The sequence below is a fragment of the Diceros bicornis genome, chromosome 33 (genome assembly GCF_020826845.1).
Source record: "Diceros bicornis minor isolate mBicDic1 chromosome 33, mDicBic1.mat.cur, whole genome shotgun sequence".
Classification (NCBI taxonomy): domain Eukaryota; kingdom Metazoa; phylum Chordata; class Mammalia; order Perissodactyla; family Rhinocerotidae; genus Diceros; species Diceros bicornis.
In genome coordinates, this window is record NC_080772.1 from 10,058,642 (window position 1) to 10,202,820 (window position 144,179).

The 144,179-nt window shown below is 39.4% G+C and overlaps 3 protein-coding genes across 6 annotated transcripts; 1 reads left to right on the forward strand and 2 right to left on the reverse strand.

Moving 5' to 3' along the window:
- Positions 1-24,619: 24,619 nt before the first annotated feature.
- SDR16C5 (short chain dehydrogenase/reductase family 16C member 5) lies at positions 24,620-48,993 on the reverse strand. 2 transcript variants are annotated; one of them, XM_058528734.1, is made up of 8 exons: positions 48,896-48,978; positions 45,892-46,053; positions 44,901-45,247; positions 33,826-33,957; positions 30,427-30,526; positions 28,218-28,362; positions 27,424-27,549; positions 24,620-24,930 (listed from the first exon to the last, which is right to left on the reverse strand). In XM_058528734.1, the coding sequence occupies exons 3-8, from the start codon at positions 45,231-45,233 to the stop codon at positions 24,837-24,839; spliced, it is 930 nt and encodes a 309-aa protein (XP_058384717.1). In that variant the 5' UTR covers positions 45,234-45,247; positions 45,892-46,053; positions 48,896-48,978; the 3' UTR covers positions 24,620-24,836. The 2 variants fall into 2 exon arrangements, with proteins under 2 accessions (XP_058384717.1, XP_058384716.1); XM_058528733.1 differs by lacking the exon at positions 45,892-46,053 and having other exon boundaries at positions 48,896-48,993.
- A 32-nt stretch (positions 48,994-49,025) lies between these two features.
- On the forward strand, positions 49,026-102,435 carry LOC131396494 (basic proline-rich protein-like). Of its 3 annotated transcripts, none has more exons than XM_058528736.1 (3): positions 49,026-49,489; positions 63,369-63,616; positions 101,793-102,435. In XM_058528736.1, the coding sequence occupies exons 1-3, from the start codon at positions 49,417-49,419 to the stop codon at positions 101,850-101,852; spliced, it is 381 nt and encodes a 126-aa protein (XP_058384719.1). In that variant the 5' UTR covers positions 49,026-49,416; the 3' UTR covers positions 101,853-102,435. The 3 variants fall into 3 exon arrangements, with proteins under 3 accessions (XP_058384719.1, XP_058384720.1, XP_058384718.1); XM_058528737.1 differs by lacking the exon at positions 101,793-102,435 and adding an exon at positions 76,898-77,270; XM_058528735.1 differs by lacking the exon at positions 101,793-102,435 and having other exon boundaries at positions 63,369-63,829.
- On the reverse strand, positions 68,897-111,052 carry LOC131396495 (short-chain dehydrogenase/reductase family 16C member 6-like). Its single transcript, XM_058528738.1, has 6 exons — positions 110,732-111,052; positions 106,152-106,283; positions 98,366-98,465; positions 97,551-97,695; positions 70,676-70,801; positions 68,897-69,023 (listed from the first exon to the last, which is right to left on the reverse strand). The coding sequence occupies exons 1-6, from the start codon at positions 111,050-111,052 to the stop codon at positions 68,897-68,899; spliced, it is 951 nt and encodes a 316-aa protein (XP_058384721.1).
- Positions 111,053-144,179: the final 33,127 nt, after the last annotated feature.

Consider the following 144,179-nt stretch of genomic DNA (forward strand, 5'->3'; position numbering starts at 1 on the left):
AGATGCTGGGGCACTGGTGTTAAAAAAAAATTTCCTAGGTGATTATAACAAGGATCCAGGGTTGGAAAATGCTGTTTTTGCTGGTGAGTGAGTGAGTGATGGCAAATGAGCTCGGGAGGGTAGAAAGGAATCTTCACATTTTACATTTGAGAAGCCTGGTAATTATATAGAATCTGGGCCCCTCTCGCAGCAATTCTGATTTAGTAGACCTAAGGTGAAATCTAGGAATATGAATTTCTAACAGTTTCCAAATGAATCTGATAAAAGTGGTCAGAAAACCACATCTGAGAAACACCAGAATGCATTGAGGAAACCTTGAGAGTTATGCTAAGGTTCTTGGACTTTGTGCTGTTGTCAGTGTGGTACCGTTAAAGAGGTTTTGGTTTTTGGCTTTTTGTGTTTTTGCACGGGACTGAGATAGTTTTGGAATTGCTTTTGAGAGGAGCCACTCCAGCGGTCCTGTGGGAAGGACAATATGACAGGAGACAGGGAGATGATTGAGAAGATATCCAGGTGAGAGGATGAGAGCCTGAACTTGGGTGGTGGCTGCTAAGAATGAGAGTGGGATGGTGGGACAGTGGGGATGCCAGAGATATTTAGAATGCCAAGTTGTCAGGACGTGGTGATTAATAGGGGCTAAAAGAGAAGGACAGGACTAGATTAAGATCTTTAGGGACCCTAAGTATTAAAAATGAGCTGGTATTGGAGCGAGCTTAAAAATGAACAAACAAGCATCGTTTATAATATGTTTAAAGGCAATTAAATATTTTTACAATTTAGCGTGGATGCTGATGGAACACTACATATTCCTTTCCTGGTTAAATTTTAGACTATGCCCCCCCTTTTTAAGTTTTGCTTTTGATAGAAGTTAATTATTTAATTTAGTTGACACAAATGAGAATCTATACTAAAACTGTGACTTGCCATTCAATCACATACTATAGAGTAGTAAGAACTGGTTTAAAAAGAAGTGAGTTGAACAATTGTAAGACTAGAATAGCAATTAGTACAATTACTACTATATATGTATCTACATATATAAATGCATGCATATATGTATACATATGCATATATATGCACATACACGCACACAGCTTACCACAGGGAAAAATATGGTGAGTCAATAGCATATATAATTTACAAGATATGGTTTTTCCTTGAAAATCATGAATTATGAACTTTCACGTGCATACTTTTGCTCAATACTACTTATAAATTTATTTTTTGAAAATAAAAATACAGCAAACATATTTCAGAATAACTTTATAAATAACTTTATTTTCTGTTATATATATAGCATAAACATCAAAATCTGTATATACATATATAATACATACAAGCTTTTAGCATTTGATTCTTGTTTTCACAAAATTTGGTAATGATTGTATGTTATGAAAACATAAATGACTATGAAAATAAGCTTCATTTTATAGAAGTGATAAAATCACAGATTAGAAACCAAGTGTGAATATTTTATTGTGGGGAACTCTGGATAAAATGGTATTTTATTTTCAAAATAGCAATGTCTTCACCTCACCTACACCTTATACTTTATTTCAAAGGGAAATTTTCCATTTAGTTATAGTAATACTCTAGTATTTTAAAATCATTAGACTGCAACCAGTGGGCTGTATATTTACCAGAATAGTTTATAGCTATTAAACACTATGATTTAGAGATTTTTAATATATGGAAAATATGTAAGATATAATGGTGAGTGAAAAAAAGGCTGTTTTTGATTTCACTTTCATAAGAATCATAAAATATAGAAGAGTTGAAAAAGACCGTACTAAAATATTGGTAGTGATTGTTTTTCTTTAGTGTTATTATGTAGAATTTCTCTTTTTAATTTAATATTTCTGAATTTTTTACATGTTTATAAAAATCCATTTTTAAAATTTTGTGTTTATATAATTTATAAATATATATTTATATTTTTTATAAATGTAATTTTATTTATAAAATAAAATTTTATAAAAATACATTAATATTTTTTCTGGTTAACAATTTCTAAATAAAAGAAGGTGTAGTGCTCTTACCCGTTCCCCCCCGGAAAAAAAAGATTGTGTTGCCTCATTGTACATATTTTTTAAAAGAGCTGTAATGGACCATATAATGAGTATAAGGAAATTCAGCCAAGTTCTGCTCTTTGATTTGTTTTCCTGTAGTAAGTTTTGTGTGTGTGTGTGTGCAATTTCAAATATTGAATTCTTTCCAATTTTTTTTCTGGTGTCCCTCAGTTGCTGGTACCTTGAAATTCAATATTTCTGAGAGAGAATAAAGGATTAATTCCAGGGTACCTGGGTGGATGGTGGTTCCACCAGCTGGCACAGAGAGTGCAAGGGAGGAGCGTTCTGTTTTGTTTGAAGGGGAGGGGTCGATACAGATGTCCATCAGGCTTCCAGATATCCGCATCTAGGGTCAAGAGCTGGGCCTCAGATGCAGACTTGGGAGCCATGGGGATATTCGTGGTTGCTAAAAAAATAAGAGGTGATGATTATTTTTATTTTATGAAATAGACTTGATTGCACATTGAACCAAGGAAGGTGTCAGAGTGAAAATCACAGTGACATGAGGAAGAAACCCTGGGGATTGCCTGCACTTCAGATGTAGTGAAGAAAGTTGTGAAGAAGAACAAAAATAAATATCACTGAGGTGGAAGGAAGTTTTTAACAGGAGGGCAGATGTCAGTTCAGGTGATAAAGACAATTTTATTAAGTAACAGACTGAAACAATGTTCACTGAAGATAGCATTATAAAGGAATATAGGTCGAGGATGACAGAATGGAAGGAACCTGCTGAAGTAGGGGAGAAAGGTGTGAATACGAGAGAGGTAGAGGGACTGGGGCATCACAATGGGATGCTGAAATCTAAGACATCAGGAATAAGACAACCTGGTGGGCAAATGTCATAGCCAGCTTGGGCTGCTGTAAAAAATATACCATAGACTGGGTGCCCCCACCTCTGAATACCACCACACTGGGGATTTAGGATTTCAGCACATGAATTTTGGAGGGACATAAACATTCCATCCATAACAGCAAGCTATAGGGAAGCCCACAGACAAGGGGGGCCCTCAAGGAATGGTGATGCTAGAGTATTGGATTAGTCATGGGTGCATTGACAGCACCATCTGAGCTACCAAAATGGTGGTAAGATGAGGGGCGGGATACAGCCTTGAACTAGGGAACCAGGTTCAAATTCTATGCGTGAGGGAGAAATTGGGAGAATTGTTAGATATCAGAGAGATAAAAAGTGGTTTAAATAGAAGACATCACTTATGGGGAAACATTTTTCTCACTCAAAGATGGAGGAGTAATAGTCTAGAACCTTGTAAACTAATCTTTGTTGAGTGCTTCCTATATGCTAGGCACTGTTTAACACATATTAACTTATTTAATTGTCACAGAAACTTTAGGGTAAATACTATCATTATCTACATATTACAGATGAAGTAAAAAAGTAACTTCTCATGGGCACAAAGCTCTTAAGTGGTGGAGCCTAGGTTTGAGTTTGCCATCTGGCTCTAGTGCCCAAACTTCTACCCACTTCCTGTGCACAGGTGGCAGTCTACTCTGAGCATCTTCTTTTTCTTTTTTCTCCACTTGAGCATCTTTGGATCCACACATTCCTTTTTCTTTGATGTTTGTGTAGTGCTCACTGCCATTTCACTTGCTTTCTCTCTCTGTCAGATCCCTTGCTGTGGGGGGAAGCAAGCTGCTAGGTTTGAGAGGCCCATGTGGTGAGGAACTGAAGTCTCTGGCCTACAGCCAGCAAGGAACTAAGTTCTTCCAAGAACCACATGAGTGAACAGATTCTCTCCTAGCCCAGCCCTCAGTGGAGACTACAGTCTTGGCAGACAGCTTGATTGCAACTTCATGAGAGACTTGAATCAGAACCACCAACCTAAGATGCTTCTGGCTTCTTGACCCATAGAAACTGTGAGATAATAAATGTTGGTTATTTTAAGCTGCTAAATGTTGGAGTAATTTGTTACACAGCAATCGACAACTAATATACCACTTGGTTGATTGCAGTGTTCTAGAAACATCTTTTAGATTAAGTTTGCTTATTTGCTGTTCAGGACTGCTATGTTCTTAATGATTTTTGTTTCCTTGACCAATAAATTATAGAATGGCGTGTATTAAAATTTCCTACTATGATTATGAATTTGTATATGACTCTTTTAGTTCTTCAACTGTAGCTTTATATATTAGCTCTACATATTTTGAGGATACATTATTAGGTAAATACAAGTATTGGTATATTGGACACTTTATCATCCTGTAGTGACCCACTTTATTACGAGATGGATCACCTCATTTGTTGCTGGTTTCCCAGTGTATAGTAGTTCATAGTGGAAAGGCAGGATAAAATATTGATTCTTTCCCTTTCTGTACTAGTTTTCAAGATATTATCTCTTCCCTATCATCCTTCTAAGGATGATTCCTTTTTTAAAAAATATGCCATTATGAACTCATGTGTTTAAACATATTGATGAATTATTAATTGATGAATTATTGATGAATTTGAGCTTTATGAAGCTCAAATTGTCCAATCTTTGGCCAGTGGGAGCCTCTTCTGGTTGACTCCCAAGTCTTTTTGACATGATCTTTGCAGTCTTTGATAGCTTCCTTGCTGTCTGGTGTGATAACTTTTCCAGACACATCTTGTATATTTCATGCCCCAGTCTTGCAATCAGCTCCAAGAAGCTCTAGTTTCTTTTAGTGGTAAATGATATTTCAAGACCACATTCTGGGCAATTGTGATATTTGTTGCTACTGAGTTACTTTTTCTAGACCTCCTATACCATATGGCATGTGGTATGTAAAGCCTAGAAAACACACATAACACACTCAAATCAGTACTAGAAGATAATTTCAGTAATTTCTTCTCTGTTACATCTTTATCTCCTTTCTTCCACACTAAGAATACTGTTCTTAGGGACACAGGAGGTTATAGAATTAGAATGTCCAATTATTATCCATTTATTTTATCATACATAAATTTCAGAATAACAATATTAATACTAGCAATCAATATATTTATTGATCAATGTATTTACCGAGAAGACTGAACTTTTTTTGTATATGCTTTTCCCACTCCCCCATTTCTATAGTTGTACAATATCTAAATTGAGCAAACAGACATTACATGTCAGGCTCCCTCCCTTTTAGCCCCTACTTAACCTTAGTTCTACTAGTAATTATATGTTGTAGTGCTCACTGCCAATTCTTATGTTGATGTCTGCAAGGGCTTAGCCAACTACAAATGTTAGAGGGTATACGGTACACACTAAACCGCCCTCCCTTCTGACAGCAACTGCAAGTTTGGATGAGTTCCCCAAATCACCCTAATGTTCAATAATGTGCTAGAAGGATTCACAGAACTCACTGGAAGCTATTATACTCATGGTCATGGTTTATTATAGGGAAGGGATACAGATTAAAATCAGCCAAGGAAGAAGACATAGGGTGGAGTCTGGGCAAGTAACAAATGCAGAGCTCCCATTGTCCTTTCTCTGTGGAGTCAGGATGTGTTACTTTCCTGGGTTCAATGTGTGACAATATATATGGAGTTTGGCAACCAAGGAAGCTCACATAAGCCTCGGTGTCCAGAGTTCCTACTGGGGCTCCACCACGTAGGCATGGTTGCTCCTGAGACTGATCTCCAGGTCAACTGATTCCATATGACTCAAAGCTCCCACCTTAAATCATATCGCTGTCCTTTTTTGGTGTGGCCAGCTCCCACCTTATGGTATGGTCAGACATGACTCAAGGTCCCCAGGCAAACAAAGACACTCCTATCAGCCACGATATTCTAAGTACCTAGAGATTACTTTCCAGAAACCCAGGAAAGGCCAGACCTCTTTTGGGGTAAGATTAAATTCTTTACTACACATGTTTCTGTAGTCTTTTTTGCTTGTCTGAAGTGTATGCTCTAGTAGATTCCACAGGAAGGACTCATAGGGACAGTACTCCCTGAATATTATCATGCTGATTAGATTTCATCCATGTCCTTTATACTTGATATTCTTCTCAATATAAAAACACTTGGCTCACGTCTTCTTTCTTTCAATATCTTAAATGTGTTACCTCCTTTTCTCCTGCATAAATATTGCTGTAGAAAAGTCTGGAGATAATTCATTTTTTTCTCTTATAAGTTACTTGATATTTTTGTCTAGATGTTCAAAGAATCTTTTCTTTTTGTTTAAAACTCAGTAATTTTTTTTCTAGGATATTTCTTTGTGTTAACTTATTCTGGGTAAATATTGTTAGGTATTTGGTGTGCTATTTCAATATGCATTTTGAAATCTATTCATATTTTAGGACTGTTTTCTTGAATTTTAGTTCTTAGTATTTGTTCTGCTCCCTTGTTTTGGTTTTCTTAATGAGTTTCCTTTCATGTAATATGTTGAATCTTCTTTGCCTATCTTCAATATTGGTCTCAATTTCTCTCAATCCTTTTTATTTTTTTCATTTATTTTCTCTTTAAATTGAGATATAATTTACATAACATATAATTCACCCATTTTGAGTGTACAATTCAATGGTTTTTGGTATATTTACACAGTTGTGCAACCATCACCACAATCAATTTTATAACATTTTCATCACCCCGAAAAGAATTCCGTACCCATTAGCAATCATGCCCATTTTCCTCCAACCCTTCAGGCCCTGGCAACCCGTGATCTTCTTTTTGTCTCTATGGATTTGCCTATCCTGGATATTTCATATAAATGGAATAACAATATGTGGTCATTTGTAACTGGCTTCTTTCTCTTAGTATGATGTTTTCAAGGTCCATCCATATAATTGCATTGTACTTTACTTTTTTTTGTTGCCAAATAATACTCCATTGTATGGATATGTCACATTTTTTTTTAAATCATTCATCAGTTGATGAACATTCGAGTTGTTTCTGCTTTTTGGCTATGATAAATATGCTGCTATGAATATTCATGTAAAATTTTTCATTTAGCTTTGATTTTTATCATTTCCCTCTTTTTTACTCTGTATTTATTTTAAGGTATTATCTGTTGTGTTTATTCACTATGTTCCTTCTGGTTTGGTGTTCACTTCTGAAATAAACTCAACTTTTATTTCTAATTATTTCCTTAGTTGTGTAACCTTATTTCTGAGTTTTTCTAGTTCTGAATTATGTTGTTCCTTCTTGTATTCTATTGTTTTTGGCTCATTTTAAAACAGAAAGTTATAGTTTTGACCTGTTCTATGGGCATTCCTTTTGGGATGCTTCCATTCACTGTCTTAAAGAATGTTATTTTTCTCACTTTTCTTTTTTCTTAAAGTAACTTTGCATGAGATTTGACTTTGACAGTTTTCTGTTGTATATTTAATTAGAGGTCAGTTTTCTTGAAAATTAGAAGGTGGTGGTGTTCAAGGTAGCTTTTCTAACTTCATAACTCTCTTTCTTCCTGGCTCTTTCCCCTCTCCTCTCTTTTACACAGACCTTCTCTTTCCTTCTTTTCTGTTGTTCTTATCCTGTACAATTTTGATTCGATTTCCAGAACTTTCTCCTAATAGCTGTGCCCTATCCTGGAAGGGAGCTCTGGTGGGTCAGCGTGTAGAATTGCTAGGGACTAGGCTTCTCCAGCCCCTCGGTCCTCACCATAGAAACACAGAAACTCACCTTCTATAAGAGTGGCCAACCTCTTTTATTTCTGTCGCTGTTCTCAAATTGGCTGGACACACTTTCGCATGTTCCTACTGGCTCTTTGGAGTTTTCCTGCCCTAAGATTTGTCAGGCATCCTCTTGCTTCCCTGGGCATCTTCCCTTACAGAGGTGTATATCATGTAGGGCTTGATGATGTGTTCTCACTTGTTTGTCACCTAACTTTGCTGAAAATGTTAACTATAGGTTTTGCTTTTGCTATTGAGGCTCTGCCTGTTTTTCTCTTTCTTACTCCTGTAAGGATTTGGATAAATTGAAAAGCTTTGTCACAGCCTCTGCCATCTCCCCACAATCCTGATTCTGCCTTTTCTGTGATAATTTTTCTTTCTTTCCTATAACTTCTCTCTTTTAGAATTATAGAATATATTTTCTCATGTCATAGATTTTCCTTCTATTAATTTGAAAGTTTTATATTTTCTACTTTAAAAAAGTTTATAACCCAAGCAATGTTAGCATAAACGTTTAGTTCTTTAAAATCTGAAATCAATATCTCCTCTCAAGTAGTAAAAGCATCTCAGAACACTTCACACCTGATCATCTCTCCCCTGACTTCTCTCTGAGTAATTTTAGATGGTTTATCCTACCTTTTTTTAACTTTTCAAAACAATACATTTATTATTGTTTTATATAGGTAATATTTGTTTAGATTAATTCACAATTTACTACTTTCTCTGCTCATCATTCTCTCTGGGATCATTTTTTTTTCCACCTACGGCATGATCCTTTAGAGTTTAAATTAGTGAGGGTTTGCTGGTGGCAACTTTCCCAGTTTTTATGTGTCTGAAATTGTTTTATTTCATTCTCATTTCTAATAAATACATTGTTAAATAGGTGTTTTTAATAAAATAAAAATATATTTTAGTTCACTCATTTCTAAAAAATATCTTCTAAAAGATACTTTGTACAGTTTTATGGTGACAGTTAATTTTTCTCTTGTTGAAGATATTACTTCACTCTGTTCTGACTGTAATGATTGCTTTTGAGAGTTCAGCAGTAATCCTAATGGTCATTTCTGTTTAGGTAACATATCTAGGTGTGGATTTGTTTATATTTATTCTGCTTGAAGTTATTTGAACCTCCGGAATTTAAGGATTAGTATTCTTTCACCAGTTCATCAATTCTAGAACATTTTCAGCCATTACCTGTTCAAATATTGCATATCTTCCATTTTCTCTCATTTTCTGGAATCCTAATATGGCGTTTACACTAGAACTTGATACTCTGTCCTACATTCCTCTCCTTCCTATTGTACTTTTCTTTGTGCTACATTCTGAAAAATTTCTTCAATTCTATTCTCTAATTCACTAAATCTTTATTTGGCTAAATCCATTCATTGATTTCTTAATTTTTTAAATTCTTTCTAAAATGTCTAGAAGTTTTATTTAGTTATTTTTCAAATCAGCTTGATTTAAAAAAGTATGTTTTAATGTCTCTTGCTCCTTGCAAGAGTATTTTCAACCCACTCTTATTTTATATTTTGCATCTGAAAATTCCAAAAATCTCACGTATTTATGGGTCTATTTCTTCTGTTTATCTTTTATTCATAGTGCTTTGTTTCCTTGAGTGTTAAAATTTCTAACTGTGAGGTCCAGCTCCTTGGAACTTTAGCTGTGGGACTTAGATGAGGCTTGGTTCAAAGGTGGATTTCTCCAAAAAAGTTTTTGCCTTTGCACTGGGAGCACTTAGAATTTGGAGTATTTTCAGCTAAATTCTTGGCTTAATATTTTTGAAGATCTCATACATCGGATGCATTTGGACAACAAAATTGTGTGAGGGTTAGTTTGTGGTTACTAGTTCTCAGGGGTAATTTTTTCTTCTCCATAAACCAAGCTTCATAATAGGAAAAGAAACTTCCTGTCCCCTGGCAGATGCCAAGTGTGGGGCGGGAGGAGTAAGAGTGATTTGAAAGTTACCCTTAAGCCGAGAGTAGCTTTAAGAGAGGTGTCTTCTATTTGACTCCCCAACTTAGGAAGACCTTAGGGACTTTACTCCTGAAAAACCTGAGCTCTCTGTCACTGGGTTCAGCAAATGTTATCAGAGAAAACGCCAATGTACCTGTTTGGATTCCCATTTTCACTTGGTTTTTGGCCTATTAGGAAGCCTCCTGTTTTGGTCAGCTTATCTATAAGATATTTTGAAAAACTTTTTGAGCATTTCTTGTGGTTGTCATTGATCAGGCCAGTCAGAGAAACGAGCCTGAAAAACTGAACAAACTTTCTCATTCCTTAAAAATTTGCTCATATCATATTAAAAATATTAAACGATACAAAAGTAAAAATATTTTTTTCCAATCTCCAAAATTCATCTGTTACCAGTCTTTTTTTTTTTTTGGTGAAAATTTCCAGAGGTATTTTCTGTATATAAAAGCGTCCTTACCCATACCCACTCACTCTCCCGCACATACCTTTTTAAGGGGAAGTGGTAGTGTATTGTTTGTACCCCAATTTTTCCATTTAGAATACATCCTGAAAAATGCCCATATCAGTGCAGATACAGATATGTCATTCTTTTTAACAATTGCATATTATTTCTTTGTGTGGAAGGACTGTAATTTGTTTAACTTGTCCTTTATTGAAGGTTATTTGTTTCTTGCCTTTAGCTACAACAGTAATTCTGCAATAAATGATCTTGTACAGTAGTTGCCTGAGCATGTAAATATGTCTGCAGTCTAAATTTTTCCTGTGAGGAAATTTCTGGGTCAAATGACTATTACCAATTTTTGTAACAATTATTATTGTCAAATTGTCCTCCAGCGAGATTGTCCCAAGTTGCACTCCACTAACCATGGATGGGAGTGCCTCTTTCCCTATACCCTTATTAACAGAGAATAAGATCAAATGTTTATCTTTGCTAATCTAATAGGTGAAAAGAGGATCTCATTTAAAATTTTTTGTCAGGTGTAAAACCTAGTGAGTCAACATTTATATACATTATAAAATGGTCACCACGATAAGTCTAGTAACTATCTGTCACCATAGAAAGTTACTGCCCATTCTGTTTATGGCCATTGTGCAAAGACGGAGGTAGTTGAGGAGAGGCTGGCTGACATCTACCAGCCAAGTCATCCTGTCTATTCGGTTTAATGCCTTTTGTAAAGGAATGCTCTCTAGTGGGCATTAACATGTGATAAAAAGATCCTCAGACGGGGCCAGCCTGGTGGCATAGTGGTTAAGTTTCCGCGCTCTGCTTTGGCCGCCTGGGGTTCGCAGGTTTGGATCCCGGGCTCGGACATACGAACTGCTCATCAAGCCATGCTGTGGTGGTGCCCCGTATACAAAATAAAGGAAGATGATCACAGATGTTAGCTCAGGGCTAATCTTCCTCAGCAAAAAGAGGAGGATTAGCAATGGATGTTAGCTCAGAGCCAGTCTTCTTCACACACACACACAAAAAAGATCCTCGGACGTTATGGCCACTCCCATTTGTCCATCTACCTGCCCCTTCCCCAGACCTCCTTCTCTCTGATCGGCCAAATCTGCTCCTTTTAGGCTCCAATCACCCACGAGCCACTGCACATGCTTCTGTGTATATCCTTACCTGGAACCACTTCTCTCTCACAAGCGGGTGATAACCAGGTATACTGCTTGAAGTCCTGCCCATTAGGACAATTTCCATTCCCCACTGTCTTGTAGCTCCCTCACCCCACTGGGGTTGAAGTGCAGAAGCAGAGTCCTTTTTTGACTTGTACCAACAGACAAAACCTACCGGAGTGTGAACACAGCCCAGATTTTTCCCTCCATCACTTGGTCATGGGGGACTTTCCATAGATGTGAGCCAAAGGAGGGGAACCAATGCAACAGTGGAAGGTGACTTGGGAGCCTGAGCGACCTGTATGTGCACCTTACTTGTGCTTTCTGAGCCTGTTTAAGCTTGATCCTGGATATACCCCACCTATCTTGTGATGGATTGAAGCTGGATTTGCCTGATCTTATGTCTTGGTGAATCAGACAGTTCTCATCTCATGGGAAATTCTTGCTACACAGTTACTCAATGTTCAACAGCCAGATGCTCCAGCTCTATCAGGGCCCAGTTGGATGTCAGTAGCTGATTTCCCACTGCAGATAGTGTCATCTTGCTCCAGAAATCTAGAAGTATGCTTGCATCTTTCCTATTGGATTTCTAGTATCATGGGATCTTCTGGGTCATATGGCCCAAGTAGTAGTGCTACTTATACCACAGCTTGTACAGCTCAGGTGCAGATCCCTTTCTTATTCCGGGCCACTTAAAACTCCCAGCCTTCCACACCACTCACTAAATGGGTTGGTTGCTAAAAACCTGTAGGACTGTGAGGAAAGCTTTATAGGGAAGAGGAAAGAGCTAAGCAGGGTATGGGCAAGTAAAGTCTTACATTGACTGGCTCCACAGAGTGGAGGGGGCACTCTGGAGCTTAAGTTGTGTCACTGAGTTGTCTCCCTTGTATCCTGAAATAAGCAAACACAGGCCCTGAGGTGGGTGATTGGCTCTGGTTAGGCAAGGAAGAGTCTGGAGAGACGGTCACAGGTGTAAGCTGTTAGCAATCACTTGCAGTAGCTGGGGTGGGTGTGTCAGGAGGTAAAGGAGTTCTGGGTGAGGCACCATCAGCATCTATGACATCCTCATTGCAATTTGAAAGACACAGGAAAGAGAAGTAAACAAAATCACCCTTAGTCACATTACCCATTGAGGCAACACCTGAGATATTTTGGGGGCCTGTCCATAAGGTTTTCCCCAAATAATTTTAAATTGTTAAAAATTTTTTTTATATAGTTGCGATTAGACACAATTTGTTATCCAAGTTTTTAAAGCCTTTTATCAATTGTCAGAAGCATTTCCCAATCACCATAAGAGTTTTAGAAACATACTTTTAATGCAATACAAACAATTAAACACTTCTAATCCCAATGAAAAGAAAAGAGCAAGTAGCAACCTCTGATTTCATATGATATTTTCAAAAATAAAGGTCTGTATAGGGCTCATATATGTATCCAGGTTGCTAACTGTCACTGGTCAGGTATGAGCAGATAGCATGTGTGCTGGGTTGGTAGGCCCATAAACTGCAGAACATGGAGGGTCTGTGCATAGAGAACCTTACATTCCTGGGTGGTGAGTCCAGAATTACTGTGAAGAGACCATATTCACAGGCAATATTACACTAGGATCCAAAAATTCAAATGTCTACACGGGAAGGCAGATAACACAAACAGATGAGCATCAGGCCAAGAGAAAGGGTGCATGCCCAAAGGGAGAAATTGCTAAAGCACATTGTCATGACACACCTTCTGATTATTTTACCTGGAATCCAGAATTATTGTGTGTGTGTGTTGTTAAATCTTCTGAGTTTTAAAGATTGGCCCATTTTCTGCAGACAAAATTTAAGTTAAATTCAACAGTGAGTGGTGGCTTCTGTTTGTGACATTTGCACTAAGCTTTGTGCTGCTTGGGAGCAGTCAGAGACAGAATGCTATCCTCATGCTCTGAGGTCTCATAGGCTGCAGTTGACACATTAAGAAACAAAATTGTACAATAACAGCGTCCAGCTCCCTAATCTCTTAATCTTAGTCCTTCTTTCTGAATTTCAAATCTTTCTCACTGTAGCTTCAAACATGTCTCAGAGCCTGGCCAAGGTGTTTGCCTTGGGAGGTCTAACAGTGAGCATCTCTATTAAAAAGGCAGCCTGTATGGCAAATCCCAAGCTCTATTAATTTTTTTTCCAGAAAAAAAATATGTAGATGTTAAAATAAATACATAAGCCTCAACTTCCAATAAAGTAATATGGCTGTAGAAGACAGAGGTGGATTTGGTATCATTTATAATACAGAAGAGGGGAAACAATTACAGAGAAACAGAGATTTCTAATTAAAGGAAGAGTATTATAAATAGCTACATGATAAAACCTGAATGAAATGGCTAAATTCCTAGAAAGAGATAAAATTTCAAAATCAATGCAACAGGAAAATAGAGAACTTGAATCAACTAATAAGAATTAAACATATGAAAATGATGATCAAAGATCCTCCCTCTCAAAACTTGCAAACCCATGCAATTTTATGAGTACAGTTTATCAAATTTTCAAGGAAAAGCTAATTCTAGTTTTATATGTTATATCAGAAAATTGAAAAAATCATACTTATTTATGATCTTAGTAAAATAAAGTTTAATACATTGGCTCTAAAAACTTATTGGATGAATTAAAGACTAAGGGCCATGATAATCTAAGTCAACCTTATAAAGAATGCATTCAGGACTACTCTACCAGACATTAAGAAAACTAGAGGCTTCTCAATTTTGTTGGTTTCTTTTCTGCCTTCTCTGGTTTTCAACATTTTATATGATTCCATTTTATCTCCTTTCTTAGCATTTCATTGATTTTCTCTATTGTTTCCCTGTCTTCAATTTTATTGATTTTTGTGTGTGCATGTGGGGAAGATCAGCTCTGAGCTAACATCCATGCCAATCCTCCTCTTTTTGCTGAGGAAGACTGACCCTGGGCTAACATCCGTGCTCATCTTCCTCTTCTTTATATGGGATGCTGCCATAGCATGGCCTGACAAGCAGTGCATTGGTGCATGCCCGGGATACGAACCCCAGGCGGCCAGCAGCAGAGCACACGCACTTAGCCACTACGCCACTGGCCAGCCCTTATTGATTTCTGCTTTAGTTTTTACTATTTCTTTTCTTCTGCTTGCTTTAGGTTTAAACTGCTCTTCTCTTTTCTGGTTTCCTAACGTGGAAGCTTAGGTTATTGACTTGAGAGCTTTCTTTTTTTTAAAGGATACATTTAATGATATAAATTTTCCTCTAAGCATTTTTTTTTTGCTGCAGTCTATACATTTTGCTAAGTTGTATTTTCATTTGCATTTAGTTGAAAGTATTTTTAAGTTTCTCTTGAGACTTCTTCTCTGACTCATGGGTTATTTAGAAACATGGTGTGTAATTTCCAAATATTCAGGAGCTTTTCAGATATTTTTCTATTATTGACTTCTAGTTTAATTCTATTTTGGTCAGAGTATACATTTCTGATGATTTCCATTCTTGTAAAACTGTTATGGGGTGTTTTATGGCCCAGTATGTGGTGGATATTCCAGATGAGCTTGAGAAAAGTGTATATTCTGCCATTGTTGGATGGTGTATTTTATATATGTCAATTAGATCAATTGATAGTGCTGTCCTGATGATCTATGTCCTTACTAATTTTCTACCTGCTGTATTTACGCATTACTGATGGAGGGATAGTGAACCTCTAACTATAATAGTGGGTTTCTCTATTTTTCCTTTTAGTTCTATCAGTTTTTGCCTTATCTATTTTGACTCTGTTGTTAGAGGCATACACATTTAAGATTATTATGTCTTCAAAGAGAATTGACCACTTTATCATTAATGTTTCTCTTTATCCCTGATAAACCTCTTTGTTCTGAAGCCTACTTTGTCTAAAATTAATATAGCTACTCCAGCTTTCTTTCGGTTAGTGTTAGCATGGTATATCTTTCTCCATCTTTTTACTCTTAACTTTAGTCTTTATATGTAAAGTGAGTTCCTTGTAATATATAGTTGACTCCTATTTTTTTACTCCACTTTGACAATCTCTGTCTTTTAATTAGTGTATTAAACCATTCACATTTAAAGTGATTATTTATATAGATGAATTAAACATTTTCTGCTTGTTGCATTTGTTCTTTGTCTCTTTTCCTCCCTCTTTTTCTGCCTTCTCTGGTTTTAATTAAGAATTTTATATGATTCTATTTTGTTTCTTAGCATATCAAGCATACCTCTTAAAAAAATTTTTTTAATGGTTGATCTAGAGTTTACAATATATAGTTTCAACTAATCTAAGTACACTTTTAAATAATATACAGTTTCATGTGGCATGCAGGTACCTTATAACAGAGTATTACCAATTCCTTCCTTCCATTCTTTGTGACATTGCTATTATTCATTTCACTTATCTCTATGCTATAATCACACAATACGTTGTTGCTATTATTGCTTTAAACACAGTTCTTCTTTAGATCAATTAAGAAGAATAAAAGTAAAAGATTTTATTTTACCTTCATTTATTCCTAATACTCTTTGTTTCTTTATGTAGATCCAAATTTCAGACCTGTATATCATTTTCCATTTCTCTGAAGAATTTCTTTTAACATTTCTTGCTTGCAGGGTAGGTTTACTGGTGATGAATTCCTTTGGTTTTTGTTTGCCTGAGACAGTCTTTATCTCTCCTTTACTTTTGAGGGATAATTTTGCTGGATATAGAGTTCTAGGTTGGTAGTTTTTTCCTTCAACACTTTAAATATGTAACATCCATTCTCTTCTTTCTGACATGTTTCTGATGAAAGGCCCCCTGAAATTCTTATCTTTGTTCCTCCATGTATAAGGTTTTTCATTCTTCAGCTTCTTTAAAGATTTTATTTTCGTATTTGATTTTTTGCAATTTGAATATGATGTGTGTGTGGGTGTGTTTGGTATTTATCCTGCTTGTTCTCTGAGCTTCCTGAATGTGTGGTTTGGTGTCATTAATTTTGGAAAGTTCTCAAATATTTCTTCTGCTTCCTACTCTCTTTCTTCACCTTCTGGTATTCCAATTATGCATATGATACACCATTTGAAATTGCCCCACAGTTCTTGGCTATTCTGTTCCTTTTTTTTCTTTTCTCCCATTCTTTGTTTTCCAACTTGGGAGGTTTCTATTGATCTATCTTCAATCTCATTGATTCTTTCCTTGGCTGTCTCTAGTCTACTGACTAGCTTATTGAAGGCAATAAGCTGTTATGGTGTTTTTGATTTATAGTATTTCTTTTTTATTCTTAGACTTTTCACCTCTCTGTTTACCTTACTCTGATGTGTGTTTTCCAACACCACCAACTGAATTGGAAAGACACATTCCTCCTGTGTTTCTCCTTTACTCTCACACTGCTATCATGGCTCACAACACTCCTGACACCAGATGTATGGTTTTTTCCCCTACACCAAGAAATTTTCCAATTCTGTGTGGACACTGACTAGGTGTCCTACAATTTAACTAAATTCTGACACTATCTACCTGGAGATAGCATCAAATCCCACAGGTTAAGTGCTCAGTCCCACAAGACTGCCCCACTTCCTTGAAGCCCTGGCCTATGTTGACTATTTTTCCCCCTTAGGTGAGACAGTAGGGCTGGAAGTGGGTAGAGTGCGGAGGAATGCCCTTCCTCCATCTGGGATAAGGCTCTGGCAAAGTCCTTTCCCCTGGAGAGTGGGCCTTTATATGGGGAAGTCTCTGGGCTTATTTCACAATGATTCCTCTTCCCCAGAGCCAGGAGGGGATCTTTCTCAGAGCTTCACTGTGAGAACATGCTGGAATTCCTGGCGGTAAACCCAACTTAGGTGTGGGGCCCTTCAAAGACTTTGATCCCCAATAGTTTCTCACTTTCACGTTAATTCATACTCAGCCTACAGCAATTCGTTAAAATTGCCATTTAAGTGTTCCTCCCAGTTTATAGCTCCAGGTAAGTAGATCTTGGCTGTGTCTCTCTGAATGATCTTGTTTCTCCAGATTTTGGGATGGCAGTTTGCCTTCAGTTCTCTGGTGGGTCAAATAAAAGTAATTTATTTTCAGTTTATCTTGATTTTGTTGTTAAAGATGGGAATGACCACTTCCATGCCAGAGATAAAACCTGAAGGCTGGAAGATAAAACCTGAAACCTGAAGTTGCTATCTATGAACCAGTCCTACATGGATAAGTTTAGCACACTTTTGTTTTAAGCACATAAAAGTACTTATTTTATCACCCACGTTCTAATTTGGCATCAGCCAAAATTTCAAGACATCAAGAAAATGTTCCATTTAACAGCCTATAACATAAATTTGCATACATGGTATGTAGTACTTTCCAAAGTGACTGAAACTTAACAGACATTCAGTACATATTTTTGAAAGGAATAAAGGAAGAGATAGGGAGACAGAGAAGTTATAAAGGAGAAAATGAGGAGGAAAGGGAGAATAAATAGAAATCATAAGTAGAAAGAGTGCCAAGATCCAAAGTTTGTCCCAAGTTAGATCAACATAAATGGCCTACATAGAGTATACTGAATAGTAACATAAGTAGAAAGTCAAAGTAGAGCATTATATTTTCTCTTTCTTAGTATACTCTCAAAAGATTTTAGATTACAAAGAATTAAAAGAATATTCATTCTATAAAAATCCATAGCTCTAAATAATTCCACTTCCCCACAGTGAAATACTAAAATACTCTTAACATACAGGTTAAAAAATGTCAATATAAATCTGATACGAAGAGGTTTCAAGTGGTACCAGACACATTGCCACAAACTAGAAATTCAATGTCAGAATTTAGATAGGGGACATAGTAGAGACTGATGTTTATTGAGCATAGTATGTATCAAACCCTAAATTAGGCATTTTGTAACTGTCAACTCACTTAATCCTTGCAACAGTCATATGAGGAATTACAGTCATTTGCAGAATTGGAAAAGGGTTTTGGAAAGTTCAAGTCACTTGACCGAAGTTGCATAGCTAAACTGATTTGAATCTCCATCTGTGACTTGAGAGAGCCTATGGCCAAGATTACTAATGCCCCCTTTTCCCACTTCTAGAAACCTCTGCAGTTATTAGATGGAATCATGGCTGCTGTGATAAAAACTACAATCCCCAGTCTCACTTGCATCTGACTAATAATGTTTGAGGAGAGTGTTGTGTGGCTGCTTCTAGAAATATTCTTAAAAGGCAAATTGATGCCTTTGTCCTTTTTGTCTTTATCCCTTCCTACATCTGCTGCCTGAAAGGTGGCTAGAATGGCTGCCATCTTGATGATAATAATGATGGTGGCCATACTCTTGGGATAGCTGAGTGAAGCACTGTCAGTAGCCCAGGTCCCTGGAACTTCATAGAGCAGAATCAACAAAGAAGACATGGTTCACCTACCTCTGGACTTTCACACAACAGAGAGTACACATCTTAAATTGCTGTTATTTAGGATCATTGTTACAGCTGAACCTCTTTTTCAAACTAATACAGAGCTCAATACCTTGTAGAGGAGGGCTGCAGATAGCAGAAATGGAAATACGTGGTATAACTAAAAGTTTAAGTTCTCAGGTGGGAAGTGGCAAGTGCTCAGAATCTTACAGTCTAGAAGTCTGGTGATACTTTTTGGCAGTGGAAACATTTGGTTCAAACTGACCTTACTTTACCTTGAAAGCTATATCACCCACTGAGTAAGATTGTAGCATGAGGGGAAAAGGTAAGACAAATTCAGAATTTTGCTGTGGCTTGGATTATTCTGCTGCTTTAAGCAGAGTCTCACAGAGTTGAACTCACGCTGGAGAGCACCCATGTGCAAGCAGAAGAGAATACAACTGTATTCCAGGAGGCCCTCTCTACCTGCAAGCTTGATTGATTGAGAGGGTGGCAATCTGGAGCCTTGGATGGTTCAAACAGCCAATACCCTCTGTGCCCGATTGGAAGCCCTTGGAAGTGTGGATTACAGACAATGGCCTTAGCAGAAGTAAGACTGTGGTCCTAAGCCTTTTTCCACTTCCTTCCATCAAGGGTTGTCTGCCAGACATAGAATCCAGCAGAGCAGCAAACATCAAATGATGGGTGTGGCCTTTCTCCTAAACCTCTGCTTCAGATGGCCCCAAGAGAATCTCCACTAAATGGAAAGAGAGAGAGGGAAAGAGGTAGGCAAGGGCAGAGCACAGATGCCAGTAACAGAGCACAGTATTCAGGCTTAAAGCATTATCTAGGCAAGATCTTTGGCAGTGGTTTAAATGCCCAATGGGTTGGATGAAATAAATATACCAGAAGCCTGCTGAGTTATTGAAGGAATTATATTGTCAAAGCAAACAGAAGCCAGGCTCAAAACAGTCTGTAATTCTTCACACCTCTAGTTTGAGGTGTACAATCTGTGCAGTCTTGAGGAAGGATATAGTCTGCAAAGCTTACCTCAGATGTGGCCTTGGAAAAAAGTAAACAACACAGAGCCTCCAGGGCTACGGAAGGCAAGGGCGAGGGGACAGTTCATAGAGCGGAACCAGACAGGACCACCTGAGAAATTGATTCCTTGTGCTTCTTCCTCAGCATGATTCCATCACTATGGACCATCACTGTGTTTCCTCTGCCCACTTCCTGTTTTTGAACAGAAGGTTCTTTATTCTCTTTTCTTTCTCTCTCTCTCTGTCCAATTATGGCTATCCTGCTTCCCATGCACCATTGTATGTTGAGTGTGATGGGGGTAAATCATTTACCTTTTATCTTCTTGGTCATCAGGCCATAAAGAGCCATTTCTGGATCTGATGGAGAGTGCTGCCCTGCACCAGGAATTCTGAACCTCATGACGCATGCAGGGACTGGGCAGGGCTTTGACGTGCAGTGGGTCTGTGGGTTCTATCTGATAATAAGAGGATACATAGATATTTGGGGAAGTAGACTGTGGCAGAAACTGTAAATTGACACCCAACATTTGTTCTTACCTTTCTCCACAGTAATGGAACCCCTGACTTTTCACTCGCTCATGGCACTGCAAAATAGGGACCATACTCAGCATCTTTTGCAGGTCAGTTTAGTCACGTAACTAATTTTGGCTAATAGAATGTGGTGTTTGTGGAGTGTGTAACGTCCATGGATTGTCCTTAAAGGACATAGAATGCCTTCTGCCTTCTGGATTCTTGCAGGCTGGAATGTGGGCATAAGGGCTGAGGTTTCAGTGGTCATTGTAGACTGTGCTCACAAATGATGTTTGGCCTGTAAGCCATGCATAGCAAGTACACAGAGGAGCTTGGGTCCCTGATCCTGTGAAGCACCCTTCCAGCCTGAACAGCTACCTCCAGGCTTTATAAACATCAGGGAGAAAAACACTTCTACTTTCTTTAAGTCCTTGTTACACTGGGGTTTTCAGTTATCTTAGCTGAATGTAATCCTCACTAATAGAGTGAGCCTTAACGCAGAAAGACCAGCTGGGAAACTATTGCAATGGATTATAAGAGCCTGAACTAAGGCGGTAGCAGTGGGGTGAGGAAACCTGCTAGTGATGGTCAAGAGGCAGAGTAGGCTGGATTTGATTACTAATTGGATGGGGAGGTGAGAGATGAAGTGAAAGCAAAAGTAGAGCATTACACCTGGGTTTCTGGCTTGGACGGCTTGGAGGGAGCATGGGAGAAAGAGTGATGGGCATGGTTAGGAGCCCCCAGGGGAATCTACAAAGTGAGAAATCCAAGGAGAGAACCTTGAAGAACACTAATAATTTAAGGAGTGAGCAGTGGAAGAGGCCAGTAGGCAGAAGACACCAGGACCAAGGACAGAGAGGTTAATAATATCAGTCGTGAGAAGTAAAATAAGATGAGGGATGAAATCCCCAGGAGTCTTTTTCATAAAAAGAGCTGATGAATGTGAAAGCCCGATGGCTTAAGGAACCAATGTGAGGTGTGGGGATGGACGAATTACTCTAGGCTGCATTTTAAATGATGTAACTAATGGAGAGGAGAGATAATTACTGCCATACTGGGATGGAGGTTTTGTAAAGTTTATTTTTATTATTTTTAAGTTTTGCATGGTCTTTAGTGTGCTTATAGGACACAAGGGAGCAGCTTGTGGTGGAAAGGTTGAGATGTGGGAGAGGGACCTCCAAGGAAGCCCTGGAAGGCCCTCAGTGGAGGGCACAGGCTGCAGGCTCAGCCTGAGCAAGTTCACTGCTTTCTGAGGCTGAGAAAAAGAAGGGAGATGGAGGCAGAAATAAATGCCTTTGAAGATATTGGTTTGGGGACCTGAGGGAATTTATACTTTCCAGCTTCAGTTTTCTTGGTGGGGTAAGAGAGAACGGTTATCCTTGGGAAAGAGTAGGTGACAGAATTGTGGTGGGCTTGAAAAGAAAGGTCTGAAAGACCACCATGGGGAAGAGGAGAAAGAGCCAAGAGGTGACAGGTCTACCTGGCTTTGTATGGAGGACCAGTGTGATTTCAGTGCTAGCTTTTGTAAAATGCAATGATAAAGACCAACATGAGGCAAATCAATGGTGTCCTAGGCCTTGAAACAATAATTAATGACATTGAGCTGAGCTGTCTTATCTGAATCATCACTGCTTCAGTTAGTGCTGATCCACAGTAAGGATATCCAGGTGCATGGGTACTGCATGGGCACAGATGACAGAGCCTTCTCCATTACCACCCTACAAGCAGATTCCCCAAGGGATGAGCACCAATGACTCGTGCACCTGTTATTGGTTTCGTTTCCAATTTGATAGCAAGCTTATGAAAAAAAAAAAAAGGGAATCTAGGCCACAGGCTCTCCTCAATGGCCCAGTCGTGGCCTATCCACTGGCAGCAAAGGGAAAGTGTTCAGCAGCTTAGAAGGGAGGTGAGCTGGGGATGCATGGATAAACCCCAAACAGGTCACTAGTCTGGAAATGTTGAAGGTACCTCGACTGCCATGTGATCTCTTCACAGGACCATTCAGCACGGCAGGGCTTGCCTCACATCAGCTTTCGTCTGGTGGCCCAAATTCTCAGTCATGTTTCTCTCAAGTGCTGACTCTCAGAGGTTTGAATTAGGTTTTTTCCAAGCATCTTCAATTCACTCTACTTCCGAGATTCTAAATGATTTTAATTGACAAACTGTGACCACCTCAGAATTAGGACACTAGGAGCGTAAAGATCATCTGTGGCCTGGCTTTCCTTTTCTACTTGGCGTCTGTAGGGACTGAATGTTTGTATCCCCCCACATTCATACACTGAAGCCCTAACCCCCAGTGTGATGGCATTTGGAGATGGAGCCTTGGGGAAGTAATTAGGGTCAGATTAGGTCATGAGGGTGGGGCCCTCATAATGGGATTAGTGACTTTATAGGAAGAGGGAGAGCAAGATCTCTCCCCATGCCAAGGAAAGGCCATGTGAGGACACAGTGAGAGAAGAGCCATCTTGAATCACGAAGAGAGCTCTCACCAGAAGAATAATCAGCTAGCACCTTGATCTTGGACTTCTCAGCCTCAACAACTGAGAGAAAATAAATTTCTGTTGTTTAAGCCACTCAGTCTGTAGTATTTTGTTATGACAAATTCTTCTTAGTTCCTGAGCACCATGGTAACTCCAGGGTGCTAGATGATGCCATCCTGGAGGGCAGAGTGCCCAGTCTTGGGGGGCAGCCCTGTCCATTAGCCTTCCATTTCACAGGGCTTGCTTAGGTGTTGGGCTTTTGATCATGGCTTCATTAGGATTAAATTTCAGATGGAAACTGGTTATGAAACACCAGTGCTGAGAACACTTGCTCCCTAGTGGTATTAAATCACCTTGTTATTTATTGCCTTCTAGAATCCTCTAATTTACATGTGGTCTTTTCTCATATGAGTGCTTCAAGTAAATCTGAATTTGTTTAGACAATTTTATGGGTATTATAAAACCACAATTGGGTTTCAGGCCTTTGTAGTCGTCCAGCCAAGATGCACTCCAATTAGAAATAATTGCTGTTAATGCTGTTATGATGTGGTGGATGCCCACTACACCCCAGATCTTTGTTCTACTAAATCCCCTAAGAGTTCTTCTTTATTCTTCTACTAAATAGGCCCCTGCAATATACGCTTTTGGAATTGTAATATAGAAGCAATATTGTGCCTCTCTCTTAATTAACCTTGTTAACCAAGGATTTGGCACATCAGTTGGTTAGTCTAAGAGGGCCTTTTGATTCTCTCAGTACACATCTACAGTTGAGTAGGATGTCACTCTTGCAAAATAAAACACTTTTATTCTTTGGCATACACCAAATACCTTTATTATTCTTTGAGTAATTATGTGATATTGTTGTTTAATGAAATAATGTGTGTAAAGCGCTTAGTTTCATGCCAGGCACAATAAATACTTGCTTTCGTTTTTAATATCATAAAACAAGTTTTTTTTTTTTAAAGGCTTTCTGACTGTAAAGGAAATACAGGGGCAAAGTTGTCAGAATCAGGCAGGCAGCTCAAGATAATCAGTCCACAGTGGATTCCAGACTCCACATTCCCTGAGACTGTTGCCCTTCTAAGGGCATCTTACCCCAAGATATTCAAGCTTTCATTTCTTTTGACTTTCACAGGGTCCTCCAAGGTACCTCTCATCCCTCCCTGTTCCCCACACAAAAGAAGGTAGGAGACAAAGGCTGCTGTTTTTTTTCTTAAGGCAGGTGCCCCCACAGCCTGGGAAGGAGTCCCAGGGATACAGTAATTAATGTATTTTTCTTAATCATGCATTTATAGTTAATCTCCAAAGCATGACAGCAGTTGGCCAGTTAATTACACCATAAGAATACAACAGATCTGAAATGAAGGCAGCACTGATGAATACAAATGCATAGAACTGTCCATTCTATAGAAAAATACCCCAACATGAATCCCAACTTGAAATACCAACTTAAAAACCTGAAATTAACCACATTAATATATTTTCTGGATTAATAAGTAGAGTTCATCTAACTTAGTAGAATGTCATTTTCAGAGAAGAAGCAACCATTCTTTGATATCTTCTAAGAAAAAAATGTGATTCTATTTAGAGTTTGGTCTAGGATCACTGCCTACTAAGGTCATTCAGGGAAGGTACAGTAAGGCTCCCTAACATGGTGGCACCTGATGTACTTTCTGCAGTATTGGCACTTTGTCTGTGAGTACCCAGGGCACGTAGAAGTAAGCGTTTGTGTGGCTGCTTTGGAAAGAAGGAGAAGCGAGGCTGACCTTTTATACACTGGATGGCACAAGTTGAAAAAGGCCAAGGCTGAGCTGAGAGCAAGGTGATGGGAAGTTCAGAGCTCAGAGTCCTCTGGAGAGAGGGTATTCCAACCAGACACTCACCCAGCTCTTCATCCCTAACCCCAGTTCCCCAGCACAGGCTAAAGCACAGACACCTGCTCCATTGGAGACACCTCTCCAGTAACCAATGTGAAGGGCGGTTCATGAGAAAGCAGATGATCTTCCATATCTGTTGCAAGCAGAAATGACGAAAATGGGCTGTTTTTTTATTTAAAAAAAACTCAGCAAAAAAGCAGATAGCAACATTATTTTTAAAGGCATTGGTTGAAAATACTAGTCCAGACAGCATAATAAGAATGGTACTTGTAGTCTCCAGATATATTCTTTTGGACAAAAATAGGTTTCTTCATTGAAATAAGCATTATGTGATACTGGGTATCACACGACATCAGGCACAGAGCTGATCTTTAGTCTTGCTTCTTGTGGCCAAGGAAGCCATCCATTAGAGTAAAGCCGCCCAAATATTCAGTCAACAGCAGTGCCGCCTTGAGGGGCATGAAACTAAAGAGAACACAAGAGCAAACTTTCTTGGTTATCATTCGTGAAAGCATCTCTACCAGCTCAGCCGGAACGCAGCGTCACTGAGTTGTCTCAGATGAAGTCATTCACACGTGCACACATTAGCGTGTATGCCTTAGGGTCACCCGGGCTTGTCCACTACGGGGGAGGACACTGGCCCAGGGTCTCTATATATCTCTCCTTGCTTTATTTCCATTATTCACTGCACTTCTTATGTTAATTTCCAAAGCTTCGATACTCTGTAATGACTGATAGGAAGCAGTGAAGTCTTGTGGGGTCAGGTGAGCCTGGCGTGAATCCTAGCTCTGTCATTTACAATGCCATCTCAAGCAAGTTACTTAGCTCACGAGCCTCAGTTTCTTCCAGTATAAAAAGAGATCATCACTCTTTCTTTCTGGGACTACTGGGAGGATTAGATGCAGTAGCTCCTCAGACCTTTGGCAAGACCCAACTAAGACTGTTCATCTTCTCCACCCCACTCGCCCCTCCCGACAGAGCACTCTGGCTCCATAGATCCTGACGTCCACACTGCAGAGCAAGAAGAAGCACAGTCAACCTGAGACTTGTCCTGAGCGTGGGGTAAAGAAAAGGACCCGGTGCTTGCCGTCCCTCTGGGGGCACCCCAAGATATCCGGGTGGTTCCGGCCCTCTGCAGCTTCAGGTCTCCGGTCAAATGTTACCTTGTGTTTGAGACCTGCCCTGAGCACCAGACTGAAAATTAAGTCTCAGCTTGCAGCCCTCTCCCTCCCGCTCTGGGACTTCCTTTTCCTGCTGTATCTTTCTTCATAGCACTTCTGACCACCCAGCATACCTTTCCTGTTTCTGTACTTTTTTGTTTGTTTGTTCTTTGCCATCTCCACCCCCCACCACCAAGAAGATAATTTCCACGAGGGCAGGGACTGTTGTCTCTCTCATTCTTTCCTGTAACCTCAGATCCTAGGACAGTCAGCAATGCATGCACACAGTAGGTGCTCTCTAATGCTTATTGAATGAATATTTGAAGGAGTGTGTAATGTAATCCCCTTCACTGAACTTCTTCATGTTTCCAAATCCTTCTCAGGAGCTATGTAGATCTCTCTTAAACCAGGGCCTGGAACTAATATCCTGTAAAAGTAAATATAACCTCAATAATTATTCAAAAATACTAGAAAAACTAAGTCCCATGTTCTTTACAATTGGCATTACTATACTGCAAACCTTTATCTATTAGGCAAGAGGTAGTGAGCACACACACTGCCCAATAAATAGTGCATGACACTCACTAATCTACAAGCTGTAACAAGCATTAGCTTCTATGTGGTAAATGAGGAAACTGGGCGAGAGTAGAGGGTGTGCTCAGAGCCACAGACTTAGTAACAGCAGGATTACAACCCCAGATTTCAAACTGCTTGTCAAGACCCTTTGCCCTGCCCCACACAGCCTCAGTCAGCCATATCACTGCTGTGCTAGGTGAAGCCTGGCGAAGTGAAAGGATGTAAGAATGATTTTGGTTCACCATACAGAGGAGATACAATTAGCTAAAGAAAGAAGCTATTTCCTTATGCAGGAAGGGCAATGGCTGCTAGCCACACGGTGGACTTGAGGCCTGATACCTGTTTCAAATAACTGAAGAATTGTTGTCAAGAGGAATGGAATTACTCACAGTGTTAGAGGGCAAAGCTAGCACCAGTGGAAGTTAAAATGAGACAGGTTTCAACTCAACAGAGGGGAGTGGTTTAATAATTAAATATGCTTCCTTGCAAGGCAGAAAACCTGCTTGGGGAAGTATTAGACGAGGGGGAAGTATTAGGTGACCTGTCACAGTCTAGGGAATGAACTGACACAGTGGGATCAGCAAGTGCGTCAGCAATTCAGAATTTCTGAACCTGGGTCAAATGTTCACAAACTGCAGCTGATGAGTCTCAGCAGTGAAACCCAATGGAGAGCAGAGAAGGATGGGCAAAGACACTCTCTTGTGCTTTTAAGAGGTGGTTATCTTTTCAGTTTTTTTTCCCCGTAGTTCTTTAACCATCTTATAGTTCAAATTTATCATTACCATTACCTATTACCAGTTTTACCTGTACCACAAATTCCTGAAACATTTGGCTTACTGTCTGGCGTTGACTTTGGGCCCTGTACTCGAGGAACTATGGACACATATCTGTTTCAATATGACTATTCTATTCTGAGCACAAGAAAAAGTGCCTCTCCTAAAAAAACAAAATCATTTCAATCTGTCCACAGATCATTCAGTAAAGCCACTTCTTTTTGACAATAATGCAATCCTAAGAAGACTGGAAGGATCCAACTCCATTTCCTACACTCATGGGAGGCGCTGCAATGATGCAAATTTGAGATTGTGTCAGCAAATGCGCACAATGAAGAGAGCAAAATTCATTCATTTAACGGATATTTTTTAAGTGGTTCCTCCTGGTAGGATCTAGAATAAGTTGTTGATTGGCACATTAGAGAAATAATAGAAGCTGATATTCTTACCTTTTTAAAAACATCATGAAATACAAAAACCTTGGGATATACAAGTACAGTTTTTCTTGCAGGATGGCATCTACTATCTTTCTGACGGCATATTCTGGTTCCAGAATCGGTAACAGAGTAGGACACCTGGGGACAAAAAACCCCCAATTAACAAATTAGTAAAAACAATTCTTACAAACTAGGGATAAGACGGTTGTAAGAGATTATCATTTATTCGCTTCCTTCCCTTCCAGATTTGACCGATTTCTATATTTATTCCCTTATCAACATGGTAATAACATAACTAGAATTTGAAATGGAGAGTGATGATTCTAATTAATACAGTGATGTTACAATATACATGTATGTGAAACCATATTAAACAAATGGTCTAAATAATGTAAAGCAAGTCTTTGAAAACTAACTGCCTGTCATCTCTCTGAGATGCAGACTTGGGCATTTGTGCCCCTTCAATGATTTCCAGTCCTTCTGTGGAATCAGGGAAGAGGGCAGAGTGGAGCTGGGTGGCAGAGAAAGGATGTGACCAGGAGCGCCGAGGAGACAGATGAGCAGATCCGGGCTGCAGTGTGGCTACGGGTGGACACAGCCTTGATTAACCATTCACATTAAACTCAGTATCTTAAACACAAACACATCTGAGGACAAAAGAAATTCTGAAACCATTTATAAATCAGGCTGAATCCTAGAAAAATGTCTTTTTAAGCAACTTTAAAAAACAGATAAAGAACAAAATAAAATAGATGGCCAATCACTTTTAAAAATGTAGTTTCTTCGAAATCAAAGGACATACTTACCCAGTAGTACAACCTTCAAACATTCCAGTTTTTATTAAAAATGGGCACACAATAGTGGTTTTGATCCCCGTTTGTTTCCGGACAAATGTTTCTACGAATACAGATTCAGCAAATCCAAAGGCTGCAAATTTACTTGCACAATAATCTGAAAAAGACAAACAATGCTAATGTATATTCTAAAGCCTTTAAATGGCATTACATGAAGTTTTCTTCAAAACACTCATACCAACAGGGAATGGGCCAACAATCTCAGGTTCTTATTTGAATGATCTTGGGCTGCTCCCGCTGCAGGAAGTGAGGAGCCAGTGAGAGGAAGGTGATCAGTCGATAACGACCAAGTGGACTCAGGAGAAGCGGGGCTGCGCGGAGCCTCCTGCGGGTCACACTGCTAGACCCTACTCCACGTTAATGAATGGTCAGACACTGTGCTAGCTATTACATGGGGCACAAGATGTCCAGTCCCCGTCCCAAAGAACTTCAACCCAATCAGGGCAGGAAGACACACAAAAGAAGAAATAAAATAATAAGTGATGGAGGAATCGCGGCAGGAGAGGTCAGTGTGGGTTGTGACACTCCTATCAAGTTTTCTTCCAACTCTAAGCCTTTCTTCCACTTCCAGAAGAAAAACAAAGGACTCAGTAGCTTCAACTCAACATCTGAAATATCTTGCAAATGCAGGGGCCTGGAAAGTGGCATTTATGTCAGTTTTGAGATTTCTGTCTTCAATCCCACTCATTTCAAGTAAACACCTGAATAGCCAATTTGCCGAATGGACAAGTTTGGAGAAGAAAAGGCATTAAGGTAGACTTATTCTTTCCTTCACCTCACACAATCAAAGAGGCATACTTACTTCTCTGTTGAGAAGCAGCTACTACAACTGGCAAGAACCAGGCTACAAGTGCCAGGCATGGGGTTGTTGGGCCCTGCTCTGCCCAAGACAGTGGGTAAGATGTTAGAGGGAGGCAAGGGGGGTGAGGGGGTCCTGAGCCCCTCAACCCCTGAGATTCGGATGAGCAGATATGGCCCAGGACCCAAGGAATCTGCATTCTAAATAGCACCCCTAGTGGTTCTGATGCAGAGGAGCCGAGACTTACACGGTGGGAATTACAAAAGGTTTACATTTTACTAAGGTTTTTTTCACTTAGGTGACCTGGGGGTGAGAGAGTCTTGTATCTGAAGATAGAGATATTATGTCAGAAAAAGGATTAATAGGAGCTGTAAATACACCTGTATCATTTCAAATTTCCATGATTTATCAGACATATAAGAAAGAGGTAATAATAAGAGCTGATGAATTCTAAGAAGGATAGAGGCAGGGAAGTCCAGGATACAGGGAGACGTGTACAGACTGGTCATATTTTGGGTGACTGGTGGTTTTGAAAAACCTAACCATGAAACTGAGATGAACTGTGTTTAGACCAGTGTTATGAATCTTGAACTGTGCTGCTCAGCTCAAAAGCATTGCGAAGTACTGAATCGGCAAGCCGGCCCATCTGTTATCCGAGTGCTGCAGCTAGGGTTTCTGATGGATGAATGTCAGGGGTCTGTGTAAGCCAGGACACAGGGCGTTTGCTCCAAGGGACACCCTGGTAGGTAAGGACAAGATTTCCGCTCTGCCTAGGGCCAGCTCCTGAGTTGGGCTGCCTTCACCAAGGATCTTGGTGTATCTCTTTGCCCCCTCCCCACTGCTAACGTCAAGTCAGTTGCAAGGGAGATGGAAATGACAACCACTTCCTGTAAGTCTTTAACCAGTGGAAAAGCAAAGAAGTTAATTTTAGGTTTCTTGGGGTAGAGAAACTTTCTCCAAACTCACAAAACAGGGAGACCACTTACCTGAAAATTCAGAAGGCACAGTAGTCCTTCTTACAATCCTGATAACAGTGCCAGGTGAATTGTGGAGGATGGTGACTGTGCTAATCTCTTGTGTAAAAAATTTATCAGTAAAGTTTCTCTCTTTCTCTTTTTTTAAACCCAGGGGATTGCATAAGACCTAATGATTCCAAAGTGCATACTGCAACTTCATCTATGTATATCCAATAGGCAGTTTTGCTGCACAATGAAGTTTTCAATCACTTACCTCATTAAATGTACTTCTTAATTTATTACCCTTTACCATTAGTACATCAAGTCAATGCTGATTATTCAGAGCTATAACATAAGTTAAAGTTATAAGACATTTTGCAATTGTAAAATATTACATTTCTCTTACCTGCCAGTCCATTTGCTCCAATTAATCCAGCCAAACTTGAAATGCAAACCAAATGTCCATGGTTACTAGCAATCATAGCAGGTAGAAAGGCTTTATAAGTCTAAGAAGAGCAAAGTAAAATTTTTAACATTTTATACCATATTTCATACTTTTCTCAGATGTTTACATGACCATTGTGATTAAAAAAATTTGGGGGGGGGCCAGCCCAGCAGCGTAGTGTTTAAGTTCGGTGCGCTCTGCTTTGGTGGCCCAGGTTTGGATCCCAGGCATGGACCTACACCACTTGTTGGCGGCCACGCCGTGGTGGCAATCAACATACAAAATAGAGGAAGATTGGCACAGATGTTAGCTCAGGGACCATCTTCCTCAAGCAAGAAGAGGAAGGTTGGCAACAGATGTTAGCTCAGGGTGAATCTTCCTCAGCAAAAAAAAAAAAAAAAAAACAAAACCATTTTTTAAGCTCAGAAAAATACCTGAAGGCACCGGGATATAAAAACTTAAACATCTGGAAGTAATCATCTTAACTTGTTTAACTTGTTAAATCAATATTTTCCTGATAACAATTCCAGTAGTATTAAAAATAATTTATTCAGACATATTTTGCTCATATTTGACTTTAAAAAACACAATATTAAGACAATAATTGAAGCAGTATAGGAAAATCTTAGTTGTGGCACTCACAATCCAGAAAGGAAAGGATATGATTATTTAGACTATAATCAAGGATATGATCATTTAGATTTATATTGCCTTTTTTTCCTCCTTGGATCACATTTGGATTTCACATTTTTCTGAACATTGCTCACAGGACATGTTCCTGTTGGCTTCAGTTTAAAAATATTAGTTTGTTTTTAAACTCATGTCTACTTCTTTGAGTAACGGTTTATTTTTATTCCTTGTCATAAAAAAGAGTATCTGTTAGACAAAGCGGACATATACTGGGTCTCAGTCTATAGAACACCTTCACCTTCGATGTGGGATCTGGAGAAAGAAGGTAAAGGAGAGAGAAATGAGCTTTGGGAGAAGATGTATTCTGCAACAAAGAAATAATTAATCAAATATGAATAACTGCATACTTATATGACAAATTTATATTTCGTATTTATTCTGAAATATGAATAATAATGATGTAATAAAATTTTATATATTGAGGTGTATGGGGAAGCCATTCTTTTTTTGTTGAGGAAGATTAGCCCTGAGCTAATATCTGTTGCTAATCTTCCTCTTTTTGCTTGAGGAAGACTGGCCCTGAGCTAACATCTGTGCTCATCTTCTCCTATGTTGTATGTGGGTCACCGCCACAGCACAGTGGATGAGTGGTGTAGGTCTGTGCCCAGGAACCAAACCTGGGCTGCTGAAGCAGAGAGTGCCGAACTTAACCACTAGGCCACGGGGCCAGACCCAAGCCATTCTTTTTTAAACCTGATTTGGCCTAAATTTTATTTAAATCAAAGAAGCCTGACTTATAGTCTGTCAAACATTCACTGTACATTTGTTTTAATCATTATCCCCAAGTAAAGAATGTCCTCTTTGAAGATAAGAATTGATGTTTCCCTTCTTATGACACCAGTACTTTTTGAAGGTAAGTTGCCCTTCCCATGATGCCAGGGTCATGTTGATCTGCTGTGTATGTGCTAATCTGTAACAGAACATCTCCTTGAATCCTTGAAAGAATGAGTCCCTGTTGTGCTTGATGTATGTCTTTTTGTTTGGAAATGGTATATAATGGTGCTGAAAACCACTCTTTTTCAGAGTACTTTGTTCCTTTGCAAAGGCTGCATTCCCAGGCGATAGTCTTCAGCTTGGCTGGAATAAACCTCTTTGCTATAGAATGATAATTGATTATTTGCATTGACAATATGAATAAATATGAGAAAAGGGATCTCTTATAAAACTCAAATAACCTGTTTGTCTGCATTGCAATAAGTTTCAAAGAGAAACTAGCACATAGAGAGAGGTAGAAAATCAAAGCCAGCAAATAGTGCAGTATAATAAAAACACCCTGAGTTTCCACGGCCTGTGGTGAGTCGCCTCCCTTCTCTGTGTGGATACTCCTCTTGGGAGCCTGGTCACTATGAGCTCTCTGATCCACTAGCAATTAAGTGCCTAGTCCATGCAGGGGCTCAAAAAATGTATGTGAACTTGCCCAGAAGGAGCATATAGGATGAGAGGAGGCGAGGGGATGACAGGGGCCAGGGAAATGCCAGCAGTTCAGCAACAACTAGAAGAGAGGAAAAGAAGAGAATGAGGAGACAATGGAGAATGCAGAAAAATAGAGGTGGGAAAAGAACACAAAAGCTACGGGTGTGGAGACCTTTAAGGAGACCATGTCTTCATCCTGACCATATATGCTAATGAAGGAGACAGACATTTGGGACAAGACAATAGAAATCACTTGCAGTAGTTCCTAAAGGAACATGGTGGCCACATAGTTCTGAATCTTTCCATCTTTTTCCTGAAAACTAGACAGAATACCAAGAATGCCACTGGCACCATTACACTTTTGGTGAAACTAGGGGACAGAAAATCTACAAACTCCAAATAACATTTAAAAGCCGCCAAAGGAGAGCTGGGTGGGGCATCCATCTAGAGAGGTGTGAGGAGAATGGAGGGGGATCTCAGAAATCTCCAGCAAATACTCACTCCCAGAAAGAGAGCTTGCCCAGGGAGGGACGAGCTGTGAGCAGGGTGGAATGAAAAGGGCCCAAGAGCGGGGAGAGGCAGAACGGGGGCAGGGGCATGGCTTGGGGAGGCCTGGCACGACAGGTCCCAGCAAAGGCCGGGAAAATGCAACGTCTGAAAGTGGGCACATCACCTTGGAAGTCAGGGGCTGTGCCCCGAATGTCTGTAGCACATAGTCACCAGGGCGACTAGTAGAAACCCTCCTTTCCCCGGTTAGGTACTGAGTAGGGTGACTGGACATCTTGGTTTGCCCAGACAAGACCTGATGAATGCTTGCTTATTAACAATGCCTCCTTTCACCTTCAAAAGAGTCCCAGCTTAGGCAAATGATAAGGTCACCCTGGTCGTGTCTAAGTGTGGCCACTTGCTGTGCAGCCTTGAGCAAATCTTTTAACTTATATGATCCCTTATCTCACTGAGCTGTTTTAAGGATTATACATGAGGTGCTTAGGATAGTACCCGACATAGGCTGGCCATCAATAAATGACAGTATGACCACGAGGACAGTTGTGTCTTTGTAGGATTCCCTGAGCAGAGGCCCTGGGAGGTGTAGGTTAAGTTGGATCAGGAGAGGATGACTAGGTAGACCAGGACAAGTCTAAACTCGAGAAGTCTGTGCTTTATTTAGAGGCTAATACCACTGCAAGAGAACAAGAGGAAGGTCCTTCTAAATGTCAGAGTAACTTTATATTTATTATGAGAAGAAAAAATAATTACCCATAAATGTGCTTTGAAATTCACATCGAAAGACTTTTCCATAAGCTCATCTGGGCAGTCGAGGAAGTTTTTGCCAGTTACGATTCCGGCATTGTTGATGAGGATGGAAACATCGCCAACTTCTTTTTTAACCTGAATTGAATAATAAGAACAGCATCACCAATGTAGTAATTCCTTATATGATCTAGGTTTGATTTTGCCATAGTTTTTATCCTTGTTAACTTAGGTTGAGTTTACGCACTCTAAAAACAAAGTATGTTTTATTTCCTTTGCTGAGATTACAGTGCACCAGTGATCCACGTCTGATGCTTTTCATCTCATTTCTTCCCCTTCTTATGATGGTGCCAACACTGCAGTGCTGCTTTCCTTCTGCAGTGAGAGCTATTCTGACACTCAGCGATTAGTAATTTTGTTCTATGCTATATAACTAGTGCATCATTTTAATAATTGTAATTGGATATAAGAGATTATATCCGCGTCATAAATTGAGACCTGGCACACACTGAGATGAGGGTGGAGTAGGGAGTGAACGCAGGAACTATGATATTCATATACATGTTTTAAACACACAGCGTAGCTCAGAACCTGTCCGTCCTGTTTTCATCAACTGTCTGGTGTGGAAATTAATGAACAGAAACCTCACTAAATTGGAGTCGGGAGGCCAAAAGGGGAGCTCTCATGCCCTAGGTTGATAGCAGAGCCCAACAGGAAGAAGAAAGACTTCCTCTTCTTGACCAGCAAGAAGCTCAGCCAATGAGAGGCTGTCACAGCTCAGCCAATGAAAAGTCACTACACTACACTACACTACTATTGTCTTCGTTGACAACAGCCCTCGTAACTTCCTCTTCCCCTCTGTAAAAGAGCTTCTCCTCCCCTTGTGCTTCAGGACTTGCAGGTGGCTTGCCATGGTTGCAGACTCCGAACTGTACTTTTTTGCTGATCTCAAATGAATCCATTTTTGCTGGAGAAATAACTAGCTGTCTATTTGTCTAAGGTCAACACTTAGGTGGCCTGTAAGGGGCTCAAGAGAAGACTCCTGAAGACTCTGAGGCTGGTGAGCAAACAGGTGTGGTACCCACAACAGGGCCCATTGACCTCTCTGCTTTTCTTACTGACCTTAAACTTTGAGGGTAAGTCTTTCTCCTGGATCCGACCCTCTGCCTTGTGTGGGTTTGAAGCTCTCCAGGTTTTCTTATCTATTTTAAGGCTTCTTCCTTTTCTGGTTAAGGCCTTGTTTGTCTGTGAGTACTCAGGTGGCACTTCAGCCTGACCCTGTTAATCAGGCTGTTCCTTGGCACTGTGGTAGCCTTCGGTCTGATTCCTTTTGGAACTGGACTGTTGCTACTATAACTGTGCTGGCCTTCAATCCAACTTTGGGATGGTTCGTTGGAACCATGCCGGTCCAGCCTTTGGCCTGACTCCCTTGGGAGCAGACTGTTCCTTGAAGATGCGGTGATCCATCTTGGGTCCGATTCCATTTGGAACCAGACTGTTCTTGGGAACCGCGTTGATTTGACCTTCAGTCTACCTTACTGAAATCAGACTGTTCTATTGGAACTGGCTGGTGTTAAGCCCGCAGGTTTGAACTGTTCAAGCTGTTTGAGCTGTTTAGGCTGTTTGAGAATTATTCCTTTGGTCTAAAAAAACACCCTAAGAAATGAGATCCCAGTTATCTAAATATTTTGAGGGTACCCCTCGCCCCTACAGAGATCCAAGCCGATTTTATGTTGAAAAACTGTGGTCATTCCTCAAACGCATTTCTAACTAAACGGACTGACTTAAGCAAAAGTAATTTGGAATAACAACGGCCAATACGGGAAACTTCTCAACTCCCCAAACTTATTTTTGTTAAAACTAAATTGGACAACCCTAGCTCTGTAATTTCCAAAACTGAATGGAACGCCTATATCTATTGTTATTTTGAGGCTTCCAAACATTATTAGGAGTCTAAAATTGCCCCTTAAATTTTAAGATTAACTGAGGCAAACAAATGATTAAAGAAAGATAAAATGGCTTCTGAAGCCTCATGTTCCCCTTCCTCGGTTTCTTCATCTCAGGCTCCAGCTCTGGGGCCATCTTCCTCCTTCCTTTCTATACAGTTTACACTTCCTCTATATCCTCAGTCACCCCAGACTAACTCTCTCACTGAACTTCCTCTTTTCCCTGAACCTCTCGCACTACCTCTTCCTCCAAACCTATCAGAACCTGTCCCTTTAAAATTAAGACTTCTGAGGATCCAAAGGTTAAATAAACCCTTTATTTCTTATACTCCCTGGACTAAAGCTGAACTGCAAGCCAGTCAAAGATTTTCCCAAAGACCCTTGAAGATCCTCACAAATTTGCTGAACAATTTAGTATAGTCATTGAACCTGGTTTCTTATCAACCTGGTTTCTCTGACTTATATCAGCTAGTTCATATGCTTGTCAGTGAAGGCCAGGCCCACTGGATGAAAACTGCTAATTGAGAAAATCCTAAAAGGTCTCTAGAATTACAGCCAGGAGACCAACCCTCGCACCTGTTGTATGATCAGGCTCAGGGAATCGCCAGACAACTTCACTGGGCAATTCCTAGGGCTTTCTCAAAGCCTGTTGATTGGGAACAAAATTGAGGCTTGTGCACAAAAACCTGATGAACCTGTTTATGACTGTTATAATCAACTCCAGACTGTTTTCAAAGAAAATTCTGGTCTTCCTTCAGATGTTGATTCTACCCAGGTAGCTTCTAACTCTGTGTTCATTAATGGGCTGAACCAGGACATTTTCCTTCTAGTAAAAAGGACCAGGATGGAGTGGCAAACTACTTCCACTCCAGATTTAGTTAATCTGGGAAACCAACTCTCACACTCTAGAGCAGTCACCTAAGGAAAGACGGCTAAAATTCTCAATCTTCAACTCCAGCAAATGAAGGCCCCTAAACCAATCTAAAATTCTCCTAGTTTCTGCTATTACTGCAAAGAACCAGGATATTGAAAAAGAGATTGTTACAAATTTAAATACTTCAGGTGCCTTCAGCCCTCTAACCTTTCCAATGTCCTACAAATTCCCAATGACAGGGCTCTGAGGAACTACAGGGGCTCTTCCCAATCCTCCCTCTGAATCCGCTTGGAGAAACATTTCTCCAGATTGAAGATGAGTCTCTTTCTGTCCTAAGTGACACTGGAGCCACATTCTCAGTGCTCAACCCCACTACTATAAAGCAGCCCCTGCCTTCGAGTTCTAAAACAGTTCAAGTAGTGGGGATCTCTAATAAACCTCAACAGGTTCCTGTCTCTGAACCTATTCCCTTTTGTTTAGGCCCTTTGAGAACACAGACCTTTATCTCCTAGGTCCCTTCACCCCCTATTCATTTATTAGGCTGAGACTTCTTGGAAAAGTATCATGCCGGAATTTCTTTCTCCCGAAAGGAAGAAATAATTCTAGAACTTGACAGTAGTTATCAAAATGGCCAACCAGGTGAATTAAATGATCATTTGACATCTTTTATTTGCTCCGCCACTGACGGTACTAGAGCTGATTCTGGAGACACTGATCATTCGTCCCTATTGAATCAGCTACCACCCTCCTTATGGGCAAAATCTGCAACTGATATATTGGCAAAATTCACAGTGCTCCTCCCAACAAGATTCAAATCAATTCCTCAAAACCTCCCCCTGGAATTAATCAGTACCCTATAAGTAAAGAAGCCCTTCAAGATATAAAGCCCATAATAGAGGATTACAAGGCTCAAGGCCTTATTATCCCTTGTACTAGCCCCTGTAACACTGCTATTTTACCTGTGAGAAAACCCAAGGGCCAAAGGCAGAGGTTTGTCCAGGACCTCCCAGCAATAAACAACATTATTATCCCTCCCTCCCGCTGTTCCTAACCCTCATACACTACTAACATCCATTCCCACTGGGAGTAAATTCTTTATGGTAATTGACTTATGTAGTGCATTCTTGAGCATTCCAGTTGATGAGGCTAGTGTCAATACCTTTCTGCCTTCACTTCGGAAGGAAAACAATTCACCTGGACAGTCATGACTCAAGGTTTTACTGAGAGCTTTTCTTAGTTCTCACAAATCCTGAAGGCTGATCTGGATGATATAAATTCCCTAGGGGTTCTACTTTGCTGCAATATGTGGATGATTTGCTTCTTTGCTCTCCCTCCCAACTCTCGTCATAGGAAGACAGTGTCCACTTGCTAAAGCTTTTAGCCTTAAAGGGACATAAAGTCACCAAGGAGAAATTGCAGTTTGCCCAAACTCAGGTTCAATGTTTAAGGCATCTGATATCATAACAAGGGCTACATCTAGATCCAGATAGGCTTCATGGTGTCCTAAGTTTCCCCAAACCAAAAACCAAGTGCCAGCTGCAAGGTTTTCTTGGGCTAGTTGGTTATTTGCCGAAATTGGATTCCAAATTTCTCTCTTATGGTCAATCCTCTGTATGTTTTATTAAAGAACAACAGCCCCGATTCAATTTTATGGGAAGAACAGGAAGACATAGCCTTTAAGGCCTTAAAGGAGAGTTTGATGAACCCACCTGCCCTTGGACATCCCAATAATCAGATTCCCTTTTTCCTTTTTGTGTATGAAAAGGAAGGGAATGTCCTTGGGGTACTCATTCAAAAACACAGGGACCACCATCGGCATATAGGGTATTACACCAGCAACTGGACTCTGTGGCACAGGGATACCCCCATGCCTTAGAGCCATTACTGCCATGGCCCTTTTGGTTAAGGCCACCAAGAAAATTGTTGTGGGATCCTCTTTAACCATTATTGTACCTCATGCAGTAGAAGCCCTCCTGAATTCTCATCACACTCAACATATTTCAGCCAGCTGCCTCACCTCCTATGAAATCCTTTTGTTAATTGCTCCTTACATAACTCTTTTACATTGTAATAACCTTAACCCTGCTACTCTTTTCCCCTCCATTACCCATGAAGCCCCTCATGACTGCTTAACGCTGATGGATCACCTCCTAACGATGATCTGCAGGAAACTCCTTTGGGTAACGCTCACTTCTCATGGTTTACTGATGGTTCTTATTTAAAAGGTGCCGATGGCAAATACTGTCCTGGGTGTGCTCTTGCATATCCTTTTGATATCGCTGAGGCAGCACCTTTACCTATGGCTACTTCAGGCCAACAGGCTGAATTATATGCTCTTACGTGGGCTTGTACTTTAGCCAAGGGCAAAACTGTCAACATTCAGACCAATAGTAGATATATATTTAGAGTAGCTCATGATTTTGGAATGTTCTGAGAGCAATGTGGTTTCCTTACTTCCAGTGGAAATAAAAGTGGCTCCTATGTTCAGGAATTATTGGATGCTATACTTCTACCTGCTGCTTTAGCTATTATTAAGATCTGGGGCATTCTAAAATTGACTCTCTAGAAGCTAAGGGAAATCGCCTTGCTGACACTTCTGCAAGGAATGCAGCTCTTAAAGGAACCAACAATAGTCAAATCTCTGACATGGTCCAAAGGGATATTTCCTCAAATGATAAAAACTGGCTAAAAATTAGAAAAACTGGCTAAAGTAGCCTGACAACTGGCCTCATAAAAGGAGAGACAAGATTGGAAATTCAACAACTGTTGGTTTGATAAAAAGAGAAAACTCTGGTTTGGACCAAATAACAAGGCAGTCCTACTGAAGACCCTAAACTTCCCACTCCTAACCACTGTACATGCATTAAACCATTGGTCTACTGACAGAATGATAGCATTCATGAATCAATATTGGTTGGGAAATATTAACAAGGCCACAAAAAGTGCCTACCTCACTAGTCCCACCCGTCCAAAATACAACCCAGGGAAGCCTGTTCATACGGCTCCCAGAGATTTTAAACTGCCTAATGGACCATTCAAGGTTTGGCAAATGGATTTCATACAACTTCCCCTGTCTCATGGATATAAATATGTTTTAGTCATGGTTTGTATGTTTTGTCACTGGACTGAAACCTTCCATTGAAGACAGGCTACTGCCTCTTCTGTGGCTAAAGTCCTTTTGGAAAGTATTATCCTTACCTGGCGAACTCCTCTCAAACTTCATAGTAATCTAGGAACACATTTTACTTCAATAAGTCTGTGCTGGTTGGCCGGTTTTACACTTTGACTGAACTTACCACCCTTAATCATCTGGTTTAGCCAAACACACTGATGACATTATTAAGACTCAATGGCAAAATTTGTAGTGACCCTCCAAATACCTTGGCCAAAAGCATTGCTGTTGGTCCTTCTAAGTCTCAGATCCACCCCCTTTGGAACTCATAAATTCTTACCCTTTGAGATAGTCACAGGACACCCAATGCACTTGGCTCCTGCCTCTTTTGATCCACAGCTGATAAAAGGATATGTACTCCAATATTGCAAAGGCCCAATTGCTTCTATTAAAAATAACCATATTTTAGTAGAGCAATCTTTTCACAGTGTGCTCCAGGAAGACGAAGATGTTAAGCAACACACTTTGCAACCCACAGATTTCATCTATTGGAAAAGACACCTCCAGAAGAACTCTCCTGAACCTCGCTGGAGAGGCCCCTATCAGGTACTGCTAACTAACCCATGTGCCACAAAACTCCAGGAAATAGATTCTTGAATTCACATGACACACCTAAAGAAAGCACCAAATCCTGACTGGACCTGCACACCATCTGGTGACCTGAAAGTAAAGATGTTCTGCAATTGAAGCAGATGACATCTGATGAAACAGCTTTCCCAAGATGTCCAGACCAGGCTTGTTGGAAGTTGGTCTGCTAAACCTTTGACGATAACATAACGCTTTAGATGATCTCTAATTCCTATGATCTTGATAACATACGGACTTTAGAAAAGAAAAATGCCTGAGAGTTCTCCCTCCTACCACTCCTCGTTATTCAAATTTGGCCACAATAGGTTTCCAATCTGTGGACTTTCCCTCCGATGTGGGACACAACAGCTAGGAAAGGTCCTTTCTGGCATTGAGAAACAAAAGGCTCCTGAAACTGGAAAAACCTGACTCTTGATTAGTAATGCTTTCAGAGAAAGATCTTGATCAAAAGGGGAAAATGGGGAAATTAATAAACAGAAAGCTCATTAAATTGGAGTTGGGAAGCCAAAAGGGGGAGCTCTCAAGTCAATAGCAGAGCCCAACAGGAAGAAGAAAGACTTCCTCTTCTTGACCAGCAAGAAGCTCAGCCAGTGACAGACTGTCACAACTCAGCCAATGAAGAGCCCCTACACCTCGGACTCTGTTTACAACAGCCCTCCCAACTTCCTCCTCCCCTCTATAGAAGAGTTTCTCCTCCCTTGCTGCTCTGGGACTTGCACGTGGCTCACCATGGTTGCAGACCCTGAAGTGCAATTCTTTGCTGATCCTGAATGAACCTGTTTTTGCTAGAGAAATAACTGTCTATTTGTTTATGGGCAACACTCGTTTTCTCCTCTGTACCACACACTTTTAGGCATAACATGAGGGAGTGAAGGGAGAATCAGAGTAGGCCCTGTTTGCTGCTGTAACACTGGCCGGAGTAGGTACTCAGTAACTTTTATTTAAGAAATAAAAATTCTGGATGTGACATTGGAGCCTTCCCTTCTATCAAATCTTTAGCGTGTAACCCAGGCTATGTCAGAAATGAGCACAGATTTTCCAGGACCGACGACAGGAGACAGTGCTGTCCCTTTGTTCCTCTTTGTGTTTTGAATTTCATTACAGTAATCTATCACACAGCAGGGGCCCTGTCCCCAAAATAATAGGGAACCACTAGTTGCAGTTACCATATACTGCACAGGAGGCTCACAGCAGTACCACTTACATCTCTAGCTGTGTGTGTACGTGTGTACGTGTCTGCATGGTATGTGTGTGTGTGTGTGTGCACCTGCCTGTATGGATGGTGCAGTTTGGTACAGTAGAGGACATATTACTGAAGCCAGGTGAAAGCTTCCACTTTTCTCATGTGCTGTTGTGGAACGCCTGGGTCCCATCAACGAAGCTGACATGTGTTAAGTATTTACTAGCCAATTAGATCTGTAGCCTTGAGAAAATCGAGGATGAAATAGAGACTAAGGAGACTTCATATTTTATGTTAGAGTTTTCAGATAAAAGCACTGGAAACAATCCAACTTAAAGTCTGATTTGAAGAGTGGTTAAAATATTTAGTCAAATCCAAATTGAACGAAGGTCAAGGCTAGAAACAAGCAGGTAAGCCCTACCTGAGGCAAAATCAAAAGCCAGATAAGGATGTGGGCTGGAAGCCAGCACCAGCATAGAGGCTGCTGTCCTAGGTCAGAGCCAGGGATGGCAAGGCTAGAAGTTACATCTAGGAGAAATCACCAGGTACATGTATTCGACCACCACCTCTCATATGAATAAAGAAAGCATGTTATCATGCACTCCATAATGTGAGCATCAGACTTTAATTTCAAAGTAGGCACCTAGGGTTTTATTATCCATGCATCTTTGCAGAATACAAAAATTCAGGATTTTTCACGTGAATAGTCTTCCCTCATATTATCTATTTTGTAAATAGGGTTATCTTTTTCAAAGGCTTATCTTGCTCCAAAGTCTACTTTTTTCCTTTAAATTAAGCATGGAAAGGTATCAAGAGCGTTCAGCCTCTGCTACATTAGGGAGAAAAGGGATTAGGTTTAACTGTATGTGACTTAACTATATCTTTAACTATTGCTGACCAATAATAACACAATAAAACGTTCATCCTTGAGATGAGAGTAAGCTTGTTGGTATTGTGCTGTTTTATAAGGGGCCCAAGGGTAATCTCTGAGGGAGAATGCAACAGATTCTAGTTTTGAACTAATTTTCCTTTCTAGCGTTCATTATTATCCTTATTGTAAGAATGTGACAACAGTCTGTTCAAGGCCAGATGACAACTCTAGAAAGACTCACATATAAGCCGTGCCCGCCTGCCAGCAGGGATTTCTCCATGAACATCCACGCTATGAAAATGAGAATCTGCAGGAAGGCCATGCATGTCAGCTTCTGGCCCTGAACAGCCCAGGATGGCTGATGCGAATTTCCCAACCACTACTTATTAGTAGGCAACAGAGGAAGGTCACTTCTACCAGTGACCACGTGGTTTAAAAGATGAAAAAATCCTGAAATTAGACCTTGGACATCAGGAACCAGCAAAAAACCTTAAGAAATTTTCACAGATACTACAAATAAAAGTGTTGTTTATCTTTTTTCATTTTCTTTTTTTTTGCTGTTGAACCACTGCCGTCAATTAGAGGTATGCTAAGCAAAATCAGTTCTGATTTGGCTTGTCTAAGGGATCACAGTCATTAAACGTATAGTTGGGACATTTCTACATGCCACATCAAGGATGAGTGACAACTAGATAACTCCATCTGCTCTTGTGTTTGTTGTTCAAAATAACCTCTCATCCAGGATACCAAGTGGCAAGGCTGGCCTTTCTCAACTTAGTGCTATGATCTACGGACACAAGCTTTCAAAGTACTTGGGGTCTGTGGAGATAAAACCATGTCACACCACCCTGAAAATTTTCACCTTGATCACTCCACTATGGGAGCTGCTTAAAATCCTCTGGTCCCTTCCCTCTCTCCAGAATAAGAAGCGGAAATGGTTGGTTTATAAGGATGGAGAGTAGTTAGCTTCCCCTGAAGAGCATATAATTAATTCTCTCCAAGACCCAAAAGTAAGAAAGGCTGAATAAGCTAGTAATATGCTATGTTTGACCATTTCTGAAGCTAAGCATCTTGGGCAGAACTAAATCACAGCTATGGGGAAGAGGGAGGCAATTTATAGAGCGCCTTATATTAGCTTGCTCAGTATCTGAGGGTCGTTAGTGTTTGAACACGAATGAGTGACTGCTTAAGAGTGGCCAGAGCAGTGGTTTGTAGTCAGGGAAGTCAACGTGCCAGGGAATCAGTGCTTCAAGTGCAAAGAGCTGAGTTTGTGAGGTCGGCTACAGCAGACACAACCGCACTTTGAAGGGTGGTCCCACGTAAGCCCATGCTAGCTTGTCAGGTTTGGGTCTCCAGACTGTACCAGGCAGCCTGTGATTGGAGACGGTAGTAAGAGATGTGTAAAATGTAAAGACAAACTTAAACAAAAGTTACACACTCAACCGCCAGTGACCTGCAAACCTTTCCACTAGAAAGTGAGGTGGGAAGTAGCAAGGGGATTTGAGTTAGAGCCTAGAAGCTGTTTGTGCAAGAACTTTCCAAGGTGACTGGGCTGCTTGTTGGAGGCTGGTCTGGTTCCTTCCTTCTCACCAAACTGGGGAATTCTGGGTGCCACAGAAAAAGTGGCCCAGGAGAGTGATGTGTGGAGTAGTCACGCCAACATGAGGACAGAGAAATCCTTATGAAGGAAAGGAGACGGCCATCAAACAAGCATGTGCCTCTACGAACAAAGAAAATCCCTACTATTGGCATATTGGAGCTGTGGTTTCCTGCAAGTGTTCTTTACATGTGCATCTCATCACCCAAGGAGCAACTGCAGTTAAGAGTCCTTGGGATGAATAAAATATTCTGATTTTCTTATGAATGCTTAAGAGAAATACACATTCAAATGAGAGGCATTGTGGTGGGGTGGAAATAGCTGGATTTCAAGTCAGACTAAATACGGGTTCAAATCCTGTCATGCGCTAGCTCTGTGACCCTGAGTAGGTTATTTAACATCTCTGTGTGTCAGTTTCTTTATCCTCGAAGAAGGGTGCTACCACCTACCTCTTGTACGGTACTAGGGGCCAGCACAGCCAGCAGAGCGTGGTGGTTAGAGCACGTACTCGGAGTCAACAGACTGAAGTCCAGCTGCAGCTGGGCTACTTATTAGCTACGTTTCTCAGGTAAGTGACCTACCTGCCCTAAGTCTCAGTTTCTTTCTTTGTGAAGTGGAGATAATAACGGGCTATTCTTTACAGCATTATGATATAATACAGGGTGCTTAGCATGGTGTATTGCATACAGTGAGAACTCAAGAATCCTAATTCCTACTCCCCAAGATTTTTTAAATTAAAGACATGTTGGAGACATGCAAATTGGCACTGAGAAAGGGAAATAGACAAAGAAACTGATATATGTCAAAGGATTTACATGGAGTTCTTGCCACCCAGTAAGCACCCAAGATTTACCTGATCGGCCACTCTATACACTTCCTCTCTTCGACTGCAATCACAGGTATAGGCATAAACTCTTGTGGCTCCAGCTTCCCGAGCCATCTTGCACGTCTCCTCATTCCCCTCCTTGCTGATATCCCAGAGAACGAGCACAGATCCAAGGTGGGCAAAGCTGAGGGCTAAGAGCCTTCCGAGTCCGCTCCCAGCGCCTGTTACGAGTACGATCTCACCAGCTACGTCCTTCCGTGGCTTTGGGATTAAGGCAAAAACCATAGCCTCCAGAAGAGCAAACACTGATTTTCCTAAGAAAATGAACAACTTCTTTGCTGAGTTCAGGTCAGGAGCCATATTCTGGCTGACACCTATAAACAAAGATAAATTCATATAGACCTAGGTGTCCATTCTTCTGAGCTTACATTCTGCATGGAGCTCATACTTTCTGAAATAGTGAAAGAAACTGAGAAGCATGATTTAAACATCTCTCCTCGTTGCAGACTCGAACGTAGAGGCGAGGGGGAACTCACAGGGAATGTATCTCGGCCAACTTTCATTCACAGCACCAAGCTCGACACACATCTGCACGCCGGCTGAGCACTGTATGTGACAGAAATGGCCATTAACCCGGAACTGTAACCACATCCAAATTTAACCCAAAAGAGAAGTTCATTATTTTTCACAGTTAACCCTTCTTCATAACACTCACGAGTCCTGTTGGTTGGTTTTATGTTCAAAGTCTTGACCATATCATAATATTTATGATATAACTGCTACCTTTCTGGTTTTATTTTTGTCTCCTTTTAGCTTTGTGTTTTCTAACTTGCACTGTTATTCTTTAATTTTGTGTCACTATTTAAAATCTGAGATTTAAGAGGAAAATGTAAAATCCTGTTTGTATAACGTACTTGAAGAGGAGTAATTAGACGTTCTAAACCTTTTCTGACGCATTAGCTGTCAGCACGGGATACCCCTCCCCCAGGCTCTGTTGTCCCCATGCCACATCACTTACCACTCGGCCTTGTGATTGTAGCACGTCGGTTAGAGATAGACCTGGATTTCTGTCCTGCCCTGGCCCTGCCTAGCTGTGAAACCTGGGGCAGGCTGTGTAGCCTCTCTGAGCCTCGGTCTCTGAGGAGATGAGTCTCTACTGGTCCTGTGGCACAGGATGGTTCTGCAGATGAAATAAGAACGCGTGTTCCATGCTTGACCACAATACTGGCTCACAGTAAGTGCTTTACAAACATTACCACGTTTCTCAGATTCATACTGCTGCACACCAACAAGACACCCAATAGTTTTGCTGGATGAATAAAAGGCTTCCCCTTGACAAACTTATACAGGGCTCAATGCTTACGTCCTGCTATCAGTTACTCACACTTTAGTGAGAAAGAATGTATAAGATGCTTTACTAACAACCAGTCGAGAAAGAAGGGAAGGTCTTATTTCCTCCAGGATGAGAAGAGAAAACATGTTTAGCAGAGGGCATACTGTGCTGGGGATGCGGGGCTTCCCTGAATGGGGTGTGCAATTGAGAGGCACAGACGAGGGCAGGAAATGTTCTTCATTAAAGAGCAGCAGGTCTTCACTTACTGTGCAGTTTGCTGAGGACAGACTAGTTAGTATTAATGCCTACGGGTGGATAGATCATCTACAGGAGGGCTTGGAGCATGGGCAAACTCTTAGGAAACAGTTGTTACCTAAATTGTTGTTTCTTGGTTCATTTTAGAGATGGGACTGAGGATCAGAAAGAAAATGTATGTGGTTTCTCCAAGGTACCTATGCTAGTTAGTGCAGGGCCAGGTGAGTTCATTTATTATATTTATTGAGCACCGGTGCTGTGCAGGTGTGAGGCTGGGCACCGGGGGCTGAGGGGGTGGGTGGCCTCCCACAATCTCTGCCTGGTGAGCTAAGGATCTAGTTGAGGAGACAGACATTAAATGAATCAACACAACATTACAAACCGTAGTATTATAAAGAAAAGTGCAGAGTGCTATAAAGAGTAGACAGGAGATCTGATTGAGATTGGGGTCGGGGAGGAAGCAACAGGAGAGATTTGCTGGGAAGCGACATTTGAGTGGAAATCCAAAGGATGAATGGTGAGAAGTAGAGAGGTCTGGGAGGAGCTTGCCCAGCAGAGGGACAGCAGAGTTTGAGCTTTGAGGTAGGTTTGACCTGCGTGTCCAGGACTGTCAAGGGAATAAGAATGCTAGGGGGGGCATGGACGTTCTGGTCAAACAAAGAGTGTCTTCTGCTGTGCAGCACTGGGTTTCCCCATGCTTTGGATGAAATGGGCCTCAAACTCTGCCACCTTTGCTCGGATTTATTTTCACAGAGTAGCTTTTGGATGATTGATGGGGCCTCCAGGCCCCGCAGAACTTGGAAAGAAGGTGCTCTGAAGGGCAAATGCGGGTATTCAGACTATTATTTTAAACACATCGTCATGGGGTATGTACCTACAGACCCGCAAGGATGAGGGTCAGACTTCCCACAGTGATGTGACACCCTGGGCGCCCTCCTTGAGCAGCAGCTTGGGCACTGCCTGCACTCCTTCCATGAGAAAACCCAGACCAGGCCACCCAGACCCCTTTTCAGGCACACCACTGTGTCAGTCTATGCCAGAAGGACAGAGGCCTTCTTCTCTCCTCTCCTTCCAGCACCATGTGGGTGGCTGGAAGTCTCACCACTGACCTGGGTAACATGAAATTCTTAATGCCAGGGGTTCTAGACTTTAGTACTCCACTGTCTCAACGTTGTCATGATGCAAGACCTAGAACAAGTATGTTGTTTATCCTTGTCTCGGCAAATGCTTACTAGGTTCTTAAGAACTTGGCATCCTGAGGTCTTCCTGCTTTGGGGTTTAGGGTGTCTGCTGGGTACCTGCACAGGTAATGAGACCTAGACATTAAAGTTTGAGATGGAATTTTGGATCTGCCACTGACTTTTCCACACTCTTGGTAAAAATTATTTCATCTCTTGTGCCTCAGTTTCCTCCTCTAAATAGGGGGGTTCTACTAGTATGTACCAGTACTTACAGAATCGGGGAGCCGTGGAAGTTAAATGAGTTAACACAGGTCAAGTATTAAGGAGTGTTATATGGTCACTATTACCACATATGAAACTACTGAGAAAACTGGAAGAAAAAGGTCCTCATTGCTCTGCACACAGCCCTCTCCAGGATGCTTGGGGTGGGGGTGGGGCAAGAAGAGATGGGTTGGATTTCAGCGCCTGCCAGGTTACACATCATCTCCCCCTGCGCTCCCAATTCCCATAACGTGGAGGCCTTGCCAGAACAGTGCCAGGCACATAACGACAGCAAAATAAATATTAGCTAGAGCTAGGACTGGTGCTCCTGCTAGCATATGAATTAATAATCCGTGGCTAAACCAATGAAAGACGGTTCAAGTATCCTTACAAACAAAAATAAATGTAAGGCTCAGTCTTACTGTATAGACTCTTCCTTAGGAAGTTATGGAGCATATTAAATTTAATCAGGCTGAAGACTTCTTTGGCGTCTCCATCCCACGGCCTAGCCACTTAATCTACAAGCTGAACTAACTTGGTGCAATGTAAACAGGTGACGTCAGCTTCCCAGGCCAGCGCGTGGCAGCAAGTTTACCCTGGTGGGGGGGCCGGTATGGGGCACGGGGTGCATTGGGGGCGGTGGGAAGGGAGAAGTAGATGCATTGAGCAGCAGAGAGCAGGGCGCCTGAGCAGAAGGGACCAAAGAAGAAGAGGGGACCAGGGAGGCTCCAGCTCTGCTCCGGGCTGGGGAGGGAGGCTAGCAGGTCACCCCCGGGCGGTTCGGGCTCGGCGGCCGCCGGGACGCTGCAGCCCGGCGCGGCGCCCTCTCGGGCTCGCCGCCCGCGCTCCTCGGCGCCGCTACCGCGCGTTAACGCCCGCGGCGGCCGGCCCGCACCACCCGGGCCGCTGCGGGCTGGCGGGGCGCGGACCCGCCGGCGCCACCTCCTCCCGGAAGTCCTGCGCAGCCGCCGGCCGGGGCCCCAGCCACTCACCCCGACACGCTGCCCCCGCCGCCTGCCGAGAAGCCGGCCTCGTCCGCCCAGGGCGCCGCGTCACTGGCTCGCGGCTGGGCGAGGCCCGGGATTTATCCCCGCGCCGGCTCCAGACCGAGTCCCCGGGCAGGACGGCCGCGCCCGCGAGGGGGGTGGGCCGCCCTGGGGCCCCGCGCGCCACGTGGGCCCTCGCTCATTTCCCTTTTCCCCTGGCGGCCAGATTCAGAAGCTGGAAATTCGGTCGCGGTGACCGGATGTGCACGCCGGGATTTCCAACATAAGAATCACCCGGGGACGTTTAAAAATTCCGATGCCCAGGCTGCACTCTGGATTATTAAATCAGAATTTCTGGGTTGGAAGGGGGCCGAGGTATCAGCATTTAAAAAGTTCCCCAGCTGTTTCCAAAGCACAGTCTTGAGGTTGGGAACCCTTGTGTAAGAGAACAAAGGGGAAGCAGGTGCAGGAGTCGACGGCAAGGGGGAGCCGGGGCACGCCTGTGCGGCCTGCAGCGCACAGCACACATGCGGAGCTCTGCAGCAGCATCTGATTCCTCCACTTGGCATCCAGGTCAACTGCTTCCCTGGCCCAGTGGAGGTAAGGAGTGTGGGCGGGCGAAACTCGCGGGGAAGCGGGTGGGGTGCGGGTGGGAGTGGGTGCAGCGCTGGCAGAGGCCGAGGAGGAGGAAGTGGGTGAGGGAGAAGTTTCTTCTAATAAGATGAGGTTGAGAAAAAAGAGAAAAGTCAATAATGCACTCTGATCCAACCAGTATTTATTAAACATCTTGTCTGTGTACCAAGATCGAGAAGATACAGCAATGCTACATCTGTCAAAAAAAAAAAAGATGAAAATCAATTAATAACATTAGCCAATCATCTAATTCGTGTAAGCGTAAGTCACCACTGAACTGCTTATCATAGAGGGTGGAGTTTGATGGGTGGTGTAAGGAGCAGAAATATCAATAAATTGTGAGGCGTTGAAGGAAAAACAGGGAGTCAGGACAAGATTGCGTTTGGAATTCACCCCTGGGTTGAGTAGGCAGCACACAAGTGGTGAAGGCTCAGAGGAGAGCATCTTCACCAACGTGTACCTGGAACAGACCCGGGTGTGTGAGGAAGTGCACGTTTGTTCTCTATTTGGCTGTGAGAAGAAACAGTTAGGTTGTATAAGCCTGGAAAAGTAGGTGCAGGGGAGATTCTTGACTGTCATTTCAGTGCTGTAGGCAGTGGTGAGCTGTGGAAAGCCTGCCAGTAGCTGATCTCTCAGGTGAATGGGGCGGGTGCGTGTGCATTGGTTTCAGGTCAGCCGTCATCATCCAGGGGCATGTGCTGGGCAAGGCTCTGGGGAACAGCCCTGAGTGCATAGAAGAGGGGCACCTAGCCACCTGGATAGGAAGAGGTAGCTGGGCTGGAAGCGTGTGGAGGAGGGGGGACTAAGGCACAGAAAGGTTGGCTGATGGACTCCGGGTCATACAGCCTGCCTGCAAGAGTGAGTTGGTTGGACACTGGAAAACACCAGCCTTACGTAATCCTCAAGGTTTGTCTGAGTAAAATCCTGGCGGTCACTCTTCTTTCTGCTCAGAAGTTCAGAGTAGACTTCAAGAAAGAAATCTTGAGCATTATTAGAAATCTCCTTAAAACAAGATATGAATGTACAGCAGTGAGGGCTTCGCTGGTGATGTAACTGAGGGAACTGGAGGCCCTGCTGTCTGGAGAAGGCCCTGCTTTGACTTGATGTGGGAGAAACTCAGTGGATTGACCATAATCCTGAAAACAAGGAAAGTATTTTTAAAGGCTTCTTTGTAGCAAAGGCTAGGAACAGACAATTTATGATGGAAGATGTAGAATGGGCTAATGAACATATGAAGAAATGCTGTAGCTTCATTGTTAGTCAGAGAAATGCATTTTAAAATGTTTCTTGCCTTCCAAATGGGACAAACATTAAAAAAAAAGAGAATGTCTTCATATGGGGGTGGTGATGTAAATTATATATTTCTGGACAGTAAGTATGTGTCAGGAGAGAAAGGTGTACACCCTGTCACCCAATTCCACCTGTGGGCCTTTATCTTTACGAAATAATCAGGTATCCTTCGTTGACTCCAGGAAGGGAAACTGAGGACTGACAGGGGCCGGAAAGGAGACTTTTGACTGTATTGGATCATGGGAATATATGCCTCTTTCTGGAAATAAGTATATTAATAAAAAATAAATTGATCATTAATTTCTAAGAAATGTGTGCACATGGAGTACTCTGCAGACTTTTTAAACAAAATCATGTTTTTCAAGGGTATTGGAAAATACTCTTCGCATTATGTGAGTTTAAAAAGCTTAGTACAAGACCAAATATATGATATGATCCTACTTTCCTATGAAAATTTTATTTATATGCATTAGAAGCACTGGAAGTGAATTCACCAACATCTTGACATTTTTTATTATTGCAAAGTGGAATTTTGGTTGATTTCATTTTTTCTCTGTTTTTTTTGTATTTTCCATTATGTACATATATGTTTTTTTCCACCCAAAGCCCCAGTAGATAGTTGTATGTCATAGTTGCACATCCTTCTAGTTGCTTTATGTGGGATGCGGCCTCAGCATGGCCGGAGAAGCGGTGTGTCGGTGTGTGCCCGGGATCCGAACCCGGGCCGCCAGTAGCAGAGCGTGCGCACTTAACTGCTAAGCCACCGGGCCGGCCCTATGTACATATTTTTATTTCATGATAAAAATGTTTCTTAGAGCATACATACACAGACATTTTCATTCAAGATGGCAGACTGAACATATGCATTTATATCCTATTTTCTTCCAAAATCCCATTGAAAGGGAAGATATAAAAATGTGAATAAAAATATAACAGTACTAGAAAGAAAGAGACTACCAGTGAAGACTGATTAGAGATTGGTAAGCAGATGGATCCCATTTCCAGAAATCAGAGCAAAAGATATCTTAACTTAAAACACACCCAGGAGGCACCACAGAAATGAGTCATTCTTTACAAGAGCAACCTTGAGGAACTCCTATCCAGTAAACAAGTACAGAGAGTGGAAATAGGACATGGGGCATCCAAGTGGAAAAAGAGTCTTTATATAAAAAACAAAACTATCGAAGTATTGAAATAAAATGTAGGAAGATTATTTTGGAGTTTGGGACTAGGCAAGGAACTCCCCTCGGAAACCATCAATTAGTGACTACATAAAAAATGTACGCTTCTCTACAGCAAAAATATCAAAAACAAAGTAAAATGACAAGGAACAGACTAGGAGAAAATATTTTCACATAAAGAATTGACAATTGATAATTAGCCATAATTTATAGCATTTCTATAAACCAATTTGAGTAAGGCAGTAGGAAAAATGAGTAAAGAAATACTCATTTCTTTTTTTCTAGCACTATTATGTTTTTATTCACATTTTCATATCTTTCATTTCAGTGGGATTTTGGAGGAAAATAATATATAAACGCATATGCTCAGGCAATTCATGGGCAAATAAATACGTATGACTGAAAACATCTGAAAAGATGCTAAATTTCACTGGTATTCAGAAAAATGTGAATTGAAAAGGAATATCCTTCTTTTCATTCCTTGATATTGAGATATTAAAAAGTTAGATAAAAATCCAGAAGTGGTGAGAGTATGGGAATACAGGCTTTCTCATGCGTTGTGTGTAAGAGTATAAGTTGGCGTATCCTTTACAGAAGGCAATTGGGCTGTAGCTATCATGCCTATTGACTCTGCTCTTTCACATCTAGGAATTGATCACATAGGAATATTGACACTTGTGCAGAGAGAATTCTCATTGAAGCTTGTTTGCAATAGCAAAAAATTAGAAATTACTTAAATGCACATCTATTCCCTTATCATGGTGTAGTCATAGAATTCTGTGAAGCTGACAAAAAAATGAAGTTAGAAGTATCTTTACTGGCAGAGAGCGATCTCTAGGGTATGTTAAGTGATAAAAAAGGACAGAATTACTCCATTGAAGTTAAATTTATGATTACATTGTGAGTGTGTGTGTGTGATATAGATAAAAATGCATGGAAGAATGGGTCTGATGGACACACACCATACTGTTCACAGCGGTTACCCCTAGAGGGGGTGAGGGGCATGAAGGGAGGCTTCCTGTGTTATGACATATATTTCTGTTAACTGAAATGAGCAGCTGCATTACGAGGTAAAGATAAATTTTAAAGAAAGGAGAGTCGTTATTAAAGGTTTGCAGACCGCAAGAGTACACCTCAACTGGCAAGTTGATAGGTGACCCCCCTGGGTCTTGAGGTGGCTGTGTTTTTTTTGTGTATGTGTGAGGAAGATTAGCCCTGAGCTAACATCCATTGCCAATCTTCCTCTTTTTGCTGAGGAAGATTGGCCCTCGGCTAACATCCGTGCTCATCTTCCTCTACGTTATATGGGACGCCGCCACAGCATGGCTTGACAAGCGGTGCGTCGGTGCACATTGGGGATCCAAACCTGCGAACCCCAGGCCGCTGCAGCGGAGTGTGCGCACTTAACTGCTAAGCCACCAGGCTGGCCTCAACAGGGTGGCTGGGTTTTAAAGGCAAAAAGTGCAGAGTATACAAGGTTAAGGCTGAGTCCAGTTCTGATTGGTTGCCCTTTCTAGCTACAGTGTATCTTGTGCCTGGGGCTTTCCAAATGTCCCAACTGCAGGGAAAGACTACCACATTGTTCTCCAGCCATCTGGCAACAGTCAAGGTTAAAATGTAATTTTTTATTTCTTTCTATAGTTCAGCCTTGAGGTGGTCATGGTAATCCTCACGTTGACTCTGGCTTTGTTCTTATCTCTTTCTTTTATCAATTCTCTCTCCTGATCATAGGTTCACCAGGGCAACACCTTTGATCAATTAAGGGAATATTCAGGTCCCTTGATGCCTAAGTGTCCCCTCGGCTGCCTAGGTACCATCTAGTCCCACGTAGTAGGCATCAGAGAGTGGCATGGGCTGAACATAGGTGGTGAGTTGAACCAGCATCATGTGGGTTACCAGTGGCAGGGTGGTGTCCAGACACTGCTGCACAACGTTTAGTCAGGTGAGGGAGGGCTGTCAGCAAGTTGCTGTCTTACCAGTGGTTCTCCTGTTATTCTGCAAAACAAGCTCAGAAACTTTGGTTACTTTGTTTCCCACACCAACCTGTGGGTACAGACATGGTTTCACCCTAATCCAGGGAAAATTTTAACTTCTTCATTCTCAGTTTCAATCCCACTTTCTTATGATCATTCCTCAAACTTGGAGATTGGGGGCAAAGACTGTTCTAGTTACTTACTGCTGTGAAAGGTCAAAGATTAAGGTCAGAGGAATGAAATTATTCTACCTTTACTTTAAAATATTTTTGGGTCCCAGGTGGGGAGACTGAGGAATGGTTTACATGACTAATACTTTAGTAGTCTGATCAATGTCTTTGGAACAACGCTTAAGTCCATATTTCATAATTACATAGACAATTGCACATATTAGCAAAATAGACAGCCCAAATTTTAGTATCCCCTCCATAATGGACGTTAGGAGAAGAGCCCTGTAAACCAATCAAAATTAGGGCCTGGAAACTCACATGAAATCTGATGAAACAGAAAGAAAAACAAGGTTAATGGTTGGAGCAAATTATAAATTAATTCCTGAGCCCAGGGACAGCCAGTCAAGATGTCACCAACTAGGTGCCTCCAGAAACTCAAAGGTGGGTTTGGAAGCAATTAACTGTTTTTCCAAATTGTTTCTTTTCCTTTTGTATGTTAAGGAGATGTAACCTTTAGCCATCCTGAAACTAACCAAGCCTCACCACAAGAGCTATGCCCATGACCTTTGCCTTATTTTTAATGCAAAGATCTCTCCAGGAGGAGCTTAGGCCTCATTATGTGGAAGCATGCTCTCCAACTGAGCCTGTGCAAGAGAATACCTGCCTCCCCCTTTTGAATATCCATTCCCCAGCCAAATAAAAGTTCCTGCTTCCCTTTGTTTGGGACGCGATGACTTTGGAAATGATTCCTCATGGCCTCCTATTTGTTGCAAATACACTTTACTTTGTGAGACAACTTCCACTGGTGTAGAGTCTTATTTAACTCACCAGGAGGTAAGCCCACTTGGTTCAGTAACAAAGACGATTTCTAGGTGTCAAAGTCAAAGCACCTTTTGCAGTTTGAAATGTCTTTGATGTTGTCATGGGGTGTTCAGGTAAACTTTTTGAGTGGCTTATACAGCAACAGGCATGAAGATTGTCTAAACATGGGCCATCGTGTTGATCTCCCTTAAGTTTATACCAAGCCGTCCAGTTTCAGTTTGCAGGGCCTCAGGAAAAAAGGGTGGTTTCAGTTCTCAATGATTCCAAATGAAAAGGATAGGAAAAATTAAAAACATTAGTTTGGAGATCTGTACCAGATATTTGAAGAAACTAGAAGAATTCAGGATCCAGTCCAGTTTACAGATAGAAAACAAAAACCTCAAAGACAATTAACAGAACTAGAATCCATTATCCACAAATGTGTATTATCATTTTTACTGAAACATAATTTTTCTCTTTATAATCACCCTCCTTTTTACCAAAGATAGCCAAATTAAGACTCATTGGTTTGCAAAGTAAGTCTAGTTTTAGTAAACTTGGCCCAATTATTTACGTAAGTACAGCAAGAATAGCAATTGATCATATGGGCTCTTTTAAATCTGCTTTGCTGCAATTTTTTTTTATAAGCCATCTCAGATTGAACTTTAAAAATCTCTTGAAGCCAGGAAAGCCAAGCCAACGACTTGTCATTAGATGCTGCCTATAATACCTACAGATTTGGATGAATTCCTCTCTTTTCGAGGTTCCCAAAATTTCCTGAGATTCTTGCACCTGCCAGGGAAGTGACTGTCTTTACTCACCTGGTAAGGTTGCTGGGAACACTATAAGCAAGGTACCAGGCCAGTATTTCCAAATGGCTTTATTTGTTTTATAAAGTCAATCCTTATTTATCAAAGTTGTTTGGTCATATCTGAGTTTATGCATGTTTTTCTCAAATATGACATTTCAGTCAAAGCCTTGGTAACATAACCAGTGTTTCCAATTGTGTCCTGCTATGAGGAGAACAGATTCTTATTGAACTTATGCAGACAACTATGTTGCCATGAAAACAAGAATACTCATTTATCAAAAGTTTGTGTGTAGGGTAAAAAAGATAAATGCTTTAATTCTGCTTACAAAAGTATAATTTACCAAATGGCTATAAGTGATAGTTATCTTAAGAGAAAAGATTTCTTTAAATCTGGAGAAACAAAACATTGGAGCATCTTCTTCAGTTCATGTAGTCCCACATAATTTAATATTTCTTCTGCTTGAATCCAGTTTTTCCGTTAGTTTTTTAAACTTTGCCTGATGATTGAGGATGATAGGAACCAAGAAGTTTAAAAGAAGTTTAAGAGTTTAAAAGTCCAAGAAGTTTAAAAGGTTTTCATTAAGGTTCATATGATTTGCCCAGTGACATGGGTGCCTCAATCACTGGAGACTGTAGAGGGTATACCCCAAGTGGGAAATACATTTTTTAATAATTTTTTGCCATTGTGAGGTTATCAGCTTGTGGCTTTCACCTATCTGGAAAACATATATACAATAAAGGAACATAATGATAACCCATACTAAGTAGCATCTAAATGAAATCCAGCTGCAGGTGCTCAAAGCATGCAGAGGGAGGAGTTCTGAGGCCTCTGGGGACAGAAATAGTTTTTATTAATGCACCATGGTGGGTGAAGTCATGTAAAAATGAAAAAATGGGGTTTGCCAGGGAGCTGGGAAGAGCCAAGTGGCTATCTTGGCTTTCCCATAGCACTGTTTGTTTAATTTACAGCCATTGTTCACTCATATTAATTTCTCTGATCCAGGAGCAGACTTGTTGCCATGTTACAAGGACATCAGGATGGTGAAAGTCTGGCAATGAGGGGTCATTTTTTTTTTTTGCAAGAGAAGCAGAATGGACTTCATCCACAAGTGTCATAAACTTTATAGATTTTGTTGTTGCTTCCTTTGCATGAAAGTCAGCTAAGGGCACTTTCCTGATATTTAGTGTGAGCCTCAATTTTGATGACAGACAACATTTTATATCAGGACGCATTAGATTCCTAGGAATTTCATGTAATTTCTGGAACTTATAACACATACTTATAAAGACAGAACATAAAGAAGGGTTAATATTATTTCTTATTTGATAATGCTTCCCATGAAATTTAACATACCAAATAAGTCTAATTAGTTTAATATCTCCCTCTTTATAGAAAGAGAGAACAAATTCTTTGAGAAGTCCCAAGGCCCATTGGAAACTCCCAAGGTTCCTTTTTAAGCCAAAAGAAAGATTTCACTCAGGATTTGAACCCTAGGGGAAATTTGTCAAAAATATCAAAATGTTTTAAAATATTTGATCAAATAGGAAATAATGCTTACTTATCTGTTTTACCAAGGTGACAACAGAAGATGTTAAAGGCAAACATACAGGGTTAAACAGTTAAAAAAAAAAACCCCTAATAGAGAGACCTCAGCCTCTTTGAACATAGGAAATTATTTTAACAAAACATAGATTTTCTGTCTTTTAGGTAGCCTTACTAAAAGGTAAAGAAAACCTTTTATAATCTTTATTAAGAGCAGACTACAAGTTCAAGAAAATTATCCTTTTAAGAGAGAAAGCCAAATTCTAATTTTGTACCAGCTTACTTTGGATATTAAATCTTATTTACTTAATTGAATTTGTTTTAATCTGAGCCAACTTGACCTTGTACAAAACTCTTTCCTCAGGGTTTTACTTCCGCAAACCTTTTGTCACTTGTTTTTTACATTAGAATTTGTCCCATGCCTTCTTTTCTTTTTTTCTTCCCTAGTGCTTGAGGATGAGTTTATCTTTCTTAAGAAAATAAACAAAAATATTTCCATTCTTTATATCTTCTTACTGAAAACACATATCCTATCGTCTACTTTTCATAAATGGTCATTTTCTCAATGTTAAACCTTACAAAATTTATCTAGAAAAGAAATAATACAAGGCAGTTGTTACAGAATAACTACAGATTTTACTCTTAGAGGATAGCATAATTGCCTATGCATTACATTGAATGAATATAAACTCCTTTTACATAACATAGTTAAAGCGTACGCTTTTTGGAAATTACAGTATGAGATTCACTTGTGTCTATAGGTTTATCCTGACATTGCTCTGCCAAACTGGGAATGATAGAACAGGCAGAGGCAAGAAGATCCCCACTTTATTGCTGAAGGAGGTTGCTCTAAGTTGAGTAGGCAGAATAAAGATTTGAAAGATGGGACAACTTCCAAACTGATGGCAGAGCTATAAATGCCTGGGAAGCCACCACTGGAATTTTCAACTCTGCAAGTAGTTATAAGAAATGGAGGAAGTTCTTTTAAACAAAGACTATTGTTTGGCTGTAAATCTGAAAAGACAAAGCAACAGAGTTTGAGCCTGTCAGAGAGTGATTACAGCCTGGCCTTGAGTTATCACTGTGTGTGTATAGGACAGAAAGGGTGGTTGTCCTTGTATTGGCTTCTCCATCTGGCCGCATAGACCCTTCTGTTGCTCAGTTTACTGTGGTGTAAGAGCAGTGGCTTTCAAACATGTGGATCATTCCATAGCAAGAAATATACTGTATATTATGGTCTAGCATATACCTATATATATATATAAAATCATATAAGTAACTGAAGTGAAACTTTTATAAACTGACATGTATTTCCTATTTTTAGTATATGCCATACATGCATTTTATGAAATTATTCTTTTATTTACATATATAAATTTTATAATAAATTTATGTATTATAGATAAAATTGAAGATATATATATTATCCATTTATCTATATTGAATAAATGTAGATGTCACGTACATTTTCTATTTAAATAAATCTTATTCATAATTTATCAATGGTCTGTGACTATAGTCCAAAAAATAAGAAGTTACACTAAATCCTTCCATAGTAGGAGAAAGCTCCCATGAGAGTGCCATTGCTTCTCATCTTTCAAATGGGCTCCTACTGCTTTGCCTGCACTCTCTCAGCATCAATGCACCCAGTTTGCATAGAGTTAATTTACATTTGTTATTCTAAGTGTTCTGACATTTTCTCTTTGATTCATTTCATATTTTTAGCTCCTTTTCCATCTTTTAAAAACTATTTGTAATCTTTGTTTCCCAGTGAAAACTAGGAAGCAGGCAATTGTGAACTGTCTATCATATATTAGCATCCTGTAGTGGATTAGCAAACCCATAAACACATTTCATAATTTCATAATTTTTTTTTTTTTGGTGAGGAAGATTGGCCACAAGCTAACATCTGTTGCCAATCTTCCTCTTTTTGCTGAGGAAGATTGGCCCTGAGCTAATGTCTGTGCCCATCTTCCTCTATTTTGTGTGTGGGACGTGACCACAGCATGGCTTGATGAGCAGTGCAAAGGTATACGCCTGGGATCCAAACCTGCGAACCCTGGGCCGTCAAAGCAGAGCGCGTGAACTTAACCACTACACCACCGGGCCGGCCCCAACATTTCATAATTTTTAGAAGCATATTTATCTTTACAGCAAACTTTTCAGTGTGGCACAAAACATATCTACTGATAGACCCAAATATTGTTTGTCTGTGTAATAAAAAATTTAGAAAGCCAGAACTAGACAAACTTATCTTTAGCAATGTCTTAGTGTACCATTCTATCCAGAAATGACTTAGATATTCAATGACTATCCATTACATAGTTTTACTTAGTATAAGCTTTTATCATATTTACATTTATTTAAACATTTGTTTTTAATAATTATGTTTGGATTGTACATTAAATAGTTAACCATCATCCCAAGTCCTTCTGGCTGCTGACAGAGTGCACAACAGAAACAGCATGAGCCCACCTGACCAGTAAACCCAGGGAGAAAAAGTTGGTTGTTTGGTTTATATTCAATATTTATAACTCTGAAGACATGCCTGTTTTTATTAAACCAACAAACTTAAACAAGCTTTTATATACCAAAGATCTTTTTTTTTTTTGGTGAAGAAGAGTGGCCCTGAGCTAACATCTGTGCCAGTGTTCTACTATTTTGTATATGGGATGCCGCCACAGCATGGGTTGATGAGTGGTGTGTATGTCCACACCTGGGATCCAAACCCATGAACCACAATGAGGCCACCCATGAGGCCACCGAAGTGGAACGTGTGAGCTTAACCACTACACCACCAGCCAGCCCTTACCAAAGATCATTTTTTTATCATGTTAACTTGAAAGACATCTGAGCTAGTTTCTATTACATTTAGAAATAATTTATATAAGTGCTTACTTCAAGCCAATTAAATAGAACTCTTTTAGAAATTATATCATCTGGAGGCAGACAAATATATATAGAGAGAGACTTACATACATGGACGTACATCCACGGATAGACATAAACAGAGATCTTTAAAATTTTAGCCATGTCTCAGGCACAAAACTCAAAAGAACAGTTGGATCTAAGTTGTTCCCTGGCAGATGGACCTGTTCAGATGGCCAACGACTTTTACTAAAGATTTTTTTTCTTTTTGCTGTAAGGATCCTTTTGAGAGTTGTTTTTGAAGTCATTTCGTCTCTAGAAGCGTCTGCATGTTAATGAAAGAATGCATTCCATTATGAGAGGTTTTGAATCCTCTCTTTTAAGGGTGACCCTTGAGGGGAACTTATTTGAAACAGAGGTTTCCTAGAGTGGCCATTATAATTTCAAATTATCTCACAAGTTTACCCATTTTCACTTGCTTAGTTTTAGATCAGGAATTCTGGAGACATTGAAGTCGGGGAGTGCAGCGAGAGAGGAGAGAGGAGCAGTAGATTTGGTTCCATTTTGCTGGCGAGGTTGCTGGTGCAGGTGACACCCTCAAATTTGGCATATGTTTTATTTAACTATTTTGAAGAGGCAGTAAGGGATTCCTTGTCTTCTTAAGAAGCCTCAAAAAGTTAAAATAGGCTTCACAAAGTCTATGAGAAGTGTGATATCCCCCCTTTTTTTCCCCCAATTTGGACTATCAAAGGAGCCCCATTGTGGCCAATGTTATTTTAGATCATCTCTAGTAATGTGGACCCAGGTAATAAGGAACTTGCAAGTATTTGGTCCATAATTTTTGTACATAAAGGCTGAAGGAGTGGTGGCAGGTGGCTGGCCATTTGCTGTTTCTCTAGAGCAGTCTTTAGAACGAAAGGTGCCCTTCCTGAATGGAGAAAGCTCCCTGTATTGGAGAAAGCTCCCTGTGTGGAGAAACCGCTCTGTAAATCAGCTGCAGCTGAACCTGAGGGATTTCCCCTCCTTAGAAATTGAGGGATTCCCCTCTTTAAAGAGCCTCTTGACGTCTACCAAAGCGGGAAGTTGAGGATGTCAGAGGGCCTTACCTTGATCGTCGTCCTGAGGCTGTTGGAGATGTGGAGGAGCAGTCATGGGGCTCTGCATTGGGGCCGGTCCCGTGGCTTAGCGGTTAAGTACTCGCACCCCGCTACTGGCAGCCCAGGTTCGGATCCTGGGCGTGCACCAGCACACCGCTTCTCCGGCCATGCTGAGGCCGCGTCCCACATACAGCAACTAGAAGGATGTGCAACTATGACATACAACTATCTACTGGGGCTTTGGGGGGGAGAAAAAAAAAAAGGAGGAGGATTGGCAATAAGATGTTAGCTCAGAGCTGGTCTTCCTCAGCAAAAAGAGAGGAGGATTAGCATGAATGTTAGCTCAGCACTTATCTTCCTCACAAAAAAAAAAGGGGGGCTCTGCATTGTGCCAGCATGCAGTGTCCAGTCGACCCCCAGGAGGAGGTCAGGCACCTGCCTCATATCCCATCCTCCTCACCAGAAATGTTAACTGAATTGAGCAGCTTTACGAGGCAAAGATAAGTTTTAAAGAAAAGAGAGGCTTTATTAAAGGTTTGCAAACCAGAAAAGTACACCTCAACTGGCAAGTTGATAGGTGACCCCCCCACCTGGTCTTGGGGGATTTTAAAGGCAAAAAGTGCAGAGTATGCAAGGTTAATGCTGAGTCCAGTTCTAATTGGTTGCCCTTTCCAGCTACAGTGTATCTTGTGCCTGGGGCTTTCCAAATGTCCCAACTGCAGGGGGAAAAACTACCACATTGCTCTCTGGCCATCTGGATAGTCAAGGTTAAAATGTAATTTTTTATTTCTTTCTATAGTTCAGCCTTGAGGTGGTCATGGTAACTGTCACGTTGACTCTGGCTTTGTTCTTTTCTCTTTCTATCACTGTATTATTAGACTTTTAACAAATGTCATGCATTAGTTTCTAATGTTAAAATCCAAAATAATGATTAAAATGTACATTCTGTTTAAAAAAGGCTCATTTTAAGAACATATTGTCTTTGGGGACTATTTTGCAAAATAGTGAAAGAAATCTAGTCACCAGATGACATATGCAAAATATATTAGTTTTACCAAAACGTATTATTTTGGGATGCTGTCTTGATTTCTATAGGAGATTATAAAATCCTCATAGAACAGAATTAGCTTACAGGTAGATTTGTTTGTTCCTTGACGAGAGGAAAGCAATGTTAGCTGAGACAGAAGCAGGAAACAAATCCATTTGACTCATGCGAAGGAGTGGGACGAACAATACATAGTGAAAGACGAATCCAAGATTGACCGAGGCAGGGGACATCTGTGCTGCCCTGTTGTTGGGGAAAATAACCATATGCCAAAGAAAAAGTCTATCAAGCTGCCTATGGTTGGTGTACTTTCCTGAATGTAGGTTGTATTGAAATTGAGCATGAAGGGGTTAAAATTTCCCTGGGTTAGGGTGAAACAAAGTAACCAAAGTTTCTGAGTTTGCCTTGCAGAACAGCAGGAAGATGATAAGAGTAGCTTGCTGACAGCCCCGCCTGACTAAGCATCTTGCAGCAGCATTGAGAAGCTACAATGACCAGTTTTAACCTTTAGCCACATGCTCCCCCTCCCCTACCTAAAACCTCGAATAAAAACCGTTGCTTGTAGTTTTTCGGGAGTTTGCGATTTCAGCATTAGCTGCCCATTCTCCTTGCTCAGCGCTTTGCAATAAAAGTCCTACTTTCTTCCACTACACCCGGTGTCAGAGAGAGGCTTACTACACGACGGGTGAGTGAACTCACTTCAGGTCCGATATCACTATTTCAATAAAAAGTTTACTTAAAAGAAAAAAGACATTGTGCTTCTTTCACCAAATTAAAACTATGGCAATCATTTTTGGTTAAATATTCTGTGTTTTACCTATCTTTCATTGTTGCTGATAATGGCGATGATATTCAGGTGACTCTTTTGTCACGTAGAATATCTTTTAGCCTTCGCCTGTACAGATGATGCAGCTTCCTCCGCCACTGAGTGTTCTTGGCCAGATTCCACCTTGTTAAGGATCCGTGTTCTTCTCCAGCACTTTTGGCTGGTGCAGTCCCTGTGCAGCCGGTGTAATTGTGAGTCCTATCACGTGTAACGAGCTTACACTTGCGCTGGTTTCTTGCAGCATCTCTCACTTCTGGTAGGACCGAGCGGGGATCCGAAATGCCAGGTCCGCAGGAGCTGCGGACTTGTGGAACTGCAAAGCCCGGTGCTTGGCGAGAACCCTGTGAACCTTCCCTGCGGCACCCACCACCGGCTTCCAGAGGCACCCGTGGGCGCAGAGGACACGCCCCCAGGCTGAGGCACAGGGGGCCTCCCGGCCCAAGCACGTCAATGCCTTTTCCCATGCCCACACCCGGGGCACACGCCCAGGTTTGTACACCCCACTCCACCGCGAGTCTTCTACCACCCCCGACCCTACCTCCGTCCGTCCGCCCGCCACACCCAGCCCCGAGGCCCTCCCAGGCCAGCTCCCCACATGCAGCCAGAGCCTTTTGTGCCAATACAGGCAATCTCTTTGCTTTTAGACTTAATTGATTGTGCAAAAGTTTAGCAGTAGACTTATATGTTAAGAGATTGACTGACAGAGAGCTTCCATATTATCAAATTCATAATTATGGTTTTTTTTTTTGGTGAGGAAGATCAGCCGGTGAGCTAACATGCAATGCCAGTCCTCCTCTTTTTGCTAAGGAAGATTGGCCCTAGGCTAACATCCGTGCCCTTCTTCCTCAACTTTATATGGGACGCCGCCACAGCATAGCTTGGCAAGTGATGTTTCATTGTGTGTCCGGTTCCAAACCTGGGAACCCCAGGCCCAAGCGGAGTGTGCCCACTTAACGGCTCTGCCACCGGGCTGGCCCCCATAATTATGGTTTTTGTGTATATCATGCCACAATCTTATCTTTGCAGTTTGAAAAATGACAGTAGTAAAACCTTCTGGAGAAGCATCTCTTTAGGTTTGCCGTGTGGGGAGCACTATCTGTCCCAGAATTGGACCAACACCTGCCCCCTGGGGGGACCACCAGCCAGTGTACCTAACTTTTCGCCAGCTCTTGTGGGGCTTTCCTTTGCTGTCTCTCCGTGCCCACCCACGGGCCACTGCTGGGTGAGTTTGGATCCTAACCTGAGCTCTGCTGAAATATGCCTGTTCTAGAGAAGAGGGGTTCCAGGGGTGGGTGGGGAAGAAGAGGAAGAGAGAGCAGCTGGTAAAAATTACACTGGACCCTTGGGGCCGGCCAGTGGTGTAGAGGTTAAGTTGGCGTGCTCCCGCTTCCTCGGCCCAGGGTTTGCAGGTTTGAATCCTGGGTGCAGACATGCCGCTTATCAAGCCATGCTGTGGCAGGTGTCCCACGTAAAATGGAAGAAGATGGGCACAGATGTTAACTCAGAGCCAATCTTCCTCAGCGAAAAGAGGAAGATTGGCAATGGATGTTAGCTCAGAGCCAGTCTTCCTGGCCACCCCTCCCAAAAAATAATTACACTGACTCTGGCTCAGCAGAACGGAGGAGAAAACTGAATGGCTGGCTTGTGGTAGGGGCTGAGGTGCTGTTATCATATGTTATCATTTGTCTGTTGATCTGTCAAGGGTAGTTCGGGTATGTCAGTGTTTACTGTGGAAACTGCAGGTGAGTGGAGTTCAAATGTAGAAAAGTCAAAAAGTGATGTAATACAATTTTGACTTGGGTTTATAGGATGTTGGAGCTGGGAAGGATTTTGGAAATCAGTTAAATCCGGAAATTTTCTGCCTGTGGTTTTGCGAAAGTAATGTAGGCGATATGGGACCCTCACCACCCAGTCAACTAGATCAGGTCTGCTTTGAGTGTCTTCCATACTGGAGAATAGCACGGGGTTATGAGTTCAGGCTCTGGAATCAGCTGGGACTGGACCGAGTGGAGTAGTCTGTGTTTGAGATCTATTTCTACCCTGATTGGCTGTGTAACGCTGGGTAAGCTGCCACTTGACCCCTTGGAGCTTCAGTTTTTTTAACCTGTAAAGTGAGCATCACAACGTATACCTACTCTAGTTGTGAGGAATAAATTATGGTAATTAAAAATTCTAATAGCTAACACTGAGTGCTTGCAATGTGCGAGGCACTTTTTTAAGTTGTTTACATATATTAATCAATGAGTTTTATTACAGATGAGAAACCTGAAGCACAGAGAGGTTGACCTGCCCAGTTACAGTTGGCAGTTGGTGGCACCTGAACTAGATTCCAAACAGGGCCACCATCTTGACCTCAGTGCTCTCCCGCCTCTCATCCTGGGTAATAAAATATCAAGAGCTGTAATTTATCGGGCATTTGCTGTGTGCCAGGCACTGTGCTAGGAGCTTTACGTGGGTTATTGGAACGCGATTCCTGCAGCAGTTCTTTGAGTTGTGGCATGTTATTACTCGCATTTTATAGATAAGAAAACCGGGGCTTAGCGACCTTTGTGCAGGTCAGCTAGTTGGTAAGTCAGGAGTTGAATTTGAATGAGCCATCACGTGGCCTCTCTTGCAGGTGATCCAGCACAGTGTGTGACATATAGTGGCAGGGCCAGCTTCAAGGACCTGTGACCTGTGAGGCCGCACAGGGTCCTGTGCTCAGAAGGACACTGTACTTAGTGTAATGCTCGGCCTTTGCTGTCTTAAAGTTCGTCATCATTTATTTTTGAACTCGTGCGTTGTAAGTTGAGTTGGATAGGACAATGGAGCGTGTGCATGAACACAGACAGTAAGCTGGGTGGCAGTGTGCACTTGGGGTTGTGGTCTAGCAGCTGCCCGTGCACACGGGGGACAGTGCACACAAAGCAGTTGGCTCTGCCTGCATGTGCCGGCGTGGGGCAGTTTTGGGTCCCACAGGGCCCCAAGAAGGCGGCTGGGCCTGGAACTGCCTGGATTGGTGGTGGTATCGGCGGCAGCAGCAGCGGAAGTGGAGTGGCAGTGGTTGCGGCCGCAGGAGAAGGAGGGGTTCCACATGGGGGCAATGCTAAGACCTGAGGTTGAAGGCAAGAGCCCACTGTCCCCGCAGCCTATCTCCAAGGCATTTGCACAAGTATTAACTCTCCTGTCTGAGCACCAGAACAAGAATTCCCAGTACTCAGCCTGTAAATTTTGTTAGTAAATCATTGCAAAATAAAAGTGCACACTTGGACATTGTAATAAAGTATATCAAAGAGTTATTAGAATCTTTCAAAGATTTAGAATTTCTGGTTGTTAAAACTGCTGTTACATTACATTGCAAAGTAAACATTCACGGGCCTAGAAATAGAAATTAAATTTAAGGATCATTGATTGGATGGAAAAAATGCTTTTCATTTGAAGTTTCGCGTGAACCAAGTATTAGTGAGAAAGATAATATAAAAATTAATTTTTTCCTTGTTATTGGAGATACAGTGACAATGCATAAACAGGCATTTTGAATTATGTACAAATCATGAAGTACATTTTGGTTCCTTGTATGATGTCTACAAGTTATAGGAAATGTCAGAGAAAACATTAAAATGCCACTGTATACTGCATTTAAAATTATAGACCTACATAGACCTACATGCGTCTGATTTGTATGAAGAGTTACATATTTTTAGAAAAATTGCTCCATGAGATTCATCAACTGTAAATATACTAGCATTTATGTTTTTAAAATAATTTATCAGAAATTTATCCTAATGTTGTCATAGTCCATAACATATTCTTAACAGCTCCAGTAACAATTGCATCAGCAGAAAGTTCCTTCTCAACATTGAAAATATTGTTAAAAATTATCTTCAATCTTTTATTTGTCTAGAGTGATAGGTGTCACTTTCAATTAATTATATTCATTGAAAATGAAGTTATTAAAAGTATAGCCTTTGATCTAATAAGTGAATTTGCAAATAAATCAGAAAAAGCTTATGACCAATCAAGTTATCATATTGATAAAGTATTATTTATTGTATTTTATAAAATGGTGAAACCAAAAATTTTATGTTTTTTTGTAATTTGTAAGTTTCGTTACCCATGTATCAGAAATCATCCCTATTATGTTTTATAAGTAATAAAATATTTTTAAAGGAAGAGCTTTATCTTGTACCTTTTTTTTTTTTTTTGGTGAGGAAGATTAGTCCTAAGCTAATATCCGTTGCCAATCTTCCTCTTTTTGCTGAGGAAGATTAGCCCTGAGCTAACGTCTGTGCCCATCTTCCTCTACTTTATATGTGGGATGCTGCCACAGCATGGACATTTGCCTCTTTCCAGTACTAGGGGGAACAGAGCTAGGAAGTCAACCTAAGAGAAAATTCTCTTGTGGAAAAGCAGAAGGTTTTTAGGCTGGACAATTGCAAATAAGACAGGCCCAACTTAGAAGTAGCAGTACCTTCTTGGCTGAGTGAAGTGAAAGCTAACAGGACAGGTCTTCTGATACCCAAGTGAGGGGTATGGACCAGTTTACTTAGAGATACATGACCCCTCAGAAACCACTGCTGGGTATCAACCCGGTTAGACAAAAATATGTTAATGCTCCTGAGGCATTAAAGAAAAGTTAAATCGTTCTTTGAATACTTGGTTGAAAAGAAGGCAGAGAGGTGTCAACATTTTCCAAAGTTTTTACTAACAAAACTGTTAAAAGATAACTCATTTCCTTAAAAATATTGCATTTTGGAATGTTTTATTCTTCTATTAGTTCAAAAGTTTTTCTCGAATTTGTTAATCTCAAGTTAAACTATGCTTTCTTTGCGTGACTATAGAAATAATGTGTCCCAAATAATGGGATAGATCTTATGTATTGAGTGCTCATGCTTTGGTTAACAAAATATATACTTTAATTTACTTGAAATTTCGTTTTTTGGTTTACTGTTACTCTCTAGCTCTTGAACCTGATGGAGGCAAAGCTAGACTGATGTTTAGTGATTACAGCTCAAGAGCCATTCCGAACCCAGAAGGTGTCGTTGTTGAGAATGTTTGCCAAATGGCTGGCATGTGTGGTGTGCATTCAAATGAGAATACACTTTTTTAAAGGGGAGAGTTTATATTGCGTATTCAAATACACCAATGTTAAGAACATTTTATTGACTTAATTATGAAAATAAGTTTCCTCTCAAACCAGTAGTATATAGAAGTCTAATGTGTACGTTTTTTTTCTTATGGAGGAAAGAAGTTAGGAATTGTTTGGCATATTCAGATGCAAACAAACATGATTAGTTACAGATTTATTTTATTGAATAAACAGATTCAATCCCACTAAAGAATTGATATTTCAAGAATTGATCATTCAACTCTAGTAGGAATTAATAGGCAACCCAAATAAGCCTTCATATTGTGAGATAACCATTATTTTTCTTAATTACAAAACTAATATGTTTCTTTAAATCTGATGTTGAAAAATTATCAACCCTAAAACACTGATTTACAAGGTCATTATTTATAATTACCCCTTTTCTAAAAGTATTACGTATTGTCTATTTAAAAATTAGGATCAATTGACATTAATATGTTTTTAGAAATACATTATATTCACTGAGTTCATTGGAATGGCTGTGATGTCCTTATTTGCCAAACTAAAAAATGACAGCAAAAAGTGCATATATAACTTGAATGCCAAGAAAAACGATCGGTGTGTAAATCAGGTTGGCACTTCTGAAAGCCTCAGGAATCCTTGGTCCTTCTAACACTTTATTACCACATTTGAGGCTTCACCTATAGATGTTTCCTCTCAGTTTCAGTCTGACCTTCGTCTGCTTTCTTTCTCCCTCTGAAGGAAGCCATGCAAGTGTCCACTCCAAGGTATTCAACAAGGGCAATCATCATGTCTGTAGACAGTATTCTAGAGAAAAGCAGGGAAAAAAATCACAATCCTTTAAGAGGAGTCAAAGAGACTTCTTTGCAAAGATTACTTTCGAATTACACGAAGTGTGAGTTGTCGTGATTCATGCTGTGTGTGTCACTACAGGAGAGGGATGAACAAAGAAATGCTGTGTCACACACACTGAGTGCCATCTAACATCCAGGGAGCTTTGAAAAATCCCAGTGCTCAGGCCACGATTTCTCCATATATTACACTCACTGAGTACTGTGGATAGACTGCACATCCTTATTTACTAGACTAACAAATGGCAGCAAAAACTAGAAAGAAAATCAGACTGATTAGAGCCGAGTTTCTCAGGCCAGGCACCGGCAGTTTTAGATGTGCCCCGGGTGATTCCAGTGTGTACCCGAGGTGGAGAACAGTTGCTTTAGTTCCTTGAAGCTAGAGGAACTTTCCCTTCAGCTTAGTTCTGCTTAGATCACCTTAGATCTAGGCTTACTTCTGCTTAGAACAGCTCAGGTCCACTCTTCTCAACCCAACTTAGCACATGTTTATTGCATGCACATTCTGGGTTAGGTGCTGTGTTAAGCCCAGAGCATGGAGCAGGAAAGAATTCAGAAAATGCGCCCTGTCCGCCTGGAACATGCAGTCTAGCCAGGAGGACAGATGTTAGACAAGCAACCATCGGCGCGATGAGTGCTACAAAAGGCAGGGACAGGTGTGACGGGATGGAACAGCGGGAACTTTGACCAAGCTCAGCAGTTAGGGCAGCTCTTGAGCAAGGATGAAGAGAGGGGGCCATCTTAGAGCCCCCGTGTCTAGACATGCTCAGTGAACGCGGGAATAAACCCAACGTGCCACACACATATGTTGAACAAGGTATAAATAGTGCAGAAAGTACTAGATTTGTTAATAACATAACTTTATAATAGTGAATCACTGGTTGTGTTCTCTACTCTGCTTATAACTTACAGCGGGGGAGGAATATATCCTGATGTAAGAGCTTAAGATCGGTAATCAGATTTGAAACTTTGGTTGGGAACTTTGTTCCAGCACGCATTAACTGTTTAACCGTACAAAAATCACTCACTCTCTTTAAGCCTCAGATTCCCTAAGTGTGATAAAATGCACGCAAAGCTGTGTCGCAGATCTGGCACATGTAGGCACTTAATGAGTGTTAGATGTTGTCCTCTATTCTCTCCAGACAAGACAGTGGGCCTGGGCCGAATGCATCCACGAATGCTCTGGAATTTATAACATCACCCTGCATGAAGTTGTAGGTGCTCTTTCACTAAATGAAATGAGGAATTTGCCAAATATCCTTAATATTTTTCTGGCAACACACTCAGGTTTTTTGTCCTTTGTTTTCAAGATAGAATTCCACATTAGTTGAACTAAAAGAATTCACCAAAAAAAAAAAAAATTGGATGCTATTTGTTTCTACTGAGGTAAATAATTTGTACTCTGTAAGGCCTAATAGTTGCTCAATTTTCTCAGTGTCTGCAGTAACCAACACACAGCTAGCAATAGTCTATAAATTGTCCTTGTGCTATTAAAGTTCTTTCTCTTATCATTTAAAAAAATATGAAGTTGCTTTCTGGCAAAAGAGATAGCAATGATGGGACAAATTGTTCACAAATAACCAAAATAATAGGTCATTGTTAACTTACTGTTTAAGGAGCAATGCAACATTTAAAAATTTGGGCATTATTAAGTAAACTTGTTCCTCTAAAATAGCATTTACAATTTTTTGGGCCACATACTCCGGCTCCAGGATAGGCAACAGAAGTGGATACCTGGAATAAAAATAAGAAAAAGTTATATTGTCAGAGTAGTCTTTTTTTTCTGTCATCATGAGCGCTAAGTATTAAATTTTAGATAGGGGGTTACAAAGTATAGTTGTAAATATTCAAACAAAATGTAAATATTAGGAACTACCTTGTGTTTTCTCTCATGACCAATATTGGGACCAGTGCTAATATATTTCATTCCCTAGAGTGAACCCCTGCCTTTACTGATTTTCTGCTATGTGATAGTCTGGACATATGGAAGGAATTGCTTTTAGATTTTTCAATATCGCTTCTTCCCTCTCCTTCACCCCAAACATCAAGTAACTATATACTATTAAGAAGCAAAATTGCAAAAATTGTCTTACCAAAAAAAAAAAAAAATCTCTTGAGCATGTGTAATGTGTCTTTATTTTAGGCAGACCATCGTTACAACATTAAGCAGAGTTATGTTTGTGAAATCAATTGGAGTTGAAATGAGAGAGTGTATAAATAAAGGTCCCATAAGGCATTACTTTGATATTTTATACTTTTATATTATGATTCTCTATTATTTGAACCATACCTCCTCAAAAAAATTCTGTTTATCTCAGCTGATTCTTGAAATCTGATTGATTTCCCATAATTAAATGTTGATAATTAGTTGTTATAGTTTATTCTGCTAAAAGTTCATTAGAACTATATCCTAAAGGGCTCCAACATTTATTAAAAGCCAGTTTTCGAAAGGAGACATACAGATGGCCAACATGTACATGAAAAGGTGCTCAACATCACTAATCATCAGGGAAATGCAGATCAAAACCACAGTGACATATCACCTCACACCTGTTAGAATGGCTAGCATCAAAAAGACAAGCAATAACTAGTGTTGGTGAGGGTGTGGGGAAAAGGAAACTTTTATGCACTGTTAATGAGAATGTAGAGTAATGCAGCCACTGTGGAAAACCATATGGAGGTTCCTCAAAAAATTAAAAATAGAACTATCCAGCAATCCACTTCTGGATATCCAAAGGAATCGAAATCAGGATCTCATAGAGATATCTGCACTCCCATGTTCATTGCAGTATTATTCACAATAGCTAAGATATGGAAAGAGCCTAACTGTCCATCAACAGATGAACAGATAAAGAAAATTGTGGTGTATGTATGTGTGTGTATATATATATGTATATATACACACTTACACAATGGAATATCATTCAGCTACAACAAAGAAGGAAATTCTGCCATTTGTGACAACTTGGATGAAGCTTGAGGGCATTATGTGAAGTGAAATAATCAGACAGAGAAAGACAAATACTGTATGATCTCACTTATATGTGGAATCTAAGAAAGCCAAACTCAGAGAAACAGAGAGTAGAGTGGTGGTTACCAGGGCCTGGGGAGTGAAGGAAATGGAGAGATGTTGATCAAAGGGTACAGACTTCCAGTTATAAAATTAAGAAGTTGTGGGGATCTAATGTACAGCATGCAATTACAGTTAATAATAATAATACTGTGTTATATACTTGAATGTTGCTAAGAGAGTAGATCTTAAATGTTCTTACCACAAAGAATAAATGGCAATGAATTGATGGGATGGAAGTGTTAGCTAATGCTATGGTAGTAATTGTTTTGCAGTAAATAAATGTATCAAATCAACACATTTGTACATCTTACACAATGCTGTATGTCAATTATATCTCAATAAAGCTGGAAAAAATATAATCTACACATCATTGTTTCTTTCATAGCCTACCATTTTAGCATTATTAATCTTTCTTTTTCTGGAGACTTTGTTTTTAGCTTTTGGCTTTTATGTGCATAAGGACTCCAAGTTTACAAAAGCCATCATTTAACCTCACTGCCTTCCTCGGCTATCATGCCGTCTCCTCTCAGCTGGTCACATTCATTCTATGATCTTGACAATCTAGCTTTTGTCCTCACCATTCTGGAGAGACTAATGTTAAGTTGTCAGAAAAGGTTTCTTAGCCAATGTAAAGGTCTCACTTCTGCTTTCATCATTTGAAACTCTTCCTCCTATTCACGGCTGTCCTCTCTAACCAGGAACACTTTTTTATCTGCTTTACTGACTTCTTAACTCCAGAGCTTTCTAACTGCCCTGGATTTTTTTTTTTTTTTGTGAGATCAGCCTTGTGCTAACATATGCCAATCCTCCTCTTTTTTTTTTTTTTGCTGAGGAAGACAGACCCTGGGGTAACATCCGTGACCATCTTCCTCCACTTTATATGGGACGCTGCCACAGCATGGCTTGACAAGCGGTGCGTTGGTGCGCGCCTGGGATCAGAACCGGCGAACCCCAGGCCGCCCCAGAGGAGCGCATGCACTTAACCGCTTGCGCCGCCGGGCCAGTCTCCCTAACTCTCCTGTTTGTATGTCTTTTGTAGATTCACTTCTTCCAAATTTTCTAGAAGTTTATTCCCAGTAATACTGCATTTTTCCTTTATGACCATTCCGTTAACTTATATGGATTTTTTATTTACAAATATTTATCATGAAGAATTTCAAAGAAACAAAAGTAGAAGAGTATAATGAACAGAGGTGTGCTGGTAAGTGGTTAACCATGGTTCCTCCAGAAAGAAAAAATGTATATATAGTTTTCAACCTCATCTGACTTCGCTCTCCACTTTGTTCACTCTACTCAGACACAGTGATCCTCTTTCAGGTTCTTAAGTATCCTCAGTTCTTTCTGATCCCAGGGGCTTTCTGCAGGACACCTAGATGCTCTTCCCATTTTCTCTTTACCAGGTTAGTTGCTACTTGTCTTTGGGGTCTCAGTTTCAATGTCACTGTCTCTGAGAGTCTATCACTGACTGCCCTACCCTATTCTAAATTACAGTCATGCACCACTTAATGACGGGGATACGTTCTGAGAAATGCATCATTAGGCAATTTCGTGGTTGTGTGAACATCAGAGAGTGTACTTACACAAACCTAGATGGCATAGCCTACTACACACCGAGGCTGTATGATAGTAATCTTATGGGACCACCATTGTCTATGCCGTCTGTTCTTGATCAAAATGTGGTTATGCAGCGCATGACTGTATATGCCCTTATTCTCTCTCATAACACCTTTTTTCTTTTATAGCGCTTAATCACATATTATTATCAATTCTTACTTATATTGTTATTTTAATGATAATGTTAGAAACAAAGCAGTGAAGCAAATAATTTTAAAGAGGGAACTTACCTTAACATAATAAAGGCCATATATGACAAGCCCACAGCTAATATCATATTCAACAGTGAAAAGCTGATAGCTTTTCCTCTAAGACCAGGAACAAGACAAGGATGCCCACTGTCACCATATTTATTTAATATAGCACTGGAAGTCCTAGTCAGAGCAATCAGGCAAGAAAAAGAAATAAAAGGCATCCAAATTGGAAAGGAAGAAGTAAAACTGTCTCTATTTATGGGTGACGTGGTATTGTATATATAAACACTAAAGTCTCCATCAAAAACTGTCTGAATTAATAAACAAATTCAGCAGAGTTGCAGGATACAAAATTAGTATACAAAAATCAGTTGTGTTTCTATACTTAATAATGATCTATCAGAAGAGAAATTAAGAAAACAATCCTATTTACAATTGCATCAAAAAGAATAAAATACCTAGGAATAAATGTAACCAAGGAGGTGAAAGATCTGTACACTGAAAACTATAAAACAATGATGAAAGAAATTGAAGACACAAATAAATGGAAAGGTATTCCATGCTCATGGATTAGAGGAGTTAACATTGTTAAAATGGTCATTCTACCAAAAGCCATCTACAGATTCAGTGCAATCCCTATCAAAATTGTGGTGGCATTTTTCACAGAAATAGAACAAATAATCCTAAAATTTGTATGGAACCACAAAAGACCTGGAATAGCCAAAGCAATCTTGAGAAAGAGGAACAAAGCTGAAGGCATCACACTTCCTGATTTCAAACTATATTACAATGCTGTAGTAATCAACATAGTATGGTATTGGCATAAAAACAGGCACACAGACAATGGAACAGAATAGAGAGACCAGAAATACACCCATGTGTATGTGGTCAATTAATTTACCACAAAGGAGCCAAGAACATACAGTGGAGAAAGAATGGTCTCTTCAACAAATGCTGTTGGGAAAACTGGACCAAGATCTTACACCATACACAAAAATTACCTCAAAATGGATCAAAGACTTGAACGTAAGACCTAAAACCATAAAACTCCCAGAAGAACACATAGACGTAAGCTCCTTGACATCAGTCTTGGCAATGGTTTTTTGGATTTGACACCAAAGGCAAAGAATAAAAGCAAAAAACAAAAACAAAAAACAAAAAACGTGTGTGAGACTACATCAAACTAAAAAGCTTCTGCACAGCAAAGGAAACCATGAACAGAATGAAAAAGTAACCTATGGGATGGATGGGAGAAAATATTTACAAATCATATATATCTGATAAGGGGTTAATATCTGAAATATATAAAGTACTCATAACTCAATAGCAAAAAAACAATCTGATTAAAAAATGGGCAGAGGAACTGAATAGACATTTTTTCAAAGAAGATATTCAAGTGGCCAACAAACACATGAAAAGGGGCTCAGCATCACTAATTAGGGAAATGCAAAGCAAAACCACAATGAGATGTCTCTTCACACCTGTTGGAATATCTATTATCAAAAAGACAAGAGATGACAAGTGTTGGTGAGGATGTGGTGAAAAGGGCATTCTTGTGCATTGTTGGCGGGAATGTAAATTTGTGCAGCCACGTGCAATGGAATGTTATTCAGCCGTAAAAAGAAGGAAATCTTGCCATTTGCAACAACATGGTGGACCTTTAGGGCATTATGCTAAATGAAATAAGTCAGACAGAGAAGGAGAAATAGTGTATGATCTCACTCATATGTGAAATCTAAAAAAACCAAACTCATAGAAACAGAGAACAGATTGGGGTTGCCAGAAGTGGGGTTGGGGACAGGAGAACTGGGTGAAGGTGGTCAAATGTACAAACTTTCAGTTGTAAGATAAGTTCTGGGGATGCAATGTATGGCATGGTGGCTACAGTTAACAATATAGTATTGTATATTTGCAAGTTGCTAAAAGAGTAGTTCTTAAATGTTCTCATCACAAGAAAAGAAAATTGAAACTATGTGAGGTGAGGGATGTTCACTAACCTTATTGTGGTAATCATTTTGCAATATAAACTGTACACCTTAAAATAATATATGTCAACTATATCTCAGTAAAACTGGGGGAAAAAGCAATATTGCAATGATCACCTCTGTAGATAAGTCTCAGTTCACATCCGCAATTATTTCCTTGGGATAAAATCTTAACTGTAATGTTGTTGGGCCAAAAGATAGGCAATTTCTAAGGCCAAGTCTCTTCCAAAAATGAGGAACACTTTACATTCTCATTATTTACGAATGTGGAAATTTTCCTTATACTCTGGGCAAACTATATATTACTGTTTTAAAAACTTTTGCCAGTATGCTTGGTAAAACTTTCTATTTTTATATTAAAGTCTCTTTACTCATTTAGGTACAGATTTCTTGTGTGCTTATTAGCTTTTATAATTCTGTGGTAAATTGCCTCTTCCTATCCCTCCTTTCTCTTTGTATACTAAGGTTGATAATTCTGTTATATATATTGAAAGCATTGTCTCCCAATTTGTTATTTGCCTTTTATTTTTACATATTATATATTTAGCATAGTATTTAAGCACAGATTCTCTATTCAGATTGCCTGGGTGCAAATCTAGAATCCAGCTCTTTTGGCTATGCGGCCTTGAGTGAGTTACCAAATAAGTCCATACCTCAGTTCACTCACCTACAAAATGGAAGAAATAGTAGTATGTACTTTATATGGCTGTGAGAATTAAATGGGATGACACTTGAAAAGCGCTGAGCACAATCTCTGGAAAGTCGTAAATACTCAAAAACTATGAGAAAAGCATTGTCATTAGCTATATTTATGTTACTGGTTAGTCAGGAGGGTGCAAAATGGGACGGAAACTTCACCTTCTGGCCTACTTGGGCTTACGTTGAGGTTGGAGATCACGGGTGGGTGGGAGAACGGGTGTGTATTCCCAGACAGTTCAGAAAGCTGTGTTTGTATCCTTCTTAGCCTTGAGTCGGTGCTGAAGACAAACTTGGCACGTGTTACTACAAAAGGCCATGATGGAGAAGAGTTCAGACAGGCTGTGAGGCAAGGACCTGGACAAGCAGATGAATCTCCAAGTCCTTTGACTTCCGTGCTGCCACGTGTTGAGGCTTAATCACTCTGCATGTTTTATGATGAAAGATATTGACGCTGGGTGGAGAGGCAGTTGGCCAAGATTTGGAAATTATTGCGACAGTTAAAAGAGGAAAATGGATTAGCAATAACACAATAAATGGTCTAAACAGTTGGCCTGGCCAGTCAGAGACATTGATGCAGAGATGTCAAGTCAAAGGCACACCAATTCTGTAAATGAGGGAATTAGCACAACTCAGACTGAAAAAAAATGTACGTATATACTTACATTATGAATGTATATACATATACATTATGTGTATATATATAAATTTATTATAAATTTTACTTATATAAAGAATGTATAATATATGATTTACAAATAATAATAAAATATTGTGAATTCCATACACAATCAACCTTCTGTATATGCAGGTTTCACATCTGCAGATTCAACCAACCACAGAAGGAAGGGCCTACGATGGTTTTGTCTGTACTGAACATGTACAGGCTTTTTTTCTTGTCATTATTCCCTAAACAATATAGTATAACAACTATTTACATATTATTTACATTGTCCTAGGTATTCTAAGTGATCTAGAGATGATGTAAAGTATATGGAGAATGTGCGTAGGTTATATGCAAATACCACGCCATTTTATATAAGGCATTTGAGCATCCATGGATTTTGGTATCCACAGGGATCCTGGAACCAATCCCCCCTGTGGATACCAAGGGAGAGCTGTGGTCAATTGCTTCTCATAGAATGCTTTTGTTGATTTTTTGCTGCGTTATTGCATCACATACAATATTTCACTGTATGGATATGCCACATGTTGGTTATTCATTCATTATGTTATGGACATTTAGATTGCTTCCACTTTTTAGCTGTTATGAATAATGCTGTATGCACATTTTTATATAAGTTTTTGTAGGGATGTATGTTTTCATTTCTCTTGGATATAGATCTAGGAATGGAAATATGGTAACTCTGTATTTTTGAAGAACGGTCAAACTGTTTCCCAAAGTAGCTGCACCGTTTTACACTCCCACCAGCAATGCATGAGGGTTCCACTTTCTCCACATCCTCACCAACACTCATCATCTGTCTGTTTGAGTATCGCCATCCTAGTGGATGTGAAGTGGTTTTTCATTGTGGCTTTGATTTGCATTTCTCTAATGACTAATGATATTGAACATCTTTTTATGTGTATATTGACCATTTGTGTATCTTCTTTGGAGAAATGTCTACTAAGATCTTTTGCCAATTTTTAAATTGGGTTATTTGTCTTTTTCTGTTGTTGAGCTGTGAAGACTTCTTTATATGTTCTGGATACGAGCCCCTTTTCAGCCACGATTTACAAAAATTTTCTATCACTCTGTGAATTGTATTTTCACTTTCTTGATGTCCTTTGAAGCACAAATTTTTTAATTTTGATGAAGTCCAATTCATTTAACTTCTGTTATTGTTGCTTGTATTTTGGTGTCATAGCTAATAAACCATTGGCTAATCCAAGGTCACAAAGATTTATACCATTTCTTCTAAGAATTTTATGGTTTTTATGTCTTACATGTAGGACTTGGATCCATTTTGAGTTAATTTTTGTATATGGGGACCAACTTCATTCTTTTTCATATGGCTGTCCAGTTGTCCCAGCACCATTTGTTGAAAAGACTATCATTTCCTCATTGAATTGTCTTGGCATCTCTGTTGAAAATCAATTGAGCATAATCATAAGGGTTTATTTCTGGACTCTCAATGCTATTCCATTGACCTATATGTCTATCCTTAGGCCAGTATCACACCGTCTTGATTAGTGTAGCTTTGTAGTAAGTTTGATATTGGGAAGTATGATTCACTCCAACTTTATTTTTCTTTTTCAAGATAGATTTGGCTTTCTAGGTCCTTTGCATTTACATATAAATTTTAGAATCAGCTCGTCAATTCCTGCAAAAGTGGCAGCTGGGATTCTGATAGGAATTCCACTGAATCTGTAGATCAATTTGGAGAGTATTGGCATTTTAACAACAGTAAGTTTTCTAATCTATGAACATGGAATGTCTTTCCATTTGTTTAAATCTTCTTTAATCTCTTTGAAAGATGCTTTGTAACTTTCAGAGTATGTTTTGTACTTCTCTTGTTAAATTTATTACTAAGTATTTTATTATTTTTGATGCTATTGTAAATGGAATTGTTTTATTAATTTCATTTTGGTTATATAAATTATTTCTAAATATAATAAATACTAACCTAAATGTTTTTCAAGGTCACATGATCTGAGATAATCTTTGATAAAAGATAATTTGAGTTTGTTGGTTTAATAAGAACAGGCATGTCTTCAGAGTTATCAATATTGAATGTAATGCACACATAAAACTTCTACCTGGGTTTACTGGCCGGATATGCTCCTGCTGTTTCTGTTTTGGAATTTGTTGGCAGGGGCAATGACTTGGGATGATGGTTAAATATTTAATGTCTAATGTAAACATAATTGTTAAAACAAGTGTTTAAATAAATCTAAATAAGATAAAAGTTTATACTATGTTAAACTAAATAATAGATATTCATTAAATATCTAAATCATTTCCGGATAGAATGGTATACAGAGACATTAATTGCTAAACATGAGTTTATCATTTTGGCTTTCTAATTTTTTTTACAGAGAGACAAAGAATATTTGGGTTATCAATAGATATGTTTTGTGTCACATTGAAAAAGTTTGCTGTAAAGAGAAATATGTTTTCAGAAATTATGAAATGTGTTTATGGGTTTGCTAATCTATATCATAGACAGTTTGTAATTGCCTGCTTCCTGGTTTTCACTGGAAAGCAAAGATTAGAAATAGTTAAAGAAAAAAACGAAGTTGGAATAAGAGCTGAAAATACAAAATGACCCAAAGAGAAAAAGTCAGAATGCTTAGAGTAATAAATGTAACTTAACTCTATGCAAACTGGGTGCGTTGATGCTGAGAGAATACAGGCAGAGCAGTAGGCGCCCCTATGAAAGATGAGAAGCAATGGATTCTCATGGGAAACAAAAAGACAGGACAAAACCTAAGTAGAAATAGAAAGTTGTAGTAGGTTTGTGAAAAAGGAATCTTTTAAAAATAAATTTTGATGTATGGTCAAGCTGGCTAAGATTAAAATGAATTTATTTGAAAATGAATTTTAATATAAAAGTACCCTGGTACAAAATTAGAATTTGGTTTTTCTCTCTATTAAAGGACAAAGTCTTCTCAGATTATTGGTCTGCTCTTAATAAGAAATTGTAAACCAAGTTTCTTTACCTTTAATGTAATCTGCCTAGGAAACAGAGATTCTGTGCTTGTCTTTATCAATTCTTTGCTTACTTAGAAAAGCTGAATTTTGCTCAGAACTGTGTAACTTTCTGAGTTTGCCTTTAAAATCTCTTTGTCACTTTGGTTCATGGATAATTAAGTATTGTTTCATAATGATCTGTGATTCCATTTAGGCAATTGTTATGAAACTTCTTTGATATTTTCGACAAACTTCCCAAAATCGGATTCTAAATGAAGTCTTTTTTGACCTCTAGCTAACTTTGGGATTTTTCAGAGGATCCCTGAAACACCCAAAAGGTTTGTTCTCTCTCCTTATAAAAAGAGGGATACTAAACTCACTAGGCTTATCTGATATATTAAATTACATGGAAAGCGTTGTTGAATAAGAAATAACATTAAGCCTTCTTTATATTATGTCTTTATAAATATATGTTATAAGAATTTCCAGAAATTATGTGAAATTCTTGGAAATCTAATGTGTTCTGATATAAAATATTGTCTGTCATCAAAATAGAGGCTCACACTAAATATCAGGAAAGTGCCTTAGCTGACCTTCATGTGAAGGTGGCAACGACAGAATCTATAAAGTTTAGGACACATGTGGATGAAGTCCACTGTGCCTCTGCAAAAAAAAAGAAAAAAATTGACCCCTCTTTGCTGGACTTTTGCCATCCCAATGTCCTTGTAACATGGCAACGGTCTGCTCCTGGATCAGAGAAATTAAGATGGGTAAACAATGGCTGTAAATTAAACAAACAGTCGGAGATATGGGAAACCCAAGATGGCCACTTGGCTCTTCCCAGCTCCCTGGCAAACCCCATTTTTTGGTTTTACATTCCTTCACCCACCATACTGCATTAAGAAAAACTATTTCTGTCCCCAGAGGCCTCAGAAGTCCTCCCTCTGGATCCTTTGAGCACCTGCAGCTGGATTTTATTCAACTGTTACTTAGCATGGGTTATCATTATGTTCTCATTGTATATATGTTTTCCAGATAAATTAAAGCCCTCCCTTGCTGCAAGGCTGATGGCAAAGAAACTTAGAAAATGCATTTCCTACTTGAGGTATACCTTCCACAGTCTCCAGTGATAGAGGCATCCACTGCACTGGGCAAATCATACAAACCTTAACAAAAACCTTTCACACTTCTTGGAATTATCACTGTTCCTATCACCCTCAATCATCAGGCAAAGTCGAGAAAACTAACAGAAAAACTGGATTCAAGTGGAAGAAATGTTAAATTACAAAGGACTACATGAACTGAGGAAGACTCTTTAATGTTTTGTTTTTCCAGATTTAAAGAAATCTTTTCTCTTAAGCTATCAGCAATTTGTAAGATATACCTTTGTGAACAAAGATGAAACATTTACTTTTTCTCCTTCCCTGATCTCTCCAGAATTCAGAAACTCTCCATGAGTATTCTTATGTTAACTTATATAAATAATCAAGCCAAGTTTTTAATATAAACAAATTAGTTTTACTGTGATTATTTTTGCTAAAAAAAATCGAAGGTAATTGTGGAGCGAAGAATTATGTTTGCACCTTTGTAGATTCTAGTCCTGTTGATTGTCTTTGAGGTTTTGTTATATATCTGTGGACTGGACTCCCCTGGCCTAGGGTATTACTTTTGGTCTCACTGATTGTCTGCAGTATCTTCTTTGGAAAACATGAACTGACTCCACATGGGCAGATCAGTGTCTGTGGTATATACAACCTTCTGCTGATCCCTTGTTGTCTTATGCTAGTATGACCAGCTACTATAAGTCTCTAATGTCTTATGCTCAAGCCTGTCATCAACAGGTTAAAGAAGCGTTCCTGGATTCCAATTTAAAGGATCCCCTTGGTTGCAGTCTAAAGCCTGATGACTGAGTATTCTGGAAGCATCATCAGAGGAAGACAGCCCTCAAGCCCCATTGGCAAGGACCTTACCAAGTGCTCCTAACCACTGACACTGCTACAGAACTAGAAGGCATTGCATACTATGTTCCCCCTTTTGGGTATACCTTTGTATGTGATTACTATGGGGAACCATGGGCTTACGAATGTCTAGACAGCTGGCGTATGACAGGAGAATGCTTTTTAGATATCATAATATTCCATTTCAAGTTCTTGTTAAAGGAAAAAACCCAACTGCAATCTCATAGGTCTAGGCAAAACTTGGAGACGTCTTTTTACACCCCATGTACTCTCCATTGATTACCATCGCCAAAGGCTTTGTCCCTTGGATTGATATTGTCCACAATGACTGTTGGTAAAAATTTTATCCCTAACCATAGTTAAACTGGCAAATTCTATTGCTTGAACCTTGGCTCGACAACAACGATCCCTGGGTTCCCTAAGGAGGATTGTATTAGATAATTGAAGGGCTCCTGACATCCTAACTGCTCAAGGAGGGGGTACTTGGCACTCTTGCGTGAAGACTGTTGCTTCTATATAAATGAATCTGGTCATATAAAACAAGAGCGAACAGTCATAAAAGATAATATAAATCTCCTCAGTGATACAGGTCATACTACTGGCCTCCTAGACCTGTTTGACTGGTTGGTTACCCTCTGGGCTTGGAGCTATTTTGAGATCTGGGTTCCAAGCCTTACTAATGATCATTGTTCTGGCTTGTTCAATCTTTGCCATCTTTAAACTGCGAATGATTTGCGTTTCATGATGATGCACGTCTGTCTTGACTGCTAGAATAATGATTGCTCACCGAGTTGAGGTGATCGACCAATCTTACAACTCCAAACAAACAAAGGACTTGACACTTTTTCCAGATAGAGACTATACCTAAGATTCTTTTCCTGATTGCCTCCTTATTGCTCAGATGTGGCCAAAGCCTCTGACTACATTATTTCTACGGATGATTGAGCACCTTGCTTTCCCCCCTACGAGGGACATGCCTTTCTGGGAATGAGCCTTCCTGGCAATGAGGAAAATATCAATATATCAAATGGTTGATCTGTGATGCTTTCTGCCGAAAGACCTTGATCAAAAAGGAAAACGTGGACAGCAATGACAAAATGGAGTAACATATGTCAAGGTTTCTAAAGTGGAGCTGGGAGGCCATTAAAGAACTGGGGCCTATGCACATCTCTATCCAAATGGAATGTAACTTTCAAGCTGTGCTTCACTGCTGTCACCTTGACCTCCTTTCAAGAAATTTGCTTACTCCCATAGATAAGAACTTTTTGCCTTAGAGATGGCCTTAGCAACCAATCACATATAGCCAGGAAGTAACAGTTGTTGCTGGCGCCAATTACAAATCTTGCAAAAAACTTGTGTAATTTATCTCTTTTTGCCTTTATAAACCTTTGCCTCCTTTGTCTTCCTCAGAGCACATTTTGAGTTTCTATCTGAATCTGTGTCCCCCGAATTTCAATTCCAATTGCCTAAATAAATATCTGCTATTCAAATTGTAGTAGATTTTCTTTCTCAGTCAACATCAGGTTGTAGAAATTCCCTTCTATTTCTAGTTTCTTGAGTGTTTGTATCATGAAAGAGTGTTAGATTCTGTCATATGCTTTTTCTGTGTCTATTGAGATGATCATGTGGCATTTGTCGCTTATTCTATTGATATGATGTGTTACATTGAATTATTTTCCCATGTTAACCCAACCTTGCATTCTCAGGATAAATTCCACTTGGTCATGGTGTATTGTCATTATTATATATTGCTGGATTTGGTTTGCTAGTATTTTATTGAGGATTTTTGTATTTATGTTTATAAGGTGTATTGATCTTTAGTTTTATTTTCTTGTGATGTCTTTGTCTAGTTTTGGTATCAGGATAATAGTATTATAGAGTGAGTTGGGAAGTTTTCAGTCCTCTTCTGTTTTTTTGAAGAATTTTTAAAAGATTGGTATTAATTAATTCTTCTTTAAAAGTTTGATACAATTCACCAGTGAAGCCATCTAGACCTGGGCTTTTCCTTGTGGGAAGTCTTTTAGATTACTAATTCCATGTCTTATTTAAGTATATTCAGTTATCTTATTTCTTCTTGAGTCGGGTTTGTTAGTTTGTGTCTCTTTAGGAATTTGTCTATTTCATCTAAACTATCTAATTTGTTGGTATGTGGTTGTTCATAGTATTTCTTGGTGATCTTTTTTCTCTCTGTCAGTAGTGATGCCCCTTCTTTTATTCCTGATTTTAATGCTTTGAGTCTTCTCTCTTTTTTTCTTAGTTGATTAGTCTAGTTCAAGTTATATCAATTTTATTGATCTTTTCAAAGAACAAACTTTTGTTTTCATTGATTTTTCTCTAGTTTCCTATTCTCTATTTCATTTATTTCTGCTACAATTTTGATTATTTCTGCTTGCTTTGGATTTAATGTGCTCTTATTTTTTTATAGTTTCTTAAGGTGGAAGATTAGTTATTCATTTAAGATCTTTCTTCTTTTTTAATGTAGTCATTTACAGTTATAAATTTCCCTGTAAGCACTGCTTTACCTACATCCCATAAGTTTTGTATCTTGTATTTCCACATAATTATACATTTCTCAAAATTTCTTCTGGTGTTCATTTCTAGTTTCATTCCATTTGGTCAGAGAACATACTTTGTATGATTTCATTCTTTTCAAGTTTATTGATGGTTGTTTTATGACCTGGCATATGGTCTATCCTGGAGTATATTCTACACATATGTGAGAAGAAGGTAAATTCTGCTGTTGTTTGGTGAAGTGTTCTATAGATGTCTATTAGGTCTACTTAGTTTACACTTTTCTAGTGTTCTATGCCCTTTTGATCGTATGGGTGGCCTTTAATAATTTTTAAACTGTATTTTTTGAGTTATTTTCCTAGAGGTTTTTCTTATACATACAGTGTACATCTTAACCTATCAGAATCTACTTCAGGTTTATACTACTTTAATTCCAGTGAGATATAGAAACTTTACTCTTATATAGCTATATTATCTCTCCCACTTTTGTGCTATTATTATACATATTATGTTTATATACATTATAAACCCAACAACACATTGTTGTAATTATTACTTTATAAATTTTATGTTTTAAAGAAGCTTGTCTTCATCCACCTCCTCTGTGCTCTTATTACAAAAATGTAACATTTCTTTTTTTTTATTTTTTATTTTTTTGTGTGTGAGGAAGATCAGCCCTGAGCTAACATCCCTGCTAATCCTCCTCTTTTTGCTGAGGAAGACCAGCTCTGAGCTAACATCTATTGCCAATCCTCCTCCTTTTTTCCCCCAAAGCCCCAGTAGTTAGTTGTATGTCATAGTTGCACATACTTCTAGTTGCTGTATGTGGGACGCGGCCTCTGCATGCCCGGAGAAGCGGTGTGTTGGTGTGTGCCCGGGATCCGAACCCGGGCCACCAGTAACGGAGCGCACGCACTTAACCGCTAAGCCATGGGGCCGGCCCCCCAAAATATAACATTTCTATGTGATATAGGACCAACAATACTGCTATATCCATATTGTTTATACATTTGTTATTCAAATCAGTTAAGAAAAGAAAAGAGAAGAAATGTGCATTTATGCTGTCTTTTGAAAATTGCCTACTTTATTACTTTTACTGGTACTCTTTGTTTTTTTCCATGTGGATTCAAATTATTCCCTGGTGTTACTTACTTTCAGCCTAAGGAACTTCCTTTAGTATTTTCTGTAAGGTGCGGTGCTAGCAACAAATTCTTTCAGTTTTTGTTTTGCTTTAATTTTTGACTTCATTTTTTGAAAGATTGTTTTGATATATACAAGATTCTTCATTGTGAAGAGTTTGGAAGATGGCGGCATAGGAAGACTCTGAACTCTTTCCATGGACACAGCAAATCTACAGCTACATGTGGAACAATTTCCTCTGAGAGAGATCTGGAAACTGGATAAAAAGAACCCCCACAACAAGGGACAACACTGACAGGGGTGGAAGAGGCAGAAATACACCTCTGCTGAGGAAAAAGCTACATCCTAGTTGTGACGCTTCACAGCCAGGAACAATCTCAAAGGTACAAAGCTTTTCTTGGAGGAGCTGGGGGATCTGAGTGGGGGATCTATGCCACAGTAGGTATCCCAGGCTTTAGATTCAGCACAACTGAGATGAGATCCCATAAACCTGGCTTTGCTGGCTTTGAAAACCAGTGGAGAATATGCCCAGAAAAACTATCAAACTTCAGAGAAAGAAAAACCTGCTCTTAAAGGACCCATGCACAAATTCACCCATTCCAGAAACTAACACAAAAACACCAGAAAGGAATGTGCATAGTCCATTGGTAAAAGAGACTCACTTACTAAGCTTGGAGCACATCTCAGAGAGGCAGGAAGTGGCTGGCTCCCCTCCACCCCAGGGACTAAGACACTGGTGGCAGCCATTACTGTGACCTAGTTCAGTCTTATTGACACAGACACTGGCAGCTGCCATTGGATTCTTTCCTGTAGCCTGTTAGTGCAAAGGGTTTGCCCCATCCACTAGAGTACCAATGAAATTGAGTGCAGCCAGGACAGGCAGCCTGCCCCAGGGAGTGGCCCTACATACCAGCAAGCCCTCCTCGAACTTGTGGGCCTGTGTTGGCAGGGAGTATGGGCCTGCTGGTGTTGGGGCCTGTCAGCCACAGCAGATTTGGGCTGCTGGCCATCTCAAACAGCCACACACAGGATATGCCTCACCTTCCAACACCTGAAATGATTGTGTGCTGCTGTGCCTGGGACCAGCCCAACCCATTTGTGCTCCTGAGAGAGCCTGACAATAGCTGCAGAGAGCCCCACCAGAGGTCTGCAGCAATTATGAGCCCTTGAGCCTAGAAACCAGACACATTGGTGGCCTGACTTGCTTAACAGCAAAACAGCAGTAGTTGTGTGCTATTAGACCTCACAGCCAGCTGTGCCAGGGCTTGCCTCACCCAATAAAGCTACTGTAGCAGACACACATGTCTGAGGCTTACAACCAGCTGGCCTGGGGGCCAGCCTAGCCTACCTGTGCACCAGCAGCAAGAGCAACCCCACCACAACACACTACCACCCACACATAGCCCAGACAGGGGAGATTCCTGGAACATTTGGCACAGGTGTTGAGAGGGGAGCACTTTGCTGGGCCCCATAAGGCATCTCTTACATAAGACCACATTTCCAAGATCAAGAGATGTAGCTGATCTACCTAATACATAGATATAAGCACAGAGAAGTAGGAAAAATGAGGAGACAAAGGAATATGTTCCAAATAAAGGAACAGGACAAATCCAGAAAAAGAACTAAACAAACCAGGGATAAACAGTTTACCTGGTAAAGAGTACAAACTAATAGTCATAAGGATGCTTACTGATATTGGGAGAAGAATAGATGAATACAGTGAGAATGTCAACAAAGAACTGGAAAATATAAAAAAGAACCAATCAGAAATGAAGAATACAATAATGGAAATGAAAAATTCACTAGAAGGAATCAACAGCAGAGCAGATGACACAGAAGAATGGATCAGTGAGTTGGACAAAAGAGTAGGGGAAATCACCCAAGCTGAATAGAAAAAAGAATTAAAAAGAATGAGGATGGTCTAAGGGACCTTTGGGACAACATCAAGTGTACTAACGTCCATATTCTAGGTGTCCCAGAAGGAGAAGAGAGAGACAAAGGGGAAGAGAACCTATTTGAAAAAATAATAGCTGAAAACTTCCCTAACCTGGGGAAGGAAATAGACATCCAGGTACAGGCAGTACCTGTACAGAGAGCACCAAACAAGATGAACCCAAAGAGGCCCACACCAAGACACATTATAATTAAAATGTCAAGAATGAAAGATAAAGAGAGAATCCTAAAAAGAGAAAAGCAAGAGAAAAGCAACAAATTACTTACAAAGGAAACCTCATAATGTTAGTAGCTGACTTCTCAGCAGAAACCTTACAGGCTAGAAGGAAGTGGCATGATATATTCAAATTGCTAAAAGGAAAAAACCTACAAGAAGAACACTCTACCCAGCAAAGGTATCACTCAGAATGGAAAGAGAGAGAAAGAGTTTTCCAGACAAGCAAAAACTAATGGAGTTCATCACCACTAAACTGGACTTAAAAGAAATGTTAAAGGGACTTATTTAAGAGAAGACCACAAATAGGAATAAGAAAATTATCAAAGAAAAAATATCACTGGTAAAAGGAAATATACAGGAAAGGTAGTAGATCAACCACCAGTAAAGCTAGTAGGTGGCTAGGTCAAAGGTCAAAGAGAAAAGTACTAAAAATATCTATTTCCATGGTAAGACGTTAAAGAATACACAAAAATAAAAGAAGTATAATATGATATCAAAAATATATAAATGTGGGTGCAGGAGTAAAAGTGTAGGGCTTTTAGTAAGAGGTCAAACTTTAGAGACCGTCAACTTAATATAGATTGCTCTTTATGTGGTTTATTATATGTGAACCTCATGGTAATTGCAAATCAGAAACTATAATAAATACACAAAAAATTGAGAAAGGAACCCAAAAATAATACTAAAGAAAGCCATCAAATCATAAGTGAAGAAAGCGGGAGAAGAAGAAAGAAACAGAGAAGAACTACAAAAACACTGAGAAAAAAGGAAACAAAGTGGCAATAAGTACATACTTATCAATAGCTACTTTAAATGTCAAGGGACTAAAAGCTCCAATCAAAAGACATAGGCTGAACAGATAAAACAGCAAGACCTGTATATATACTGCATACAAGAGACACACTTCAGACCTAAGACACTCACAAACTGAAAGTGAAGGGATGGAAAAAATACTCTGGGCAAATGGAAATGAAAAGAAAGCTGGGGTAGCAATACTTATATCAGACAAAATAGACTTTAAAGCAAAAACTGTAATAAGAGACAAAGAAGGGCATTAAATAATGATAAAGAGAACAATCCAATAAGAGGACATAACATTTGTAAATAGTTTTGTACTCAACATAGGAGCACCTAATATATAAAGCAATTATTAACAGACATAAAAGGAGAAATTGAGAGAGGGAGTCAAGATGGCGGCGTAGGCAGACTCTGAACTCACCTCCTCCCGTGGACACAGCCAATTTACAACTACTCGTGGAAAAATTACCCCTGAGACAGAACTGAAAACTGGATAAGAGGAACTCCTGCAACAACGGACAATCCTAACTGGGGTAGAAGAGGCAGAGACTCCCTTCCGGAGAGGAAAAATGCCGCCTTCACAAGCCGCCAGCTTCACGGCCGCCGGGAGCAGCTCACAGGTGTCCCGGAAGGAGAAGAGCGAGACAAGGGGGCAGAGAATCTATTTCAAGAAATAATAGATGAAAACTTCCCTAACCTAAGGAAGGAAACAGACATCCAGGTACAGGAAGCACAGAGAGCCCCAAACAAGATAAACCCAAAGAGGCCCACACCAAGACACATCATAATCAAAATGTCCAGAATTAAAGATAAAGAGAGAATCCTAAAAGCCGCAAGAGAATGTCAAGTTACATACAAAGGAAACCCCATAAGGCTATCAGCTGACTTCTCAGCAGAAACCTTACAGGCTAGAAGAGAATGGCACGATATATTTAAAGTGCTAAAAGGAAAAAACTTACAGCCAAGAATACTCTACCCAGCAAGGTTATCATTCAAAATGGAAGGAGAGATCAAAATTTTCCCAGATAAGCAAAAATTAAAGGAGTTTGTCACCAAGAAACCAGTGCTACAAGAAATGTTAAAGGGACTGATTTAAGGGGAAAAGAGAAGACCACAAATAGGAAAAATTATCTATTTCCATGATTAGAACGTAATGGATACAAATGCACAAAAAAGAGGTTAGATATGATATCAAAAACATAAAAGGAGGGAGGAGGGGAGTTAAAGAGTACAGCTTTCAGACAGAGGTCAAACTAAAGTGACCATCAATTCTGTATAGAAGAAGTAAGGAACAGAGAAGGACTACTAAAACACTGAGAAAAAAAAAAAAAGTTAAAAAATGGCAGTAAGTACATACTTATCAATAGCTACTTTAAACGTCAGTGGACTACATGCTCCAATTAAAAGGCACAGGGTGGCTGACTGGATAAAAAAACAAGACCCATATATATGCTGCATACAAGAGACACACTTCAGAACTAAAGACACTCACAAACTGAAAGTGAAGGGATGGAAAAAGATACTCCACGCAAATGGCAATGAAAAGAAAGCTGGGGTAGCAGTACTCATATCAGACAAAATAGACTTTAAAACAAAAACTGTAAAAAGAGACAAAGAAGGGCATTACATAATGATCAAGGGAACAATCCAACAAGAGGATATAACACTTGTAAATATCTACGCACCCAATGTAGGTGCACCTAAATATATAAAGCAATTATTAACAGACATAAAAACAGAAATAGACAGTAACACAATAATAGTAGGGGACTTTAACACTCCAGTTACACCAACGGATAGATCATCCAAACAGAAGATCAATAAGGAAACATTTGCCTTAAACGACACACTAGAACAGATGGACCTAGTAGATATATACAGAGCATTCCATCCAAAAACCGAAGAATACACGTTCTTTTCAAATGCACGTGGAACATTCTCCAGGATTGATCACATATTAGGCCACAAAACAAGTCTCCATAAATTTAAGAAGATTGAAATAATACCAAGCATCATTTCTGACCACAACGGTATGAAACTAGAAATCAACTATAGGAAGAAAATCAGAAAAGCCACAAATACATGGACATTAAACAAAATGCTACTGAACAACGACTGGGTTAAGGAAGAAATCAAAGAAGAAATCAAAAAATACCTGGAGAAAAATGAAAATGAAAATACGACATGCCAGAATTTATGGGATACAGCAAAAGCGGTTCTAAGAGGGAAGTTTATAGCGATACAGGCCTATCTCAACAAACAAGAAAAATCTCAAATAAACAATCTAACAATGCACCTAAAGGAACTGGAAAAAGAAGAACAAACCAAGCCCAAAATCAGTAGAAGAAGGGAAATAATAAAAATCAGAGCAGAAATAAATGAAATAGAGACCAAAAAAAAATAGAAAAAATTAATAAAACCAAGAGCTGCTTCTTTGAAAAGATCAACAAAATTGACAAACCTTTAGCTAGACTCACCCAGAAAAAAAGAGCGAAGGCACAAATAAGTAAAATCAGAAATGAAAGAGGAGAGGTTACAACAGACACCTCAGAAATACAAAAGATTATAAGAGAATACTATGAAAAGCTATATGCCAACCAATTCGACAATCTGGAAGAAATGGATAAATTCTTAGAATCATACAACCTTCCAAAACTGGATCAAGAAGAAGTAGAGAATTTGAATAGACCAATAACCAGTAAGGAGATCGAAACAGTAATCAAAAACCTCCCCAAAAATAAAAGTCCAGGACCAGACGGCTTCCCTTGTGAATTCTACCAAACATTCAAAGAAGACTTAATACCTATCCTTCTCAAACTCTTCCAAAAAATTGAGGAGGGGGGGAAGCTCCCTAACTCATTCTATGAAGCTGACATTACCCTGATACCAAAACCAGACAAGGACAACACAAAAAAAAAGAAAATTACAGGCCAATATCACTGATGAACATCAATGCGAAAATCCTCAACAAAATACTAGCAAATTGCATACAACAATACGTTAAAAAGATTATACACCACGATCAAGTGGGATTTATTCCAGGTATGCAGGGATGGTTTAACATTCGCAAATCAATCAACGTAGTACACCACATTAATAAAATGAAGAACAAAAATCACATGATCATCTCAATAGATGCAGAGAAAGCATTTGACAAGATACAGCATCCATTTATGATAAAAACTCTGAATAACATGGGTATAGAAGGAAAGTACCTCAACATAATAAAGACCATATATGAGAAACCCACAGCTAATATCCTCAGTGGTGAAAAACTGAAAGCTATCCCTCTAAGAACAGGAACCAGACAAGGATGCCCACTGTCACCACTCCTATTTAACATAGTACTGGAAGTCCTAGCCAGAGCAATCAGGCAAGAGAAAGAAATAAAAGGGATCCAAATTGGAAAGGAAGAAGTGAAACTGTCACTATTTGCAGATGACATGATTTTATATATAGAAAACACTAAAGAATCCACCAGAAAACTTTTAGAAGTAATAAACGAATATGGTAAAGTTGCAGGATACAAAATCAACATACAAAAATCAGTTGCATTTCTGTACACTAACAACGAAGTAGCAGAAAGAGCAATTAAGAATACCATCCCATTTACAATTGCAACAAAAAGAATAAAATACCTAGGAATAAACTTAACCAAAGAGGTGAAAGATCTGTACACTGAAAACTATAAAACATTTCTGAAAGAAATTGAAGAAGACACAAAGAAATGGAAAGATATTCCATGCTCTTGGATTGGAAGAATTAACATAGTTAAGATGTCCATACTTCCTAAAGCCATCTATAGATTCAATGCAATCCCTATCAAAGTTCCAACAACATTTTTCACAGAAATAGAACAAAGAATCCTAAAACTTATATGGAACAACAAAAGACCCCGAATAGCTAAAGGAATCCTGAGAAAAAAGAACAAAGCTGGAGGTATCACACTCCCTGATTTCAAAATATACTACAAAGCTATAGTAACCAAAACAGCATGGTACTGGCACAAAAACAGACACACAGATCAATGGAATAGAATCAAAAGCCCAGAAATAAACCCACACATCTATGGACAGCTAATCTTTGACAAAGGAGCCAAGAACATACAATGGGGAAAAGAAAGTCTCTTCAACAAATGGTGTTGGGACAACTGGATAGCCACATGCAAAAAAATGAAAGTAGACCCTTACCTTACACCATACACAAAAATTAACTCAAAATGGATTAAAGACTTGAATGTAAGACCTGAAACTGTGAAACTTCTTGAAGAAAACATAGGCAGTACGCTCTTTGACATCGGTCTTAGCAACATGTTTTCAAACACCATGTCTGACCGGGCAAGAGAAACAATAGAAAAAATAAACAAATGGGACTACATCAAACTAAAAAGCTTCTGCACAGCAAAGGAAACCATCAACAAAACAAAAAGACAACCTAACAATTGGGAGAAGATATTTGCAAACCATACATCTGATAAGGGCTTAATCTCCAAAATATATAAAGAACTCATGCATCTCAACAACAAAAATCTAACAACCCAATTAAAAAATGGGCAAAAGACCTGAACAGACATTTCTCCAAAGAAGATATACAGATGGCCAACAGACACATGAAAAGATGTTCAAAATCACTAACTATCAGGGAAATGCAAATCAAAACTACAATGAGATATCACCTCACACCCGTCAGAATGGCTATAATTAACAAGACAGGAAACAACAAGTGTTGGAGAGGATGTGGAGAGAAGGGAACTCTCATACACTGCTGGTGGGAGTGCAAACTGGTGCAGCCACTATGGAAAACAGTATGGAGATTCCTCAAAAAATCAAGGATAGAACTACCATATGATCCAGCTATTCCACTGTTGGGTATTTATCCAAAGAACTTGAAAACACCAATTTGCAAAGGTACATACACCCCTGTGTTCATTGCAGCGTTATTCACAATAGCCAAGACTTGGAAGCAACCTAAGTGCCCATCAAGGGACGAATGGATAAAGAAGATGTGGTATGTATACACAATGGAATACTACTCAGCCATAAGAAACGATGAAATCCAGCCATTTGTGACAACATGGATGGACATTGAGGGTATAATGCAAAGTGAAATAAGTCAGAGGGAGAAGGTCAAATACGGTATGATTTCCTTCATTAAGTAGTAGATAATAACAACAATAAACAAACACATAGGGACAGAGATTGGATTGGTGGTTACCAGAGTGGAAGAGGGGAGGGAGGAGGGTGAAAGGGATAATTCAGTACATGTGTGTGGTGATGGGTTGTAATTAGTATTTTGGTGGTGAACATGATGTAATCTATGCAGAAATAGAAGTACAATGATGTACAACTGAAATTTTTACAATGTTATTAACCAATGTTACTGCAATAAACAAAAAATTAAAAAAAAAAATAAAGTTCATTCTTCCTTATACTTCTGTGTGCTGAAATACAAATAAAAAAATCCAGAAAACTCAAAAAAAAAAAAAAGGAGAAATTGACAGTAACACAATAATACTAGGGGGGACTTTACGACTCCACTTACATCAATGTATATATCATCCAAACAGAAGATCAATAAGGAAACACTGGCCGTAAATGACACATTAGACCAGAGGGACTTAGTAGATACATATAGAATATTCCATCCAAAAACTGCAGAATACATTCTTTTCAAATGCACATGTAACATTCTCCAGGATAAATCACATTTTAGGGCACAAAACAAGTCTCAATAAATATAAGAAGATTGAAATAACACCAAGCATCTTTTCTGACCACAATGGTATGAAACAAGATCATCTGCAAGAAGAAAACTGGAAAAGCCTTAAAAATGTGGAGATTAAACAAAATACTACTGAACATCTATTGGGTCAATGAAGAAATCAAAAGAGAAATCCAAAAATTCCTAGAGACAAATGAAAATGAAAATATGACATGCCAAAATTTACGAGATGCAGCAAAAGCGGTACTAAGAGGGAAATTTATAGCAATACAGGCCTACCTCAAAAAACGAGAAAAATCTCAAATAAACTATCTAACAATACACCTAACGGAACAGGAAAAAGAAGAACAACAAAGCCCAAAATCAGGAGAAGGAAGGAAATAATAAAAATGGGAGCAGAAATAAATGAAATAGAGACGAAAAAATCAATAGAAAAAATCAAGGAAACAAAGAGCTTGTTCTTTGAAAAGATAAAAAAATTTACAAACCTTTAGCTAGACTAACCAAGAAAAAAAGGGAGTAGGCTCAGATAAATAGTATCAGAAATGAAAGAGAAGAAATTACAATGGACACCTCAGAAATATAAAGGATTATAAGAGGATACTAGAAAAAGCTATACACCTACAAATTGGATAATCTAGAAGAAATGGATAAATTCTTAGAATCATACAACCTTCCAAAACTGAGTCAAGAAGAAATAGAGAATACAAATAGACCAATCACTAGTAAGGAGATTGAAACAGTAATCAGAAACCTCCCCCACAACAAAAGCCCAGGACCAGACAGCTTCCTTGGTGAATTCTATGAAACATTCAAAGAAGACTTAATACCTATCCTTCTCAGACTCTTCCAAAATATTGAAGAGGAGGGGAAGCTTCCTAACTCATTCTATGAGGCCAACATTACCATGATATCAAAACCAGACAAGGACAACACAAAAAAATAAAATTACAGGCCAATATCACCGATGAACGTGGATGCAAAAGTCCTCAACAAAATACTGGCAAATCGAATACAATGATACGTTAAAAGGATCATAAACCATGATCAAGTGGGATATATTCCAGGGATGCAAGGATGGTTCAACATCTGCTAACCAATCAACATGATACACCACATTAACAAAACAGAATAAAAATCACATGATCATGTAATAGGTGCAGAAAAACATTCAACAAGATACAGCATCCATTTATGATAAAAACTCTGAATAAAATGGGTATAGAAGGAAAGTACCTCAACATAGTAAAGGCCATATATGACAAACCCACAGCTAACATCATACTCAATGGTGAAAAACTGAAAGCTATTCCTCTGAGAACAGAAATAAGACAAAGATGCCCACTTTTGCCACTCTTATTTAACAAAGTAATAGGAAGTCCTAGCCAGAGCAATCAGAAAAGAAAGAGAAATAAAAGGGATCTAAATTGGAAAGGAAGAAGTAAAACTGTCACTATTTGCAGATGACATGATTTTATATATAGAAAACTCTAACAAATCCACCAAAAAACTACTAGAAATAATTAATGAATACAGTAAAGTTGCAGGGTACAAAATCAACATGCAAAAGTAACTTGCATTCCTATACACTAACAACAAAATAGCAAAAGGAGAAGTTAAGAATACCATCCCATTTATAATCACAACAAAAAGAAAATACCTAGGAATAAATTTAACCGAAGAGGTGAAAGACCTGAACACTGAAAACTATAAAACATTGTTGAAAGAAATCGAAGAAGACACAAAAAAGTGGAAAGATATTCCGTGCTCTTGGATTGGAAGAATTAACATAGTTAAAATGTCCATACATCCTAAAGCAATCTACAGATTCAGTGCAATCCTTTTCAAAGTTCCAATGACATTTTTCACAGAAATAGAACAAAGAGTCCTAAAATTTATATGGAATAACAAAAGACCCAGAGTGGCCAATGGAATCCTGAGAAAAAAGAACAAAGCTGGAGGTATCACACTCCCTGATTTCAAAATATACTACAAAGCTACAGTAACCGAAACAGCATGGTACTGGCACAAAAACAGACACACAGATCAATGGAACAGAATCGAAAGCCCAGAAATAAACCCACACATCTATGGACAGCTAATTTTTGACAAGGGAGCCAAGAACATACAGTGGAGAAAGGAATGTCTTTCCACTAAATGTTGTTGGGAAAACTGGACAGCCACATGGAAAAGAATGAAAGTAGACCATTGTCTTTGCTAATTTTGGCCACTTTAATGGATGTCTCTTTGTGAGAGATTTTCTCCCTCTATGCTCTGTCAGCTCTTCACCACCCGTTGTGGCACTTTATATTTAAATTTATAGTTTCACTAGACTCTAAATAGCCTCATTGCTTTTTAGCCAGCCTTTTTCATTGCCTCTCTCTCTTTCCTACAAATATAGCTGATTTGGGTCATTTGGATCATATCAGTCGTCTTTTTGGTAATTGAAATGAGTACACTTGCCCTAAATCATTCTTATACTTTTCAATATACTCTACTGATTGGCTCCTTTGTGTAAATCCCTCATATTTCATTTGCATCCTCATTTGGACTGTTTTATCAAATATAACTTTTATAGCAAAATATCACCCCCCAATACTTCCCCACATGTATTAATGAATCTTACAAAATATTTTATTTTTTGGATTATTTTTCCCACAGTATTCTTTTTAGGAAAGAAATTATCTTCTCAACACTACAATGCTAAATATTTTAGTAACTTCTCACTACCAATTTTTCTGTTATATTGTAATATTCTGATTAGCAATTTAGTTTTCACCATCCCATAAACTTCATAGCCAAATTTTATTCTAAGTTGAATAAATTCATTAATTCAATAAATACTGAACTTTTTCTTTTACTAAATTAGGCATTCAAATTATTTCTTTTGTTTTACTGTCCATATTTCAAAACTTCAAAATGAAAAGATGATAAGTGACATATTGGAAGATTATTATAACAGCAACGATTACTGTAAGAGTTCACTTACTTAGTTGTACAGCCTTCAAACAGCCCAGTTTTGATGAAATATGGGCAAACGATGGTGGTTTTAATTTTAGTTTTCTTTTGTACTTTTAATTCAAGGTAGAGAGACTCTGCAAAGCCAAAAGCTGCGAATTTGCTTGCACAATAATCTGAAACAAAGTGAAGGGCTGTTAGAAATAGAATTTGACGAGCTAATTTTTGGAATTATTTTAAAAATTAAAATTCCCTCCCCTTTCTCTGGCCTATCGTTGGGGACAAAGCATCACTGTTAAAGTCATTTTTGTGGCTACTCTACTGCTATATCTCCATACTATATATCCAACAAGACGGAAATTATTTCAATTTCTCTTAACCCAAGAAGACTAACGAGCCAATGGGCACATTCTTCTCTTTGTTTTTCTTTTTTGTAAATTTTATTTTATTTTTTCCTCGAAGCCCCAGTAGATAGTTGTATGTCATAGATGCACATCCTTCTAGTTGCTGTACGTGGGATGTGGCCTCAGCATGGCCGGAGGAGCAGTGCGTCGGTGCGTGCCCGGGATCTGAACCTGGGCCACCAGCAGCAGAGCGGGCGCACTTAACCGCTAAGCCACGGAGCCGGCCCTTCTCTTTGTTTTTCAGAAAGAAGAGACTATCTCCTGTTATCATTGCCATTTTAAGGAGGGAAATGGAAAGGAATGCCGGCATTATAAATTGAGCCAAATGTTCCAGAGATTTTCCCTTGGCTCAGGAAGAGTTCTCTGTACCTTGGAAGGGTCCTAATTTCTGGGTGCTGTGGACTGGGGAATACAAAGGTATATGGGGAAGTGAAGTACCCACCTGATAGTCCATTAATACCAGCGACTCCTGCTGCACTTGAAATACAGACTAGGTGACCATGGTTAGCTTTAATCATGGCAGGAAGGAAGGCCTTGTAAGTCTAGAAGATATAAATACACTGTGTCAATATTTCATTCATCTTTATTGCTCAATAAGTATTTGATGACTTTACAGATTCATTTAATATTTCTCTATCACTTATAACGTGTTAAATTCTGTGGCGGTACAGAATAGTCACTGGTACCATGTAGTCACTGTTCTCAAGGATCTTAAAATTTACTGTGTTAATCTATAAGCGATATTATTTGACTTGTTTTTCTTTTTAAGTAAACTAGAGTAATTGACTTAAATCAACAATTTACATTTATAGTTTGCTAAAAAACTTAAAACCTAGTTTTTCTAGTATGCTGAGCTCTTTCATGTAGTGTTCAGCATTTTGTGTTAAAATTTAATCGCATTCACCTTGCTGGCTTCACCGTAAACAAGATTCCCTCTCACTCTAATGGATCGGCAGAATGGGAAAACCTGCTCCAGGAAAGGGGAATTTCAATGCGAAGGAAACACGCTGGAAAATAAAGTGCTTTGGAATTTGCTATATCATAATTTAGATATATTCTTAGCTATTTTGGCAAAATTCACTCATTCATCCTCAAGCAAGATATTAATTCAGTGTTCTAAGTCTCCATGCCATGAAAAAGTCCCAGTTCCCTTACCTCTGCATTTCTTAGCTTTTCTCAGGAAACTTTTCCATTCTTTCTTCCCCCAACACTGGACTTTTTTTATCTAACCTCTGTTCAGAAATAATTATCCAAAACTTGAAATAAGGCAAAGAGATGATTCCGTGACTTTCAACATGCTAGAGCATTTTTTAATAATGTTGCCTGAGGTTTGTCTAACTCTCTTGGCAATATAACTTTGACTGATAATTATTAGGACCCAGATGTTTTACAATCCTGTAACATTAGAGGTTAACATTGTAGAAAACTAATAGATGTCTTTTTTTTTTTCTTTTGGTCTAGTAGAAAAGATAATCCCAGAGGTAGGAGTTTAGAGATCGTATTTCAGCATTCTTTTTCATTGACTGTATAAATTCAAATTCCTCATATTATCAATTTATCAGCTGTGTTATTCTGCTGGTTCTCCCATAAATGAGTTAAATAAAACCTTGACAGACAATGCTCACCATCTATTTCTATAAGATTTACGATTTTGACAATGTCGGAATTCTGTATTGAGTCTTAGGGAGTCTGTGAGATGAGCTTACCCACAAGGCCCAGTAGAGCAGAGAGCAGCTACTGGATCAAAGAATGTCAGCTTTGCTTCCAAGATCTTTTGGGTCTCGCTAGCCTTGTTCCAGAACTGATGAGCTGATTGGTGAGACACTGCTTAGATGCAGACAGTTGGCCTCTTTTGACATTTCATGTCCAAGTGTGGTGGCGTTTTATATGTCTGTCTCTTGTGGTTATGATATCTTTGTTTTTCAAATATAAAAGTTAAAAAATGCTGTTGCATCAGTCAGTCATAACTACAGGCTAGTTGGAAATGGCAAGAGCTGGTTATTGTCTTTCAACACAAGTATGTGAAGAATCTGGCAGGGTCCCAGAGGGCATCTCCAGGGTGACCCTCTGGTAGACTTCATGGAATTTAGGTGCTGGACGCCTGGGTATGGAGGTCCATCACTATGGATGTCTGCAAGTTTGTAAAATTTTCAAGAAGGTGAAGCCAAGTAATGGAGTTGAAAGTGTGTTGGTGTTGTTTTGATAAGGAATTCCACAGGTTGAGGTAGCAAAACTCCCCAGATGAAAGGCCTATGGCATAGCAGTCTGTCATATGGCTGAACGCTGAAGGAATTTAAAATATGATCAGGGTAAGCCGTTATCTACCCACAGGGAGCTAACCACTTGCAGGGGTTCAGTTTAGTTCATTTTTCTCCACAAGGGTTTTTTTTTTTTTTTCAAATGTATCTGTATGGGTATTTGCTACCAGTTTTCTGTGTTTCCAATTGAGGAAGGTTTTCCTTCACAGAGGGAAAGGGACTAAGTATTTCAAGGATCTGTTTGTGTTTGTAGCACTATGTATCAGTGGAGGGCTTTTTCGGGACATTCTAGAAGATGAATTTATCACAGAAACCATCATTTGTTCCCACTATATAGATGTCCACCGTTAAAGGGAAGAAAAAGGAATGCAAATAAGTGTTGAGTGAACAATTAGTCGTCAAAAATGTATTAATGAAACTTGTAAAGAATTTTTAACCAGGCAACTCAGAGAATTATATGTGGATCCAGGTTTACACATTACTCATAATCAAGGGAAATCTGTGAACTAATGAAACTCGTTTGAAAAACAGCTGTATCTGTTTTTCCCTGATTTTATCATGTGTGGGATGTAATGCAAACAAGCATCAGATTTGCTTGATTTTATTTTATTGCATTTGATTTAAGACTTGGTTTTTCTTATGGAAAAGCCTCATTAATGAACTTAAATTTTTTCACCCTGATTATGGATCAGATAAGTTATTGTTTCCATGAAATATTTCGGGTTATGAAGAATACAAATATTTGTGTTCAGTTAAATTGAATTACAACAAATGATGACATTATTGTAAAGAAAAGGATTGGTGTTTTTGAACTTCTGACAGTTTTTCCAATTGTTTGGACTTAGTCACTCCAGTTGTACTGTCTTTGACAACTTTTTGATGTCATCTTTTTGACAACCTTTTAATATCACCAGTGGTTGTATTACTCTGTAGTGTCAACTTAAATGACTTGAAGACTTTAGGATAATATTAAGTTGGGTAAATTTATGAGAAATCTTTGGTTACCCATAAAATTTTAAAAGAAATTAAAATTCATAGAGCAAAGGTATGGAGTCACTAGCCCAGTTTTGGCTAGTTTTTTGTTTTTGTAAAGCTTGAATTGAGAAGGTGAGTTCTGTGTGGCATATACCTTATCTTCTAATATTATAATAAAGGTAATTATATTTTAAAGTTATGGTTAAAAATGATATTGTTATATAGCTAAATAAATTTTATATGTTTAAGATTATACATGTATAAAAGGCATATTAAAGTTAACAAGCAAAATAAATGTATGTATGATAAAGGTAAGGGACCTGGTAGCCTAAAATTGGCCCTAGAATATTCAGTCTGCTGTGAAGGAGGTATTAAAAGGCTATTTTTTTAGCTTTGTGTAATCTGCCCAGAGAGTGCAGATTCCTATCTGGTCAGAATCCTCTGAGCCCTTTAGCTAGCTTTTGTTGTGCTATTGAATTGTTAAAACAAAGAACAAAAATTTGTCACATCTGAGAGCTCTTAAGTTCCTTATTAATTATGCTGTTACCTTCTGTTAGGTTTGTTTAAAAAAAAAACTGTATTGTCACTCTAGCTATTAAGATATCAATACAACTATTCACCTATGTTTTTGTTTAGAGAAATAAAACTGTGGAGGTGTTACTGCATTCAGAGTCATCTTTGGCACTTTGTAGGTGACCAAAGCACTCAAGGCCTGTTCCCGTAGCTGAAATCCATGACAGAGAATCAGCAGCAACAGGTATGCTAGGAACCATGAGGTATATTTGGTATGCTCCACATTTCTTTATTAGCTTAGCCCTATTTTAGGATCTGCCCTGAGGAAATGTGGGGGAAAAGCTAAGTCAAAGAGAGAAACAACCTTTCCCGAGTAAATTTATGAATACAAATATGTTTCATCAACAATTGTACACTTGTGAGGATGGAGAGAAGGGCTCTAAGGATTTGTCAGTGCTCTCACTGTAATAATTAACCAAATCTGTATGAAATAGTTTTGTATTACACCCCAACAGAGGTTTGTACTTTCTCCAATTGAGAAGAAATAAATTAATCAGATCCATTCAGTTTTGTCATCAACAGGAAGTTTCCAGGCTCCCTTCATCTTGCCTGAAGGCTGTGGTGCTACAAGCCAGAAATTTTGTCTTGTGGAAGACGCAGTACAGCAGGACACACTAAAAGCTGCACTGGAAAGGCCTGCACCTAGGAGTCGACCGTTGATGCAGGCTTCTCAGTGTGAGCTGACATTGCCACTGTGAGGTGACCCTTGAAGGCCACACCAGGGGCTGAATCAGGTCCCTAGGGCCTCTTTAGTCCCGAAGCAGCTGACAATATGAAAGCAGACTCTGACCAAGACCCAGCAATACAGAAATAATTAGATAGGGCTGGGTTATGGAATCAATGAGGGAAATTTAAATGTGGTCAATGATCTATGTTCTGATGGGCATATGAAATCCTTTTCCTTTCTTCTTCATCTATTTCTAATCCTCAGTTAAGGAAGCTATACTTATGCAAGCTGCAATGAAACTGTTTTTGAAATGTATCTCATTCAACCATTACCTTCAGAATTCTGGAAAAATATCTTATGGGAAATCTTAGTGTAGATTATAAACTAATAAGTCCTCAGAGGAACCTGAGGATGATAATTCTAGTTCTGAACCTGATTTCAGATGAATGTCTTCATAATGGCTTAAGCTTAGACAAATATATAGAATGAAATTTATTTATTCTAACCACCGTATATCCATAAACAATCAAGCCATTTTATAGATAATGTGAAAGATATTAATTGCCCTTGTCCACAAACCTACTTAGGGCAGTAGGCAGATTCTACAGTCATGTGTCACCTAACATCGGGGATAGATTTTGGGAAATGCGTCATTAGGTGATTTCCTCGTTGTGCAAACATCAGAGTGTACTTACACAAACCCGGATGGTATAGCCTACTACACACCTAGGCTATATGGTACTAATTTTATGGGACCACTGTCGTATATGTGAGCTGTAGTTGACTGAAACGTCGTTATGTGGCACATGACTGTATTACAATGACGGTTACTGTGATCCCTCCTCTTTCATGGCCGTGTACTTATTTTCATAGGTCCAGTAAGAGCCAAGTGTTTTTGTTCCCAGGATATAATTGAAGAGGTTGATAGTGCAACCAGAGCACAGATGTGTCCTATTTAAGAATAAATTTCTTTTAATCATGTATGACAAGCTCACTTTTTAGGGGTAACATATGTGGTTCCCATGCCTACCAAGCTGCCTTCTCAGGAATGTGGACTGATACCTGTTCTGTGGCTTACAGGTCCCCTCCCAGCCTTACAGGTATTAAGGAAGGTAATTTCCGGGCAGGCCAGGAACCTTGGGAAGATTGATGGACCTCAAGAGAAAGGAAATCTGTCATAATTAAAAATACTACGGGCAAAACTTGGTGGAGACATTTCTTGGTTTTGGCTCCCTAGCCTTGGAATATGTGACCTAATAAGAGCAGTAAAAAATAAAAAAAACTTTGGAGGCCAGCCCGGTGGCGTGGTGGTTAGGTTCCTGCACTCTGCTTCGGTGGCCCGGGGTTCACAGGTTCAGATCGTGGGTGCGGACCTACCCACCACTTATCAAGCCATACTGTGGCGGTGTCCCATGTAAAATAGAGGAATATGGGCAACGGATGTTAGCCCAGCAAAGCCTCAGCAAAAAGAGGAGGATTGGCAACAGATATTAGCTCAGGGCTAATCTTCCTCACTAAATAAATAAATAAATAAATAATAAACTTTGGAATTTTATAGAGGTGAATGAAGATTCCTTCAGATAGAAGTTGATTCTCTGGTTGTGGGTTGCTCAGCATCATCTTTCTGAAGATTTGATGATGTTCAACAAGAGGATTATGTGTGTTTATGAATATCTTTTACTGTAACTATGTAAATGAATCAAGCCAAACAGAATAAAACACACAATATGAATGTACAAGTTCAGAGGCTACATGAGACCTGAAGGATGAGAAGGAGCCACTGTGTGAGAGTCAGGAGAAAGGATATTCTTATCAGAGAGCTGGCCTCCTACAGGAAAGAACCCGATGTGCTCTGGAGTCTTATCAGGATCCTTGGAGTACAGAAAGTGAACAGAAAGTAGAAAAAAATGAGAGATGGGCGACAGATGAAGGAGGATATTGCCACATCACGTAGGGGCTTACAGGCTGTGATACATAACTGTATGTTATTCTAAGTGCATTTGGAATCCTCTGAACGTTTTTGAGTAGGGGAGTGAGATAATTTGGTTAATGTGTTTAAAGATCGCTTTGTTCCTGTCTGAAGACAGGTTAGAAGGCATCAGGGTTGAGGAGGGAAGGCCATGTTGAGCTGCTGGTGAGAGGTAATAATGGCTTGGACCCGGGGCTGGCAGCAGAGAAGGAGAGAAATGATTGCACTTGAGTGTGTTTTGTAGGGAGAGCCAAGGGTATTGGTATTAAGGGAAAGGGAGTAGTCGAGATTAGTCAAGAGGTTTCTAGATTAGTGGTGTGATTAGAAATGGGTGCACCATAGCTCTGTTTGCCAAGATGATATTTCCTTTTCCCCAAGGAGGTTTTGGGGTGGGGTGGGGTTGGAGAGGGAAAGAAATCAGTGATATTTGCAAATGTTTATGGAATATCCATTGTATGTTAAACACTGTGCTAGGTGCTCACTAAATATTGGTTGAAAAAGGTTTGTTGGGCTCCATTGGGGGTTCTCATTGGCTTTCCAGTGACCAAGAAAGAAAATCGAGGAAATAGTTCCAAGGGCCTCTGAGAGTGGGTATAGGAGCATTGGGTGGAAAGGAGGAGCCTGGGACACCTAAAGCAAATCCATTCCAAGGCCCTATCCTTGGAGCCACAGAAGACTGAGGCACTGCCTCTCCCTCCCTTCCTCGTGGCTCCTGAGGCCCTGGTTCCAGCCACTTGTGCCTCCTGCATGCCCTGTCACTGCTGGTACCTGTTAATTCCATTACAGCTTCAAGTTTAAGCCCTCTTGGTGGAAACTCCCATGGTAACTCAAGTCTCCTTCAGCCTGCTATCTATTTTCTAGAGCTGCGTTGTCCAAGATGGTAGCCTCTAGGCATATGTGGCTATTTAAATATACATTTAAATGAATTAAATTACATAAAATTAAAAGTTTAGTTCCTCAGCCTCACCAACCACATTCAAGTGCTCAATAGCCCTGGATGATTAATGGCTACCACACTGGCAAGTACAGAAAAGAACATTTCCGTCATCATGGATAATTCTACTAGACAACATTGGTCTAGACACTCCAGAAGACACCCTTGTCTTATAAATTTACTAATTCTCTTTCTGTAAAGAGTTTTTCCCTTCTCTCTCACTTCTTCCTTCTGCAAGCCTAAGCCATCACTTAACAGTTGTAGGATCTTGGGTAAGTCATTTAAACCCTTTGAGCCTCAGTTTCCTTATCTGTAAAATAAGAATGAAAATCACACCATGGCTACTATGTGCAGGAAAAGAACTTAAAGCAGTGCCTGGTGTACAGTAAGAGCTCAATAATTGTTGAGATTATTAGTCCTCCTGCTGTTGTTTCCTTTGTTATGAAGCCCAGTCATGCATACACATAAACCACCACTCTAAAAATAGCCCCTTTCTCTCTGCACAAGCTCCTGTTTTGCTCGTGAACAAATTAAATCTCTCTTGTATAATGACTGTCACATTCTGTTTGTATTTTGGTAGGAAGATTTCCAAACAGCCTAATAAGTCTTGGGACCAAACTAGAGAGGGTAGAGGGCAGGGCCTTACCCTGAGAATTTGGAATAGGGCAAGAATAGGAAAAACAAAGCTGAGTGTGTAGCAAGGTGAAACCTGGAGAGGAGGACAGGCCGTTCGTTTATCAGTGGAAAACTCACAAATGGTCCATTGACCCAGAAGTGGCTGAATGGCTGTTTGCAGAAATACATGGAATTTTCATATTCACCAGCAAAAGAAAATGAAAAAGAAAGATTTACCCAGAAATGAGACAGGACATTTAAAAGAAATGATCTTTCCACCATGTGATCCGGAGTGTTGAGAAACTGCTCCCCTGTGACAACTCCAGCGTTGTTAATGAGGATGGTCACATCACCGACTTCTTTTTTAACCTGGACAGAAGTGAGGCAAACATTAACTCACTGGAGGTGTTACATTTTGATATTTATTTTTCCAGGTCGTCATTTTCTTTTCTCATTTTATTCCGGTAGTTTCTTTAACACCAGATACTTTATCTTGCACATAGAAATTCAGCAATTTAAAAGGGCTGGCCTGGTGGCGCAAGCGGTTAAGTGCACGTGCTCTGCTGTGGTGGCCCGGGGTTCGCCGGTTCGGATCCCGGGCATGCACAGACGCACCACTTGTAAAGCCATGCTGTGGCGGCGTCCCATATAAAGTAGAGGAAGATGAGCACGGATGTTAGCCCAGGGCCAGTCTTCCTCAGCAAAAAGAGGAGGATTGGCAGATGTTAGCTCAGGGCTGATCTTCCTCACAAAAAAAAAATAAAAAATAAAAATAACTTCATGATTGATTATATTAAAATAAAAAACACTTTGATTTACCAATTTTACTTACAGAATCTTGGTTTTTTTTTGTGTAGAGAGGACCTACTATTGCAACATATTTTCCATACCTCCTATTTCTGTTATGCGACTACCCTTTCCTGCCAGCTGGGAGCGCCAGGGGTGTTGTAGGCGTGATGTCCGATTGTGTCTCCCTGCAGGTCTCCGGACACCTTCCTTCAGATGGCGGTTAGGTCTCCCCTCAGCACAGTTACTTCTGTAGGTGTCTTCTTGCTGACTCTTATGTGAGCTGGGTGGCAGGAGCACATCCCACCCCCGAGAGCTTGGCCAGTGCTTGGCACGAAGACAGCCCAAACACATATGTATTAGACCCACTGCCCAGAGGCCTCTGTGAGCTTGTGCACTTCTGTCCAAAAGACCTCCCCAGATGTAACTAATGTCTGTGGCTCCTGCTTCCCTGAGGTTCCCAGCTGGGCAGCACTAACGTGTCCTCAGTGTTCTCCTCCACTTCCCTTCTGAATTGGCCCCCTTGCCTGCTTGCGTAATCCACAGCATACCACCAGGCATCCTCACAGGAAAGCATGCTCCAGGGAAACATTGTTTTTCTCTCTTTTACCGTTTTGTCTCAAATTATGGCTTTGTAGGTGACATTGATAAAGCTGATCCAGGGGCAAAGCATGATGCATGTTTAAACAACGATTTGGAGACTTTTTTTTTGCCCTGAACTGAATGTTTTGCACTGATATAACAATCTGTTTCTTTGCTTCTGCACAGGAAGTGCTAAGTACTGCCTGCCTTGGCTGATTTTCTAATTCCTGATCCAGGCACTGCTCTGCATTGAGCCTTCCAGAGCATACAGTTGGGAGATGTTAGGTCAGTATTGCTCCTGATGTAGTCAAGTCGAACAAGCTCTGAAAGGAGTGGTTGGTATTGCTGAGCTGGGGTTGGGCTGAGGGATTCGACTCCTGTACTTTGGAGAGAGGTAAGACAGAGGAAAACATCTAGGAGAGGCTAACTTTTAAAGACGAACATCCCATTGGCTTGATGAGGGACCCAGTGTGAGCAACTGCTCCATCTTAGACCAATTCAGGGGGAGGAATGCTGGCCTGAGAAGGTGGTGGAATCTTTGTAGTAAGACATTCTTGAATACTCAAGAAAAACCTAATGGTCACTGTCTTCCTGTCCAAGGAGAGCCTTGAGCCTTCGGGACCCCAGAGCCAAGAGAAACGTTATTGAGGTAATGGGGTTTAATTTTCACTGCAACTCTGAGAGTTGAGGAAAGCATGATTATCCCAGTTTATAAATGAGGAAACAGAGGTTCTGAGAAATCAAGATTTTGCCAAAAGATCCACAGCTTTTGACAGGAATAACAATGATTCACACCCAATTTGGATTCACAAACAAAAGAGCAAAAGCTCTTTCAACCGAATTTACTACTCTGTAGCCAAAATGGTTATTGCTGTAACAAACCAATCCCAGGCCTATGTACGTGCACACACTCACAGTAATAAATATTAATGATTAATTGGACCTGGACATTTGGGAATTAAGCATGAACCTGGTTATTCTAACAAAAACAATTTATTTATATACTGGGTTTCTATGGTGGAGACGAGAATGTCACCTCAGTCTAATTTTGGGAAGTTAATTACTGTGCCCCTGTAGAATGTTGTTATTGCTATTCAACTCTCCCATAAATTTCAGGGGTTTGGGTAAGGCCCATGGTTTGTTAAAATTCTAGTGAAGTCTAATTCTAGTATTTAGATTTCTTGGGAGCTGATAAGTAATTGAAATTAAAGAGAAAAGCAGATACAGTAGTTGGCTTAGAAGAATTCTATTTATAGGACTGTGAGAAAAGAAAAACAGCTTAAGATACATTCAAATGGTGAAAAGACAATTTTTGGTTAAAGTTTTCAGCCTGGTTTTCTGCTCGACAGCAAGAATATTTTAAATGAGTAGAAAAGATTTATTGGGGAGGGGCGTACAGGAGGTTACAGTACTTTTGATCAAAGGAAGAGGATTTCATTGCTCACACATTTGTTGATGACCATTTGGGGATGCAGCATGGGCTCTGATGCCAGGCAGATAGAGTCATAACTCAGCTTCATCAATTATCTGCTCTATGACCTGGGCAAGTTCCTTAACTTCTCTCTGCCTGTTTCATCATCAGTAAAATGGACAAAGTCCTGGTACCTACTTCATTATGAAGATTATCTGTGGTAACACTTCAGCCTTTTTCAGGAGTCCTGCTCTGGCTGGTTAGTGGCGGCACGGGGACCAGATCCCCTGCTGGACGGACTACTTCCTGGAGCTCGCCCCAAAGACATTTATCTGTGAACCTTTCTTGCCACATTTCTTCTCCTTTTGCAAAATAAGAACTAACTTTGATTCCACTTGTTCTGTTCTAAAATACACCTAGGGATCTATAATACACAGATTTTCATTAGCTGGTGATGAATTATAAAGAACAAATCCTATGGGGTCCCAAACAAAGAAGAGGGCAATAGAAAATGAAGGAGAAGAGTGGTGAGGATGGTTCGGAAGGTAAGTGTCACAGAGTAGAGATGCAGTAAATATTTTTTGAATGAATAAGTAAGTGAATTCTATACATGGAACTTGGATTGCCAAAGGGAAGGAAAATCTCTTGGGGATTCTGTATTCAAACTGAGTTGTACTCACCGTTTCCAATCATAGGGCAGTGCATAAGAGAGCGGACTTTGATTCCAAGCTACCTGGGTTGAATTTTGGCTCTGCCTGTCACTAGTTTTATGATGTTGGGCAAGTTGCATATTCTCCCAGTTCCTCACTTTCCTCATTTGTAAATGGGGATGATAGTAATGATATACTCCCAAGAGGGCTGTGTTGCATGGATTAAATGAGTTATTACGTGTACAAAGTGCTTAAAGTAGTAGCTACATGCAATATAGTTTTTTTTTGGTTTTTGTTTTGTTCCATCTTCACCCAGTTTTGAGACGTTGGCTAGAGGCCAATCAGTTCCCCTTCATGTGCAGCTGATCAAGTGCACACCCGATCACTTTCCTTATCAGGTTCTCACACTGTAGGCTACTATACACCTGCCCTACTTGCCCCAGGACCAGGTACCAGACAACCAGGGGCAGCCCCTATGCCCCAGAGCCCACTGATGTGATTCAAATTAGTCAATCCTAAACCTGCTGACCCTGCCTCTCCTGTTCCTGCCTACAGAAATCAGAATAAAGGCTCTTGTCCATGTCCTCCCCCGACCCCCTCCTGACCGACCCAGTGTTTTACTTGGTGGCCCTGTGTGGCATGCTGTGTTATCCCCAGAGAACTGAGTGTAACAAAACTGTAAAACTCTTTCCACTCTCTCTCTCTTAATTTGTGTGTCTGGCTTCACCACACCTCACTCAAGGTAAAATGGGTAAAACACTACTCAAAAGCATCACCATTGTTGTTAGAGTAACTGGTAACTACACAATAAATGTTAGCTGTTATTTTTAGAGTATTTATCAATATTTAGTGTGAAGTTAGAATAATATCAATAGGCTAAATCTAAGAGGAAATTTAGTCTAGAAATATGCTAAATGCTTCTATCCTATACTCCATACCTTTTCTATCCTTAGTCCATGATGATAACGGATATGCATTAGAGTCATAAAATATAGACAAATTAAAGCTGGATGTGATCTTGAAGATCATCTAGTCTGATCTTTTCATTTTATAGATAAAGAATCAGGTAAAATTGCACAAGCAATGAGCAGCAGAGCCGGGACTAGTCCTAGTTTCTACTGACCTGTGAAGGTAAATGAGTCATCAAGAAAAACAGTTGGGCAACAAGTCAGAAGGCTCATCAAATTCCCATGTGCATTATTTTATTCTGTACCCTTTTTTGGAGGCTACGAAGTCGGATTTCTGACACACAGAGTCAAGGAAGAGGTGCATAGAGATCTTGGGGGAAGTTTATGACAATCTTTTCTCCTCCTCTCTTTGTAAAAGCACATACTAGATGCAATATTTTTCTTGGGCAGAGAAATGAAGAAGAACACCAATCAGCTTACCTCATCAGCAACTCTGTAGACCTCTTGCCTGTTGCTACAGTCACACTTATAGGCAAATACTTTCACATCACCCTTTTCTTTGGCCAGTCTACACGTTTCCATATTGCCGTCTTGATTAATGTCCCATAGAACTAAATTGGCTCCAAGGCTGGCAAATTTTATGGCCATTAGCCTCCCAAGTCCACTTCCAGCTCCTGTTATAAGTACGATCTCTCCAACAATATTCTTTTTTCCCTTGGGAATTATCTTGTAAACTACAGATTCTAAAAGATAATATAGAAATCTTCCCAATAATATGCCAGTGTCCAAAATTACATTCATGTTGATTCACTGAAGAAAGAAATGTGCTAATAAGGAAAAAGGTAATTGATAAATTCATTATATTATCATAACAATTGCAATACACATAAAACATTTAGTACAAAGGAATTTACCTTTGAGACATTAATTCAACAAAATACATATTTTAACAACTGCTAAAATCATTGAATTCTTAAATTATAGTATAAATAATAAGTATGAAAATATTTTATGTTAATAAGAATCTTTCCAATTTACAGGACACTTTCTTACACATAATCTAATTTGACCTACAGGTAGGTCACAGATTACTGGGACAGCTTTACAGTTGAAGACATAAGGTCTTTGAATCTTGACTTGCCCGGCATTATGTGACTAGTAAACCAAGACTTTGGATTCTCAGTCCAGTCATTTTTCTATTATATGAACTCGCTTGATGATCTCATATCTAATAGAAATTTGCTTTTCATTAGGCAGTTGTTCAATAATATAGAAATTACATTGTGATATAAACAAAGCCTTTATACATTTTCACCTGATCCTTACAATATCCCTCTGAGAGAGTCAAGCCAAGTTCAGTTATTACTATTTTATACTGAGGACCCGAGGCAAAAAAAGATTGAGTAGCTTTATTCAAGGTCACATAACTAGCTAATAAAATAGGCAACATCGGGATCAAGGACAGAGGTCTCCTGAATTGTAGTCCAGGACTTTACCATTAGAATAAGCTTTTCTTGGAGCTAACGTGTCCTTTTCCCAGACCCACCTTTTTAAAAAAATTAATAGAGCATTTTTTGTTTTTGGTGACACTTCCTTGATTTTTGTGTGTGTGTGTGTGTGTGTGAGGAGGACTAGCCCTGAGCAAACATCTGATGCCAATCCTCCCCCGTTTTTTTTCTTGAGGAAGATTGGCCCTGAGCTAATATCCGTGCCCACCTTCCTCTACTTTATATGGGACGCCGCCATGCATGGCTTAACAAGCGGTGCCTCGGTGCACGGCCGGGATCCCAACCTGCGAACCCTGGGCCGCTGAAGCCGAGTGCACACACTTAACCGCTTTCGCCACCGTGCTGGCCTCTGACGCTTCCTTGATTTTTGATAATCACACTCTTCTACACTTGAACATTCTTATATAATCATTTCACGAAGAAATTAGATGTGGGCATCTACAAAATCCACATTAAAACAGACCACAGCTGCTGGAGGAAATAACAACCACTAGCACCACAATAATAATAATAATGGCAGCAATACATTTGGAATCTTCCTGCCTACCAGGCAAGTTCTAAGTGCTCTGCATGTATCAATTCATTTAACTCTTGCAAGGGTTGCCCTGTTTTACAGTTGAAAGAGTTGGAGAACAGAGGTACTAAGAGGCTAAGCAAAGTAGCCCGTGGTCACACAGTCAATAATAGTGAGGATGGAATTTGAACCAGCACAGTGACTTCACCGTCCAAGCTCTCAAATGCTAAGAGATAGAGCCACCTTCTCTCCCCCCACACAAAGGGCAAACGTTGAGACTAGTAAAAAGAATTGTCTTTGCTTTGCATCTACTTCATTTTAAGTCAGGCAGGAATTAATTTTGAGACGTCCCTGGGACCCAAGTGAGGATGCCAAAGGCCCCAGGCTGCCTCCGTCTTGCTGTCAGCCCTGACCTGCCAGAAATTCTCACTGAGATAAGGTAGAAAAAGAGCATTATTGCCAGAGCACCAGTATAAAAATGTATGGGGATTCCAGAAGGGAAGAAAAATCCCCAGGAGAGCATTTGAGCCTTCGTTGCATTCAATGAGCATTTATGGAACAGGAATTAGGTTCAAAACATTAGGTGTTGAGTTTTAAAGATGATGAATGACAGTCCCTGGCCTTGAGGAGCATGGCATGTGGTTCTGGAGCTTGACAAGTAAACACATGGCTGCAGAGTGAAAAGTGCGGGAGGTCAAATCTGGACAGAGGGCTGGGGGTTGGGGTTGGGGGACAGTGTGGCGCCTGGCAGGGGAAATGAAGAAAATAGGCAGTGCATTTGAGTTTTATCTAGAAGGCTGCCTTTGAGACAGAGCAAGGAGAAATGGCATTATAGATCTCTCTCATTAACTTACTTGGATTTATTAAGAATATTAACTATCTTCCTAACGGTCTTATTCTTGGAAAATTTAGGAATTTCCACTTGCCTTAATGTTCACTAAGAGTTAATGGGGATTTCAAATTTACAGTCGGGAAAGAGATCAAGCTATAGAAAACTCGCTCTCCTCCCTAAGTTTTATAGACTTTTCTGGCTGAAGCACAATCCTGGCAACATGTAGTGTATTGAAATTGTGAAAGGAAACGATATCTTATCATCTATTAAAAACAATTACAAGTGTGATGGAGAAGGCATTCTGGGTCAAAGGAACAAGAAAAGATTGCAACTTTCCTCATAATTTTTCTGTTGGAGAAAGTTTATTCTCACAGTATATGATTTATCTTGAAAGAAATTCAAGTAGCTTTCCATAAAAATTACTAAATTTCAGCAACAAATAGTTATGCTTTAGGAGCATTCTGAGGACAAGAGTTTTGACATTTCTTCAATCGTTCATTGTTTAAATGTTCCCTGAACTAAGAGATGGCACTCTCAGGCCACTGAAAGTGTTCAACTTTGAAACAAAGAAAGAAAAGTACACGTAAGCCCTGGATGTAGCAAGTGCTGCCCAGAAAAGATGATTGCTCCCGGGTGGGTCCTTGCTTAGTTGTGGCAATCAGACAGTTAAAAAAAACATCATTAAGCATGATGATGAGCAAATGTTGATCAAGTCTAAACTGCACTAGTACTTTCCATGCCTTGTTTTATTTAACTCAGAATAGCCCAGAGGGGTAAGTATGACCTTCAGGTAGGTACCTAACTCACCAGGAGGCAAACATGTATAAGTAGAAATGGGATTTCAGCCCAGACTATGATTCCAGACCTCCTGACACTTTGACCACTATGCATCTAACTTCCTTAAATAACTTTCAATAAACTGGGCTGTGAATCACAATGACCTTTCATTTTTCAGGCACTAACTGAGTTCTTTGGTTTAAAGAAACGACTGTGAGAATGGAATAAGTATTTGTACAAATATCCAACTCTCAGGAATGTTAAAAATGTTGAAATAAATATAACAAAGCATTTTGTAAATTGTAAAATGCCTTGCAAATATTGATTTTTATCATTTGCAAGAGACCCTTTGATAATGACACTGAGTTTGCAGCTAGCCATCCATAAACATACCCATCACCGAAGACTAGAAAGCTTTTCTGTATTTTGTAGAGTGTGCGTCAGCTATGAAACTGCTGAGGAGGGCTTGGGAGAGGGGTTTGCACAGGGGTTCATCTGAGTCACATTCTCCACGTTAGCTCTTGGTAAATGTAGGGCCCTGTAGTGCACAGTGGTCCCCCCAAGCACGGTTCCCTCCGCTCATTCTTGGCTTTCTCCCTTTTCACCACCTCTTCCCCTCAGCTGCCAAAAGTCAGCAAAATGAGCAAAAACAGTTATAAAAGAAGAATAAGAGACATTGGAGATGATAATAGAATTACCTCATTCCCCTATTTGGGAACTGCACTAAACTGTGCCCAGAGAAACTGGCTCTCAGCAGCAGGCACCTAATATTTTCTGCTGAGTGGCCAAGGGACCTAGGCCTTACCTGTAGGAGAATGTTGCACTCCAGTGGCACAAGAGTCTGTCTAGAGGATGAGGCAAACAGAGCTCATGTCAGCAGCTAGCAACTCTTAAATGATTCTGGTTTTGTATCTCTTCCCACACATTTGCTATCTCTGTGGGTGCCGGATAAAGGAGAGCCAACCGTGAGAACTTACCTGTGTTTCAACCACATTTATATTACAGCAACCCTGGACTTTCAATTCTCACAATGGCCTGGAGCAAAGGTGTGTCCTGTGAGGTAATTTACAGGCATAATGCTGCCATCACTGTCAGCCCTACCATGGGTATAAGGAAATCTTTACTTCTATGTTAGGATAACAGAAATACTTCCTTAGCTTAGGAAAACGTGAAACTCAGTTGCTGACTCATCTAAACAACTTGATGATCAGGGTACTTTATTTTCCCCCAATTTTTATTATGAAAGTTTTCCAACACACATAAAACTTGAAAAAAAAATAGGACATAAGTGTTCCAAGAACCTATACTTAGACCACACAATTGTTAACATTTCACCCTGTTTGCTTGCTCTCTCCTCCTCTCTTTTGGTGAACTGTTTAAAGGTAAGTTACTGGATTGCTGGGAAGATGGCAACATAGGAAGACTGTGAACTCACCTCCTCCCATGGACACAACAAATCTACAACTATCTGTGGAATAATTCTCTCTGAGCAAGAACCAGAAACTGGATAAAAAGAACCCCCACAACAAGGGATAACACTGACTGAGGTGGAAGAGGCAGAAATACCCCTCTGCTGAGGAAAAAAACACATTCTAGCTGTGGTGCTTCATGGCCGGGAGCAATCTTAAGGTATGAAGCTTGTCCTAGGGAAGCGGGGGAGCTGAGTGGCAGAGCTACACCATAATAAGCAGCTTTTGAATTCAGCACAACCAAGATGAGTGTCATAATACTTGGCTTTGCTGGCTATTAAAACCAGCAGGGAATATCCCCAGAAAAGCTGCCAAACATAAGAGAAAGAAAAGCCTGCTCTTAAAGGGCCCACCTACAAATCCACCTATTCTGGAAACCAACACAAAATCACCAGAAAGAAAGGTGCACAGTCCTTTGGTAAAAGAGAATCACTTGATAAGCTCTGCACATGTCTCAGAGAGGCAGGAGCCAGCTGCAACCACCACCCCAGGGACTGAGACATTGGTGGCAGCCATTGTTGTGACCTAGTACAGGCGTGCTGACACAGATGCTGGCAGATGCCATTGGATTTCTTTCCCTGGCCTATTAGTGCAGGGGTTTGCCCCACTCACTAGAGCCACTGATTTAATCCAGCTCAGCCAGGGCAGGTAGCCTGCCCCAGGGACTGGCCCTGCCACCAGCAAGCCAGTAGGGAACTTGTGCACCCATGTCGGCAGGGTGTATGGGACTTCTGCTGTGGGGCAAGTGGGTCTGCCTCTACAGGCCAGGGCATGTGCAAAGGGCAGACCAGCATAGGCAGGGTGGGGACCTCTGCAGCTGGAGGAGTGGGTCTGCTTCCATGGGGCATTTGACCACAGGGCAGGGTTGCATTGATGGGTATGTGGGCCTGTGGGTGGTGGGGCTTGTCAACTGCAGCGGTCTTGTGCAACTAGCCTTCTCAAACAGCAACACAGAGGATCTGCCCTACCTTCCAACACCTGAAAGAAGGATCCTAAAAGCTGCAAGAGAAAGGAAACACATTACATACAAGAGAAACCCCATAATGCTGTCAAATGACTTCTCAGCAGAAGCCTTACAGGCTGGAAGGGGTGGCATGATATATTTGAAGTGCTGAAAGGAAAACAACTACAGCCAAGAATATTCTACCCATCAAGGTTATCATTCAGAATGGAAGGAGAGATAAAGAGTTTTTCAGAGAAACAAATACTAAAGGAGTTTATCACCAATAAACTGGACTTACAAGAAATGTTAAAGGGACTTATTTAAGTGGAAAAGAAAAGACCACGAATAGGAGTAAGAAAATTATCAAAGAAAAAAAAATCACTGGTAAAGGCAAATATACAATAAAGGTATCAGATTAACCACCTATGAAGCTAATATGAAGGACAAAATACAAAAATACTAAAATTGTCTATTTCCATGATAAGAGGTTAAGGGATAAACCCACACAAAAGAAGAGGTTAAATATGATATCAAAAACATAAAATGTTGGGGGAAAGGAGTAAAGGAGTAGGGCTTTCAGTAAGAGATCAAACTTAAGAGACCATCAACTTAATATAGATTTCAATTTACATAGTTTATTATATGTGAACCTCATGGTAATCACAAATCAGAAACCTATAATAAATACACAAAAAATTAAGAGAAAGGAAAGCAAACATAATACCAAAGAAAGCCATCAAATCATAAGGGAAGAGAGCAAGAGAAGAAGAAAGGAACAGAGAACTACAAAAACACTCAGAAAAAAAGTAACAAAATGGCAATAAGTACATACTTATCAATAGCTACTTTAAATATCAATGGACTAAATGCTCCAATCAAAAGACATAGATGGCTGAATGGATAAAAAGCAAGACCCCTATATATGCTGCATACAAGAGACACACTTCAGACATAAAGACACTCACAAACTGAAAGTGAAGGGATGGAATAAGATACTCCATGCAGATGGAAAAGAAAAGAAAGCTGGAGTAGTAATACATATGTCAGACAAAACAGACTTTAAAACAACAACTGTAACAAGAGACAAAGAAGGGCATTACGTAATGATAAAGAGAACAATCCAACAAGAGGATATAACACTTGTAAATGTGTATGCACCCAACATAGGAGCACTTAAATATATAAAGAAATTATTAACATACATAAGAGGAGAAATTGACAGTAACACAATAATAGTGGAGGACTTTAACACTCCACTTAGATCAATGGATAGGTCATCCAAATGGAAGGTCAATAAGGAAACAATGACCTTAAATGACACGTTAGATCAGGTGGACTTAATAGATATATACAGAACATTCCATCGAAAAACTGCAGAATACGCATTCTTTTGGAATGTATGTGGAATATTCTCCAGGATAGATCACATTTTAGGCCACAAAAAATGTCTCAAAAAATTTAAGAAGATTGAAATAATACGAAGCATCTTTTCTGATCACAATGGTATGAAACTAGAAATCAACTATAGGAATAAAATCAGAAAATCCACAAATATGTGGAGATTAAACAAAATGCTACTGAACAACTATTGGGTCAATGAAGAAATCAAAGGAGAAATCCAAAAATACCCGGAGACAAATGAAAATGAAAATATGACATGCAAAATTTATGGGATACAGCAAAAGAGGTACCAAGAGGAAAGTTTATAGCAATAAGGCGTACATCAAAAAACAAGAAAAATCTCAAATAAACAATCTTAACAGCGCACCTAAAGGAACTAGAAAAAGAAGAACAAAGCCCAAAGTCAGTAGAAGGAGAGAAATAATAAAAATCAGAGTGGAAATAAGTGAAATAGAGACTAAAAAACAATAGGAAAAAATCTAAGAGCTGGTTCTTTGAAAAGGTAAACAAAATTGACAAACTTTTAGCTAGACTAGCCAAGAAAAAAAGAGAGAAGTCTCAGATAAATAATATGAGAAACAAAAGAGGAGAAATTACAACAGACACCACAGAAATACAAAGGATTATAAGAGAATACTATGAAAAGCTATACACCAACAAGTTGGATAATCTAGAAGAAATGGATAAATTCTTAGACTCATACAACCTTTCAAAACTGAATCAACAAGAAATAGAGAATTTCAATGGGCCAATTACGAGCAAGGAGATTGAAATAGTAATCAAAAATCTCCCCCAAAACAAAAGCCCGGGATCCGACAGCCTCCCTGGTGAATTCTATGAAACATTCAAAGAAGACTTAATACCTATCCTTCTCAAATTCTTCCAAAATATTGAAGAGGAGGGGAAGCTTCCTAACTCATTCTACGAGGCCAACACTACCCTGATATCAAAACCAGACAAGGACAACACAAAAAAAGAAAATTACAGGCCAATATCACTAATGAACATAGATGCAAAAATCCTCAACAAAATACTAGCAAATCCAATATGTCAATACACTAAAAAGATCATACACCATGATCAAGTGGGATTTATTCCAGGGATGCAGAGATGGTTCAACATCTGCAAATAAATCAATGCGATACACCACATTAACAAAATGGAGAATAAAAATCACATGATCATCTCAATAGATGCAGAGAAAGCATTTGGCAAGATTCAGCATCCACTTATGATAAAAACTCTGGATAAAATGGGTATAGAAGGAAAGTACCTCAACATAATAAAGACCATATATGAAAAACCCACAGCTAATATCATCCTCAACGATGAAAAACTGAAAGCTATTCCTTTAAGAACACGAGCCAGACAAGGATGCCCACTTTCACTACTCTTATTTAACATAGTATGGGAAGTCCTAGCCAGAGCAATCAGGTAAGAAAAGGAAATAAAAGGGATCTAAATTAGAAAGGAAGAAGTAAAACTGTCACTATTTGCAGATGATATGATTTTTATGTAAAAAACTCTAACAAATCCACCAAAATCTATTAGAAATAATAAACGAATACAGTAAAGTTGCAGGATATGAAATCTACATACAAAAATCAGTTGCATTTCTATACACTAACAATGAAGTATCAGAAAGAGAAATTAAGAATATAGTCCTATTTAAAATTGCAACAAAAGGAATAAAATACCTAGGAATAAACTTAACCAAAGAGGTGAAAGATCTGTACACTGAAAACTATAAAACATTGTTGAAAGAAATGGAAGAAGAAACAAAGAAATGGAAAGATATTCTGTGCTCTTGGGTTGGAAGAACTAATGCAGTTAAGATGTCCATACTTCTAAAATAATCTACAGATTCAGTGCAATCCTTTTCAAAGTTCCAATGACATTTTTCACAGAAATAGAACAAAGAATCCTAAAATTTATGTGGAACAACAAAAGATCCTGAATAGCCAAAGGAATCCTGAGAAAAAAGAACAAAGCTGGAGGTATCACACTCCTTGAGTACAAAATATACTACAAAGATATAGCAACCAAAACAGCATGGTACTGGCACAAAACCAGACACAGAGATCAATGGAACAGAATTAAGAGCCCAGAAATAAACCCACACATCAACAGACAGCTAATTTTTGATGAGGGAACCAAGAATTATACAATGGAGAAAGGAAAGTCTCTTCAATAAATGATGTTGGGAAAACTGGACAGCTGCATGCAAAAGAATGAAAGTAGACCATTATCTTATTCCATACACAAAAATTAACTCAAAATGGATTTAAGACTTGAATGTAAGACCTAAAACCATAAAACTTCTAGAAGAAGACCTTGGCAGTGCAATCTTCGACATGGGTCTTTGCAGCATCTTTTTGAATACCGTGTCTAACCAGGCAAAGGAAACAAAAGAAAAAATAAACAAATGGGACAACATCAAACTAAAATGCTTCTGCACAGCATAGGAAACCATCAACAAGTGAAAAAGACAGTCTAACAATTGGAAGGAGATATTTGCAAATCATATATCTGAAAAGGGATTAATATCCAAAATATATAAAGAACTCATACAACTCAACAACAAAAAGACAAACAACCCAATTTTAAAAAGGGCAGAGGATATGAACAGACATTTTTCCAAAGAAGATATACAGGTGGCCAACAGGCACATGAAAAGATGTTCAACATCAGTAATTATTAGGGAAATGCAAATGAAAACTACAATGAGGTATCACCTCCTGCCTGTCAGAATGGCTATAATTAAAACAACAAGAAATAAGAAATGTTGAAGAGGATGTGGAGAAAAGGGAACCCTCATATACTGCTGGTTGGCATGCAAACTGGTGCACCCATTATGGAAAACAGTATGGAGATGCCTCAAAAAATTATCAATAGAAATATCATATGATCCAGCTATTCCACTTCTGGTTATTTATCCTAAGGAAAAATGAATGCATAAAGATACACGCACCCCTATATTTATTGAAGCATTATTCACAATAGCCAAGACTTGGAAACAACCTAAGTGCCTGTCAATGGATGAATAGATAAAGAAGACGTGGTATATATATATACAATGGAATACTACTCAACTATTAGAAAAAGATGAAATCTTGCTGTTTGCAACAATGGACATTGAGGGTATTATGCTAAATGAAATAAGTCAGCTGGAGAAAGTCAAATACCATATGATCTCACTCTAAGTAGAAGATAAAAACAACCACCACCACCAAACACATAGATACAGAGGTTAGATTGGAGGTTACCAGAGGGAAAGGGGGGAGGGGGGAGGGAAAAAGGGGTGTCAGGGCACATGTGTACGGTGATGGATGATAATTAGTCTTTGGGTGGTGAACATGATGTAGCCTCCACAGAAATTGAAATATAATGATGTACACCTGAAACTTATATAATGTTATAAACGAATGTCACCTCAATAAAAAAATAAAAATTAAAAAATAAATATGAAAAAATTACATGTGATATGTGATTCCTTTCCAATTGTTCTACTTTTTTCAATTGTTCTATATTCACATACATATCTATTAAATATTTTAACCTATGTAGATATTAACTAATTGAGTCTCTAAAATGTATAAAATTTAATAAACTTTTAGGTCGGAATAAAAAAAAAGTTGCAGGTATGACACAATTGCAAGTACCCAGCACTCAACTCCAAAGAAGGAAGTTATCATACATAACCACGATAAAATGATCGTACTTAATAAAATTAACATTGATTCTAGAATACCATCTAATATTAATTCATATCCAGATTTCCCCAGTTATCCTAAAGATTCAATCATGTTTCATGCATTGCATTTGGTTGCAAAAAAAACAATTTCCTGCCTAGAATAAGTCTATCTCAAATTTTAAAATATATATATATATATATATGCCATTGATTTTGAAAAGCACAGGGCAAGTGTCTTATAGAACATCCTGTATTCTCTATTTATCTGACTTTTCTCATGGTGTCATTTAACTGGACCTCCATCCCCTGTATCTTCTGCAAACTTCAAGTTAGATTTAGAGCCTTGATTATATTCAGATTAAACATTTTTTGCAAGAAGATATACATACTGTTGAATACTTCATATTGCAACCTATTGTAATGTCTAGTGTCAGGCTGTTCCACTATTGGAGATGCTAAATTCAGTCTCTAGGAGAAGGCAGCAACCACAAGTGTTCTCCATTCTAAAGGCAAATTTCCCATTCACAATTACTAGTAGTCTAAGGGATGGTACTTGGGCACTATGGGACTATATTTCTTCTCACAATCTTTCGTCTAATGATTTTTAAAAATACAGGTACATAGACTTTATTTTTTACAGCAGTTTTAGGTTCACAGTAAAACTGAGCAGAAAGCACAGAAAATTCCCATATACCCCCTGCCCTAGCATATGCACAGCCTCTCCCATTATCAACATCCACACCACAGTGGTACATTTGTTATAGCTGATGAGCCTACATTGACACATCATTATCACCCCAAGTCCATAGTTTACATTAAGGTTCATTCTATTCTTGGGTTTTGACAGACGTACAATGGCATGTATCTACTATTATAGTATTATACAGAGTAGTTTCACTGCCCTAAAAATCCTCTGTGCTCCCCCTATTCATCCCTCCCTTTCCCAACCCCTGGCAACCACTGATCTTTTTACTGTCTCCATAGTTTTGCCTTTTCCAGAATGTTGTATAGTTGGAATCATACAGCCTTTTCAGATTGGCTTCTTTCACTTAGTAATATGCATTTAAGTTTCTTCCATGTCTTTTTATGGCTTGAGAGCTCATTTCTTTTTACAGCTAAGTGATATTCCATTGTCTGGATGTACCACAGTTTAATTATCCATTCACCTACTGAAGGACATCTTAGTTGAATCTTAGTTGGCAACTATGAATGAAGCTGCTAAAAACAACTGTGCGCAGATTTTTCTGTGGACATAAATTTTCAACTCCGTTGGGTAAATACCAAGGAGCATGTCTGAAGGATCATATGGTAAGAGTACGTAGGTTTTGTGAGAAACTGCCAGACTCTCTTCCAAATTGGCTGTACCATTTTTCATTCCCATCAGCGATAAATGAAAGTTCCTGTTGCACAACATCCTCTCCAGCACTGAGTGTTGTCTGTGCTTTGCATTTACACCCAGTGATTTTAACATCCACTCATGACCCTTGCCTGAATTGATGATTACACTGGGTTTGCAAAATGGTGATTTTCCAATTTAGTGTTCTTTCTACATTTATTAATTGGCCTTCTTTTGTAATATAAAACACTTTGCTGTGTTTCTGTTTTTTTTTTAATTCTCTCTCACAATGTGGAATTTTAAAGAAAAGAATGACTGTCTTGGCCATGTAGATTTACCATGCTTTGTGCCCCTCTGGGACCCCAGAAAACTACATGAAGATTGACTCTTACTTCATCATTTGTGTTGCCCATAAAACCTAGCCCAGTGCTTTGCATATAACAAGTACTCAGTAATTATTTGTTGAATTGAATTGAATTGAATAATAAGCTTCAAATGCAATTATGGATATAGTCAATAAACTCTCAATGTATTTTCAAGGTCTTGGAAAATAGACAATGATATGAATTAAATATATTATGGCAGAAGAGAAATATTTGGAAATACAATAAACTATACAAGCTTTGAGTTTGCCACATCATCTTTTAGATTATCATTCCGTAATTACTGATTTACATGTCTCTCACCTTCACCAGACTAGAAATTTCTTAAGGGAAAGGACTGGCCCGATTCACTCTGTTTACCCAGCACCCAACAAGAGGTATAACTCATAGTCAGTTCTCCATAATTATTTGATGAATCTATGAAATAAAGGTGCAATATTGATTGACTGTTGAGCTATTGCTTTGAAGTAGGTACTGCTATTTAAATTTAAATACACATATATTGGCTAAGTGTTCCTGGACTAGTGTGACCGCTCCCCGAAGTCATCAGGATTCCAGGCTCCTTCTGTCCTTTCAGTCTGTTTCTTTAGCCCCTGGCTTCCTTCCTCAGGTGCATAATGTAGCTGCTGGTGCTTCAACCGTCACAGTTGAGTTCTACCCAGGGAGAAGGGGAAAGTGAGGCAAAAGGGCATTTTGCCCTGGGGCCTGTTTCTGCTACTTCTGCTTACATTTTCTTGGCAACTCCTAGCTGCAAAGGAAGTTGGGAAATGTCGTCTTTTAGCTGGGTGTTTTGCCCCTCCAATAAAATTAGCATTCTGTTACCAGGTAAGAAGGGGATAGTATTCTGGCACATTCAATTTTGGGCAAAATTTACTAATTTTCTATCTTGAAATCCTTTGTAGAGTGGTCTTGCCTCTAGTTGAATTCATCCTTCTAATTTCTCTTCTGATATGATTTTGTGGAGACAGTACTTTGATATACACATATACACATATCTATATACGTATACGTATATAAACAGATGTATACAGACATATACATGTACACAAATGCATATATGTATGCATGCACATAGATATATACCTGCCTATGTACATAAACCATATATATGTATTTATATCCATTATATACCACACACTCACATATATTTGTATATTTTTGTCATGGCTTTCTGATGGTTCTTTGCCATCATCTGGGATTGATGTTGAGGAGAATGCGTGAAGGATCAGAACCAATGAATGCAGAGCTATTGATTAGACAGCACTCTCTTCTCCAATGTCCAGGAGCAGTTCTGATCAGTGCGGTACTAGGTGTTCTTACTCTGGTGTTTGCTTGTTTATTCAGTCTTTACTGAATTCACACTATGAGCAGATAGTCCAAATCATCATTTTGCTTTCTGCTGTAATTGGCGTCATCAAAGGGCCCTGTGTCCAACCCTCTGGTTTGTGTGAGGTGGGGCAGGGCCTCTGCTCCCACCATGGGACGAGGAGCCCTCTGGGAGCCCACTGCCCAGCTCCAGAGGAGGACTGAGTTTAGAGGGGGTGTCTTCTTTGTGCCTCTAGACGCTGCTGACCAGAGAGGGAAAGCACAAATGGGTGGGTTGTCTGCACTCCTCTTTCTACCTTTCCTACTTTCATCCAGGGAAGTCTATCCTCAAAACCCCATTTCCTCAAAGAAACTTTCCCCTTGCTGCTGACATCTTAATCATCAACTACCCCCAGCAAACGTAAGTTCCACGCAGTCTCCATGAGCCACAAGACACAGGGGCAGAAACAGCACTTTATTTCCCGGGAAACAAATTATCTTAGCTCTCAAGCCTCCATTTCTACTGATGGCAGATAATTAACCTTTCCAATTCAAAGTGATTTCCTATTTCTTCTAGGTTAAAGCTTAGTCTTTTTTGGATAGATAGTTGATTCAGAACACTACAGCTGCCCCGCCTGTTGGGTGGCACTGGGGCCCTGCAGGGAGCCCTGGACCCTCTTGTGGGTGAGTTTCTCCATGGCTTTTCCCACCAATGTAACTCTCCTTTTTATTCTCGTGAGCTTCTACCCCCTGGTGTCTCCTGCTAAGTTCTGCTCCCCAGGGGCCAGCTCACGCATGTCACTCTGCTCCTGTTGCCCATCAGGGGTTCCCTCGCTCTCCTCTCTGAGTTGCCTGTAGTCCTTTCCCTCAACAAGCAGCTGTCCTGTCTTCTCCATGTAGGGGGCCCATTGTCCTGGCATCATCCAATACTCCTTCCTTTCCTCCGCAGAGTCCTCCTGGCTCCACTTTGGGAAGCTCAAAATACGTTTTAGCTCTCCAAGTTCATGTCTCAATAGCAGCCATCACAGGCCTGTTTTGCAACTCAAAGCTCTGAATTTGACTCTTCCTTCTGGTTAAATAATTTTTTCTCCTCCTTTTGCTTGGGCAAAAGGGCAAAACCTGGGGGCAGGGAACTTCCTACTAGAAATGCTACCTTGGGCAATGTTTTAGTCCACTTCGTGATCCAGGAGAGTCAGTGGACCTTCGTTGGTGACCCTGAGGGCAGCAGGGACAACCCCTCTCAGATTTACTGCTACCTTTCAATTGTTGATTGGAAGTGACATTACAGAAGCAATGCCTTAGGAGGAGGGATTGCAGGTGAGAAAAAACAGAAGCAACATCACCAAAGCCTCAGGCATAGGGATGCAGGAGACTAAACATGGAAGGCAGAAAAGTTCAGCGAGGAGAGGATTCCAAATTCAGCGGAGTCTGCCTCTGGAGGAGCCAATGGCCCTGAGGACACGTGCTGCCTTTCCCCCCGTCAGAGTGGGCTTTCAGTGGCTGGGTTGGGGTCCAGCATCCTTGATCAGGGGTTGGCATCTGCATCTATGGCTATTTACATTTAAATTTTAATTAGAATCAAACCAAGTAAAAAATCAAAAATTCAGTTCTCAGTCACACCAGCTGCTTTTAAAATGCTCAGTCGCTGCATGTGGCTCACAGCCAACATATTAGATAACAGAGATTTAGAATGTTGCCCTCATTGGAGTGAGTCCTGTTGGACACCACCATTTTAGGGGCTTGTAAAGCCGAGGAAGACCTGCCTGACCGGAATAGGGCAGGCTATTGGGGAAGATTTTAATTGCCTTTGATAAAAGGCTGCTTCTGAAATCAAGCAACTTTAGCAACAGCAAGGCTCCCTGGGACTTTTTTTCCTGGTGTTTTTCTCAGGACTCAACTCTGTTCTGTTCCCACATTTGTTCCTTGATCAAAACTTGGTTTACCTGGAACCCACCCCTATTTGTGACTGTTAAAAAAATAGGCCCCAAATAATGTCACTTACGCTAAGGCCCACGTCACCAAACCAAGACTTAATTACAGTCTCGGCTCTCCCAGAAATGGAGTCTTACACCAGTCCATCAGGAGTTGCCTGATCAGCACTAGTGAGGTCATCTGCCTGAGAGCCCTGCCATCCCCTATGGGACAGTGACCTTGCCTCGACCAATCTGCTTTTTGCCTGGTGTGACTTCCTTGTTCCTGCTTCCTTCTACCTATAAAAGTCTCTCATTTCGTACAGCTTCTTGGAGCTGCTTTCTGTCTGCTAGATTGGATGCTGCCGGATTCATGAATCACTGAATAAAGCCAATAAGATCCTTAAAATTTACTCAGTTGAATTTCGTTTTTTAACATGACCAAGCATAATGCTTCAGTCTTGCCAGTAACCTTCTTTCAAAATTAAAAAATAACCTTTTGTGTAAACTATTCTGAAAGCAGTTGTTTATTCATTGTGGGTTAGCAAAAATAAAATAAAACAACTATATACCTAACACCCAAAGTTTGCCACTATTAACACTTCCATATATTATAAATGTAGGTGTGTATATATTCACAAACACAGACACACATACACTCTACACACATAAATAATATCATACCACAAAGTTGTTTTGTAGCTTGTTTTTTTAAGTTAACAACCTCCAACTTTACATGTCAAAATTATACATCCTGTTGCAAACCCAGTCTGTATTTGAATTTCTCCAATTGACTCCCAAATAACTTTTTCAGCTGCTTATCCAGATTGAGATCCAATCTAGAAGCATCCAGTGCATCTGATGCTTTGTGCTTGAGTCCCTTTTAATTTAGCACAGGCCCCGTACTAGTGAAGAATAATTAATGCTAGATATTGCCGCTGACAAAGCCTGACGTTTCACTTACTTAATTCAACAAAGGTCTCTCACCTTGCATTTGGCCATCTTGATCTGGATGGTGGCCTCCAAGAGAGGAATGGAGGAGGGCCACTGGGCATTAACTGCTTTGGCCCAGAATTGACACACTCACAGTTCTTTGGCCAGAACCGGCGGCTCGGTCCCAACCTAATAGCAAGGGAAGTTGAAAAATACAGGAGAGTGCCTGGAACTGTAGTGAGCATATCCCTGCCATGAGCGTCTCCCTTTCTAAGCCCCCAACACTGCATGTTGAAGAGTCTCAGGTGTTATCCTGTGGGTTGTCACATCTTTACATTTTTTTGGTTGCTTCCTCATGGTGCAATTTATTCTATCTCCTGCATTTGCTATAAACTAGAAGTTAGATACAAAAGCTTAAGGTTTGTAAAGGGAAAAACTGAGTCTTCTACCTCCTGAGTAAGGAAAAACCAAGTTCTTCCCTATTATGAGTTTCTTTCCTATGAGTCTCCTTTACTACGCACATAAAACAGTTCACTTCTGGTCACCAAATGTGTGGGGGTTTTCCCCCACACCAAGCAATTCTCTGTGACACCAGCTAGGTGTCCTACAACTTAACTCGGTTCCAAACTTTACCCATAGATAGTGTCAGATCCCACAGGTTAAAGGCTCAGGCCTGCAAGACTGCCCTCCTCTGTCCCCCCTTCAGACATCAATTGCAAGCCCGGGTTGTCACCTGTGCTTCTGACCAACCAGCTATTGTATCAGAGGTTCCAATGATCTCCTCTTTGGTTTCGATTAGTTTGCTAGAGCAGCTCACAGAACTCAAGGAAACACTTACTAATGTTTATCAATTTATTAAAGGATATGACAAAGGATACAGATGAGCAGCCAGATGAAGAGATACATAGGGTGAGGGCTGGGAGGGACCTGAGTGCAGGAGATTCTGTCCCTGTGGAGTCGGGGTGCATCACCCTCCTGGTGTGGATGTGTTCACTAACCTGGAAGCCCTCTGAATCCCATAATTTTGGGATTTTATGGAGGCCTCTTCACGTAGGCATGTTCAATTATTAACTCCATTTCCAGCCCCTCTTGCCTTTCTGGAGGTTGGGGGTGGGGCTGAAAATTCTAAGCTTCTAATCCTGGCTTAGTCTTTCTGGTGAGCAGCTCCCATTCAGGAGCCCACCAACAGTTGACTCATTAGAACAAAAGACACTCTGATCACCCAGGAAATTACAAGGGTTTCAGGAGCCCTCTGTCAGGAACAGAGGTCAAAGATGAATATTAGAACAAGAGATGCTCCTAGTACTCTTAACACTTAGGAAATTACAAGAGTTTTAGGAGCTCTGTGCCAGGAACTGGGGGCAGAGGCCACTATATATATTTTCTATTATCTCACAGGATACAGGTTAAACATTTTTATCCAGACAAATGATAGGTAGTTTGTAATTTGTATCGCATCACATCAGGAAATTTAAATATCTGATTAATTTAGATTGTAATGCTGAGATTGTCTGCTAGATTAGTGTAATGAGCATCTGGTTATCTCATTAGAGAGTTATACTTTCCCATTTATGAGTAGTAAATGTGCACCCAATACATTTAATATTAACATAATCCTCATATCATCAATAATCTTATGAGGTATTACAGAATGATGATTTTCTAATTTGATCATCCTTTCTACATTACTAGCTAGCTTTCTTCTGTAAAAAATCTGTCTTCATTTGGTTTCCTTGAAATAAAGTGCCTACTGGAAATGCTTAGTTATTTCTCTTTAGTTACTGATTTTCTAAGTAAGGAGCTGGTTTAATAGATGCCTCAAATAGTAGCTGTTTTTGAGTTCTTTATGTTTTTAAAAACTTGAGATAATCGTAGATTCACATACAGTTGTAATAAATAATACAGAGATTCCTGTGTACTCTTTACCCAGTTTCTTACACTAGTAACATTTTGCAAAACTATAGTACGATATCATAGCTGAGATATTGACATTGATACAATCCACCTTATCTTATTTAGACGCCCTCCATTTTACTTGTACTCATTTGTGTGTGTGTGTGTATTTAGTTCTACACAATTTTCTCACGTGGGTAGGTATGTGTATTTACCACCACAGTCAAGATACTGAATAGTTCCATCACTCCAAAGATCTCTTGAATTGCCCTTTTGTAACCACATCCACCAAAATCCCACACCCTATCACCTCCTCCTCGTCTCTAACCCCTGACAATCAGTAATCTGTTCTCTATTTCTAGGATGTCATCATTTCAAAAATGTTATATAAATGGAATCACACAGTATGTAACCTTTTGGGACTATCATTTTTTTCACTTAGCATAATTCCCTAGCAATTCATCCAAGTTGTCTCATGTATCAATTGTTCAAATTATCTTATTTTGGGGGATTATTATAAACTCATAGTTTTTCATTGATTAAATGCACTTATATCAATTAAACTCAGTATTTTTGATGCTGAAATTGTCACAACTTTGACATGTGGGATCGCCTTCTAACTGGTGTCTGAATATTTTTTATATGGCCCCATCATTTTAAAACAATGAATATATTTATTGAATTATGCTGTTACCAAAAAGTGCATGTGATAAATGTATAGCTCAATGGATTTTCATTTTTTTATTTTATTTTATTTTTTTATTTTTTGTCTATTGTGGTAACATTGGTTTATCACATTGTATAAATTTCAGGTGTACATCATTATACTTTTATTTCTGCATGGATTACATCATGTTCTCATGTTCACCACCCAAATACTAATTACAATCCATCACCATACACATGTGCCTAATTGTCTTTTTCACCCTCCTCCCTCCCCACGTCCCCTCTGGTAACCACCAATCCAATCTCTGTCTCTATGTGTTTGTTTGTTGTTGTTATTATCTACTACTTAATGAGTGAGATCATATGGTATTTGACCTTCTCCCTCTGACTTATTTCACTTTGCATAGTACCCTCAATGTCCATCCATGTTGTCACAAATGGCTGGATTTCATCGTTTCTTATGGCTGAGTAGTATTCCATTGTGTATATATACCACATCTTCTTTATCCATTCGTCCCTTGATGGGCGCTTAAGTTGCTTCCAAGTCTTGGCTATTGTGAATAACGCTGCAATGAACACAGGGGTGCATGTATCTTTACGCATTGGTGTTTTCAAGTTCTTTGGATAAATACCCAACAGTGGAATAGCTGGATCATATGGTAGTTCTAGCTTTAATTTTTTGAGAAATCTCCATACTGTTTTCCATAGTGGCTGCACTAGTTGGCACTCCCACCAGCAGTGTATGAGAGTTGCCGTCTCTCCACATCCTCTCCAACACTTGTTGTTTCCTGTCTTGTTAATTATAGCCATTCTGATGGGCGTGAGGTGATATCTCACTGTAGTTTTGATTTGCATTTCCCTGATAGTTAATGATGTTGAACATCTTTTCATATGCCTGTTGGCCATCTGTATATCTTCTTTGGAGAAATGTCTGTTCAGGTCTTTTGCCCATTTTTCAATAGGGTTGTTAGTTTTTTTGTTGTTGAGATGCATGAGTTCTTTATATATTTTGGAGATTAAGCCCTTATCAGATGTATGGTTTGCAAATATCTTCTCCCAATTGTTAGGTTGTCTTTTTGTTTTGTTGATGGTTTCCTTTGCTGTGCAGAAGCTTTTTAGTTTGATGTAGTCCCATTTGTTTATTTTTTCTATTGTTTCTCTTGCCCGGTCAGACATGGTGCTTGAAAATATGTTGCTAAGACCAATGTCAAAGAGCGTACCGCCTATGTTTTCTTCTAGCAGTTTCATGGTTTCAGGTCTTACATTCAAGTCTTTAATCCATTTGAGTTAATTTTTGTGTGTGGTGTAAGGTAATGGTCTAGTTTCATTTTTTGCATGTGGCTGTCCAGTTTTCCCAATACTTTTTGTTGAAGACACTTTCCTTTCTCATTGTATGTTCTTGGCTCCTTTGTCAAAGATTAGCTGTCAATAGATGTGTGGGTTTATTTCTGGGCTTTTGATTCTATTCCATTGATCTGTGTGTATGTTTTTGTGTCAGTACCATGCTGGTTTTTTACTACAGTTTTGTAGTATATTTTGAGATCAGGGAGAGTGATACCTCCAGCTTTGTTCTTTTTTCTCAGGATTCCTTTTTTGTTCCATATAAATTTTAGGATTCTTTGTTCTATTTCTATGAAAAATGTTGTTGGAACTTTGATAGGGATTGCATTGGATCTATAGAGTGCTTTAGGAAGTATGGACATCTTAACTATGTTAGTTCTTCCAACCCAGGAGCACAGAATATCTTTCCATTTCTTTGTGTCTTCTTTCATTTCTTTCAACAATGTTTTATAGTTTTCAGTGTACAGATCTTTCACCTCTTTGGTTAAGTTTATTCCTAGGTATTTTATTCCTTTTGTTGCAATTGTAAATGGGACAGTATTCTTAATTTCTCTTCTGCTACTTTGTTGTTAGTGTATAGAAATGTAACTGATTTTTGTATGATGATTTTGTATCCTGCAACTTTACCGTATTCGTTTATTACTTCTAAAAGTTTTTTGGTGGATTCTTTAGTGTTTTCTATATATAAAATCATGTCATCTGTAAATAGTAACAGTTTCACTTCTTCCTTTCCAGTTTGGATCCCTTTTATTTCTTTTTCTTCTCTGATTGCTCTGGCTAGGACTTCCAATACTATGTTAAATAGGAGTGGTGACAGTGGGCATCCTTGTCTGGTTCCTGTTCTTAGAGGGATAGCTTTCAGTTTTTCACCATTGAGGATGATATTAGCTGTGGGTTTGTTGTATATGGCCTTTATTATGTGAAGGTACTTTCCTTCTATATGCATTTTATTCAGAGTTTTAATCATAAATGGATGCTGTATCTTGCCAAATGCTTTCTCTGCATCTATTGAGATGATCATGTGATTTTTATTCTTCATTTTATTAATGTGGTGTATCATGTGATTGATTTGTGGATATTGAACCATCCCTGCATACCTGGGGCCTGCTAGCCCACAGTCTGCCCCACCCACTAGAGCACCGATTTAATCCAGCTCAGCCCGGGTAGGCAGCCCACCCTAGGGACTGGCCCCACCCAACAACAAGCCCTTGGGCAACTTGTGGGCCTGCTAAGTGAGCTGTCTGGATTCTCGGCACCCTGGTGACTGGGCCCACCTCTTTGGGGCAGGGCATGTGCAAGGAGCGGGTGGAGAGTGTAGGGCAGTGGTGGAGTGTGTGGGGCTCCCGCCTTGGAGAGACTGGATCCATTTCAGGAGGTTGGGGCATGCACACAGGGCAGACCTGTGTTGACTGTGTGTGTGGACCTGTGGGCAGTGGAGCTTGTCAGCTGCAAAAGACTTGTGCTTCTGAAAGAACCACATAGGGGGTAAATCATCCAATCTAATGGGAAAGCACATAAGGCAGGAACAGAGCAAGAATGCCCACTATTACCAGTACTATTGAACATTGCCCTGGAGGCATCAGTCGATGCATTTGACAAGTCACAAGTATAAGGATTGAAAAGGAAGAGCTAAAACTACGCCCATTTACAGATGATATAAACTGCCTGTGTCTGTGTCAGCACGCCCACACCAGGCCTCAACAATGGCCGCTGTCAATGTCCCAGTCCCTGGAGAGGTCTCACCTCTCTCCAAGATGCACTCAGAGCCTATCAGGTGAGTCTCTTTTCACCAAAGGGCTGTGCACCTTTCTTTCTGGTGATTTTAGGTTGCTTTCTGAAATGGGTAAATTTGTGCTTGGGCCCTTTAAGAGCCAGATTTAATTTCTTTGTGAACCAGCTTTTCTGGGGGTACTCCCCAATGTTTGAGTAGCGAGCAAAGTCAGATATTAGGCTACTCGTCTCCATTGTGCTGGGTCCAAAAAATGCCCACAGCGGGGCCGCTCCCTGGCTCAGGGCCCGGCTCCTCCAGGGGGTGCTGCAGACCTTTGGGCTGCCCCCCGGGCGGCCGTGAGGTGCTGCGGCTTGTGAAGGTGGTGTTTTTTCTCTCCAGAAGGGAATTTCTGCGTCTTCCATCTCAATTAGGATTGTCATTTGTTGCAGGAGTTCCTCTCATCCAGTTTTCAGTTCTCCTTCAGGGATAATTTTTCCACGAGTAGTTGTAAATTGGCTGTGTCCGCGGGAGGAGGTGAGTTCAGAGTCTGCCTACGCCTCCATCTTGACTTCTCTCCTCTCAATGGATTTTCAAAAAGATGCAAAGTTAAGATCAAGAAAAAGAGAATTACCAGCACTCTAAAGTCCTTTCATGCCCCTCCCAGTCACTATTCCCGCTCACCCCACTGGCCTGACACCATAGATGAGTTTTGGCTGTTTTTGAACTGTATGTAAGTGGAGTTTTATAGCATATATTTTTTTGTTGTTCCTATTTTCTTTTGCTCAACATTATGTTCATGAGATTCATGTTGTTTCACATAGCGGGAGTTTGCTCATTTTCATTGCTGTATAATATTCAATTGTTTTGATGTACCATTCTGCTATTGATGAATGTTTGAGTTACTACAAATAATGCTGTGAACTTTCTTATACATGTCTTTAGTTGCACATAAATATGAATGTCTGTTGGGTAAGAACTTAGAAATGGAATTGCTGGATCACAGAGTATGTGTATATTGCAATTTGGGAAATATCGCCAAACAGTTTACAAAGAAATGGTACCAACTTAGACATCTGCCAGCAGTGTATGAGAGGTCCAGCTGCCCCACAACCTGACCTGTGGTCAATCTGGTAAATACAGGCAGTCCTCTCTTTGTATGGTTTTGATATATGTGGATTTTAGTCACCACAGTTTAGTTGTCACATCAGTCCCCCAAAAACATGGTTCGAATTTCAGTTACCATGGTATGTTAACTGTGAGTAATTGCATCAAGTGCAAACTTTGCTGCTAGCTCTTCAGTCTGAAAATCATTACACAAATAACAGATGTGCATCGTGATTTGTGACCAATCATGCCACTTCTTTCATAGTCGTCCGTGATGGGTCACCATATGTTTATTATTCAGTTCATATACAGACAGCAAAGTGTGTAGTTAACTCCTTGTCTCCCTGTGATAAACCCACATGACATTTTATATAAATAGATAATTGAAAGAGGGAGCTATGCAACTCTGAATGGCCCCAGAAGGGGTTCATACTCTTCCCTAGAACCTCTGAGTATGTCATGTCATATGGCAAAGGGGAATTAAGGTTGCAGATAGAATTAAGAGCGCTAATCAGCTGGCCTTAAAATAGATTTTTCTGCATTACTTGGGTGGGCCCAGTGTGATCACAAGGGTCCTTAAATGTGGAAGAGGGAGGCAAGAGAGTGAGGAAATTTAAAATATCTTTGAATTTCTTCTTATCTGTAGAAACTATTCTGCTATGAGTACATAAAGTACTATGTTCTAAAGTCAATTGAGATCAGTCTTTTCCTGTGTGGTTTGTGTTATCAATTTGACATACAGATCGGTTCATTTGTTTCAGCTTGTTTAAAAGTAAAAACATTTTGAAAAAGTTTGGTTTTACTTATTTTTTGGAATAGGTAATTTATCTTCGTTATTCAAAGGGCAAAACTATACAGAAAGCTATGTGCAGAAAGGTCCTCCTTCTACTCAAGCCATACCTATTCCCACCCATTTTTTTCTGCTCCCCTTCCCCCTCCACACACGCACATACACACAGACACATATACATACATATATATACACACACATATATACACCTATACATAAAATTATTAGTATTTTCTTCTTTCTCATTCTTGTGCTTATTTTCACAATACACACACTTGCGTTTGCATGTGTGTATTTATATATTCATATTCTTAGTTCTCACTTGTTGTTCACACAGAGATAGCACTGTATATATTGTTTGGTGCTTTGATTTTTTTCCCTTAGAAATATATCCTGGTGATATTTACATATTAGTGCACAGAGACCTTGCTCTTTTTTTTTTTTTTTTTTTACATCTGCATGGTATTCCGGCGGCTACTTTCCAATCTTTTGCTATTTCAATCAATGCTGGAACCAATAGCTTTGAATCAATTTCAGTCTGTGCTTTGGCAGGCATACCTGTGGGAGAGATCACTAGATGTAGGCTTGGTGTGTCAAGGGGTAAATGCATTTATTATTGTTCATTATTGTCAAACTCTTGCCTCTAGGGTTTGTACTCCTTCTTGCCCATGTGTGAAGATGCTGCTTCCCCAGTGTTGCCAACACTCTACGTTAACTTTTTGGATTTTTAACAACCTGGTGAATGAAAACTAGTGTCCGAAAGTAGTTTTGATCTTCCTTTTTCTAATTATGAGTTGGGTATTTTTTCATTTGTTTAAGGGCCATTTATAATTCTTTTTTTGTGAATTGTTATTTATATTCTTCACTTATTTTTCTACAGGATATCGATTTTTCTTCTTGATTTCTATTAGCACTTATATATATATTAGTCATATTAACTTTGCAACTGTGACAAGTGTACTACATATTTTTTCTCAGTCTATTTTTTGTCTTTTGATTCTTTAGGGTTTTTTTTTGCCATGCATAAATTTTTTTTAAGTAATTGAATTTATCAATGTTTTCTTTTATGGTTCCTGAATTTTGAGTCATAGTTAGAAAGACCTACCACAGTCCAACCTTAAAAGTAAAGGAATTCACACATATTTTTTTCTGACACTTATATAGTTTTATTTTTGACTTTTATATCTTTGATCATTTGGATCAAGTGATATCAACCCTATAGCAGAGAACTCAGCAATATCTAGAGATAGCGTTACTAGAGATGCATTTTCCCTTTCACTCAACAATCTCCAAATTAGATATTTATGATGTGAATTGTGGGTTCAATTTTACCTTTTTAAATGATTACCAGTTATATTGAAATCATTTCTTTAAAAAGTTCATTTTTAACACACTGAGTTGAAACTATGCTTTCTTGTGTGCTAAATTGTCATGTGTATTTGTGTCTGTTTGTAACTTTCTATTATGTTTCTTGGTTTGTCCATTTATTCATGGGCCACACTGCTTTGAATGTTGAGGCTTTATGTTTTTGTTTTACTATCTGGTAGGGCCACTCCTCAATATTTGCTCTTCTTTTCCACTATTTTCTTACAAAATTTATAATCAACTTGTTTAGTTCCAGGAAGAAAAACTGTTGATATTTTTATTGTGATCAAATGTTTACATTAATATAGGAGGAAGGACGGGCACCTGATGATGTTAGACCTTCTTATCCAGAAATCTGCTACTTGTTTTTTGATGTTCAGGTCTAATTTTGTGTCCCTTAGCAATATATGTAAGTTTCCTAATATAGATTTCTCACATTTTAACCTTTTTTACTACTAATGTAAAAAATTAGGCTGCGCTATGGTAAAAAATAAAGCCCTTCAGCTCAGTCACAAAATACAGCTAAGGCTTATCTCTCACTTATGCAATGACTGTTGTGGGTCTGGAGACTCTGAGCGGCGACTCAGCAGTCCAAGCTGCTTCAAGTTGTGGCGCCACCATCAGCAAGCTCACCTCACAGTTAGTTGACTAGTATTAGTTACATGGCCCTGCCTGCGCGTGGGAGGGCTAGGGTGTTGAGTTGTTCTGTGTGCCATGGAAAGAGGTGAGCAACAGATTTAGGTGAGCAGTGTGTTCTTTTACTTATATCCTCTAACTAGTTCTTTACATGTGTATTATGGTGTCAATTTCTCTACATTAATTTTGTGTCCTATTATCTTAGTGAATTTTCTGACTGTAGCTTTTCAGTTGATGTTCCTGCGTTTATATCATCTGTAAATGGGCGTAGTTTTACCTCTTCCTTTTCAATCCTTATACTTGTGACTTGTCAAATGCATCGACTGATGCCTCCAGGGCAATGTTCAATAGTACTGGTAACAGTGGGCATTCTTGCCCTGTTCCTGCCTTATGTGCTTTCCCATTAGACTGGAGGATTTACCAACAGTCCTGTGAAGGCACGCCTCTGACCTAAATCAGCGATCACTTGCAGCCGTTCTCCACCCCACACCCGTGACAGATAATGCTGTCTGGTATGTACTGAACCCTGACATGGCCCAGATCCTTGTCAACCCTTACTAAGTATTAATCACACTTGACAACTGGGGTGAAGTCCATGTGCCATCTCATACCTGAACCAAAAGTGTGGCTTTAAAATTGCATTTAATGAGTCACATTTGTAACCCAGAAGACACACTGAAGTATAATTTTGCTAATGGCACAACTACTGGATTTATTTAAAAAATATTAATTCATGGTGATGTGTTCAGGTGATGTGTCCTGTAATGAGCATAATCTTCTTCCAGAACCCTGAATGGACTTGTATGACTGAATATATGTAAGACTTAGTTATGTGAGGCCCAGGCCAGATTCCCTCCCTAGCACCCCCTTCCATCCTGCCCCCAGGCCACCTCCTGGGATGGGAGTCCTCTGTCCAGTCACAGCTCCAATTCCGTCTCCTCCATACAGTGCACAGTGACACCTCTTTTTCTGAATTATTGTCTGATCCCATCATTTTTCCCTTGTATTGGTAATTAACTCTAAATAAAAAATGTGCATTGTCTTCCAACTAATGTGCAAGCCATTCATTTATTCAACAAATATTTTCAGATACCTGTTTTGTTGAGACCTGTATGTGAGGCTCTCGGGGTACAGCTATGACAAAGCACCAAGGATTATTTTTTTTTAGAAGTTTAGTGGAAGACAAATAGAAAACAACTAATTGAGCAAAAATATTTCATTTCAATTATATGTGACAAAGGGAAAATGCAGTGTAATCAGTGATCATCTAAAATATATCTTCCCAGTAAGATTTATATGCTTTGTTATCCTGAAGCATTTTTCATGTGATAGGTATACAATAGCTATTTATTAATTGATTAATGAGCTAATCAGGATTTATGTCATCCATAAAACACATAAAACCTAATTCTTGTTGTCAAATTGAGGAAAAGTGACAGTAGATTTAAAGATAAACACTTTGCAGGTTTCTGATACTTAAAGTTTAGTATGTGTAGATGTGGTTTCCTTTTACCTTCTGGAATTTACTGAAATATGTCCCATGATTCTGAAATGGAATTCTAGGACAGTGTTGGATCTTTTGAAGTTATTTGGTCTTTTGCCATAAGTTTAACAAATCAGATTAAAGTTCAAGAGTCAGATAAAGCCAAACATGAAGAAACAGCACTTGCTAATACGGTGGCATAGAAAACTAGATAGAAGGACCAATATTTTGGCCTGTTGTGAAATATTCATAATTGCACAAGTCATTTTGAAATTCTTACAGTATAATAGGCACAAGGTTAACTGTAACAAATACATTTTGCTCAAACTAGTTAGACTGAACTAATAGTGGTAGCAGAGAATTAAATAAAACTCACTTTCAAGAATTATTTTTAGTTGACAATAGAAACGTACATCTGACCTACTTTAATAAAATTTACAAAGGTGCTTCCTCCTTATCAGAATACTAGACTTTATATTTATATAGTATCCTATTTTAAGCAGAGCAGGAGGACATCGATTGCAAGAATGCTCAAAATGAGATTGATTGCTACCATTCCTCCCTAATTGACCAATAAATAACCCAGAGCTTGGGGAGGTCGTGCATAGGTCACACAGGTGACCCCAAACCTGACCCAGTCTCCTCATTCACAGCCTAGTACTCTTTCCACCACAACGCACCTGAAAATTTTACACAGTTAAATATCTATAAAATTAAAAACATACCTATAGATAAAATCAACTCTAATAGAACAAAATCCATCTAAGAGAAACAGGGGTTGTGGAATGTAACATTCTATAGCAATTCAGATTTGGTAAATTCCAAGAGCTTAGGGGCACTAGAGATATGTTTAATTAAACCAATCCACTCAAACTTCTGCACGTGTGTTTTTATTCATAAAATATGGTCTCTTTCCTGGAGTTAAGTATTCCTCCTGGTATGCACATTCGAATATTGTTCTATTTTGATGGCTTCTAAGAACCTAAGGATAGATCCAGAGTGGATTTCTGATGAGGGGCCCTGTCCACTCTAATCACAATATCTTTTGAAATGGACACTATTCTGGGTGTCTAAGGAATTTCAAATCCCCTCTGACCCCACAGTGATCTCATCAGTCACATTTTTCTAGGTTCCTGATTAGCATGGCTATACAAACGGCTAACCATACAGAATAATCTGGTCTGACCGCATGTGCCAGCCCCATCATGGGCACTGCTTCTTTGCTGTCTTTTCTTCCCTTCAAATCTCAGGGATTTCTTTCTTTCTTTCTTTTTGTCAATATAGTACCTCATTTTTCTTTTACTTATTTATTTATCTTTGTGTATCAGGGATTTCTATTTTCTCATCATTATGTGCTGGGTCCAAGCCAACTGTATGGTTAGCGCCCCAGCAGGAAGCACTCACATTAGGATAACTCAAGTTGAGTTGCATAAAGAGACTATTTACAGAGGTGTAGGCAGAGCTTGAGAAAACCACAGAGGAGAGGGCAATATCAGTGGCTGGAAACAGCAGGCACTTTTGCCACCCCTAGGTCTAAAGAAGCAAACGAAGGAGCATTACCAGAACTGAAGGCAGAGAGGCAGCATGGAGAGGGCTGCCCTCTGGAATAAGAGACCTTTAGCCCAGGGGCCCAGTTAGCCTGTGGCTAACCTGCAGTGAGGAAGGTGGAGGTGTAAATAATCCATCACTTACTCTGATCCCCCGGTGCTTCTGCTCAGTGAAACCCAATAGGAAGCCAGAGAGCAATGCATCCCACTGATGTAATACATTTAGGCAACTTCCTGGGACCACAGAGCAAAGTGGAGAAGATTGTGCGTGAACTGGAGGCGGAAATGGAAAATATCCAGCAGAAGCTATTTACCAGACAGCCATTCCCAAGCCTATAACAAAACCTGACCACTTTAAGAGAGGCGAGTTGTGGCTGTCATTTCAGGCAAAGCTTGACTGTTTCAACACAATGGCTTCTGAACTCTGTTACACTTTATTTTGCCTCACTTCCCAACTTCTGGCCCTCCTTTGGACTTCCTTCCTTTGTGACCTAGTACTGCCACTTTGAATACCTTTTCAAGTAGGCACAACCTGGAAGACTGCCTTATAAATATTTGTTAAAGAAATGAGTAGACATAACTAGCTTGTCCTGTCTTGATTAATCCTCTATTCAACCTGTCACTCTGGTTTGGTCAGCCCTCCTGGTTCCCATAACCCAGATTCTTCCTTGGTTGATGGCCCCCATTGTCTTCCTTGGCTTATATGTTTTTATTCTGTTCCTATCCTGATTGGGTAGGAAGAGATAACTTCTGGGCAAGATGCACCTGAGAAGACTGGAGTCCTAGAAACATTGATTTTTCTAACTTTTTTCCTATTCTTTTAAGAATTTTTATATCCTCCTCCAGATTCCCACTTTTGGAAGCATATTTTAAATGTAGCTATTATGTTAATGAGTTTTTATATAGCAGATGCAGTGGCTCATATTTAACTCTTTCCTGTACATCTTGAGACTATTTTAGTACTTATTACTTTTTTGTTCTGGACAGGAACTCCTTTGTGAACTTTTAAAGTGGGACAAATGTCAAATACTTCTTAAGAAATGAGAAGGGGGATATGGATTGTAATATATAAGCTTCACATCTTTCAATACTGAATGTCTAGTTTTAATGAACTAGATGAAAGTTCTAGGGTTGATTTGGCTGATGGGTTGATGGACCGAGCCAAGCTCCAGTTCTTCCTTCAGCTCTTCCTGGGACCTAGGATGACACCTGTGGCTGGGTTCTAGGGAAGGCTTGGAGCTTATAGTTTACGCCATCCAGCATTAGGCATCTTGAATGTTTTAGGAAGAGCAGTACTTGTAAATTGTGGAAAGTGTGCTTGTAAATTGTGGCCAGATTTCACTTCTGCAATGTGTTGAGTGACATGTCTCTGGGGCAAACAAGAGAAGGAAAGTGGCAGTTGGTTTCCACAGATATCCCTAGATGTTACTGTGTTCTCTTTGCTAGAAATAAGAGTAATTACAGGCCCCAGAAGTGGATGGCTTCGGTTAGAATGCTGACCTTCCAGATACTAACTATGTAATCTTCGGCAAGTTACCTAACTTTTAGTATTCTAAATAAGGTGATAATATTACCAAAATTATATGTTTGCTGTGAGACAAAAGGAAGTAATATATGTAAAGTGCTTAACAGTGTTTGGCACAGACATAAAGTCCTGAAAAAAAAATTAAGAGAGCATCAGTAAGCTGTGGGACAACTTCAAGGAGACAAATATATGTATATTTAGAGTCTCCAAAGGAAGAGGGGAGGGACAAAATAAAAAATTTGAAGATATATGGACCAAAAATTGTCCAAAACTGGTGAAAACTATAAACCTACAGGTTTAATGAATGCAACAAACCCTGATCAGAAGAAAAATGAAGAAAAATACACCAAAGCACATCATAATCAAATTGCTGAAAACCAGCGATGGAGAGAAATTCTTAAAAGCAATTAGAGGAAAAAAGATGTCATACATATAGATGAACAAAGATAAGGATGACAGCATAATTATTGTGAGAAGCATGTAGTCCTGAAGACAGTGAAGCAATATCTTTATTGTACAGAAAGAAAAAACCCCATCAAACTAGAATTCTATACCCAGCTAAAAAATTATACCCTAAAACCTAAAAACTATACAGGGTATAAATTCTATACCCAGTCCAAAAACAAAGATAAAATACTTTTTCAGATATACAAAAGGTAAAAGAACTCATCACTACAGGAAATGTAAATATTTGGAAAAGTCCTTCAGGAAAAAAAAAAAAGATACCAAATAGAAATCCATCTCTACACAAAGGAATGAATGAGTACTATGGAAAATGAATATTTTTTCTTTTTTCTTTTTAACTCTCTTTAAAAGATAATTGATATGTAAAGCAAAAAGAATAACAAAGTATTGTAGGTTTTATATCATATGGAGAAGTAAAAAGTATGACATCAATAACACTAAGGCCAGGAGAGGGGTAATGAAAGTATATTGTTGTAAGTGATGTATTCAATATATGAAGCAGTATAATATTGTTACTTGAAGGTATAACTTGAAGTTAAAGAAATAACTATAAACCCTAAAGCAACCACTAAAAGTAAAACAAAGATTAGCTAATAAGTCAACAAAGGAAATAAAATAGGATAATTAAAAATACTCAGTTAATTGAAAAGTAGGCAGTGAAAGAGGAAAAAGAGAATAAAGAACAGATGAGACAACTATACATCAACTAACAACAAGGCAAATATAAACTCATCCATATAATCACATTAAGTGTAACAGTCTAAACACATTAATTAAAAAGCAGAGATTGTCACATTGGATAAAGAAAAGCAAGATCCAACTATATGTTGGGTCTATAAGAAAAACACTTCATTTCTTTATTTTATTTTTTTAATTGAGAGATAATTGACATATAACATTATATTAGTTTCAGGTATACAGCATAATGATTTGATATTTGTATATATTACAAAATGATCACCACAATAAGTCTAGTTAGCATCCTTCACCACACATAGTTACAAAATTTTTTTTTCTTGTGTTGAGAACTTTTAAGATCTACTTTCTTAGACACTTTCAAATATACAATACAGTATTATTAACCATAGTCACCATGTTGTATATTATATTTCCAGGACTTATTTATTTTATAATTGGAAGTTTGTATCTTTTGACCCCTTTCACCCATTTTGCGCACCTCCCCTCCCTTCTGGCAACCACCAATCTGTTCTCTGTATCTATGAGTTTTTTTTTTTTTTTAAACATTTTAAGTATAAAGATACAAATAGGTTAAAAGTAAAAGGACAGAAAAAGATATACTATTCTAATACTAGTTTTTAAAAATCTATAATAGCTATATTAATATTAGACAAAGTAGATAGAGCAAAGAATAAAGAGGGTTATTCCATAATGATAAAGGAATCAATTAATCAAGAAGATATAACAATCCTAAATGCTTATATACCTAATAACAGAGCTTCAAAATACATTGTTTAAACCCAATAGAACTGCAAGGAGAAATCTGCAATTATATTACTCTTAATACCTTACTCTTAATCATTGATATAACAGGAAACAGAAAATAAGAATGGATATAGAATACTTGGCAATACTGTCGACCATCTTGATCTAAATAATATTTAGAGATGCTTTACTGAACAAGTACACAATACACAGAATATTTACCAAGATAGACCATATTTTGGATCATCAAATAAGTCTTGGGTAATATAAAAATTTCAAGTCCTATAAAGTATGTTTTCTGATCACAATGGAATTAAATTAGCAGTCTGTAACAAAATGATATCTGTAAAATCCCCAAATACCTGGAAACTAAATAGCACACTTCTAAAAAAAGTGAGTCAAAGAAAAAGCCGAAAGGGAAATTAGAAAGAATTTTGAGCTGAATAAAAGTGACAACATGATATCAAAATTTGTGAGATGCATATAAAACAGTGCTTATGAGAAAATGTAAATGATTTTGACAAAATAAAACATCCATTCTTCTTAAAAACTTTCAGCAAATTAGGACTATACAGAAACCTTCCCAATATGATAAAGTACAACTATGAAAAACATATAGATAACATCACACTTAATGCTGAAAGACTAGATGCTTTCCCTCTAAGATAAGAGTCAAGGTGAGGGTGTCTGCTGTTACAATTTCTTGGAGGTTCTAGCCAGTGCAATAAGGGAAGGAAATGAAATAACATGCATACAGATTTAAAAGGAAGAGCCCCAAGTATCTTTATTCACGATGACATTGTTGACCATGTAGAAAATCCAAAGAAATCTACCAAAAAATTAGAACTAAAAAATGTAAAATGATACAACCACTTTGCAAAAGAGTTTGCCAAGAAGTTTTGAGAGTTTGTAAAAAATTAAATATACATCTCCCATACCACTCAGTCATTCTTC

What these genes read in the sequence shown, in the direction of transcription:
- SDR16C5 (XM_058528733.1), bottom strand. Translation starts at nt 45,233, where the DNA reads ATGGCTCCTGACCTGAACTCAGCAAAGAAGTTGTTCATTTTCTTAGGA. An exon ending in TGGAGCAAATGGACTGGCAG is followed by an intron (nt 28,363 to 30,426) that starts GTAAGAGAAATG and finishes TGTCTTTTTCAG; the next exon opens with ATTATTGTGCAAGTAAATTT. An exon ending in TTTGAAGGTTGTACTACTGG is followed by an intron (nt 27,550 to 28,217) that starts GTAAGTATGTCC and finishes TTTTGTCCCCAG; the next exon opens with GTGTCCTACTCTGTTACCGA.
- LOC131396494 (XM_058528735.1), top strand. Translation starts at nt 49,417, where the DNA reads ATGCGGAGCTCTGCAGCAGCATCTGATTCCTCCACTTGGCATCCAGGT. An exon ending in GCTTCCCTGGCCCAGTGGAG is followed by an intron (nt 49,490 to 63,368) that starts GTAAGGAGTGTG and finishes GGTTTCTTGCAG; the next exon opens with CATCTCTCACTTCTGGTAGG.
- LOC131396495 (XM_058528738.1), bottom strand. Translation starts at nt 111,052, where the DNA reads ATGAATGTAATTTTGGACACTGGCATATTATTGGGAAGATTTCTATAT. An exon ending in TCTACAGAGTTGCTGATGAG is followed by an intron (nt 106,284 to 110,731) that starts GTAAGCTGATTG and finishes ACTTCTGTCCAG; the next exon opens with GTTAAAAAAGAAGTCGGTGA. An exon ending in GTTGCATTGCTCCTTAAACA is followed by an intron (nt 69,024 to 70,675) that starts GTAAGTTAACAA and finishes GCTTTTCTCTAG; the next exon opens with AATACTGTCTACAGACATGA.